We start from the raw sequence: 140,962 nt of genomic DNA, 5'->3' as shown, positions 1-140,962 counted from the left end.
ACCACCACTCTTATAGGTACAGCAGGGCTATCCTCCATGCTAGAGGGCATCAGATGAAAGGGTGGGGACGTGCCAAATGAAGACCAAATAAATTCACAAAGAAACCTTTGCCTGGCCAAGTAGTTGCCCATCTTTCACTGCCCAATGCCAGGCACCTTAGCAGGGAACTGGACAAGAATCAGGGGTCACTGGTGGTGGGTTATGGTGCTACGTCACAACACCGGCCCCCACCATGTCAGTTTCATTTGAAAAGCAGAAATAGAGCCCCTCTACAATGTTCCCCCCCAGATGGAGAAATGATTTTCTACAGATGATCATCCAGCTCCTACGCTGATTCCTGGGACAATTATCAGTGATTCCAGAACCATCTGGGTCACAGTTGGTTTTATCAACCAAAGTCTGGATTAAAGGGGCTAAAAAGCCATCCCTGTGAGAATTTCTAACCCCATGTTCCCTCCTAACACGTAGATCTGAGGTCAAAGTTATGTTGCATTAATGATCAGACTAAACTAATGACTTCATGCACCTCCAGGTCAGTAGCAGCTCACATGCGCTCTCCCCCCAGCTCCGCCGGTGTCTACAGTCGGGCTCCACGGGCATACAACTGCAGTAGCTCAATTCTCTCACACCGCACTAGAGCCACATGACCAATCTCATCAGCAGGAGCTAAAGAAATCACGAATCATCACTTTCAGTCCAAAGCAGCTAAAAATAAATTTACCTGCTCAACACTCTTGCTTCCCCTTCCTGGCTGCTGGCTTCAGATTGGATCAGCTCAGCTCTGGCAGTTGCAGCCATTTGGGGAGTGACCAGAAGATAAAAGATATCTCTCTCTCTCTCTCTCTTTCTCTCTCTCTGTCTGTCTTTCTCTCTTAATCTGTCTTTCAAATAAAAAATAAATAAACAAATCTCAAAATAAAAAGAAGGAAGAATGGAAGGAAGGAAGTTGTCGTCCCAGAAACAACTGCCATAGGCTTTTTATAGGCAGCTATTTTTTTTAACACTTACTTATTTTTATTGGAAAGACAGATATACAGAGAGGAGGAGAGACAGAGAGGAAGATCTTCCATCTGACGGTTCACTCTCCAAGTGGGCGCAACAGCTGGAGCTGAGCCAATTTAAAACCAGGAGCCAGGAGCTTCTTCTGGGTCTCCCACACAGGTACGGGGTTTCAAGGCTTTTGGCTGTCCTCGTCTGCTTTCCCAGGCCACAGAGAGCTGGATGGGAAGTGGGGCTGCTGGGATCTGAACCAATGCCCATACGAGATCCCGGCACATTCAAGGTGAGGACTTTAGCTGCTAGACCACTGCGCCGGACCCATATATATACAGTTTTAGAAGCATAATGATACTTCCCTAAACATGGTGGCCTCCAGTTACATCCATTTTGTTGTGAATCACAGAATTTCACTCATTTCTGTGGCTGAGTAGCACTCCGTAGTGTAGATACCAACAATGTTTTCTCTATCTGGTCATCATTGACGGGCATCTGGGTTAATCCTACGTCTTAGCCATTGTGAGCTGAGTGGCAGTAATCCTATCGGTACGGCTAAGTTTCCTATAGTCCCATCCCACTTCCTTGGAGTCAATTTCCAGGAGTGGGATGGCTGGGTCATCTGGTAGACCAGTTTTCAAAAGGCTAAGGACGGGCCCGGCACGGTGGCACAGTGGTTAAGGTCCTCGCCTTGCACGCCCGGGATCCTATATGGGCGCCGGTTCTAATCCCGGCAGCCCCGCTTCCCTTCCAGCTCCCTGCCTGTGGCCTGGGAAAGCAGTCAAGGACGGCCCAAAGCTTTGGGACCCTGCACCCGCGTGGGAGACCCGGAAGTCTCCTGGCTTCAGATCGGCATAGTATCGGCCCGTTGCGCTCACTTGGGGAGTGAATCATCGGACGGAAGATCTTCCTCTCTGTCTCTCCTCTCTGTATATCTGCCTTTCCAATAAAAAAAATAATAAAAATAAATCTTTGAAAAAAAAAAAGGCTAAGGACATCTCCATCCTGACTGGGGACTTTCTGAAGCCGCTCCACTCCATAGGATGAGCACTGTTCGGCCAGGACACAGGCGTGCCACAGGGCACACGGATGCTTCCTACTCCTGCCTGGGAGAGGTTGGGCAGAGCCCGGAAGAGGCAGGAAGGAAGGGGGGACCACTACTTCACACCCAGGAGTTCACTTTGCCAGGACCCCCAGCTTGTACTGTGATTCAAAAAGACAGAAAAAGCTTCCCCCTAAAACAAACACACTCCCACCCAGGGTGAGTGGGCCTCCCCGGGCACCTAGGCTTTGGAGCTCATTAGCTAAGGCTGGTTTCTCAGGAGATAATGTCAGGGCCAATACACACAGCCCCAGGGTGAGCTCTGCCAAAAACCTCAATAAAAGGGGAAGAGTGTGAAGAGAAGTCTGTTCAAGCAAAGGAAATTCCGCATCTCGCATAAATTGGGAGTCTGCTAAAAAGAGGCAAACTGGGCTTCCAGCCACCATGGGGTGTGAGGATGATGGAGGCAAAGCGATTGAACAGAGGGAGGCTCCTGAGTGAAACAGTCGGAAACAGAGACCAAGTGTCCACGGAGTGCATAAATCAGGGTGGGGTGGGAGCACAGACCCACCCTCCCCCCCCCTCCCCAGATTGACCAGGGCAAAACCAAGTGGGAGGAGGGAGGAGGAGGGAGGAGGAGGGAGGAGGAGGGGGGAGGAGGGAGGAGGAGGAGGGAGGGGGAGGGAAGGGGAGGGAGGGAAGGGAGGAGAGGGAGGGGAGGGAGAAGGAGGGAGGAGGAGGGAGGGGAGGGAGGAGGAGGGAGGAGGAAGGAGGAGGAGGGAGCAGGAGGGAGGAAGACGGAGGGGGAGGGAGGGGGAGGGAGGAGGAGGGAGCTCCTGGCACCCCTACAACTACCTATGGGGGGGCCTATCCTCCAGGCATCTCCACAGCAGGTGGTCTCCCAGGCCTCCTCCCCACCACAACCCCGCCCCCAGCTGGGCTATGCCAGTCCTAGGCCCCAGGTACCAGAATCCCTACCAGCACCCACACCACAACCCACCTGGGCTGGGCCCAAGGCGTGTCCCACCTCAGTGCCCACCCCCGCTACACCCCCTCCTCTCAGCAGCTGGGGTGCTCCTCCCAGAGCCTCACTCACTCACTCACTCTAAACACCTTGGTCAGAATTAACCACACCTCCTGTAAGGATTACCTCAGGAGACCCCGAAGTGCACCTTCCTTCCCTGGTCCCCCAATCCCCAGAGTGTACCCCACAATGAACTTGCTGCCTGCTGGCCTCCAACTCAGAGACCACCCTGCGAGACTGCACTTGCAGCTCCCCCGGAGAAGAAGTTGTTCTGTGTGTAGGATGGAGGAGGTGTAGGTGAGGTCAGGGGTCAAGCCTGTTTCCAAGTGCCCCTGCTAGGAAACAGACCACGTGATCTCATTCATTGGGTTATTCACTCATTGGGTTATTACCTAACAACCAAAAAACTAAATCTAAGAAAGTGCTTACGAGGGGCTCTTCATGGGTCGGTCCTCTCCTGTCTTTCCCATCTCACCCAAGTCCATGCCTCATGCTGCAGCCAGTGCACCTGCTCAAAATGCAACACACACACACACACACACACACCCTGCTTCCTATGCCTTCAGATTCTTTCACTGCTCCAAGTAAAACCCAAACGTATCACCGTGACCCACAAGTTGCTGCCTCATCTGTAGTCTTGTTTTGGTTCAGACCCTAGCCTCAATTCCACTCCCTTATGCTCACAATGCTGCTTCATCCCAGGACCCTTGCACGTGCTGTCCTATCTGCCTGGAGGTCTTCACGGTTTATTCCTCTGTGTGCTGGTGCAGATGCATTCTGGGAACTCCTCTGTCATCACTTCCTTACTGTGTACTCTAACTTCAAAACTACATTCAAGGGATGTTGCAAGAAATCCCAGAGCAACAACAATTCTAGCATTCCTGTGGCTTGCTCAGCCTTCCATGAGTTTGGACACGATGTTAGATGGTCATTGTCTGAACAGCTTGCCTTCCTTAGTGACCATCAATAGTGCAAGGATGCTCCCTTCTCTTTTCATTTCTGCAGAGAAGAAACCCAGCTGGCAGAGGCCTCCCTCGCACAGGCCTTCTGGTCAACCCCAGGTGGACTCAGAACTGGAGGACAGACTCTGCATTGCCACAATAGCCGCTGCCATTGATCCCGTGCCAACTTCAAAGCCTGCACTTCTCGACTACTTTGTCTACGAAGAGAATTTGCTCCTTTTCTTTAAGATGTCTTTTATTTGAATAGCAGAGTGAGGGAAGGAGAGAGACAGACAGACAGATCTTCTATCCTCTGGCTCTCTCCCCAAATGTACCTCTCAACAGCTGGGGCCAAGTCACACTCCACCCAGCTCTCCCACATGGGGAGCAAGAATCCAAGCACTTGGGCCATCCTCCACTGCCTCCCAGGCACACCGGCAGGAAGCTGGATAGGAAGTACAAAAGAGCCAGGACTCAAAGTGTCACTACGGGGGAGTCCCGAAGCCCATGGCATAGTTTGCCCACAACACAGGTTTCCCACGACTTTGTGCAGTTTTCTGACGATGACACGATCTCCTAGAAAAGCCCTAGACAGGGCGGAGATGTCATTACTGATGACTCCACTGTTGTCTGTCCCCTGCCCCACCCCTCTAACTCACCTTCGTTCCAGGCCTATGTTTCTGCTGTCCGCTTTACAAGGACTGCCCTTTCCTCTTACTTCATTCTTCTCTTTATGAAAGTCAGAAAATCACCTCCACCAGGAAGCCTTCCCGGATTGCTTCCCCAGCTCAGCCTGAAGAGCCCCCCCTATAACTCCATTCACACATCCATCAACATGTTGGCACCAGTGGATTCTAGTCATCTGGAGATGTCTGTTTCTATTTTCAGACAAAAATCCCGGGCAAGAACTTCGTAAGCTGTTTTTTAAAGATGTATTTATTTTGAAAGGCAGAATGACAGAGAAATGGAGAAACAGATCTTTATCCCACGGTTCACTCCCTGAATGACCACAATACAGGGTTGGTCCAAGCTGGAAGACAGGAACTCCATACTGGTTATTAAGCATAGCTCCTGGGGACAGCTTTGTGGCTTAGCTGGCTAAAACATCACCTGCATATATGCAAGCTGGTTTGTGTCCCAGCTGCTCCACTTCCCATCCTGCCTCCTGCTAATGGTCTGGGAAAACAGCAGAAGATGGCCCAGTCATATGGGAACCCATCATTACGTGAGCCATGAAAGAACCCTGACTGCTCAACATGGCCCTAGAGCTTTCAAGAAGTTGCTCACTGATGAGGCCTCAGTGTTCCCGCCTATGAAATGGGAGCAACTGAAACAAGAACACCCCTTCACTCTTCCATTCAAAGTTGCCATGGGATGATGAAGGGGGATTCCATTCTTTTAAGAATTATGGCCTGCTCCTTGGCCTAGGAGCTAAGATCCAATCAAGAATCTTAGCGTATAGAGAGTGTCAGCTGTCCTAGACTGACCACCTCCACCCTTGCCCTGTCCACACAACAGAAAGGACCATGTGATCCTGCAGAACAAGCCCACGGCCATTTTTCCCCAGGAGTTGGGGAACCACAGCCAATTGGTGTCATGGACTTGGCATAGCTAATTCCAGGTTGCCAAACTAAGTCTTGACCTCCAGAGAAAGTGGAGACTTTGTTTTTTAAGGTTTTCACCCTCTTCCAAAGCTGTCCGTGAAAAAGTCTGCCATCCAGGGTGCCTGTTTGTCTCAGGAACGCCGAGTTCCGCCCAAGAGTCCAGGAGACTTGATGTGCCCAGTCCACGACAACGACAACGGAGCGGCTGCGACCCCAGGGGAGAGGGACGGAAGGTACCGCGTCCCTGCCGGCTGGGAGACAAGGACTCATGCCGCAGGACCTGGATGGGAGAGTTTGTACCTCGTTTCGCAGGAAATGGGTGAAGCCCAGCTCAAAATTATTACTCAGACGTTTTGTGGCGCAGAGGAAACGTCTCCCGATAGCATAAAGCTATTGGTTTCCTGTCGTGAACGCAGAGTTTCTGGCGTGCCCAAAAATGGACAGGAAAGGAAAGGGCGGGTGTCCCCTGGAATTCCTTGTTTAATGGAAACGCCAGGTCGGGGGCTTCTAGAACGCTCTGAATAACCAGAGGAGAGGTCAGAGGTTGGCAAGAGGACACAACCTGAGCAAGAACTGCCGGGCGCCATTGCCTGCCTGACACTTCAGGTGTGCACATGTTGGTGGAGTGAGTTTGTGTGCTGGGCATCAGGTGTGCCGGATGGCTTAGGCAGCCCTCCCCAAGTCACAGTGCAGTAAAGAAAACTGGTTCTGTATAATTCGGCCAGGCCAAGTTGGAACAATGCCCAGAGTCACTATAGCCACGTGGTATTGTACCTTTGGTCAATCTACATCTTCTGCCTCAGTTTCCCTTGTTGATCACAGAAGGGATGGAGCTGGAGCTTTCCATGACAGAAGCAGTAATAACTACCAAGCACCCAAGAACCCCGTGAGATTGACAGTAGCTGACCACATACAACAGGGCGTGATACATTCGTCCCCGCCACCCACCCACCCTGACACCTCATTCTTTGATTCATTTGCGGGGAGGGGAGGCAGTGGCAGAATGTGTTGGATGGACTCCCTCTGGTCCTGATTCACCCTTGCTGCAAATGCTGCTGATGAGCAGAATTCTCTCCTGGGGGTAACCTCAACAACTTCATGGAAAAACGATGCACGGATTGCAAAAACAAATACGTTTTACTCCCAAAATAAACTTCTCTTTCCAGCCCATTTCTCCACGAGCTGGGCAAAGCACCCTTCTAGCGGCGCGGGCTTATCTGCCTGGAGAGTTTGGATAACGAGAGGGAATCACAAGGCAGGGAAGAAGTTTCCAGTGGCTCACACAGGAGGAATGTTCACATTATCCAAAAGAAAATAATCTCTCCCCGAGAAGAGAACGCTCGTCCCAGAGCGACCACTTGCAACCACACCCTGCCTCCCAGGCACTTCTCTCCTTCTCCCGGCTTGCTGCTCCAAAGGGGTCTCAGCTGAACCTACAGCCTCTTCTCTTTTTAATTTGCTTTTTTAAAGAACCATGCGTTTACTTAGAAGGTTCTGTAACAATAAAGACAGAGAAAGATCTACCCAAGCACTCAAGCCATCAAGCACTCCCAGGCACATTGGCAAGGAACTGGATCAGAAGTGGAGCGGCTGGGACTCAAACCCCTGAGGGGATGCTGGCTTTGAGGGAGGTGGCTTAACTTACTATGCCACAGTGCCAGCCATGACCTACAATCTCTCGTCCCCTCTTGTACCACCGGGAAGACACAGAGATAGACAGGAACTGGACCTGAGGCAGGTTGTCCAGGGACACCCCCGCCTCCATGTGCTTGCACATCTGTCTGAAGCCACAAGCAGCTGTATGCAAAACAAAATTCCCTGCCAGATGGCAAAGCAAATGACAACCGTTAGTTCCTTCCTTATCCGTAAGGTATTGTGTCCATTCCAATCCTTGTGAGATTCCACAGAGGAACTTGCTAGAGGCCAAATGCTGTGCTAGACAAGGGGACTTCAGGGCACAAATGGAGCAGACTGGTCCTGTCTTCCCAGGGGTGGCTGTCAGGCTACCAAGAACACTGTGGTAGGAACTCATGGCACACGCCATTCCCACTTTCCTCTCCCTGGCTTTCCTCTGTGACTCACATCTAGGAGCTAAACACAAGGGGACTTCAAAAAGCTCAAGGGAAATGAAGCTAAAACGTGACTTTAGGGCTGGTGCTGTGACAGTAGGTTAAGATTCCGTCTGCAATGCTGCCGTCCCATGTGGGTGACAATTCGAGTCCCAGCTGCTCTATTTCCATTCCAGCACCCTGCTCTTATGCCTGGGAAGGAGGTGGCCCAAGTCCTTGGGCTCCTGCACCAACGTGGGAGACACACAAGAAGCTCCTAGCTCCTGGCATGAGCTCAGCTCAGCTCTGGCGTTTGTGGCCATTTGGGGAGTGAACCAGCAGATGGAAGATCTATCTCTGTCTCCCCCTCTCTGTAACTTTGCCTTTCAAATAAATGCACAAAAATAAATTTTAAAAAGATGATTTTGCTTTGATGCAGACATACACACATACACACATGTACACATGTGAAATCCATGCACAGCTTGTTCTTAGCAAACTTCCCATGGAGTTTTTGAGGACCCCTCTCCATACGAGTTCTGAAAATATTTCACACCAAAATAAGCATGGAACTCCATTTTCTATTCATGTTTCATGTCAGCCCTCTCATCCTCCCAGCTACAAATGGCTCAGTGATGCAGTACAATCAAGGACATGCAACCAAAACTTACCGAGAGGTATTTTGGACCGACTAGGCTAGGACAGACACAGAACGCTTTGCTTGCTTCCTGTCTGGAAGGCAGACAGGGTACAGCAGCCACCTTGCGATGAAGGCACACAGCATGCCTGTGACTGTGGACTGGTCAGTAATGCAGTAATAAAGTCCCTTTTGCACCTGGCAGCGACACCAGCACCAGTCCCCGCTGCTCCGCTCGCAGTGCAGCTCTCTGTAAATGCAACTGGGGAAATAATGGAAGATAGTCTAAGATCTTGGGCCCCTAACACCCACATGGGAGAACCCAACCTAATGAAGTTCTAGGCTCCTGGCTTCCACCAACCCAGTGCCAGTCATTGCAGTCAAGTGGGAAGTGAACCAGCAAACTGAAGATCTCTTTCTTTCTCTCCCCCTAAATCTACTTTTCAAACTAAAATGAACAAACCAAAGCCTAGGGAGTTAGTACAATAGCGTATGCTCCGTCTGCAGCACCAGCATCCCATGTGGGCACCAGTGTGTGTCCTGGTTGCTCCACTTCTGATCTGATTCCCTGCTTATGGTTGGGAGAGCAGGAGAGACTGGCTCTAGCCCTCCGGACCTTGTATCCATTAGGGAAACCTGGAAGAAGCTCCAGGCTCCTGTCTTCGGAGGAGCTCATCTTGGACTGTTGTAGCCATTTGAGAAATGAAGCAGCAGAGGAAAGATCTCTTTTCTCTCTTCTCTCTCGGTAAAATTCTGTCTTGCAAATAAAAATAAATACTTTCAATTTAAAAATAAACAAATAAATACAATCCCTTTATTGCTGATGACACTGTTGAATTCATTTTTCCCAACTACAAACTCTCTAGTTTCACCTGTCTTGTTATGAGTGGTGAAACATTCCCCTTGCCAGGAATGTGTTGGTTGAACAACTGGCTGACCTGCGCATGTGTGAACGGCCACTGCAGTGTGGGAGCGGCCACAGTGCCAGGCAGGGAAAGCCAGGGACAGGAGCAGATGGGTGCCTGGCTCCCAGAAAGAGATAGCCCTGAGGGAGTCTGGTTGGAGCAGCAGCTGCACACAGGCGCGGTCACACTGCGAAGGAGGAGGATCCTGTGCTGAAACCCTGAGCCAGAAAGCAGGTGGCAGGTGCAGCTGCAGCATCAGGAGCATGCAAACAGGCAAAACCACAGGTGAGCTTACAGCTTATCTTTTGAGCAATGGGGGAGTCCTCAAAGGGTTTAAAGCCAGGAAGAGAAACATGATGTATCACAAAGGATGCAGGGAAACAATGGTGAGAAATGCTGAGGCCTGAACTCAGGTCGGGATCATTATACAGTTCCACAATGAAGAGGTCTGGAAAAATGGATGCTGAACTGCTATCTGAAACTGTGTGGAAGAGCACACACTCATACCACAGAATTGTAAGATCTGGAGGCTGGCTAGCAATATCATGCCCAGGTCCATGTACTGATTCTGGTATTGCATCATACAGCTCAGTACAGTGGCTCAATGGCCAAATCCTCACCTTGCAAGCACCAGGATCCCATATGTGCACCAGTTCATGTCCCAGCTGATCCACTTCCCATTCAACTCCCAGCTTATGGCCTGAGAAAACAGTAGAGAATGGCCAAAAGCCTTGGGACCCTATGTCCATGTGGGAGACATGGAAGAAGCTCCTGGCTCCTGACTTCGGATTGGCTCAGAACTGGCCGTGCAAACATTTGGGGAGTGAACCATCAGATAGAAGATCTTCCTCTCTGTCTCCATAAATCTGATTTGCCTTTCCAATAAAAATAAATAAATCTTTTTTTAAAAAAAAGATATTGTGCCATAGTGCACAGGGTGTCACCACTGACAGAAGCTGAATGAGGGATGCCTAGTACTTCCTGTAGCATTTTAGCAATTTCCTGTGAGTCTACAATTACTCACACATCAAAAGCTTTAAAAAAAAAATTCTTAAGTATCAGGATCTAGGCTTTTTGGAAGAAAATAAATTACGTGGAGAGGAATACAAATCCATTTGGTCTCTAGGAAGTTAAATACCAGGAAGACAGCAGAGGGGGTCCACAAAACATTGAGAACAAATCCAAGCTAAGATCGCCAGAATCAGGCATATCAGTGAAAGAACTGAAAGAGAAGTGAATCCATTTAAATACTCAGCTATTTTTTTATATTGGTTTTAAAATGTTCTCAAAATGTAAACATTTCTTGAAGACTCAGCAGGCTGCGAAAATGCCTGCATACTGAGATCAAGGTTGGGCTGGAAAAGGAAAACTTATTTAAAGATTTTTTTTTTTTTTTGAAACTCAGAGTGACAGAGAAAGGGAGAAAAAGATGGAAGAAGAGATAAATCTTCTATCCACTAGTTCACCCCCCATACGCCTGCCACAGCCTCCCAGACACAACGGCAGGGCGTTAGGTTGGAAGCAGACCAGAGCAGAAGGGACTCAAACTCAGCCCTCCAAATGAGCTCTGAGCACCCCAAGCAGTAGCTTAACCCCCAGGGCCACAGTACCTGAGCCTTCTTTGCTCATCTGGCCCCAGCAAGTCCTTCCCTAGACAGGTGGTCTTTGCATCCCCTTTTCAAGAGCCAATATTCTCTTTAGCTCCTGGCCTCTGTGGAGGAGTAGATCTGAGCCCACCACGGCCTGAGAGATCTGTGCCCAAAGCCACTGGAGCAACAAACTCCCTTGGCTGCATGTCGGGTATCCAAGGCACCCCACACCAACCCCAGGGCTGCCAGTGGGGACTCAGGGAGCGCCTTTCTTCTGCTTTGTTTGATGATTCTGCCTTCCCCCCGCCTTTTTTTTTTTAAGAATTATTTATTTTTATTGGAAAGGCAGATTAGATTTACAGAGAGGAAGATCTTCCATCCACTGGTTCACTCCCCAAATGGTCGCATGGCTGGAGCTGAGCTGATCCAAAGCCAGAAGACAGAAGCTTCTTCCACGTCTCCCACAGAGGTGGAGGGTCCCAAGGCTTTTAGCCATTCTTTACTGCTTTCCCAGGCCATAAGCTGGAAGCTGGATGGGAAGTAGAGCAGTCAAGATATGAGCCAGCCCCGTATGGGATCCTGATGCTTGCAAAGTGAGAATTTAGCCACTGAGCTCTTGCGCCAGGCCCAACTTTGCCACCCTTAAGCAGTACTCCTTTAGCTCCCCCAGAGTCACACACAAACACACACCTACAAATGATGCTACCACCAGCTCCCAATGCTCCTCTATCCCTCCGCACCACTGAATCCCCAACTGAAGCAAGTTATCCTTCTGCAGCTGCAAGGATGCTGTAGCCCACCCTGGGGTCTCAGACTGGAATGAATAAGCTCAATACGTCATTCTTCCCCATGAAATACTAACAGAGAGAGTCAGAAGAAAGCTCCACTATTCAACTCAGCATTCAAGAGAGCTATTTTTACTGCCAGGCCATCTCGGAGCTTTTAATAGGCTAATAGTTATTATAAACACTATGCTTGCAGACAACTTGGTGGAAATCCTGGTTTCATTCCTGGGAACTGGAGACTTTTATAGCACAGTAGTGTGGAGGAAATGCTGCTCAAGGGTGAAGTGGCCCCGCAGAGTCCCAGGGCCCTTCCCTGCTACCTTCTGCCCAAGCATTAGTAGCAAAGGATGACGGGATGGGGCTCAGGATAAAGAACTGAGCCAGAGAGATAAATTACCCAGTGCCTTGCAGGGCTGGCAGGATGACTGCGATTCCTTCCTGGGGAAGACAGGCAGGAAGGAGGCTGGGAATGGGGGCTGGAGAAGGTGCAAGCTCCCTTTGGCTCCCCTCTGATCCAGATCCAGTGTTTGCAATTGCTTCTGCTGCCCCAGGATGGTGAGTTTTTTTTTTTTTTTTTTAAGCAAAGAACAAAGTAGGTGGGAAGCAGAGAAAGCTATGCAAATTGGGCCAGAGAGAACACTGGGATAAATATAGCAGCCTCACTGTGGATGTGCCTTTATTTCAGGCTCTCCTTCCTTCCCCCTCCCTCCTGGGGCCATGCTCTCTCTGTACTGCTTGCTACGTGATCCCATTTCCACTCTGCAAGCAGTCCCCCTCAACCCAACAACATTCCACTTACCTCGAGTTTAGCATTTGCTTTAAAACAGTGCAGCAAAAGTAGAGCAAAAAGTGTCCATCACCACTGAGGTCAGGGGAGGTTGGGCAGTCAGGGCTGCAGCTACTTTTTGTATTTGTGAAAGCTTCGCTAACAATGTTTCTCAGGAGCACACACTCAGTCCCTGTGGGAACAGACAGACCTGCTCTCAGAGCTCTGAGAATAAGCTACAAGCAAACCAAAGTCCATTAAAAAAAAAAAAACACGCAAGCCAAAGAAGCGGAAAGCCCAGAGAGGCACAGGGGACTTGGCACTAATTACAGAATTCTGAAGTTCAAAGTCCTGATGAGGCTCTGAGAAGCCTCACCATCCCAGCTCCCAGCATCCAAGGCTGTCTGCACAGCCTCCTTGATGCCGTTGCAACGCCACTGCAGGGGAAGGATGAGTAACCGCCTTGTCACATGGCATCCCCAAAGCCTCACTGCAGGTTTTAAGTTTGAGCCATTTTGCAAGTGGAAAGAAATGCTGCAGACGCACTTTTTCCTCCAAATTTTTAGTTATTTCGGCTGCTTCCGGTCCCTTTAGAGGTTTGCGAATTTTTAACCACACACGTTTTTAAAGATCTATTTTATACATTTGAAAGGTAGAGTGATAGGAAGGGATGAGAGAGAAAGAGAGGGAGAGAGAAAGAAAGAGAATCTTCCATCCGCTGACTCACTCACAGGCTAGTTCATTCCCCTTCTAGTTCTCTACTTGTGGCCGGGGAAAACAGTAGAGGATGACCCAAAGACTTAGGACCCTGCTACTCACGTGGGAGACCCAGAAGACGCTCCTAGCTTCTGGCTTCAGATCAGCTCAGCTCCAGTTGGTGTGCCCACTTGGGTAGTGAACCAGCGGACAAAAGATCTTCCTCTCTGGGCCTGATGCAGCAACCTAGCAGGGGGCCCGGCATGGTGGCCTAGTGGCTAAAGTCCTCAGCTTGAATGCACTGAAATCCCATATGGGTGCCGGTTCTAATCCTGGCAGCCCCGTTTCCTATCCAGCTCCCACCTGTGGCCTGGGAAAGCAGTCGAGGATGGCCATAAGCCTTGGGACCCTGCACCCGCGGAGGAGACCTGAAGGAAGTTCCTGACTCCTGGCTTCATATTGGCACAGCAACAGCCATTGAGGTCACGTGGGGAGTGAATCATCAGACAGAAGATCTTCCTGTCTGTCTCTCCTCCTCTCTGTATATCTAACGTTGCAATAAAAATAAATAAATCATTTTTTAAAAAAAGCATTTTAAGCACAGGTACCAGCATAGATTAAGAACGTGATTTATCCAGAAAGTGAGGAATACAACCCATGTGAGCCATGTTCAGGTAGAGTGAGCCAGGAAGGGAAAGGGTGAGGGAGAGAGAGTGCTCCCTTCCATCCTCAGCCTCCAAGTCCATCCACAGCGAGCAAGAGAGAGCAAGAGAGAGCAAGAGAGAACAAGAGAGAGCAAGAGAGAACAAGAGAGAGCAAGAGAGAACAAGAGAGAGCAAGTCCCCCCTCAGCACAGGCTTCGAAGCGGCCTTGGAAGATGGGGTGAGCTATGCAACATCACCCATCTCAGGTCCCAGGTAATGACAGGTAAGCATCCTTTGACTCGCAAGTGGGCAAAAGGATTACATAGGCAAGGTGAGCGTGGCTTCCAAACTTTGACCCTGAACTAGCTGCTGGCCACAGTCTGCATCGCTCCCACCCAAGTAGGAGACCCCTAGCCCACCTGCAATTATTGCTGCCATTTGGGGAGTGAACCAGCAGGTGGAAAACCTCTCTCTCATGAGAGAGAGAGAGAGAGAGAGAGAGGCATCCAGATAATGAATCCCAGGTCACTCTGACTGCAAAAATCTGGGGTATCATGCAGAGTGGCTCTCATGGACACAATGGCAAACATTTACTTATACCCCCTGCCTCTCTTTTCCCTCCTCCAGGAGCCCCTCTGCCAACTGGGCAGTCCCCAAAGCCCCACTGCCTTTGGATAGGAATGGACTGTGTCCAATATTCATTGGACACTTGGTCCACCATGTGTGGGGACATTAACAGGTGGTGGGACCTGTAAGAGGCGGTGCCTAGTGGCTGCAGGACTGGCCTCCTCCTGCCCATTAACCTCCTGGCTTGTCCTGGGATGCCTCCCTCTTCCCTCCTGTTGCGATCTGGCCTCAGCCCTCAGCAGAGCCAAGCAGATGCTGATACCCTGGAGCCTTTTACAGCTATGGCACTAAACAGGCCTCTTGGCTTCACTTAGTTTTACCCAGCCACAGGAGCTTCATTGTAGCAGCAGGCAACAGGCTAGGGCTAGCACGGCAGTAACACGCTGTCTTCCAAATGGGACAGAGTAGGACCATGTGCTCCAGGTCCCCAACTGCAAAAACAGAGACGGTGATGAGCAGGAACCAAACCAACCCACCAATAGCACATGGTTTGGCACTTAGGAAGCCCTGGATAAAACTCAGCCATTCTCATTTCTAAGCACACACAGACCTGCAGTCACACCCACTTTGCTTCCCCGTAGTTCATGGCACCGACTCCATAGTCTCACTTCTAGACAAGAATGGGGAAGCAGCTTCTTCCAGAAACGAGCCAGATGCTACAACGCACGCCCTTCTGGAGTCACCCGTCCTCCACTCCTGAGCTCCGAGCCGACCCCTCCCTTCCCCTTGCCCTGGATTTCTGGAAGATGGCTAGGGCTGCTTCTGCTTTCACAGCTGAGCTTCCTCTCAGGGCTTTGGAATGTCATTCATTGGGGCCCAAAGACTCCAGTTAAGGCAGCTAAGCTCCCTTTGCCTACTGGGTCACACCCGGTCTCTGTGTCCATTCAGCAAATGACCTTGAGCCCCAGCACTGACTGAGGGTAGCGTCAGGCACCAGCAGGCAAGACAGAACTCGGCATCTCCTGCCTGACCCAGCAGCTGCCTTTGTCTTGTGCTGGTGGCAAATGCAAGCAAGGGAGGAGTGGGGGGCGACTCTGCTTCCTCTTTATCCCCTGGTCATTTTGCATCATTTCCTCCCACCCTTTCCTGCTCTTGTCCTTCTTGATGTATGCAAAGCTGGTGCAGGCCCCTTCTGATGAGGTCAGCGCTTTCCCCAGCCTCTGCCCCCCCCCGCACACACACCCCAGCCCGGCCTGTGCGTGCTGCCTGTCTTCCATCCTTACTATGTCATCTCACTCCGCAGCCGGGTGGAGCTTCCGCGAAGTCCCGCTCATTTCCTCAGCGCCTCTCCCTTTCCTCTCCCTCAGCACAACACTCAAGGGGACTTCAAAAAGTTCACGGTTGGGTCATGGAACAGACAGTGAGACCTTGCTTGGGTCCTGGGTTCAAGCTCCCCCTTGGTTTCCAACCCAACATCCCCTGCTAATGAGCACCACGGGAGGTCACAGCTCGCGGCTCAAGGGCTTGGACCCCTGCCATCCATGTGGGAGACCCAGATGGAGTTCCTGGCTTCTGAGTTCGGCCTGGCCCAAGTAACAACTGTTACAGCCATTTGGGGAATGAACCAGCAGACTGAAGGAAAAAAAAAACCACCTCTGTCTCTGTCTTTCAAATAAAAATACACTTTAGAAAAAGTTCATAAGAAATACATCTTAGGGAAAAATTACACATGAATTTCAAAATCCTTTTCCACCAAAACGAACGTTCTGTTTTAAAAAAAGAAAAAAATATTTATTTGAGAGGCAGAGTCACAGCGAGAGAGCTCTTCCAGCTGATGATTCTCTCCCCAAATGAGGACAACAGCCAAGCCTGTGCCAGAAGTCTGGAGCCAGGATCTTCATCTGGGTCTCATACATGGGGTTCAGAAGCCCAAGCACTTGGATCATCTTCTGCTTTCCCAGGTGCCTGAGCAGGGAGCTTAATTGGAAGTGGAGTAGCCAGGACTTGAACTGGCACCCATATGGGATGTCAGCACCACAGGCAGAAGCTTAACCTACTATGCCACCATGCTGGTCCAACTAACTCCTTGTTCACAAGCTACTTGGATGTTGCTTTCTGGTGCCTGGAGCCTCAGCTCTTCCTCCTTAGGCACCTGCACTGGTGTGCAGGGAAGGCATCCTAACTAACCCATGCTGTAATACTATAACATTTTAAACACAATGGCAGTGGAAGTATGGTTGCCTCCATCCTTCCCTTAGATAAGGGAAGAAAAGCTGTGTCCCTCTCAGTCTCACACACCTAGGCCAAACTCCTCAACTTGAGTGACCGGGAGAGGCTGAAGTGTGCTTGAGGCTCCACAGTTCCCTGGCTGTAACGGCAGACACCAAGGCCTCTCGGAGACCCTATTTCCAGACATCTCCCCTAGAAGCCTTGGAATGTGGAAGAATGCATGCATCCCATTTCTGAGGCTGGCTGAGTCTGGGAGACTCTGCAGGTGCCGTTTCTGTGAGCGACCTGTTGGCTTGCAGGTGCTGCGGGCACCAGGAGCGCTGTCATCATTAAACAGAGGAGGGGCCAAGGTTCCTGCTGTGAGAGGAGCAACCTGTCATCAGGGGCGGAGCTGGGATTCGAACCCAGGTCCGTTGACCCTGGAGCCACTGCTCTTCCCTTCTAGCCACACTTCTCCAGGCCCATCCCGCACATGAATCACATGTGAGTGGTGGAGAACGGCAGCCTCTGGCTCTGCAGATCTAGACCATCTAGGACTAGAGAGTGCATTTCTCACAGGTGCCACCATCACCACCGCTTGTATCTAAACCAACTTTGTCCAATAACATGGACCCGCACCTGAGTTCTCTGATACCCAGGACACACTGGTGGGGAGGAATTTTGTTCTTTGTGTGCTAAGACACTGGCTGAGGCTTGAGCTCATTTTACAGGGCCCCTGCTCTGGAGGAAGGCCTCCAGCTAACATCTGGGCCACATAAGTATTTTTGTTGTACAGAACACTTTTTTTTTTTTCCATAAGATGCAAAGGAATCTTACAACTCCTTTTTTGGTGTACAGGGTAAAGGTTCTTCAGAGAAACAAAGAAGTCTTCTGCTGACCCTGCTCCTTCCCAAGCTGGTCCCCACACTGCCCTGCTCACCCTTCAGCCCCAGTGGTGCCCAGGGCACCAGTTAGCCATCTGGAGCAACAGTCACTGAGAGATCTCCCTGCACCCACCCCTCCTCCACTGCTCACCTTCCAAAATGCTAAAATTGGAGCAATTAAGTAAATTGTGGTGGGAGATGGAATGTACAACAGAATATATGTCAGAAAGCCCGGGGGTGGGAGGGTGTTCCAACTTTTTAGGAAAAAACAAACAAAATAAAAGGAAAAAAAAAACTTGCATGTATTCCACAAACACAGGGGACAGAAACACTTGGGGTAGGGTAATGCTAACTGGGCCTAGGTTTGCTGAACTGACAGCTGGCAGCTCCTTGCTGAGAGGGTGTGGGCCTCTCTCGGCTCCAGCACACCACTCAAGGATGAAAGCTGCCTTGAGCAAAAGCAGGCAAGGGGATGGGACTGCGGTGTAGTGCGTTCCTCTGCTGCTTGGAATCCTGTATCTTGCCCCGGACTGCACTTCCAAGCCCTGGCTGCTGTGCATTTCCGACCCAGCCAGCCGCTGGTGCTGCCGGCAGGCAGTAGCCAGACGATGGCTTTGGGTTCCTGATTCTCAGTGTGGAATGCCTGGATGGAGTTCTTGGCTTCTGTCTTCTGCCTGGCCTTCCTCTGCGTGTTGTAGACATCTAGGGAATGAATCAGCAGATGCAAGATCTCTCTTTCTCTCTCTTTTCGTCTCTCGCACTCTGTGTCACTCTGCCTTTAAAATAACAATACACACCAAAAAAAAATAATAATCCAAGTGGGACTGGTACAATGACATACGTAGCAGGCTAATCCTCCACCTTGTGGTGCCAATGTCTCATATGGGCACTGGTTGATCCCATGTGGGCGGCTGTTCCATTTCTGATCCAAAGAGGATGCCCAAAGCCTTGGGCCTCTGCATCCATATGGGAGTCAAGGACGAAGCTCCTGGCTCTCTGCTGTCAATCAGTTCAGCTCTGGCTGCAGTCTCTCTTCTCTGTAAAGATCTGTATTTCAAATAAAAATAAATAAATAAAATGTGAGCCAGGTGTTGGCATGCTTTCTTTCCTGATGTTATCTGTGAGGTGACTGCTGAGCTATCAAGAGTTACCAAACAGGGGCCAGCAGGCTAGGGCGCTGCCTGTGCCACCAGCATGCCGTATCCGAGTGCTGGTTACCATCCTGATTGCTCTATTTCCAAACCAGCTTTCTGCTCACTCGCAGATGATGATCCAGATACTTGGTCCTTGCTACCTACATGGGAAACCTGGCTCCTGGATTAGTACTGGCCCCAGCCCCAGCTGTCACAGCCGTTTGGGGAGTGAATCAACAGGTGAAAGACCTCTCTATCTCTCTCTATCTCTCTCTCTCTCTCTCCCCCTACCCCACCTTTCAAATAAATAAATAAATCTTTTATGAAATTTTTAAAAGCTGACAGAGATGCATTACTTGGTATTGAAATACCAAGTAATCTAAGGCCCCAGATGGCAGGACGATGAGGGTCCTTGGCTGGAGGGGAGAGAACAAGGAAAAAGACCCCCAAAGGGAGAATGCCTGGAGCTGGTGGCGCAAGTGTGCCCACTGTGTGATGACTCATCAAGTTTGCAGCTTAGGGAAAGTGCTAGGCTTGAGCTGAAAGTTTCTTGGAGTAAGGTACCAGTGCTGTGAGGTGAGGCAGCTTCCTCTGATGTCAGTCTCCCGTACCTGAGAGCTGACTCCAATTCCAACTGCTCCATTTCTGTTCCAACTCCCAGGAACGGGCCTGGGAAGGACGGCAAAGCAGTAGAAAAAAGATCTTTCTCTCACTCTGTTTCTCCCCTTTCTCTCTAACATATGTCCTTCAAGTATGAATTCAAGTTTCCATTCCACTCCTGGTCCCAATGTCCTGCTAATTCACATCCTAGGAGGTGTCAGTAATGACCCTGGTGGCTGAGTCCCTGCCACCTGGTGTGGGAGACAAGGACCGAGTTCCCAGCTCCCAGCTTGGGACCTGGCCCCGCGCAGGCTGTTGCTGACAGGTGGACAGCCAATCAGTGGATGATTAAACTCTCACTGTCTCAATCCATCTCTTTCCATCTCCTCTCTCCCCCACTCCCTTTTTCCCTTTAAATTCGAAAAAATAAGTGAACAAACATTTTCAAATTAATGAACTACAAGCTGGACGTCTAGCTCTACATGGGAGCTCTTTCCTGTTCAGGATTCACAAGCAATATCTGGGATGTGTCCCCTCCTGTGTCCCCTACCTCCACTGCCCGGGGCTTGGTAGAATCTCTTTCCTGTGTGGCCGCGTTTGTCTCCGCCCATCCTTCCTCCCTTCCCCAGCCAGGGCCTCAGACTTGTTTATGAATGAAACTGCCACTGCTCAGGACTCCCAGCTTCCTGTCTCGCCTTCCAGCTCCCTCCAAGGTGGCTGCTGGGTGCTCTGCCATCCTCTCAAGTTTCCTTCCAGCATTTTCCATCCTCATACCAACACCAGGATAAAGCCCTACTGCTTTGCATGGGACTCAGACCCCCTACCCCACTGTGTTCAGTCTTAAAACATCAGGTTGGGCACCAGCATTGTAATACAACAGCTTTAAGTAGCTCCACCTGCAGTGCCAGCATCCCACCTGGGTACTAGTTCCAGGCCCAGCTGCTCCACTTGCCATCCAGCTCCCTGCTGACAGGCCTGGGAAAGCAGCGGAAGATAGCCCAAGTGCCTGGGCCCCTGAATCCATGTGGGAGACCCAGATGGAGTTCCAAGCTCCTGGCTTTAGCCTGGCCCAGCCCTAGCCATTGAGATCCTATGCGGGATCTCAATGAATGCAAGATCTCTCTCTCCCTCTCTCCTGCTCTAACTTTGCCTTTCAAACAAAATAGATATATTAAATTTTTTTTTCGGTCAGAACAACTATGGCTTCCTAATGAGCTAAACTTCCATCCATCCATCCTGTTTGCTGCTGCATCTTGGAGCAGGAAAGGAGCTGCAGCCTCCCCAGCAGGACCAACACCCACTCTTCCTCCCTTGCTGCAAGACCCAGATCTTGGTCTCATCCCATTCTTCTCTCTCCTGGGGCTTGGCTGTCTGTACTTGGACTTGTCTAACCCACTTAGAGTTGACTTTATGTGTATGAGCCCCTTGAACAGAGCCAGAGAGAGGGACAGGAAAAAAAAAAGTGTCCCAAGAAGTTCAGAACATATGCCCGTCATCGTTGCACACAAAGCCTGCTCCAGATCTCAGACATCCAATCGGATCCTGAACCTCCCTCTGCACAAAGAGTAAACTCAGCAGGAGCGAAAAAAACAAAACCAAAAACCATCCAGTGCCTTCCCGGGATGACACAGCCCTGGTGCTTCCTCCTACTACACCACAGAGAAGCTGAGTAACCCAGGAACTCACAATGGGACCAGGGCTCAGACCACAGGAGTTTCAAGGTCAGCAGAAAGCCATTGACTGGTTGTTCCTTCCTCCTGAGGGGAGGGCGAAAGGTTCTCTGAGCAAACCCCACTTTTTCAAAATAGCCAGACAACAGTCCCTGCCCAGGCAGTTCCTGGCCAGCTTGGCCTGGGCAGGGCACTTCCCATCCCTTCCAGGCCAAGGTCAGGCTGCAAGAGGACTCAAGATGGAATGAGGCAATGCTGGCAGGACATCCGCTTGCCCTGGCAGCAAATGAAACTGCCCTGACTGCGGCCAACCGTGAAAGGAAGCTAATCAACAGAAGCAAGCAGTCATTTGCATGCAAACGATCAGGAGTTTGCACTGTTTTGTAACCCTGCCCAATGGTCCTTCTCAGAATGGGAATATGATACTCACACAGACCAGTCGGGGTAGAGCAAGGGCTGGGAAGACCAGCCAATCAGTCTACTAACTCCTGGCTGGCTCTTGCTACTTATTCATCCTGTGACCTGGGACAAACTGTCTCATCTCTCAGGCTCCTCTAATTCCCCATCTGTAACCTGGCTCCGTACAGGTGCACTATAGAAGCAAGTGGCAGCTCGACAGAAAGCTGGTATGTCCTACAGGTTTGGGTGGCTCCCCACTGTCCTCAGGCGTTACTTTTTGCTTCCCTGCATCCTTGCCAACAACAAAGGTCTCATGGGGGCGGGGGAAGAATAACACTGAGAAGGAGGTCAAAGTGAAGATGGTCTAAAAAACAAGATGAGAGGAGTGGAGCAGTACTGGCTTTGGGAAGCAGACCCTCCTCTCCCCTCCCCCTTCCCTTCTTCCTCCCCCTACTCCTTCCTGCAGAAGGCTCAGCCGCCTCCTGCACATCCACCCATCACACTGCCTCTCACTGTCAGGGTCTAACCGTTGACAGACGTTTTCTTTTCAAAATGGAAACTCCTATTTGGAGAGGAAGATTCTCTGAGTCATTCTCCTGGTGGAAAAGCAGTCAGGTGTACCTGAGAGGGACTCAGGATTTGGGAGGGCGCTTAGAGGATGCTGTGGGCCAGAACATTCCAAGGCTGTGAGGCCTGGGACCACACAGCCAGATGGGAATCTCCATTCCATCACTGGCCAGTCGCTGTGGTCTCAGCAAAGTTCCATGATCTCTGGGCTGCTCCTCATCTGTAGGAAGGGGGTGAAGACCCCAGGTCCATCCTGCATGAAGACTACCTGAAATTAAATACTTGGAATGATGTCTGCAACAAGCCTGCATCAGAGAGCCATCGGAGGGAAGACCCGGGCAGAGGATTTTGGATTGCAGGGTATCCCTTCTACCACCTGGCTGTTCCCACAGCAAATGACTCCTAACCCTACAATCCAGCCACCCTTGGGGAACGAAGGTATGGGAGTGCCCACAGATCCAAGAGCAGTTCTAGCACTCTCCTTTGACACGTACACATGGTTTGACAACCACCAGCTTCCAACACCAGTGTGTGAGTCCAGACCTTCTGTGGCTCTTCTACAGCATCCTGGACACACACACAAAAATCTATAGGGTGCAGAGACATGGTAGGCAAAAGGAAAAACAAATGCTCTGGAGTCACATGAATGGGGTGGGTGCAGGAAGCAGGACTGTGCATCTTGTAACCCTAAGATTAAAGCTCTTCTTATTACAATTAGAGAACCTCCCTCCTCCAGATGTCCTATTGGAACTTGACCTCTGCTGCAAAATCCAAACACAGGACTTACCTGACCTTGATCCGCTCTGAGCTTTTTGTCCAGCAAGCAGGGCAGGTCTCCTCTCGGAACTTCCAACTGCCCATCTGTAAAGTGGGCACAGAAACCATTACCTCCCACAGTTTGACAGAGATTACCTGAGAAAATGTAGGCAACAGGCTGGGAGGGCCCTGCCATAGGACTGAGGACAGCTATATGGTTACCCAGTGCCACATGAAGTTCTCCTAAGGCAGATGTCTGACCCACTGATTTAGCCATTCGGGATGCCCTCATTCCATAGCCAAGGGCCTAGGTTCAAGTCCTGGCTCTGCTTCTGATGTGGCTTCCTGTTAATGCACTGGAAGGCAGCAGGTGATGGTTCAAGAACGTGGGTCCTAGGCCAAAGTTTTGGCCTATTGGGTCAAGTCACGTTGCCTGCAATAATGGCATCCTACATGAGCTCTAGATGGAGTCCCAGTTGCTTCTTTTCTGATTCAGCTCTCTGCTAAGAGAGCTGGAAAAGCAGAGGAAGATGGCCCAAGTGCACCCACGTGAGATACCCAGCTGGAGTTTCAGGCTCCTGGCTTCAGCCTAAGGGAGAGCCATGGTCACAATGATCACTTAGGGAATGAACCACAAATGGAAGATCTCTCTCATTTCATTTCTGCCACTCTCTCTCGCCCTGTTACTCCATCTTTCAAACAAATTTAATTTTGTTTTAACTAAAGAACAATCATTGCTCACTATAAAGACCCAATCTTGCCTTAACCTCCAGCCCCCTGCTATCTTGTGGGGCAAGTTGGTTGGCACCACAGTGTCACCCTAGAGTTTGAGAGCAGAAATGGCCCTCAGGTCACCCCTAATGCTGGCCAGTAAGTTCCCAAAGAAGCTGTCCCAGATTGCTGGACATAATTAGATATCTAAAAAAGGAAAATGCACACGATGCACACTCGCAGTTCTCCGTGCCTTTGAAGCAGTTAAGGGGCATGGAATAGCATGCCCTAGGAACAACTTAGTCCAGCCTACATCGTTACAGAGGATGGAAGCTGAGGCCCAGTAGGGTGGCACAGTGGGTTAAGCCACCTCTGGGGATGCCCACACTGCTTGTCAGGGCACCAGTTGGAGCCCGGGCTATTCTGTACTCTTGATTCTTCTCCCTGCTCATGTATCACTGGTGGTAGCTTAACCCAGGGACCACAACGTCAGCTTTTTGCCTTCCTTTCCTGTCACTCTGCCTTTCAAATAAACAGAGAAGAAAGCAGAGCTCAGCCAAGGTCCCCAAGGCTTCAGGCTGTGACTGCCAGCAAGGTAGGAGCAGGGGCATGTCCTTGCCTAGGAGTGCGGGCCCCACTGGCCAGGGTGAGCTGGGAAAATAAGCTCATGGTGCTCTAGGTGGCAGCTTCCATGTTTCCATTTCATTCCCTTAGCTGGACTCCAGGCTTCTGGAAGGCAAGAACCAAGTTTGCTCATTTCCCCATGTGCATAGATACGTATAATTAAGTGCTAAGGCTGCCTCCAAACAACCTCAGATAATTTCAAACAAGGCGGCTCATTCATTTCTGCATGTTGTATTCAAGTCGCTGGATAGCAATGTGGGGCTAGGTGTCCTTCCTGAAGGCGCTTGGGCAAGTACACCTTGCACAAGTAAACTATTGGCAAGCTCTTCCCAAAACACCTGCTCAAGGAGGCATGACCCATTACATGCAAGGATACCTAAATTGTAGTTTAAGAACACTTTCATTCACTTTAACAAGACAGGAAAAATACTAAATGAAAGAAAAAGCAGGTTACAAAAGGAAGACTGAGGGGCCAGTGCCCGGGCTCAACCGGCTAAGCCTCTGCCCTGTGGCCCACATGGGCACTGGATCATGTCTACTTGCCATCCGGCTACCTGCTTATAGCCTGGGAAAGCAATTGAAGATGGCCCAAGTTCTTGGGACCCTGCACCTGCACGGGAGACCCAGAGAGGCTCCTGACTACCAGCTTCAGACCAGCTCAGCTCTGGCCGTTGCAGTCATTTGTGGAGTGAAATAACAGATGGAGGATCTTTCTATCTCTCCTTGTTTCTGTATAAACTCTGCCTTTTAGATAAAAAAAAATAAATATTTAAAACCAAAGGGAAGAGTAGGGAAGGCAAGAATAGAAGAGAAAAAAAGAAAGAGGACTGAAAACATAACCAGGGGTATCAACATTACAGTGCACTGGTTCAAGTCCTGGCTGCTCCAGCTCTGATTCAGCTCCCTGCTATAGCTCCTGGGAGGGCAGTGGAAGATGACCCAAGAGCTTGGGCTCCTGCCCCGTGTGGGAGGCCTGCATTGAGATCTTGGCTCCTGGCTTCAGATCAGCTTAACTTCAATCACCGTGGGCATTTGGGGAGTGAGCCAGCAGATGAAAGACCTCGCCCTGTCTCTCCCTCTCTCTTCAGTGATGTTTTTCTAAACCTTTCTGAAAGATTCAAATAAATATTTCTTTTAAAGAATTAATGAAACCAAGGGCCCGGCACGATGGTGTAGTGGTTAAGGTCCTCGCCTTGTACGCCCAGGATCCCATAAGGGCAGTGGTTCTAATACTGGCAGCTCCACTTCCCATCCAGCTCCCTGCTTGTGGCCCGGGAAAGCAGTCGACGACAGCCCAAGCCTTTGGGACCCTGCACCCGCATGGGAGGCCCGGAAGAGGCTCCTGGCTTTGGAATGGCTCAGCTCCAGCTGTTGCGGCCACTTGGGGAGTGAATCATCGGACGGAAGATCTTCCTCTCTGTCTCTCCTCCTCTCTGTATATCTGCCTTTCCAATAAAAATAATAAAATAAATCTTTAAAAAAAGAATTAATGAAACCACCATGCAAAAGAATATAGATAGAGTAACTTCTTGGCAGGACATGTACAGAAAGAATGAAGGATGGAGGGAGAAATTCAGAGGACATCTTTGATTATGGGGACTTTCTGATTGTGAAACAAGCTATCCATGATGGGTAAGCATTTTTACAACACACACACAGTCTCTAAAGAGATAGCCCTCTCTTTAGAGAGGGTCCACTGAGGCCCAACAAAACCCTCCCCCAAATCCCCATATCAGGAACACGTTACTGAAGCAGACCCAGTCACCGCTTCCTGACACCAAGTGGCTCCTTCACACCCCCACCAGCTGCCTTGTATCACAGGTGCCTGGCCATGTGTGGCCACTTGGCTGTGTCACAAGCCCTGAGGCATCCTTTGTGGGCTTGATCACTGTGGAACAAGCCAGCTGGCTTTTCCCATGCAGCAGGAACAGAGGTGGTGCCTTCCAGATGGTGTGGATGCCCCCAGCTTGGGTCGGTCCTGGAGTAGCCCTGAGTCACACCACCTCTGCTTCCTCCCTATGCTATGCTGCACTTATGCTTAGTGGTTAAGTTGCTAAGATTCTCAGGGTTAAATCGTCTACCTAGTCTGGCATTTCTCAACTTTGCTACTCGGTTGTACAATCATGAGGGAGCCCTTTTACCTAGTCCAGTGGCCAAGTAGCTGGAGGCATGACCCAGGCACTAGCATTAAAACTAAAAAAGAGAAAGAGAGAGAGAGACAGAGACAGCAAAGGTTTTATTTATTGGAAAGGTAGATTTACAGAGCTAGGGAGAGAAAGAGAAAGAAAGAGATCTTCCATCTCCTGGTTCACTCTCCAATGGCTGCAATGGCCAGGGCCGAAGCCAGGAGCCAAGAACTTCTTCCAGGTTTCTCAAGTACCCGGGCCATCCTCTGTTGCTTTCCCGGGTACATTAGCAAGAAGCCAGATAAGAAGCGGAGCAGCTGGAACCTAACCCTTCACCTTTGAAGGTAATTTCACAGGAACTTTCCACAAAATGATGGTACTGACTCAAGCACATCTCAAAGGGAGAAACATATTTTCATAGGCAATCAAGGTCTGTAGTTCTCAATTTTAAGAATCCTCAGTATATGCGTGTGTGCATGTGTGTATATCTATTTAAAGATCCATTTGTTTATTTGAAATATAGGGCTAACAGAGAGAGGGAGGGAGAGACAAAGAGAGAGAAAAGGCCAGATCCTCCCATCTCCGGATCACTCCCCAAATGGCCACAATGGCAAGGCTGGGCCAGACTGAAGCCAACAATTAGGAACTCTTCCTGGACATCCTACATAGACAGCAGGAGCTCCAGGACTTGGGTCATCTTCTGCTGCTTTCCCAGGAGCATTAGCAGGAAGCTAGATCAGAAGCCTAACAGTTGGAACTAGAACCAGTACTCATGTGGGTTGTCGCTTAATCCACTATACCATAGACAGGCCCCGGTGACATAAAAATAAATACTCAGTGAAATACATTTGGTGATGTTAGAAGCACTCAAAGTGAATCATTCACCTTGCAAGGCAAGGAGTTGCTAAATGATGACGGTATCACGGGCGTACAAGGGTAGAGGAAGATCATGCTGCCAGAATAAAGAGAAAAGCATGGCTAGGAACTCAGCATTGTTTTGCGCTTCACTGTACTCTTGTCCCACCTTTGTCCCAAATGAGCTCTGGGTCTTCCACCAGCAGCTTGGAACCACTAATGAAGGTGGCAATGCAAGTCAACTGCCCATTTCCCGGAACATGATGTAATATCCAAAGACTTCCAAGTGGGGCCAGAAGTCGCAGCTTCTCGGGACCACTGGAGCCTTCAGCATGGTAATGTAGCAATGACCAAGTCCTCTACTTTCTTCCAGTTCCACAGAAGCCTCAAGACCTGGTTGTTTCTTCTTCTTTTTCTAAGATTTATTTATTTTTATTGGAAAGTCAGATTTACAGAGAGAAGGAGAGACAAAAAGATCTTCCATCCTCTGATTCACTCCCCAAGTGTCTGCAACAGCCAAAGTTGAGCCGATCAGAAGCTAGGAGCCTCCTCCTGGTCTCCCCGCTTGTGTAGGGTCCCAAGGCTTTGGGCCATCCCTACTGCTTTCCCAGGCCACAGCAGGGTGCTTGTGGATGGGATTTAGAGCAGGACACGAACTGGTGCCCATTTGGGATCCAGCATGGAAGGCGAGGACTTTAGCCACTAGACTACTGTGCCGGGCCTAACACCTGGCTATTTCACATCTACAGAATTTTTCCCCAAAGCTATAGTATGGAGAGAAAATAAAAAACAATGCACAAACACTAACCAGACAAAACATACTGCTCAAGCATTCCTCAGGCTATTGATGGTGACAGAAATGACACCCAGCCCCCCTCTCCCCAGGATATCCCCAGCTTCTCTCCTGGGAGGCACAAGTCACCACGCATAACCTCAGCAGTTGCTTTTTTTGTTATTGTTAATCATAAGTTTCAGTGATGAGTCGGATGTGTTGGCTGGGAACCAAGTATGACATCCCTCCAGGGTAAGGACAGCAAGGCAAGGTCTGAAGTTGATGTCACAGCCAAGACCACAGGGACAAAGGGCAGAGAGAGGTCAGCGGTCCATTCTGAGGGTGCCGTGTCTTAACTTCTGGCCCCAGAAACTCCACCTGGGAATGTCAGCCTCTGAGCCTTCCAGGATGGCAGTTTCCAGCAGTTCCTGCTGAGAAACAAGCACTGGGCATCAGGCTGTCTGGCCCAGAGCAGGCTTCCCTGGAGCTGCTGGCTGAGACAGCGGCCCAACTCCATGGAGGCTGGCAGTGGGCACGGCCCCCTGACCTAGTTAGGTGGAGTTGCAAGATGGGAAGGAAGGTGTTGGGCAAAAAATGGGCTGTCAGTGGGAGAAATAAAACAGAAGATCGCGAGCCTGCTCTCAGAAGCTATGAGCTCATCTCCAGGCACTCCCACGGCAGGCAAATATTGGGGGGGCAGGATCGGAGGGGTGGGGATGCCGGGTGGGGAGAGGGCAGGGAGGCCCAAAGATAGAAAGCAGAGCGTAAGCTATGACTGCTTGCCCTGGGGCAGCAGGTCGCTGGACTGTGTGGCCAACCCCTGTGGAGAGCAGGACCATTACAAACTGCATCCTCTGCCTTTAGTTCTTGCATACTTCGGAAACTGGAAACCACGGTTTCAGAGAAGCTGGGGTACCCCTGGACCCCACACCCCAGCCCTGCCCATGCTCTGTCCTTGGGACCCAGGGCTCAGTGGACACTGCCAAGAAGACAGATGATGGGAACAAGTCGTTTCAGGTTTTTGACAATCGGCGGCAGCCGTTCTCTGCGGTCACTCTTTCCATCTGTTTAGTATTTCATGGAAACCAGAATTTCAGGTCGTCAGGGGTTTGGAAACACTGGGCTGGAGCAAGAGGGTAGGGCACGGAAGGAAAAGCTGAAGTAATTGAGTAGATACAATGCCTATGTTTTCCATAATCCCTTTTAATTTGGAGAAGATACTGGCAATGTTAGAACTTCAGGCAGTGTCAACCCTCAGATGCAAGAAGAGTTCAGGAGATGGGTGGCTAATGCAACTTCAAGACAAGGACCCCAGTGCGCATTTTACCACTGACTCTGAGGCCTCAGTTTCCTGGGGGAATGGGTGCAGCTTAGCACAACACCCCCTGTTATTCTTTAAGGCTCCATCTTACACTCCATCTATGGTGGCCCGGCAGTGGCGGGGAGGCGGGTAAAGCCGCTAACTCACCCGACAGCCTGGCTGAAGTGCCCTATTACAGCCCAAATCCGATTATGGAAAGTCATGAGTAATTTCTGTGTGATAACAATGATGGGATTGAAAGCCAGGACTCACTCCCTTGGTCAGTTCTCACGCTGCCTTCAAGGGCTCCCGTGGGACTGGGCCTCTCGGTCCGTTTGTGGGAAAACGGCTCCTTTTTCCAGGGTGGCGTGCTGAGCTCAGACCCTTGCATGAAGCCCCCAGCCTGGAGCCCACACTCAGCCAGAGCAGCCGAGGGAACGGACCTGGATCCAGCCAGGGCCAAGTCAAGGGCCCCCCTAGAACTTTACCCAAATCTCTGGGGGGCGCCTGTAAGGACCTTCCAAGGCAGCCCCATGCTGCAGCATGGACAAACAACCCTGGTCTCTGTACTCTAGAAGTAAGCTGGGTGCAAGGGGTGGCTGGTGGCAGAGAAGGATGGGAAACACGGTTCATGTAAGAAGGCCAACAAAAGCCACAGCACAGAAGTGGAGGCCAAGGATGGGATGCAGGGAGGACTGTGCTCTGAGGAGGTCTGCACCTGCTCGTTCCAGCAGGATGCCGTCGAGACTTTGCACAGTCTGGGGACTAGGCTGGCTCCACCAAGGAGCTCACTGATGGATCCTGAGAAAAGTCATGAAAACAGTCTCATTGGGCCAGGCTAAAACCAGGGAGACTCATCTGGCCACATGGCCCAGGGAAGGGTGTTCAAGGGCTGGCAGGTGCAGCTCCACAGAGCAGAGAGGCTGTAGGTGTTGGAGGGTTGGGAAAGAACTTAACTACCAATCATGAGACATGTGCACAAAGGGAATGCTAATGAAACATAAGGTGGCTTCAAAAAGATTGTGGAGATTGGCATTTTATGAGACTGCTACCTGCCACGCCCACATCCTATGTGGGTGCTTGTTTGAGTCCTGGCTGATTCTCTAACCATCCAGATCCTTGCTAACGGCCTAGGAAAAGTAGCAGAAGATAGCCAAAGTGTTTGGTTGCCTGCCACCCATGTGGCCCTGGCTCAGCCTGGGCCATTGATACAATCTGGATAGTGAACCAGAGGATGCAAGATCTTTCTCTTTTTTTTTCTGTAACTCTTGTGAAATAAATAATAATAAAAGTAATAGGGCCCAGTGTGGTAGCCTAATGGCTAAAGTCCTCACTTCACACACACTCCGGGATCCCATATGGGCACCAGTTCTAATCTTGGCAGCCCCGCTTCCCATCCAGCTCCCTGCTTGTAGCCTGAGAAAGTAGTCGAGGATGGCCCAAAGCCTTGGGACCCTGCACCTGTGTGGGAGACCCAAAAGAGGCTCCTGGCTTCAGATTGGTGCAGCTCCAGCCCTTGTGGCTGCTTTGGGAGTGAATTATTGATCAGATCTTCCTCTCAGTCTCTCCTCCTCTCTGTATATCTGACTTTCCAATAAAAATAAAATAAATCTTGAAATAATAATAATAATAAGGTGGGGGGGGAAAGGAGTTGAAAATACATGTTTGTTTTTGGTGCAAAAATTATTTTGAAGTCCACAATTCCTACATAATATTCTTCATATGTTGTGAATAGGATATTTCATTACTTTTGGGTCACTCCCAAACCCCAAGTGGGAGCCATGACCTCAGTGTGGGTGTCCTATGGAGATGACGAGAATACCTAAGCCATCACCACCTGCTGCTTCCAGGAGTCCACATCAACAGGTGCCAGTGACAGGTTCCAGTGCTCAGAAGCAAACCGAGGCACTCCAACATGGGACATGTCACCTGCTCCACAAAAACCATTTACTGGTACCTACAGTCACTCATACTTCTCATTTCATTTTTTTTCCACGAACTGTTTTTTAAAGGTTTATTTATTTTTTATTGGAAAGGCAGATATACAGAGAAGAGAAGAAGAGAGACAGAGAGGAAGATCTTCCATCCAATGATTCGCTCCCCAAGTGACTGCAACGGCCAGAGCTACGCCGATCTGAAGCCAGGAGCCAGGAGCATTTCCAGGTCTCCCACACAGGTGAAGGGTTCCAAGGCTTTGGGCCGTCCTCGACTGCTGGATGGGAAGTAGGGAGCTGGATGGGAAGCAGGGCTGCCAGGATTAGAACTAGCGCCCATGTGGGATCCTGACGTGTTCAAGGCGAGGACTTTAGCTGGGACCTTCCATGGACTTTTAACAGAACTACCTTCCTATTTCTATTCTCGGAAGCTTGGTAGGTAGGACTGGTGAACAGTACCTTCGTTCACGCAGAAATGCTGGGGGCAGGCCCATTATGGGTTAGGCAACTCTGTTAGTTACTGGAAATAACTCTATTAGTAACTACATCCACCCACCCATCAGCTGTGCTCGACACTTTATGGGAGGGATGTTGAGGCAGAGACCTCTACACAAAGCCCCGGGAGGCGCTCAGGCCAGCAGCTGACCTGTAGGCCCAGGAGGAAAGCTGCAGGAATACTGACCAGTAAGGCTGACAAACAGCAGGGTTGAGAAGTGTCTCAAAAGGCAGGGAGACTTCATGCTGGAGATGCATCCACTCGCCACAGTCTACCAACTGACGATGCAGGGGTTCATCAGACAGACCTGGATGCCTACCTTTGTCCCTCACTTAGTACCGCTGTAACCACTGGGCAGGTGGTTTCAATCCAGCACCTCACTTGTAACATGAGGACAACTCCTCCATGTCTGAAAAGGTTGTCTTAAAGATGGAAGGACAAAAGGGCATGAAAATGATGAGTTCAGGCCTGGCATGGTAGCCTAGTGGCTAAAGTCCTTGCCTTGCACGCATCAGGATCCCATATGGACACCAGTTCATATCCCAGCTGCTCCACTTCCCATCCATCTCCCTGTTTGTGGTCTGGGAAAGCAGTAGAGGATGGCCCAAGGCCTTGAGACCCTGCACCTACCTGGGAGACATGGCGAAGGAGCTCCTGGCTTCGGATCGGCTCAACTTTGGCTGTTGCAGATGCTTGGGGAGTGAACCAGCAGATGGAAGATCTTTCTGTTCTCCTCCTCTCTGTAAATCTGACTTTCCAATAAAAATAAATAAATCTTAAAAAAAAAAGAAAATTAGGAGCTGAAAAACACCAGCTGTTATTTTCATTAGATGGACGTTTCTTGCCCATCCTGGTGCCTTCCAGAGATGACAGAGATGGAAACCACTGACAGTCAGGAAGGGTCCTGGTCTATCAGTCAGCCCTGTTCTCCCAACCAGATGCATCTTCAGGGTCCCTGGCACTGGTCTACGTGACTCGCAGAGATGCCAGCCAGGCCCACAGCAGGCACCCTGGTCCCACTGGCCCACCAAGGTGGCTCTTTTGGATGAATGTGATGGGTGGGGGACTATTCTACTTCCTATAGAGAAGTCCTAGCCCAGCCTCACTCTGCAGCATCATCACCCCACAATTACAGAGCAGAAAAGAAAATGATTCCTGGAGTCAATATTGTGGCAGAGCGTGTAAAACCCCTGCCTGCTATGCCAGCATCCCATATGGCCACTGGTTCATGTCTCAGCTGTTCCACTTTGGATTCAGACTCCCGGTTCTTGTTCTTGAGAATTCAGCAAGAAAAAGAGTCAGGTGTTTGGGTCCCTACACCCACTTGGGTGGCCTGGATGGAGTTCCTGGCTCCTGTCTTCACTCTGATCCATCTGTAGCCATTGCAAACCATTTAGGGAGTGAACCAGTGAATGAAAACTTGTGTAACTCTGCCTTTCAAAGAAATAAAGATGCCTTTTAAAAAGAGAGTGAGCAAGAAATGCCTACTGGAGAGTGCTGAAAAGTCCTTGGGGAGGTTCCCAATATCCTGGCACTACCCAGAAGCTCCAGTAAACGCGGTATACACAGTGGGGTTTACGAGTAGCTCTCTCTGTCTCTCTCTCACACACACACGCATGCACATACCATACAGGAGGGAAAACACAGCTGAAGCAATTAGAAAGTCCTTGCAAAAATCTAAGTGAACCCCCAAGAGTCACTGCAGAATTCACTTCTCAAACTACTCTGAAGACGGGAGAAACATCTGACAGCTCTCTGCCCTGAGATCGGACAACCTACAGACACAGACACAGCATGGGATTTCACGCACGTTTACAGGGGGAAAGGATTAAATGGGGGCATTTATAACTTTTACTTTTAAAATGAATAACCCTCCTATATCCAAGCAGGACTCGGCACCATGTACCAAAAAGCATTCCTCAACGTTAAAGAGAAGATGCTGAAGGGTGGGCATTTAGTGTTGCCATGACGACACCAACATCCCTGCTGGAGTCTTTGGATTCATGCTCCAGGACTGCCTCTGTTCCAGCTCCCTGATAAGGCACTGAGAAAGCAGCAGAAGACAGCCCAATGCCTTGGGCCCCTGCACCCATGTGCAGACAAGGAAGAAGCTTAAGGTGCCTGGCTTCAGCTCAGCTCAGCTCCAGTCATTGCCACCATTTAGGGGAGTGAACCAGCAGATGGAAGATCTCTCTCTATATATCTATCTCTTTCTCTCTGTAAATCTGCCCTTAAAATAAAAATAAATCTTAAAGTCTAACTGACATACTAGAATCACACTTAACATCTCCAGGAGCAGCTTTATTATAGAACTGAGAAGGAATATTAAGAAATCATAGTTGTCAAGAAACATGCTAAAAACCTATCTAAAGGAATCTGGTACAGTGATGTGCCAGTTAACTTTATAACAGGAAGCTGATCACAGAAAGATAAAAAAGGAGGGAGGGGGAGAGAGAGAGAGAAGGGAAGGAAGAAAGAAAGGAAGCAAGGAAAGAAAGGAGAGGGGAAGGTAAGGGAGAGATGGAGAGAGGAGGGGAGGGAGAAAAACAGAAAACCTTACTGAAAGAACGGCAGTGACTACTACTATGCTGGCCTGGCTTCCCTACAATCTGTTGCATTTCTGATGGAATTATCACTGCAGATAAACACGTGGCTGTTGGGGCTGTTGCTGTGGCACTGCACGTTAAGCTGCCACCTGCAGTAATGCCATCCCATGTGATGGCTGGTTTGAGCCCCAGTTGCTCTACTTCCAATCCAGCTTCCTGTTAAGACAGCTGGTAAAATGGCAGAAGATGTCCCACGTGCTTTGGCCCTTGCCATCAATGTGGGATCTGGATGGGGTTCCAGGCTTCTGGCCTCAGCCTGGCCCAGCTCTGGCTATTGCGGCTGTTTGTGGAGTGAACCAGTAGATGGAAGAGCTTTCACTTTCTGTCTCTCCCAAGCCCTGTCACTCTCCCTTCCAAATAAATAAGCAAATCTTCAAAATAAAATTGAAATGAAACCTCTCTCTTGCTATGTCTATTCTAGCCTAATCCAGGGAACACAGGCATGTTAGGCATTTAAACTGTCCATTATACAGTTTAACATCAGTAAACAAATTTGCTCTTAGATGATGCACTAACACATCTTAATGAGCATCCAGATTCTTCCCGATGGTCTGAAACGCTTAGCTGACATTGGTGGTTTGAAACACGTAAGGTCAGCTGGCAGGGATTTAGCAAGGCTGGGATGGAGATGTGAAACTACACCAACAGGGATGCACTCCAGCTTGGGCCATCCTTATGATGACCTTACCCCATACTAACTGCCTTCAACGCTGCCAGGGGAAGGCCAGGTGATCCATGGAAATCAACTGTAACACGAAGCATTTAAAACACTGTTTGGGGCAGCCCCACAGAATATACTCAACAACTTGGCTTTGCACTCCAGGGAAATTCATTATAAACATTTGACTTAATTTCTTGCAAGGGGAAAACAGAAGCACAAATGTTTGGATGACAAGTACAGTGAGTAATACCTTGTCTGCCTCACGGGAGTGTTCTCAGGGCCCAGTCGTGTATGTGACACCACTGTGCAAGTTAAGAGGATCCAAAGACACAGAACCAACGCTTCGGTTCCCACAGTCAAGAATAAAACCATGGGGCCGGCACTGCAGTATGGCAGCCAAAACTTCTGAACTTCCGTCTAACCCTGTGACACAGATTCACTCTGATCTTTGGGGAATGTACGGCTGGCACTGTGGCATTATGGGTAAAGACATTACCTACACACTGGTATCCTCTGTGGGCTACTCCAATCAAACCCCCTGCTAATGTGCCTGGAAAAGCAAGCGGGGACTGGCCCTAGTACTGTGGACCAGCCCCGCTCTGGCTTTGCAGCCATTTGGGGAGTGACTAACAGATGCGATGGCTCTCTGTCCCTCTCCACTCTTTCCCTCTGAAACTCTGCCTTTCAAAAACCTCAGTTTCTGAAACTGAATGGCACAGTGAGTCAGTCCTGACAGCCAAATATCTCCCAACACAGTGCTTCTCCGATGTGAAGGTGACAACCTGACCGTCCCCTGGAGACTCGACAGGTCCTCATCTGGATCCAGCCTACACGTCTACACCTCTACCAAGCTAGCTTCAGGGACCGTCCCGGTGAGTCACCAGGCTCCAATGATGATGATGATGAAAGGCCAGCCCTGGCGGCTGTCACCCCTCTGCTGACCCCTGCAGTGGGCTCTGTCACCTGCTCCATTCACTGCCCCAGCTGCAAAAACAGAACGTTCACAAGCCCAGGAGCAAAGCATTCCTGCTCGGCATTCCTGCTCGAACATTCCTGCTCCGGCAGCTAATAGGTAGGTTTTGCGTCAGGTAGTCTGCGACTCCTAGTGTTCCAGGACATAATTAATAACCCGTAAAAGAAAAACACAGAGAAAGCCATTTTGCCAGTAGTTCACTATCACACTATGTCAATTTAAGTGTGCTGGGAGATAGGGAACTCTGTCCTTGCACACACACACACACACACTGAAAAATCTGGTCATCTTTTCTGCAAGGTCCCATGGCATCCAGGAGCAATAAAGCATGTGTGCAAACAAGGACTCGCACAGACACCGCTGCCTCCCTGTAACAGAAGCCTTCTGCTATGAGTTGAGAAGGATTTAAAAACAAACATGAAAAAACCCAGTCGATCCCATAGAGGAACCGATGCTCTAGCTGGAGGATTTCTGGGGTTCAAGAAGAGCCCCCCCGCCCCAGGGTTGTGATTAACGGCCCAACAGCACTGAGTACAGACGGGAGGGATGAGGGGAGTATCAAGTCCAAGCTGCACCCCACCCCCAAGAGCACACACAGACAGCCCCCAGTCCACCTGCCACAGGCCGTCCTGCCAGCCTTCATCTCCAGGAGCAACGGCACTACTTGCTGGAGGGCATTTTAGACACAGGTCTGTCACTTGCAAACTTGTACCTGGGTGCCGAGCCATGCAGCCCCAGTCATGAGGGGTTCACCCAATCCCAGCGGCACATGCTGGCCTCACTCCCTCCTAGTTCTTGTCCGAGGTGGACAATCAGCTTGATCAGGGAACCTGCTGCCACCGAAGCTGGGAAGACAACTCACCTAGGCCCTACAGGAAAGCCCTGTTAGCACAAGGGACAGATTCAGATCTCACAGCATGTATGCCGGCGGGGAGCAGGGGAATGCAAATCAAGACGAGATTCTGCTGGAACGCAGACAACTGTCTGTACCCAACTGGAAACCCACACAGGGGCCTCCTTCAAGTCTCTCCCAGCGCTGGCGTCCGTCCGGGAGGCAGCCCATCCTGGGGAGAACTGCCGAGTCCTTCTGGGTCTCCCTGGAATCCTCCGGCAAGCACTAAGCAGAGCTCAAAAGGAAGGGGCCCGGGCAGTCCTGCTCTCAATCTCCTAGACTTGAGCGGTGTGTTACCACAGTCATGTTCACTTGAAAAAAACAGGCTTCTGTGTAAAGGAGCTGTTTCAAACTGCCAAATGTCTTAGATCCCTATGCTAGCTTAAAAAAAAAAAAGTGTCTGTAAAAAAAAATCCGATCCGACGTAACTGGTGATTTCAGAATGATAAAGACGAGCATGGGCCTGGGGGAGGGAGGGTAGGTGGAAAAATACACATAGACCTAATTTTTCGCATTTCCTGACATCCAGCCAGGATGAAGAAAGAAGGCCAAGTTTAAGACAGCCAGAAAAAGACAGAGCTGTGCTATTTTTTCTTCTGGTTAAGTCTTCTGTCTGAAAGCTGGTTTTGTCCTACTTGAGTGACTGTCAGAAATAAAAGCCTTTGTTCTGAGAATTTAACGATCATCATGTTCCTGGCTCAGCAACACCGAAGGGAGGGTCTCCAACATGCCTTGGTGGAAATCAGAGGAACTTCAAGGTCTGAGTGTGGTTGAATTCAAAAATTAAAAACAAACTAAAAAAAAAAAAAAAAAAAAAAAGATAAATCAGGCCACTTTGCTTTGGTTTCCCAGAGCCGGTATCTATACTGACCTTATTAACCCTATTATGAAACGGGCCCTTCTTCAAAAATGAAAATCTACCTAAATAACAATATTAGCAACTTAGTGCATTGGAAGAAACTTAGAATGCCACAAACCTGTGCCCAATGCCCTTGCTGAGCCACGCACCAGACATACCGAATCACGTGCAGTTCTCACACTGGGTTCTTCGAGCCTTCGGGAAGAATTCACCTGAAGACATCTGCTGGGGGGTGGGGAGAATCTAAACTTGCAGAGAAGAGGGGAGGGGAAAAGGTTAAAACATGACTTAAAAGGTGAAAGTGCTTCTTAAAGGTGGAATTATTTTTATCATCTGCAGATACACTTTCTAAATATCCCTTTGCAAAATGCTTATCGACTCATTTGGTTGGCAGAAAATTTCAAAAAGTTAGGTTTTTATCCAAGAAGATAGATGATTTGGGTTTTTGTTTTGGTTACTGTTTTTAAGGACCCTGAAAATTGCTTTTGCGAAGTGAATGAAAAGTGAATGAAAATAAACTGGCAATTGCTTTTTTTTTTTTCTAAATCAAACAGCAAATTTGCCGATTTCTGGCCGTTTCACTTTTGTCAGTTTACTTGCGATCAGCAAGCCCTCATTCCTTGTGCAAATCCAACAAAGGCAGCTAAGTAAGTTTCCTCCACAGGCGCAGGTTGTCACAGCACATGGGTTCGGCCTTCTGTCTCACTCTAACTCCTTCCTGAGCCTCCCCAAGATTTGGAAGGGGAGAGAGAGGCGATCTTCATCTTTCAAAAACTGAAAAACTCCAGTGAGTCCTAACAGGAAAACCATTGCTTCCTCACTCTTGTTGGAAAACGAACAAACACCGCTGGGACTCCAGCCCCTCACCTCCCAGTGTCAGTCCCAATGCAGGCCACTCTGATTCCGATACAGCTTCCTGCAGGGCAGGATGCCTCAAGCACTTGGGTCCTGGTCACCCATGCAGGAAACCCAGATGGAATTCCTGACTCCCCGTTTCTGGCCTTACCCATCCTCAGCTGTTCTGGGTATTTGGGGAGTGAGCTAGCAGATGGAAGCCTCTCCTTTCTTACTGTGCCTTTCCAATTTAACACATTAAAAAAGTAGTAAAAGTGTTTGAACTGTCCATTTTCAAGACTTTTTCCAACATCTGATTCAGCACAGTAAAAACAGTCTTGGTCTTACTACAGGTGTACACAGTGAATTTCACGTTTCTGTCATAAACACAGCCACACAAGCAAGGAACGCAGCACGCCCCGTCTTCCCTCTCTGAGACATGTCACAGTGACAAATGTCTTTGTTTTCCAATCTAGGGGAAACTGTAGCGGTTTCAGCAGGACAAAACCCAAGGAAAAAAATTAAACAGAATGAATTTAGAGCATGTATGGAGGTTTGTCTTTGCTTTTTGAACCCTCATGGCCCTCCCAGGCCTCAAACACGCCAATCCGTTGTGCATTTCGTAGGAAAATATTCAACCTATATTCCTCATCACCAAATTAACTTTTAAGCCAAAAATCTGTGCAGGACATACTGTAAGTAAATGTCCATCAAGGCATTTCTCAAACACAGAATCAACCACAGCATATCACAGACAGAGATCACGAAAGTCAGCCCATCTCACCATTATGCTGTGATGGTTTTAAGAAGCCCTTGGCATGAAGCTTTTAGAATACCTCTCCCTCTGCTCAGAAGTCTACAAGTCATTTCTCAAGTCACACAGAATCTGTCTGAAGAGATCTGCTTACATTTGCTCTCACTTAATGGACAGGATTTGCCCAGAGCTGGGAAGGCTGGCTCAGCATGGCTGGGAAGAGCAGGTGCTTGCAGCACCTGGCAATGACTGAAGTCAGCCTGGACCACCGTTCATGACCAGGGAAGGCAGAGAAGAGACAAAAAGAAATAAAGTGACTGACTTTCCAGGAGCAACTGAAGGCAAGGAAAAACCCACACGGAAAGCCTACCCTGGCCACCCTACACACTCCAATCACATTTGCGCCACCTGACTTTAAACGCCGAATCTTCCACAGCCATTTCTGGGTCTCTAGGCTGTGCTACCACTGATGGAGTCAGGAGTTTGGAGGAGGCCAGGGCCCATCAGGATCCCTGGCAGGTGCCACACAGAGCACACAGCATGCAGAACCCAATAATGACTGCAAAAACCCATCTGAGAAACATAACATTTTAATAGATGAAATAAATACTCCAGTACATGCAAGGTAAAAACTTGACATTGAGGGGAGGGGAAAATCACTCTATAGTGTAAATTCAAAAATAAAACACGCTCACAGTAGCTTCCCCCATTTGCAAATCACATAGCCAAGTCAGACTCTTTCCACACCAAGTATACTCCTAATTCAACACGATTGCATTTAAAAAAAAAAAGACATACAAAAAAAAAAAGGTAGCTACATCCACATCTAAGGAGTGAAAACTGAGGTAACCTTTTTTTTTAATTAAAACAACAACCAAAAAGAAAAATAAAACAGGGACAAAGAAACGAGCCCATGCCCTCCTTCCTGCCCACTGCTAACATTTAGCTGGGAAATTCCGGAAGACAGACAGGTTGGTTGGGGTGGGAGAGTTGCAGGGCACTGCCACCAACGAATCATCCATCTTCTGGTTTCCAGTTCCTGGGTGCATGCAGGTTCCGGGGTGGGGGTCCCTGCGGCCCCGCCTTCTGGAAGGTTAGTGCCTCGTTTGTGGGGCACGGGAAAGGGAGCCATTCACCTCTGACTTCTTTGGTATAAATGGAGAGGGGCGGAGAGTTAAGCATCTTCCTTCAGTCTGGGGGTGATGGTGGAGATGGGGTAAGTGCCAAAGTGGGGAGAGGGGTGGGACGCTAATTCACAGAATTGGAATTCACTGGCGGTAAAGTCCTCGGCGAAGACCTCTCCCTTAAAGCCTGAGATAGCAGGGTGCAGCCTTCAGACACGGCACAGGCCGAGTTCCGCAGCCTCTCCCTGTGGTCCGACATCTTGGCGCCCCCGTCGGGGTGCTGCGCCAGATCCCTGAGGCACTGGGTCAGGAGCACGCAGGCCGACACGACGCTCATGGCACCGCCCAGGATGGCGGTCTGCACCGCCTTGCCCTCGGCGCTCACAGCCGCCGCACGCCCCAGGAACTGTGGTTCCGTGGCGAAGCCCACCAGGGCGCTCACGGCCTGCACCAGGGGCCCGCTGAAGAGCGCACAGCGACTGCGCGCCAGCTCGCTGGGCGCCGCCTTCACCTCGCGCACACACGCCAGCAGCGCCGAGGCGCTCGTGCTCATGCACTTGACGCCCAGCTTGAACTGCTCACGGGAGAAGCGGTCCCGAGACTTGTCGCTGGCCAGGGCGCACGCGTCCGTCAGGAACTTGAGGTTGCGCGACAGGCCCTGTGACACCTCCAGCAGCAGCTGCGGGGTCATGTCGGCCAGCGGCGTGGCACGCAGCACGGCGCAGCCCTGCTCCACCTCGTGGCGGCAGCGCGTCACACGGTAGCGGTCCACCAGCCCTGGCTGCGCGGGCTGCGCACCCGGCGTGGCCACGGCCGCCAGGTAGGCCGCGTGGGCCGAGCACTCGGTCAGTGACACCACCAGTTCGCCCAGCTCCACCAAGCTGTCCCCGGCCTCGCCAAAGCGGCCCATGTTGAGCTGGCTCTGCACGTCGTGGGTGAGGATGGACAGCCCCTTGGTGCGCGCGATGATGGTGTCCCGGCACTGCTCGAAGGATTCGGCGCCAGCACACGAGGCGGCGGGGCCCTCAAAGAGCACGGGCCGCGCCTCGCTCGACAGCAGCAGCAGGTCGGCCACCAGCTGCATCTTGCCCTTGCAGTGGTCGCAGACGGACACCAGCCTCTTGCGTGGCAGCGAGCAGGCCCCGCCAATGCCGCCGGCACTCGCAGGAGCCAGAGAAGCCGCCTCGCCACTGGGCTTCCCGCCGCTGCCGCTAGCCATCGCGCCCGGGGGGCACTGGCATGCCGCTGGGGAGCCCGCTTCCACCACTGCGGCCGCGACTCAGCTGGCCAGGGCCGCGGTGCCGTCCCCGCACCATCATGCCATCCACCGCCGCGGGCGGAGGGCGCTGGGTGGTGGTGGTGGTGGCTGGGGAGCGCAGAGGGACTGAAAGCCAGGGAACGCAGGAGGCTCTTCGGGGCGCTGCGCGGGGCTGTGGCGTTGGGCCTCCCAAAGGGCTTGCAGGAATCATGAACTGGGGCACGGTGCACTCACAGTCCGCGCCCCTCGTCTCCGGGTTGCCACCAGCCAAGTCCCTTCTGTAGAGCCGCCGCCACCGCCGCCTTCCTGGGCATGGCCCGACCCGGCCACCGGCGCTGGGAGGGCGGGACGGGGAAGCTGGGAGTTGTCCTTCCTTCCTTCCTTTCTTTGAAACCAAAATCCTTCCCTCGGGGAGGAGGAACGCGGGGTGGCTCGGTGAGCTGTGTTGCGCTGTCAGGCGCCGCGGGGCCGGTGGCGCACGTGTGCTCCGGGTGCCGGGATCCCGTCAGGCGGTGCTGGCTCGCGACGGCGGCTCCAACTGGTGCTCCGGGACTCGCATCTCCTGCGTCCTCCTGCCCTCGCCCGAGCGGAGCAGTGCCGGCGGCTGCGGCTGCGGGCTCGAGGGTGTGGCCGGCGCTGTGCACCGAGTCAGAGTCAGGCGGGAGCCCGTCCGGATGGATGGCGGCACGGCGGCCGCCCTGCTCTCACTGCGCGCCCGCCCGTCCGCGCGCCACGCCCGGGTGTGCCGGGCTCCGCGGCGGCCCCTTCCCGCCTGGCCGGCTCAGAGCGCGCGGCCCGGCGCCGCGGCGGCACGCCCTCCCCGACCGCGCGCCCGGCGGCCGGCCGCTGGCTGTGGGCGCAGGTCCATCCTCGTCGCCTCCTTGTCGCGAACTGGCGGCAGTTGAGGTCTCTCGAAGCCCCGGGCCCCGTGCATCGGATGTCCCTGCGCGCCTTTCCACCCGCCCCCCCAACCCCCGGCGGCGCGGCCAACTCAGAAGGTCTCGGACGCACTGCGGCCACCGGCCCGGGCTCCGGCTCCTGCCATTTTTGTCCACCGCCAAGTTCGCCAGCGAGAGGGGACGAAACTGAAAGGAAGGGCGGGGGCCGCGGGGCCAGCGCCCGCCTCTTCCAGGCGCGGCTCACCTCGGTGCGCGGCCGCCGCGAGCTTCTCCCCTCCGGTGCGCGCCTCGCCCCCGGGCCCGCCGCCGCCCGCCGCCTCGGCCGTAACCTCTCCGGAGCCTATAGAAAGCTTTTGTGTGGCGTCACCGCCTTTCGTTTAAATCCCGCTTCCTCCTCTCGCCCTTCCTCCCGCCCCCTCCGCCGCTCCCGGATGCTTGCGCGATGCGCTGCTCCTCCCCCGGGAAGCTGGGTGGCTGCGGGAGGACGCCACCGCCCGGCGCTCCTGCCGCGGCTGCGGGGCCTGGTGGTCTCCGACCTGACTCTTTTCAGCCCCGTTGGCTTCTCCCAGACCCCAAGCTGCGCGTCTTGGAGTGCAGTGCGGAGTGGAGGCAGTCCCGCCCTCGGGCCGGGGGTCCCTGCGCACCCGCGTGGGAGGTCGGGGCGCCGCCGCCGCTCGGCCTTACGTAAGCTCTCGGTCGGCCGGGGGCTGCGCGCCGCCTCCCAGGCCCAGTCGGCGCGCCTCAGAGCGGGGGACCTGTTCCTGGGCCGAAGGCCAACGGCCGGGCACTCGCTGGGGTCTGGTCACCACGGCTTGGGGGGCCTTGGTCTGCTCTCCAAGCGCGCCTCCTCTTGCCTTTGTTGGGTTGGCTCCTCTTCCCTCCGCGGGGTTCTGGCTGGCGGTGTGGGGCAGAGGAAGGAGAGCTTTGCATCCCAAGTCCGTAGAGAGTGACCTAGAACTAAATATGCCAGAGGGGGGAGCTGAGGGTTAGTGCCAGCGCCGGCCTTGAACTGGACTTCCTGGGGCCAGTCCTTCTCCGGCATTGAGGGGCCGTGACCTTGAGCAGGTTCCTTCTGCACTTCTGCCCACTGCCCTGCTGGGGGGTCTTGCCTTTTTCTTCTTTTGTGTAGTGGAGTAGTGGGGCGGGGGTGGGACAATTAAGTAAAACCAACAGCTTTTGGAGGGAACCTGTGACCCCAGCTGCACAGATAAGGAAATCCACGCTGGCTGTAGTGGAGTGCCCACCCCCACAGCTGCCCCTGGGTGGTGTAGTCAGGGCGCTGTGCCTCCGGAAGTGGTTGTAGCAACAGGACTTCTCCCAGCCATGTTGGCTTTCAGGCCTTCTACTGGTCCTGGAGGTGAGACACAGCGCATCTGCTGGTGGTTTCCTCTGTCTGGAGCCCGGATCAGTGGCCTTTTTTTTTTTTATCAGCTGATTATAAAAAGTGACATACCCTGCATGTGCAGCTTTAAGAAGGAACTGTGGGGGTGGGTTGTTCATGCATGAACCCGCAGCAACAGGTGCATGCCTGACTGGAGGGTTAGTTACCTTGCTTTTGCCTTTGAAAATGCCCTTAACTTTTACAAGATTTTTTAAATTGGGTAAACGCAGATTTACCAAGGGAAGGGGAGACAGACAGAGGAAAAGATTTTCTATCTTCATTTCTCAAATGGCTGCAACAGATCCAGAGGCAGGACCCAACGCCTTGGCCGTCCTCCATTGCCTTCCCAGGCCACAGGCAAGAAGTTGCATAGGAAGTGGAGCAGCCGGACTTGAACCAGCACCCACATGGGGTGCCAGTGCCTACAGGAGAGGGGCTCAGCTGTTTCCCCTCCATACACCCACCCACACACACCCTTAGCTGTCTTCCCAGATCTAGAGGAGCCCACTTATTTGGCCATCAGAGAATTTAATTCAAAAGGAAAGACTAAACAACAATCAGAAACCCTGTAAAGGTTAATCTCACTATTTTTCTACGAGGGTAAAAATAGTTGCGTAAATTCAGCTCCTGCCGTGATAAGCCAAGGCTGTCACCTTTGTCCTGCGCTCCAAACACCGATTGTGAGACCGAAGCCAAAACCCTTCTTCAGTGTCTGTTTTCTTGTTTTTTTTTTTCATGAAACTGCTCCGTCATCAGGGGCGTGGCCTTCTGTTTTATATCCAAGCGCTTCCCAACCTTCCAGGTAGTATTTCCACTTTCCCTGTGTTCATCTTTCTGCCAGTGTGTTCCTTCCCTCCATAATTCCTGAGCCCCTGCCCTGCACCTGGCACCAAGGTGCCACCCTCAGTAGAGTCAATAGCAGGCCGCTCTGCCCCTGAAGATCATAGTCCAGAGGCAGCAGCTTTTTTTTTTTTTAATATTTGTTTTTTTATTGGAAAGTCAGATATACAGAGAGAGGAGAGACAGAAAGATCTGTCCACTGATTCACTCCCCAAGTAGCTGCAATGGCCGGAGCTGAGCCGATATGAAGCCAGGAGCCTGGAGCTTTCTCCAGGTCTTCCATGTGGGTTCAGGGTCCCAAGGCTTTGGGTCATCCTTGATTGCTTTCCCAGGCCACAAGCAAGGAGCAGGATGGGAAACAGGACCACCGGGATTAGAACCGGTGCCCATATGGGGTGCCTTGTAAGGCAAGGACTTTAGGCTACTGCGCTGGGCCCAAGGCAGCAGCTTTACAAGCAAGTAGTCTCCACGTCACCATTATTATAATGAAAATGCAGCGCGAGGATACCACCGCTTAACAAATAGGGTGCAGTCCAGGTCATTTGATTCCTTCTCACCAATAGTATGAGGGGTTGCCAAGATGGGCGTTCCTTGGAGAACCCCCCTGGAAGCCAGCCTTGGAGTTCACCACTGTCTAGCTTCCTCTTGAAACTTCTTTTGGAAGCTGCTGGGGTTTGTGGGCCCAGGTAACTGCCTGGAAGCACTCACTCCCCTGAGCTGCACCCCTCAGTTCTGAGCACAAGGTCAGTATTTGTTGGGGGAAGTCTCAGGGTGATTGGTTGAGACTGGCTGCCCCTACCTCCACTTTGCCTTCCTAAGGTTTATAAAAGGCGCAGCGTTCTTTGTTGCAGCAGTACGAAGGGACAAAGACGTTGCTCAAGAGAGGAAAGCTGGAAGTGTGTGGACTGAGGGTCTCAGCCAGGAGGAGAATGCATTCTCAGGGCTGGATCACGGTAGCCTGTGTGGGCCACGTGATAAGATGCAAAGAGAGGGATGGTCCCGTGGTGCCGCCGTACACCACCAGAGAGGCATGCATCCCACATCCCAGAGTGTGGGTTGGAGGCTTGGCCGACCAACTCCAGATTGCAGCATCCTGCAGGTGCAGCCCCTGGGGGCGGGGGGCAGCAGATAATGGCTTAGGCAGTTAGTCTCTGCCATGGTTCCTGGCTCCTGCGTTCAGCCTGGTGCAGTCCCTGCAGACGTGAGCCAACAGCTGGAAGCTTTCTCTTTCAAGTGAATCAAACTATACAGAGAGAGAGCTGGCTGGGGTTTGGGCAGGGGAGCTGGGGTTGCAACCAGCAGGATCCAGAAACATCATCTCTCTTCCCTTGTCTGCTTTAGACTCCTGAGCAGGTGTAATTCAACACAGTGGGTGCACTCCTAGTTCACCTGTGAGTTATATGACGAAGAATCACCATCTCTTAAAGAAAAGGTTTATTTTTATTGGACGATTTACAGAGAGAAGGAGTGACAGAGAGGAAGGTCTGTTTGCTGCTTCACTCCCCAAATAGTCACAAGGGCCTGAGATGGCCTATCAACAAGAGCTTCTTCCGGGTGAGTCTCCAATGCGAAGGCAGAGTCTTGAGAACTTGGTCATTCTCCACTACTTTCCCAGGCCACAAGTGGGAAGCTGCATAGAAAATGGACACAAACCAGTGTCCATATGGGTACTGGTGCTTGCAGGTTGAGGATTAGCCAATTGAGACATGGCGCTGGTCCCAGAATCACCATTGTAACCATTTTCAGTGGGTGGCTCAGTAGTACTAAGTTTATTGCTGTGCAGTCAGCACCACCTTCCACCCTCAGAACTTCTTCGTTTTTCCAAAGTGACTCTAGCCATTGCACCACAACTCTCCCCCCACCTCTGCCAGCTCGTCACAGCTGGCCTTCCAGTTTCTGTCACTGTGAATCTGACCCTTTAGGTGCCTCATCTGAGTGGGGCACATTTGTCTCTTGTGTCTGGCTTATTTCGCTCAGTGTCATGTCTTCAGGGGTCATCCATGTTGTGGCATGGGATCAGGATGGTTTTGTCAGTGCATCCCAGGTCTCCAGAACCAGGAACCAAGCTGTGTTTGTCCACAGTGATCCCTGATGGTCAGTGAGGGACACTGTCCCTTCCCTCATGCATCTTTTTCTCCTTCCTAACTCCAGGTTTTTTAGGGCTCACAAAGGGGCAACTCAGTCTCAGGGAACTTCTTGTGCATTTCCAAACAGCATCCTTCTTGGTTTCCCTTTCAATATCTCAAAAGAGAAGCCTGTTGGGCCTGGTGCGATTGCTCAGTTGGCTAAATCCTCCCTTTGCAAGTGCCAGGATTCCATTTAGGTGCTGGTTCATGTCCTGGTCGCTGCATTTCCCATCCAGTTCCCTGTTTATGGCCTGGGAAAGCAGTACAGCATGGCCCAAAGCCCTAAGACCCTGCCTGCACCTATGTGGGAGATACGGAAGAAGCTCCTGACTTCAGATTGGCTCAGCTCCAGCCATTGCAACCCTTTGGGGAGTGAACCAGCAGTTGGAAGATCCATTCTCTACTGCTTTCCCAGGTCACAAACAGGGAGCTAGCTGGGACATGAACCAGCACCTGTTTGGGACTCCCATCAGTTGAAAGGCAAGGATTTAGCCACTAGGCTACCATGCAAGTGCAGAAGAAACGTTTAAGTTTTTTAAAAATATATTTATTTTTATTGAAGAGATAGATTTACAGAAAGAAGGAGATACAGAAGAGCTGAGCTGCTCCGAAGCCAGGAGCCAGGAGCTCCTCCAGGTCTCCCACACATATGCAGGGTCCCAAGGCTTTGGGCCGTCCTTGACTGCTTTCCCAGGCCACAAGCAGGGAGCTGGATGGGAAGTGGAGCAGCCAGGGAACTGGTGCCCATATGGGATTTTGGCACTTGAAGGGAGAAGATTAGTAACTGAGCCATCAAGCCAGGCCCTAAAAACGTTTGATTTACATACTTTGTATGAAGGTACCATACCATATTCCAACACACATATATGGCATGAACAGGTCAAATCAGGCAATTGGTATTCATACTTCCTTGTCCTTTATTTGTGTTTGGAGCCTGCCAGCCCCTCCCTTCCAGTTCTTTCTGTAGCATACAATATGTTATTGTAAATTCTAGTCCTCACATTGCACTGTGTTTCAATACTGGGTAGCCAGCCTCTAACCACAGCACTTACACCCACCCAGCCGCCTCCAGGAATCTTTTTTTTTTTTTTTTTTTTTTTTAATGAGCGTCAAAGCTTTGCCATTCACATTGCTGAGCACCCAGAACAGTGGGCAGCAGTATTAACAGCAGAGCAGTGAGCGGCTGGTGGCTGCACTCAAGGTTTGACGGCACCATGCTTGCTTCTCTAGCCTCGCACACTGCTCAACCCCAAACCCATCTCAGCGTTCCTGGCTCCAAACTCCTTTCAGTCTGTGTCTAGTTGTGTCCCGTTTCACCATGCATCACGCCTCCCTTGCTGCACCCAGACTGTGCCATGGTGGAGACGTGGTACCAAGGAGAATGGAGTCCCCGTGGTCCAGGGCACCGGGGTGCACATTCCTGCCAAGAGACCTCAGGCACATTTGTGACATTGTTCCCAAATCAGGATTTCCCCCTTAGTAAAAATAAGGATGTTCTTATCTTCCTCACATCCTGATCTCCACTGTTGGGGCCCAAAGCTGCAAGCACAAGGCCCCGGTCCCACGCAGCATGAAGAGTCTCACGTGGGTCTTGGTCAATGCATCAACCCAACCTTCTTGCATCCGTGGATCAGGAGCTGGCTGGACTTCCTCGAGCGGAAGTCAGCAACCCTGGAACCTTTTTTTTGGGGGGGTGGGGGCGGTGCAATCCTGAAACTTCTTTTTCCACACGAAAAGACTTTTGTTCTCTGTAACTTTGCAACTGGGGGCCAAGGGACCTAATCCTTTTGCACCTTACTTGGCAGCTGGCAGAATGAATTGCCAGGGTGAGTCCTCCCACATGAGCACGTGACTGGCCACAGCTGTGCATGTTTTTGAGCATGACTGCAGCAGCGCAGGGTTCCAAGCCACTGGGTGGAGCAGTGTGCTCTGGGGAGAAACCTTATGACATTTCCCCGATGATTTCAGCAAAGAAAAAAAAATTTTTTTTTCTTCTTACAACTTGTTTCTGCTTAAGGTCAATAGAAAATGTCACAGCCTATTTCCATGCTAATGAATACATGAATATGCACAAGATCAGCCTCCACCACATTGGGAGAGAAGTCAAACTGCACTGTGCCTAGGAAGGATGAGGTAAGTCATACATTGCTAGCCGCTTGCCTATGCAACCTCAACTTTCTTCTCGAAGATCTCTATTGGAAAGGCAGAGTGATGGAGAAAGATCTTGAATCTGTCGGTTCACTCCCCAAATACCCACAATCTCTGCAGGCTGAGCCGGAAGCCATGAACTCCAACCTGGGTCTCCTATGGGAATGACAGGTGCCCCAGCACCTGAATCATTACCCACTGCCTCCCAAGCATATTTGCAAGAAGCTGAATGGGAAGTGACCCCATGGGGCTAAGACATCCCCTGTGACATAGCATTCCATAGCAGCTGTTATTGATACAAGCACCTCAGTTTTATTTAGGGGTGCTTACATCAAAAGAAATTTATCTCTGGGACCCTCTGGGAAGGCTGGGTCACAGCCAGTGAGGGGTAAATAAAAGCGTTGCATGTAACAGCTAAGCAGGCTGCTCTGAGCAATGGGGTCAGCCCCGTTGGCTGCCTCCCCCCTCCCACTGGTAGAATGGGGTCATGGATGAGTTGTGGTGACCTTGGAGATGGACACAAAGGCCACATGAGGAAGAAGCTGGGTCCTAGACATGGAATGGGCCACCAGGCTCCCACCTGCCCTCTGAGAAGAAAAAGGCAACGAAGTCTTCTGTTCAGTGTAAGCCAGTTCTTGAAAAGTATAGTGCTAAGGGCCCGGTGGAAAAGCCTCATGGCTAAGTCCTCGCCTTGTATGCACCAGGGCCCCATATGGGCGCTGGTTCTAATCCTGGCAGCTCTGCTTCCCCTCCAGCTCCCTGCCTGTGGCCTAGGAAAGCAGTCAAGGATGGCCCAAAGCCTTGGGACCCTGACCTGCATGGGAGACCCAGAAGAAGCTTCTGGATTTGGATTGGCTCAGCTCTGGCCGTTGTGGCACTTGGAGAGTGAACCAGCAGATGGATGATCTTTCTCTCCATCTCTCCTTCTGTAGATCTGACTTTCCAATAAAAATAAATCTTTCAAAAGTATGGAGCTTATCTATCTTATGCAAGCAAGGCAGAAACAGAGGGTCCTGCAGTTCCTTCTTGTAGCAATAACAGGAAAATTGATAGAAAAAAAAAAGCTATTGGTAGAGTAAGCTAGCTATTAGCTACTTACTAGTGGTACAGTAAGTAGTAGCTATTGGTGTAGCAAGCAGCAAACAAGAATGCACAGTGAAGATTCTTCCTTCTCCGTTGTGAAGGGAGAACAGTTACGGAGTGCTCCAGGCACCCCGATACGTGCCATGAACACACGGCTAGGCACCCCGATACGTGCCATGGACACACACGGCTAGGCACCCTGACACATGGCACCCTGACACATGGCTGCCATAAGGGCATTTCTGGACAGACACTTGTGATCCGGTCCGTGAGGTGCTGACAACCGCCTGGTGTGAGGGTCGGTACCTACACTTTGGGTGTGTGTAAACCTTCCAGAGTCACTTCCATATAGCTAAAAACTCCAGAGCCATTCCCAACAGGGATGTTTTAAAGCATTTCTGGCCAGCAGCATTCACCACGACATGACTCAGCCTCAACAAGGACTGGTCACAGCCTTACAGTATTAGGTGGAAATCAGAAGACTGAAAGATTGAAGCCATATAAACAGAAATGTGATGGTTTACGCAACCAGTTGAAGGAAGCGAAGGCACGGCTGGGTGAAAGGAGCCCTCCGACGAGCCTGGAGGCCAGGGTCCGGTCTGTGAAGGACCCTCTAAACACTACCTGCCTCTAATTTCTCAACTGGCAGCCCCCCAAAGGGGACCGCGGGAGGCTGAGGGCCCACACCCCGCGACAGAAGACCGGAGGGGGAGGCAGCTTCCAGAACTTTCCGCTTCTATTCATCTCGCGGGACGCTATTTGGCAGTTCCTGAGGCTCAGCGGGGGACTTTCGGACGCAGCCTGTGTGTTCCAGAGAAAAAGAAAAAAAGAACAGCCGCTTCTCAGGAAACGAAAACGAGCAGCTGGGTCTGGCCCAGCCAGCCGGACGACCTTCTTCCGCCAGTCCCAGGGCGAGGGGTCCGGGGGGCGGGGCCAGGGAGGGGCGGGCTTCCGCAGGCGGGGCCGCAGGAAGTGGCACGGGGCGGGACCTGGCAGGCTGGCGCCGGCGGGGGGCGGGACTCGGGGCGGGGCCACGGGCGCGTCCAGGTCACGTGGCCGCGGCGGCGGCGGCGCGTCGCTGTGCGGCGAAGATGGCGGCCTCCAGCTGGTCCCGCACGGCCGTGCTCTTGCTTTGTGTCTCTGAGCTGCTGTTGCTGCTGTTGCCGCCGCCGGGAACTTCCGCGGCTGAGAGTCCGGCCGGGACTCCTGGCGAGGCTAGTCCGCCCCCTCGGAAGAAGAAGAAGGACATCCGCGATTACAATGATGCGGACATGGCGCGGCTTCTGGAACAGTGGGAGGTCCGCGTCTCGCCCGCCCTCCCTGCGGCCCTTCGGGTTTTTCTCCGTCCGGGCTCCCCTCCCTCGGACCCCTTCCCCGCTGCGTCTTGGGATCCTCCTGACGCGTGCCTTGCGTTTCTGACCCCATTCGTCTCAGCCCTTGGAATGCATGAGTCCCTGCTGACCCGCTGTCCCCACTCCTTGCTGCAGGAACGCCTTCCCCCCGGGTCCTCCAAGGCCCTAGTCATTGCGGTCAGGAAGCCCTGCAGACGGGAAGAGAGGCCTCAGCACCCCTCCCGCCCTCCTGAATTGCCGTCCTTCCAGTCCCTTGAATCTCCGGGGCTGCTGGACACTGGGTTGCTGGGGTGATTGTTTTTACGATGCTTAGCTCAGCTCAGGCTGCTGCTGTCTTCCCAAATCCGTTCGTGACAGACTTCCCGTTTGGTACACGGGAATCCCTAGTGGGGATTTTTTTTTTTTCTTTTTTAATAATTTGGTGGTCTAGGCATTGGAGAAGCTGAGTTCTCTTGGAAATCTTGGTCACTCAGGTCTTTGTAGGTTTCAGCTTCTTTCTCTTCAAAATGAAGAGCTGTTGAAGGTTTCTAACATTGCTTCCAGCACCAGTGGCTCATGACTTTGTGGTTACTTTGTTAAGATTTATTTATTTATTTTTTTTAACCTGAAAGATGGATTCACAGAGAGAGGGAGAGACAGAAAGATGTTCCATCTAGTGATTCACAACCGAAATGGCTTTAGTGATCAGAGCTGTGCCATTCAGGAGCCAGGAGCTTCTTCCAGGTCTCCCACGTGGGTGCAGGGTCCCAGGGCTTTGGGCCGTCCTCGACTGCTTTCCCAGGCCACAAGCAGAGAGCTGGATGGGAAGTGGAGCAGCCGGGATTTGAACCGGCACCCATACAGGATGCTGGTGCTTGAAGGTGGAGGATTAAGCTGTCGCAGTGCCGGCCCCTGTGGTCACTTCTGTGTTGGAGGAGGAGGTAGCACTTACAGGAGTGAGTCTGAAACGCCGCATTATGCGTTTGAAGAAAGCTGGCCTGTGCTTTGGCATTTGTCTGCAGCAGTTGGGCGGATCTGAGTGGCTGAGTACCTCTGAGGGATAGGGGATGGGCCATTCACTCTCCCTCGCCATCTCACTTGCCGTTCTGTGGATTCTTCTCACCTGTCGAAGTAGGAATTTCGCTCCCTGAGAAATCCCACCCTGATGGTAACCAAGTCCCTGATCTCAGCGAATAGGGTGCTGCAGAGATGAACCGGGAATGGCGGATACCAGTGAAAAGAACTGTTATTTCAAATAGAACTGGATGACTGGGTTAGAAAGAATGAAAGGGCTTCTGGGGGGAACGGCATGTGGGATGAGGTGGGCCAGAGGAGTGTGGGGGCAGTGGAGTTTAAAGCCAATGGAAATGTTGGAGAAGGGCATTTGTAACTGTAGCACCAATGGAAGTCTAGGCGGAACTGGGAAGAGGACACAGAGGGGCAGCCATGGCAGCAGAGCTGGGCGGCTTGGCTCGGCCCGCTTACACACTTGGGGATCTGGACTGGGTCGGAACCTCTGTGCTGTCGCTTTCTCAACTGCACGTAGGTCCGTGGTGTCCCTCTGTGGGATCAGTGCAGGTGCAAGTGTTTGCTCTTTGTCTTCACTTGGTAGCTGTTAGACATCTCCCAGGGTCAGTGCACTGTCTCTGTATTTGTGCGTGTATGTTTCTTAAGATGTATTATCATTATTTTTGGAAAGGTACATTTGAGAGAAGGCGAGGCTAAGTGAGATCTTCCCATCTTTTGGTTCACTTCCCAAATGGCCACAACAGCCAGAGCTAAACTGATCTGAAGCTGGGAATTTCTGGGTCTTGTCAACGGGTGCAGGGTCCCAAGGCTTTGGATCATCCTCTGCTGCTTTCCCAGGCCACAAACTGGACTGAAGGTGGAGCAACCGGGATGCAAACCGGTGCTCATACTGGATACCAGAACTGCAGGTAGAGGATTAGCCTGTATGCCACTGCACATCCCCTGTAGTTGTGCTGTGAAATGGCTTGTAAGGATCTATGCATGTTTGGGCTGTCGAAGCTTTTGAGTAGGGGGGTGTCACGACAGGACTAAACCGCAGGCGGAGAATGCCAATTCCTTCCATGCTTTGGCACATTTTCTCTCTGTCCTTGATTTGGGGTGATGATAGTGGGGCACAGAAGTTAGCTCATTGGCCCAGGGTCACACAGCAAGCCGTTTAGGAATCTGCCCTTGGTGCCAAACACGAGTGAGCAGCAGTGCAAATGAGAAGTACCGGCGAGAGCTGGATGAAGGCTGAGGCTGCAGGAAGGAACAGAGGGAGAGACGAGTACTCCATGCTTTCAGCAGCTCAGTTGTGTGAGCGGCGAGGCGGCAGCCTCTGCTTTGAGCCTAGTTTACGCCTGCGCGTGTGGCTGTGGGCTCCTCAGCTTGCTGTAGAGCCAGTAGGTGTCCTCTATGGCTGTGCAAACCCTGGGCACACGGGCGTCCTTCCCCACAGCAGTGGTTGGCACAACCATCTCTATGTGTGGATACTGGCAGCAGTTGAGTTCACACCTGTCCTTCCTTCCCAGAGGTGTGAGAACCAGTGTCCCCAGGAGGGCTCTGCCCCAGGTGTGTGGTGGAGAAAAAGTGAGAACATCTTCCATTGTGTTAGAACTAATGTGGGGGAACCATGGGTGGTTAATTCATCTCACACTGAGGCCGATGGGAAGGGGCAGGTGGTGGGGGGTTTTTTGTTTAGCTGCAGCGTCAGCTCTTCCATTCCCACCCGCATTTAGCTGCGGCATTAGCTCTTCTGGCCCCGTCCGCCTTGCCCTTAAAGCATGTTTAGTGGAGACCTGGAGGGTAGGAGATCATTCAGGGAGTGTGTCAAGGTGCCTGCGACTCTCACACAGATGCTGTTGGGAGCGCTGGGAGGGAGGAGAGGGAAGGAAGACACAGCACTGGAGCAGCCCCTGGAAAATGCAGAGCTGCGTGGGGCAGTGGGGCCTGGGTGGGGCTGGGGGAGGGCCTGGCCCCGGGGTGAGAGGAGACCTGATCTCCCAGGGACACTGGGGACATTTCTGTGACCTCTTTTCTTTCCCCTCTGTCACAGAAGCACAAAGACATGAAATGCCAAATGCAGTGAACTTAGTATCATTTCATTATATTTTTTGTTGAAACAAACGCTGCTCGTGAGCGTTAGTGAAATCAGTTTGAGAAGTAAGAACACTGTAGGGCATCACCTGGCTATAAGACGCGGTTTGCTTTAAGGAGGCTGAAGCCGGCGTTGGAGAAGCTGGATAGGATGAAGGCAGAAACAGCCTGGAAGCTGACTAGGAGAGTGATTTCAGGTGACAGGGGTCTAACCAGTGAGCACCCCAGAGGGCACATCCTGCCTCCCTCAAACCCAGCTTCCTGTTACGGGTGAGCAGAGTTGTTTCAGACGGCTTGCAGGGAGCGGAACCCAGAGCCATCCCACCACACAGACCTTGCCCCTGTCTGCACGGTGAGCGACCCCTTTGAAGCGAAACAAGACAGGCCCTGGTGAGAGGCAGGTGGGTGGGGTTGAGAAGGTTGGTGGGCTCTGCGTGCCCACACTGCTGCGCCTGGGGGTCAGCTGCACCTGGGGGTCACCTGACCCTGCTTTCCAGTTTGGGGGTACAGTCCCAGGGCCAGCGCGGTAAGGACTGTCCCTGGGTCACGTGGCAGGGTACCTGGCTGACATCACACCACATTGCCTTCAAGCTGCATTGCTGACTGGACTGACCCTTCCCTTTAGAGTTAGGTCAGGAGACCAAGGAAGGGTGACGTGGGGGCTTTCTGTTCCATCTTGGCTGCTTTCTGGGGAATGCCTTTACGGGGCTCTGTGCTGGTACTTTGTGCTTTACCCAGGTCAAGTGCACAGTTTAGTGGGATTGGCTGTGCAGCCAGGCCCACAGTCCAGTTGGAGAGATTTTCATCCACAGGAAAGAAGCCTGCAACCACTGTCCTCCCAACTCCCTTCCAGCCCCCCAGCCCTAGGCAGTGCTGTTCTGCTTCCTGTTCCCACAGATACACCTGTCCTGGACACTTCCGTCAAGGGCGTTGTCGGCCTCAGTCTTCTGGGCCCGAGTGCTTTCACATAGTGTGATCCTGCCCGTCAGGGTTTATGTTAGAGCACATGCAAGGTCAGTAACTTGTTTGTTAGTGTCCTGGTCCTTTCTCCAAAGGAAACTGGGTCCAGGACCTGCTTTTTTTGTCAGCCTGTCTGCCGGTCTATTCTCTTGTTGGCAGCTTATTGTGTAGACGCGTGTGGACTGAGTGGCCCTTACTTCACTGAGCGGTCACAGGTCATTACTGTGGTTGACTCTGATGCCCTCTTTGCTCCTGGCTGGGCCCGAGAGCTGCTTGCAGGTTGCCCCTGGATCGGCCAGACGTGTTCCGGTTCTTCGAGCATTTTCTTGTCTTTCTGCTAGGAGAAGGTAGATGCGCTCATCTTCTAACTGTTGCATTAGCCTTTTTCTCCAAGGAACTCCTGATTTTACAAATATTTTTACCAGGGCACCTACCCACCTGCCTATTTATTATAAAATGCCCTGTGTTTCCTCTTGTACCTCCCATCGGAGCCTAGTTCGACAGGGTTCCTCCTTCCGCCTTCCGTCATGCTTGCTTCCTTCCCTTAACTACGTTTTCTCCTTTGCATCACATGTTGAGTTGGTGAAAGGTTGTTTCAGAATTGCAGCCTCGCCCCCCACTAACGCTACCCTGCCGGTTAGAATTGAGTACTTTGTGTAGATGGCACGGAGGCAGATGATGTGCAGGTACTAAGGACAGTGAATTCTGACCAGTGGCTGCGTCTGTGTGGTGCACGGCCCCTCAGGACAGCCACCTTTTTTCTCACCGTCACAGAGCTCCTCTAGTTTCTCGGAAGTCAGTCCCAGCTCGCACGCCTCCCAGAGACAGCCACTGACCTGCCTCATCCTCTAGGTTGACTTTGCCTGTCGTTGAGCTTGAAGCACGTGGGGTTGATTTTGTGTTTTACTTGGTGCCTGCCTTCTGTCATTTGGTGTGTCAGTCCTTGCTCACCCTGGCTGGTATTTCTCGTGTGACCCTTCCCGATGGGGTCTTTTTCACAAGGTAGCACTTTGAGCAGATTCCAGGAGAGTGACAAAGTTGTAGACATCCGCCACATGCAGGCGCTCTGTTATTGGGACCTTGGCTGATTGATGGTAGTCATTTTTGCCCGAAACTTAGACTTTGCCAACTAGAGCTGTCACGGGCCAGATGGGTGCACCTGATCCTGCGGGCCTGTTGAGAAGCGAGTTCTGATCCTAGGTTTGGTGCTTTTCTCTCGATCTTGATAGAAAGATGATGACATCGAGGAAGGGGATCTTCCAGAACACAAGAGACCCTCGGCCCCTGTGGACTTCTCCAAGATAGACCCGGGCAAGCCCGAGAGCATCCTGAAGCTGACCAAGAAGGGCAAGACCCTCATGATGTTCGTCACCGTGTCCGGGAACCCCACGGAGAAGGAGACAGAGGAGATCACCAGCCTGTGGCAGGGCAGTCTCTTCAATGCCAACTACGACGTCCAGAGGTAATGTGCCTGTGCCTGCCGAGACACCTGCAGGGGCCTTATGCCCGGCTTTGGCCTGCGGGGTGTCCTGCCAGGGCCCGGGGTCTTACCTGGCTCTGGGAATGTGCCTGTGCCCACTGAGACACTTGCAGGGAGTGTCTTGCCAAGGCCTGGGGCCTTTTCTGGCTCTGGCTGCTGCTTTAACATTAATCCATCCAACACCCATTTGTTTTGGTCAAACCAGTAAGTGTGATGATCAGGTCTCTCATTTCATTCTGAAGTTTTATTTTTTCTTTGTATCTTTAACTTTCTTTTTGCTGAGTGAAAAGTGTTAAGCTCAGCTCTCTTAAGGACTAGTTAGTAACAGTTTAGTAGTTTACATCCTTAACTGGGTGGGAAGATGCCTTTGTTACCAGACTAGTAACAGGTACTTAACATGATGCAAAGGTGCCATGGGCACCACGGCAGCATCCTCAGATGGGATTTAGGGTCTGTGTTCCTCCTCCCCCGCCCATAACAACAGTTCCTGGCGTTCGGCAGTCTTTGGCACTCTCAGCTGAGGCCAGGGAGAAGCACTGAAAAGGAAGCCATCCTCTGAGAGCGTCTGGGCCACTTAAATAGACAGACTCAGAACAGGTGCTTATCTTGGTGGTGACTGACCCCTGCCCCATCCTAAGATGGGAGTATTGTCAGCTGAAAGTGCGAGGTGTGCCCAGGCCCCTCTGGGAGGAAAGGATCAGATTGTGGTCCACCCAGACCTCATTCTACTCTTGGCTGCTGGAGACCCGTGTGGTCCCCTGCTCATGAGGCCAGGCTGGGCAGCTTATTGCTGCCCTGTGGGCCAGATGCCCTCTTAAGCCCTTGTTGGCAGGGGCTGACTTATCTTGACCCATACTTCCGCTTTATCAGAAGAAGTCTTTGAATGTTCCAGAAAGAAGCTGGTGCCATGGGAGCCCCCTCCTTGACTGCCCAGCCCTGAGCCCCTCTGTCCCCCAGGGAGCTTCTCTGTCTGTATTTCTCTCTTCTGCTTTTATTTTGTTTGAGAGGCAGAGGCGCCCCAGGTGTCCACAGTGGTCAGTGCTAGCCACGGCTCAGTCCCAGCATCTGGGAAGCAGGACCCGGGTCGCTGAGCCATTGTTACTGCCTCTGGGCTATGCCCTGGCAGGGAGCTGGCCTTGGGACCTGGACCTGGGCACTGCAGTGTGGGGCACGGTGTGTTCGCTACCTGCTCAACAGGTGCACCTACTCAATGCCAGTGCCACAGTTCTTCTCATACAGTGGGGGCCAGTAGCTGCCAGGCCCTGGGAAATACAGTATGTATTCTGCATTCATGTCAGTTTTTTTCTTGGCCAAGTGCTGTGGTTACCGTGCGCCATCGGCACCTTGCCAGAGCAGGTGCTAACGGCATGATTTTGTCCCTGTCCAGGTTCATTGTGGGATCCGACCGCGCTATCTTCATGCTGCGTGATGGCAGTTACGCATGGGAGATCAAAGACTTCCTCATCAGTCAAGACAGGTGTGCTGACGTGACCCTGGAGGGCCAGGTGTACCCTGGCAAGGGAGGAAGCAGCAAAGAGAAGAATAAAACAAAGCCAGAGAAGGGCAAAAAGAAGAAAGACGATGCCGGGGCCCGGGCTGCCAAGGAAGACAACCGGGCTGGGAGCAGAAGGGAAGACTTGTAGCGGGGCAGCATGGTGCCCTGCTGAGCAGCATTCGGCCCACGCAGAGCCCTGGCTGGGCACGGGCGGGGCAGGCAGGGAGCGAGCACCGTGACAGGCTCCTACTTCCCAGAAGGGGTTAGCCGTGTGACCAGCGGGTGGTCACTGCAGGATTACCATTGAGATGCTTCAGGAGGATGAAGAGGTTTGAGTTTATTACACCTGTGTTGCTCCGCCCCGCCCAGCCCGGTGAGTCATGGACTTTGGGGTGCCACTCCCCTTTCATTGTACCTGCCCTGTTCCGTGGCTTGCTGGGTCCCTGATGGATTGCTGTTAACCAAAAGGAGAGTGGGTTGATGTCAGACAAGCTATGAGGATTCTTGGCTTCATGTTGGAAGAGTTCACCTGTTTGTGCCACATATGTGACTCTCGCAATGAAGGTCGGACACTGTGGGTGCTATGCAGGTGACTAGCGTTCTGAGCCAGCCACCTGGCACCTGTGCAGGGAGCACAGAAGACAGACACTCGCCTCACCTGTCAGCTTGAAGCACTCTCCTCAATTCCTGGGAACCCTGGGCCCTGGCAGGTTTCTGTGGACCCTGACAGCAGAAAGCTGGTGCTGGCGTAGCAGGTCACTCGTCACCTAGAGGTGACCAGCACATAGTGCCCAAGTAGGATGGCAGCAGATCCTTCACCAGGGAGGGGCGGGAGGCCTGCCAACCTCACTCACAGTATTTCTGAAGATTTCCTTTGCTGAAGTGCCTCAATTTGTGGTGTTTCTGTACGGTACTAACACGACGTGCCACTGTCCGTGCCTGCCCTTGCTGTTCCTGTGTTGGAGCCTGTTCTCAACAAGAGAATGTTTTATATACAGCTGTCGTTTTTGAAAAACCAAAATTATTCTTGGATGGGGGGAGGGGAAAAAAACTTCAAAAGTTCTTTTTTTTTTTTAAAGAAATTATAAATGCTAGCCCCTGCACATGGTTACAAATTGTCATCTTAAAGCAAACTAATGAGTGGCCAGCACCGCTGCCCTGCTGCTGGCCCCTTGTCTGTCTGCTGTTACCCCCCCGGGATAAAAGGTGGCCGCTGTTTGGGGCAGGCTGTGGTATGTGCTTGGCTCAGGCCCACCCCCTTTTCCCTGGGGCTTGAGGGTGTAGGGCCTGAGGCCGTGGTGCCCACACCTCACTGTTGGGTCTCAGTGGGGTCTCGCCACCCCTGGTGAATCTGCAGGAATGTCTCTGGCAGGGTGATTACCTTTCTTTTTGCATTTTGACCTGGGGGGCTTGTGACGCTGACACCCTCCTCCTGCCCTAGTGGCTATGGAAGAAAGGGGCCAGCACTGCGCCCTGCCCTGGTGGCATCACGCCTGGGACTGGCCACGTCTGAAACACGCTCTGGCCCTAAGTGTCTTCCCTGTTCATGTCCTTGGGGCACTCCTTTGGGCCTGCGTACACAGTACACATGGATCATTCTGATTCCCCAGAAGGGAGGAGAGCCGCAGCCTGCCCAGCATCACCTGTTCCCGCTCCAACATGGTCCATGTCAGACTGCCTGGGTCCTGGAATGCCTGCATCTTGGGGCCTGCCGGGCGGAGGGCAGCCCCTCCAGCCAATGTTTGTTTTTGTTATTGTTTGTTTAAGATTTATTTGCTTTTATTGCAAAGTCATGTATACAGAGAGGAGGAGAGCCAGAGAGGAAGATCTTCCGTCTGATGATTCACTCCCCAAGTGACCACAACGGCTGGTGCTGTGCCGATCCAAAGTCAGGAGCCAGGAACTTCCTTAAGGTCTCCCACACGGGTGCAGGGTCTAAAGGCTTTCGGCCATCTTCCATTGTTGCCAGGCCACAAGCAGGGAGCAGGATGGGAAGTGGAGCTGCCGGGATTACAACCAGTACCATATGGGATCCCAACTCAAGGCAAGGACTTTGGCCACGAGGCCACCATGCCAGGTCCCCAGCCAGTGTTTGTTGAGTATCTGTTAGCAAACACTGCTGGAGGTGGAGGTGGTATAGATACAGCCCCTGCTGCCATCTATCCCAGTGGTTGGGGAAGGAAGACACCTTCGTGACCTGGCACCTGCAGCAGGTAGGAGAGGCACAGGTGCCGAGAGGCAGTGTCAGAGACCCTCAGCAGGAGGAGGGGCCTGAATACACTGAAGCAGACAGGAAGTCGGCCACGTGCAGGCCCCCGTGGCTAGGTGGAGCAGACTGAGATCTCAGAGGGGCCTGAGAAGGCTGGGGCGCAGCTCGGGACTGAGCAGGAGAGACCCAAGGTGCATGGGGTCCTGTAGGAATTTGGGGTGTCCTGGAGGGTTCCAGCAGCAGTGGAGCAGGTGTGAGATGCGATCCCATTCACTTGGGCTGCACAGAGCTAATTCAGAAGGGCCGGCGCTGGTTGGGTAGGGAGGCCACATCGGCCAGGGGCCCTGGGCTGCAGAGAAGGCTTGGCACCTCGCCGTGCTGGCCTGCTGAGGCCCTGCCAACAGCCTCTTGGGTTTTCAGTTTGGGGTACGTTCATGCGATGATGGACATTTCTGGACAAAGTGCTGCAGTAAGCTTCTGTCTGAAGGACTGGCCAATCCCCAACAGCAGGGAACAAACAAGCCTGGATGTGTATGATGTTGAGGTGCCCCCCACACCCCCAAGGCAGTTCTGCCTGCTTCCTCTCAGCTGTAGTGGTCACTCCCATCGCCAGCACCAACTTGGCAGTGTGGTAGACTTGGAGCCACCATCTCAGTCACCCACCTAACAGCTGGGGCCATGGGTGGTCCCAGAAGAGGCAGAGACTGCGCCAGCACGGGTACAATCCAGCAAGTGGGGACTCTCCCAGCTGACACCCTGGGGAGCTGAGCCTTGCCCACTCTGCGCATTAAATTAAAAGATTTGTCTATTTTTATTAGGCAGATTTATAGAAAAGGAGAGATCTTCCATCCACTGGTTCACTCCCCAAGTGGCTGCAACAGTCAGAGCTGAGCCAATCCAAAGTCAGGAGCCAGGAGCTCCTTCTGGTTCTCACACATGGATACAGGGACCTCAGGCCTTGGGCTGTCTTCAGCAGCTTTCCCAGGCCACAAGCAGGGAGCTGGATGGGAAGTGCAACACATCTGGGACAGGAGCTGGCACCCATATGGGATCTCAGCACTTGGAGGTAGAGGATTAGCTAATTGAGCCACAGTGCCTTGTTCAAGAAATGGCACATCTTTTTAAAAGAAATTTATTGAGTTTTTTTGGAAAGTCAAATATGAAGAGAGGAGGAGAGACGGAGAAGATCTTCCATGTGATGACTCACTCCCCAAGTGGCTGCAGTGGCCAGAACTGCGCTGATCCGAAACCAGGAACCAGGAGCGGGGCTTCCAGGGTTAGAACCACCCCCATATGGGATCCCGGCGTGTTCAAAGCAAGGACTTGAGCCGCTAGGCCACTGCACAGGGGCTGAAATGGCACATCTTAACCTGCCTTCGTGTGTCTGCCTGTTTTAGTGCACTGTGACTGGGTAAATGCACACAGCACCTTTGGGAGCTCGAGTGGCCAGCTCCATGCAGCTTCCCTTTCCACCTCCTGCCTTCCGGTGTTAGGGGGTGATGCTGTTGTTTTTCATCCTTCTGGTAACTTCCTTGGTGATATAATTTTTTAAAGATTTATTTATTGTTATTGGAAAGTCAGATATACAGAGAGGAGGAGAGACAGAGAGGAAGATCTTCTGTCCGATGATTCACTCCCCAAGTAACCACACCCCTCAAGTGACCGTAACTGCTGATCAGGAGCCAGGAGTTTCTTCCAATTCTGCCATGTAGGTGCAGGATCCCAAGGCTTTGGACCATCCTTGACTGCTTTCCCAGGCCACAAACAGAGTTGGATGGGAAGCAGGGCCACTGGGACATGAACAGGCACCCATATGGGATCCCAGCGCATGCAAAGAGGATTTTAGCCACAACGCTACCATGCCAGGCCCACTTGGTGACAATTTTTGAAAGATTTATTTTATTCAGAAGACTGGGTTTAACAGAGAAGCAGCAGAGAAAAGTCTTCCATCCATTGGTTCTCCCCGAGTGGGCACCAGGGCTGGAACTGGACCAGTACGAAGACAGGAGCTTCTTCCGGGTCTTCTACGTAAGTATAGGGACCTAAGGACTTGGGCTATCCTCCGATGCTTTCCCAGGTGCGTGAGCAGGGAACTAGATGAGAAGTGGTGCCTAGTGCATGGGCCCGTACTCCCTGGTGGAGTTTCCGTGTCCTGACTTCAGCCTGGCCCAAGCCTGGCTTTTGCGAGCATTTGGGAAGCGAACCAGTGCATGCAAGAGCTCTGTCTCCCTCTCACTTGCCTCTCACCAAAGCTTCAGTGAGCTCATAATTGGGGTACGGTGGGTTAAGAACACCTGTGACTGGTTTGAGTCTCAGCTTCTGCACTTGGAGTCAGTCCAGCTCCCTGCTCATGCACCTGGGAACGCAGCGGAGGGTAGCCCAAGTGTGTGGGCCCTTGTCCGCCATGCGGAAGACAAGACCCTGGTTAAAACTGGCTTCAGCCCTGGCCATTGAGGGGGTGAACCAGAGGATGGAAGATCCCTTCCTCCAACTCTCCCTATCACTGTGCCTTTCAAAATAATCTGTTAAATATAAAGCTTAGGGGGAAAGCACAGAGACCTGCTCATCTCTCCCGGCGCGCTCCCACCCCTGGCTGGTCTTTGAGGCCAGAGGTGGGCACATGACCCTGGACACTGTACAAACATGTGGCTCAGCTGCTTCCTGTCAGTCGGAGCCCGAGAGGTTTGACTAGGACGGCGCTCATGCAGGAAGCGATGAGAATGACAGCTTGAGAACTTGTTCTGGACTTCCTAGCTGGGGGGCTTGGATGCTGAGAGCTCTGGGTCCTCATCAGACTACCCAGGGCTCGTTGGCATGGGCATCAGCAACTGCTCCCACCACCACCAGCCATCACTGCGTTTCCTGATGCCTGAGCCCATGTGAGAGGCCTAGGGGTAGCTCCTGGCTCCTGTCTCCAGCTCCAATGGTCCAGCCCTTGCCATTGCAGTCATTTGGGGAGTGAACCAGCGGATGGAAGATCTCCATCTTCCCCTCCCTCTCTTAATTGCCTCTTTACTTAATTTTTTTTTTTGAGAGTACTGGCACAGAGGGCAAGTTCTTACTATATGTTGGCATGTTTTATCAGCCTGCACTGCCACCAGCAAGGGATGAGCAGACCCGTCAGTTCTACCAAAAGCTCCCTAGAATTGGGCATGATTTTTTAAATTGTATTTATTGTTGATGATGTTTACATAGTTGAGACAGATGTATTCCCACGTGGACCACTAATGAGGGTGGAAGGGTCGAGGAATGGGGGAAGTAGATGACACAATTGCTTCCTTTTTTTTTTTTTTCCCTTCCTGTAGAAGGGGAAGGGGGTTGAGCAGGGGAGAGGGCCGCCACAGCAGCCTAACCGCATCAGCACCTGGGGATGGGGGACGGCCACTCGATGTCATCCCGGTGTCTCTGATGTGGAGCATACTCTGATGGTTCTGTTTAAGTGGTTTTAACAGTTCGGAGATGCTGTTCATTTCCTTGCTCCAAGGTTGAGGAAAAGCTTCCAAGGATGTGGTCTACCTTAGAGTCTCTGCTCGCCCGGATACTTGCTGTCAAAGCTTGGCTGGGAGGGTTGTCCAATTTGTTCTGCCCTCCATGGTGCTAGGCATCCTCTGCAGGCATCAGTGAACTGTCATGTCCCCCATGTGCATCTGGGCATGCCAGCCATTGCACAGGCTTCAGCAACCAAGGAAGACCATTCTGACACATGCATTCCACAATCAGGCCACCGAACCTGTGATTTTCCCTACGGTTGGAGTTTAGAGTCCCCAAAGAAACCTTGTCCAAAGTGACCCCAGAACTGACTCTGTGTGCTAGCCAGTGCAGAGTCTGTCTTAGTCTGTCACCCACATCAGCCTATACACACTAGTGGTTGAAGCTGCCTGGTCAGTTCTGTCCCCAGCCCCATCTCATATACTGACCAACAGATGCTGCAGTCCAGCCCAAGCCTGCCCACCACACACTTGGTCCTCACACACACTAGCAGGAACTGCAGTCTAGTTGGAGTAACCTCCATCAGGCCATCCCTCAACCATGCCCATATGTGCAGCTGACTGGTCGAGTCTGCCCCTCATCCCTTTCAGCACTTGTATGTACCAATGGGTGCTGCAACCTAACTCAGCCCAACTATCCAGCCCACACTTATGTTGATGGGTGCTACTGCCTGACCAGCCCTGGTTCTCATGCTCACTGGTGGGAGCTGCAGGCCATCAGAGAAGTAACTACAGTTTCCCTACTAGCCCAGTCTCAGCCCCGGATCTTGTGCTTCCCAGGTGGTACTGCAGCAAAGCCTGACTAGCCTGCAGTTAACTCTGGCTCATGCATGCATCAGTGGATGCAGTCGGTTGGCCCAGCTTGGCTCTCCCCGCTAACCCACCGCATCTGAAGGCCAACGGGTGTTGTTTTCCTGCCCAGCCTTGTTGCCAAGTCCCAGCTCTCACATTCACCAGCAGGAGCAGTGGCCCAACAAGGAGCCCTATATCTCCTATACTGGGCTCGCAGCCCAACGCCCTCACCCCCTGTTCCTGGGTCTTACCTATGTTGGTGGGTGGTGCAGTCAGTTTGGATACCTAACCTTGGCATTAACAGGCGGGCGCTGCAGCCTGGCTCAGCCTAGCAAGCACCCAGTTCCAACCCTAATGTAAACTGGCTGGTATTGTGGCCTAACCTGGCCTGTCCCATATCCCATCCTGGTTCTCATATCTGCCAGTGCCTGCTATGAACTGGCCCTGTCCTGCCAGGCCTGGCCCTAGATCTGACCCGCATGTATACCAGTGGGTACTGTAACCTGGCTTGGTCTGGGCTGCTCCCAGTCTCAGTTTATGTGCTCACCTGCAGGGATTGCATCCTGACAGAGGAGTTCCCTGTGCCCACATTCACTGGCAGGTACAGTGGCCTTGCCTGACTGGCCCACACCCATTCTGGCTCTTACCATTGGGTGCTATAGCCCTGCCCCTTCTGGCCCACCCCCAGACCTGACTCTCACGTTGTTCAGTGGGTGCTGAGACCTAGACCAGCCCATCGTACACCCACTCTGGCTCCTGTGAGCAGCAGTGAGTGCTGGAGTCCAGCCCGGTCTGGCACATCACAAACCCAGTCCACATCCATGCCAAAGGACACTACAGCCACATCCAACCTTGTTAGCTGCCCCCATTCTGGCTCTTGGACTCACCATTCAGAACTGTAGCCCACCAAGGGCGTCCCCTTAGCTCCTGTACCTTGCACTTATCTTGCACGTGCTGGTGGTTGCTCTGACCCAGCTTGGGATAGCCCATCCCCCATCTTGGCCTTTGTCATTGGATGCTTCAGCCTGGCGTGGTCCAGCCTGCCCCTAGTCCCAGCTCTTTGGTGGGTGCCTGAGCCCCATCCCTGGCTTTTGTGCAGACTGGTAGTTGTGATAGCCTAGCCTGGCATGGTCCATACCCCATCCTGGCTCCTGCACATGTGCTATGGTTTAGCCTGGCCCTGCCTAGTCTGAACCTCCCACCCCTGATTCCCAAGCCAACCCATACACCTATGGACAAGAGGTGCACCCTTACCCAGCATGACCAACACCCAGACTGACTCATGTGCTCAACAGGGGAGTTTCCCCAGTACCCCCACCAGGCCCGCTCTCAGACCCAGATCTCATGCATGCCAGTGGGTGCTAGGCCCTTACCCAGAATAATCTGCCCCTGAGTCTTGGCCTTTGTGTGTTTTGGTAGATGTTGTGACCGGCTCACCCCACATCCAATTCTTGGGTGTGTTTACAAATGCTGTGGCATGGACCAGCCCAGCCTGAGTCCACTCCCACTTCCCATGAGTGTTGGTGAGTTGCATTGTCATGCCTAGCTTGACCCATCACCACTCCCAGCTCTTTAGCAAACCAGTGGGTACTGTAATCCTACAAGGATGAGCCCACATACCCCCCCGCATTATCTGCCCCCAAACTCTGTTATCTCACATGCTGGTGAATGCCATGGCCCAGCATGATGTGACCCATCACCTGTCCCAACACTTCACTGATGGGTACTGTGTTCTAGCCCTGCCAAACAGGGCCCCCAGCCCTAACTTTAGTGTGGACCAGTGGGTGGTGGGCAGTGGTGGCTGATGCCAACTGGCTCAGCTCAGGTCTCCCACATGAGCAGGTCTGACCCTTAAAGGTCCTCCAGCTTCCCCCACTCCAACCATCTGGTCTCAGCCCCCTTGCTCACCTGCACGTACAGTGGCCTTGTCGATGGAAGTCCCCCAGAAGTCATTCCTCACTCCGTTAGTGGTCCCCCTCCCACTCATCACCGTATCCCTTCCTTTAGCAAGCCACAGCCCCTACACCAGTGAACCCATGGGTGCCCCAGTGTGGCCTTCCAGAGAGGTGACATGCTGGCCTGGAGCCCTGCCCACTCACCCAGGACCCAAGCACGTGCGCAGGTCCCCAGATGCGGTCCACTGGTATGCCATACCAGCATGCCAGCCTGAGACCCAAGCATGTGCACTAGGCATTATTTTTTTAACTCATTAACGCAGTCCATTTTAAAAATGATTCTGGGCTATGGCTAAGATGCTTTTGTTTCGTGTCCAAGTTCCTGGGTTAGGTTCCTGATTCAGGCTGTTCCCATTCCAGCTTTCTAGCGGTGTATGCCATGGCAGGCAGCAGTGGTAACATGTACCATTGGATTTCTGCCACCCACATGGGAGACCAGAGTTCACTTTCGGCCTTCCAGCTCTGGCCCTGGCCCGAGTTAAGTGGCTGCTGGAAGCTCCCCGTCTCTCAAATAAAAGGATTCAAACTGCTTGGTTTAAAAAAAGGCACAAAAAATTGTGCACCTACATGGCATGCGTAGTTCAGTGCGTACAGCACATTAACTTACAAAGGATGCTCCCCAAGTTCGTAGAAAATGCACAACGCATGATTTCAAGAAAAGGTTTGGTGTTGGCCAAACAACACTTCTGATTCCAGGTACGTGAGTGTTCATTCATTTTTAGTATATGTGCTGCCGAAGCGAGCACATGTTCATTCATTTTTGAATTGCTGTCATTTGACTTGGTAGCCTAGACCTACTAAAACATTCCACTCCTGCTGCGTAAAGCATTTGCTCCGTTCTGTGCCTCTTGATCCCGGTGATCTCCAGGAAGGGACCCCAAGCCCCGACTCTGGTCCCTGGTGCAACGTGGGGAGGAGTGCACACTCAACCCTGCATTCCTCAGGGAGCGCTGGGCAGAGGGAGGGCCAGTGGGAGTCTTGCCAAGGCGGCCTAGGGTCCTTGCTGGAACCCTTCCTGGTGGTGAGGCTGGGAGATGCTCTGCTGACAGGTCAGGGCCTGAACCCACGGTGTGCAGCTGAGAGGCCTTGACCTGGGACAAGGACTGAGCTGGAGGCAAGGAGGACCGAGGCCCTCCTGCTTTAGCCTGGCACTAGCCTTACCCCACCTCCTCTCCCAGCGCTAGCCAGGCCTCCTGGGCCTCTACCTCTGTGGCTGTAGGGGTCGGTCCACTGATTGAGGACCCTCTGCTTCTGATATATGATCAAGCATGTGACTTCTCAACATGGGAAAACAGAGATCGTCACCTGCCTGCAAGGACCCTGCTAGGTCCAGCTTCTTCATATATCTCTCTCTTTTAAAAGATTTACCTATTTGAGGGCCTGGTGCGATAGCCTAGTGGCTAAAGTCCTAGCCTTGAACGTGCCAGGATCCCATAAGGGTACCAGTTCTAATCCCGACAGCCCCACTTCCCATCCAGCTCCCTGCTTGTGGCCTGGGAAAGTAGTCAAGGATGGTCCAAAGCTTTGGGACGCTGCACCCATGTGGGAGACCCGGAAGAGCTCCTGGCTCCTGGCTTCGGATTGGCTCAGCTCTAGCCGTTGCGGCACTTGGGGAGTGAATCATTGGACGGAAGATCTTCCTCTCTGCCTCTCTTCCTCTCTGTATATCTGCTTTCCCAATGAAGATAAATAAATCTTAAAGAAAAGGATTTTTCTATTTGAAAGGCAGAATTAACCTGCCGAGGGACATAGCTTCCAACCACTGATTTGTGCTCCAGTTGGCAGGAGCCTAGAACTCCAACTGAGTCTCCCATCTGAGCTCAGGAGCCCAAGCCAGCCCCTATTGCCTTCCCAGGCGTATCAGCAGGGAACTGGATGAGATGTGCAGCAGGCAGGACTTGAACCAGTGCCCGTGTGGGATGCCAGCATAACCCTTTCACTTCCATCAGACTCTGGGTCCAAGAAGAAAAAGTTGTAAAAGCTCAGGAGTGTGAGTTACTTGCAGATGTTTGCGATGCCAGAGTACACACACACACACTGCTGTCCCCACTACACCTGCCGGCAGGTTAGCAGGGAAACTGGAAGGATGTGGCCATGTTTACAGCTGTGTGGAGTTGTGGGTGCGCTCCCACCTCGCGGCCCAGAACAGCAGAGTACAGCTTGGGGAAGCGGCTAGCTCCAGTGGTCCACTAGGGGGCAGCAGAGGCCAGCTCACCTCTTTAGCGTCCTCGCTGATTTCCCCCCCAACCGTGAGAATTCCTCAGCTAGCACACAGATTACTCAATCCCGGCTTGCAAAGCAACGGAGACAGTCTGCCAGCACCATTCTCCCTGAGACCCAAGGGATCATCCGAGCTGCAGGCACTGTTCTAAAAGAGACTGCTCACTCTAACACAGCGCCTAACTTCAATCTCAGCAATTTGGCAGGCCGCCTCATCTACATGGATTTTAAATGCTGGGCATCAAAATAAATCTTACCTCCTAATGACAGTTTGAAACTTGGAAAGAACCATGGATGACTTCAAAGGCGGAGTGACAGCTGGTTCAGGGCCCAGATGCCCTGAGTAGCTGGGGGAGGGCCAGGGTGGAAGCTGGGAGCGTGGAACACAGAGGGCAGGAACTCGAACACTCGAGCCATCACCCACCACCGCCTTGCTGTTCTGCCGTGGCTGGGAGCTGCGGGCAGGAGCTGGAGGCGAGTACTGGATATGTACACTCTGATATGGGATGTGGACGTGCCTCGAGCACCAGGGAGAACGCTCTCTCCATCCAACTGCCCACCTGTGGTTTCACCCCCATTTTACACATCAGGAGACTGAGGCATACAGCTAATCACCCCAAGGCAGGATTTGAACTCCGGCAGGCTGACGTGTCTGTGCTGTCTACCATCCTGGGGATGCATCAGGTGCTGGCCTGGGTGTGTGGGGCCCTGCCGTATCCACGACGCTCCTGCCTCCTGGCTTCCATCTGGCCCAGTGCCAGCCATTGTGGCCAGTTGGGGAGTGAACTATGGGAGACCTTTGCCTGTCACCCGTCTCACTTTGTAACTCTACCTTTCAAATGAATAGGATAAATCGTTTCTTGCTTGTTTTTTAAGAGGGCCGGTCCACCTGTTTTGCCTTGTGCTGTGTGTGGGCTCTGGGTCCGTGTCCAGCTGTGCACGTGTTGCCATGCGTGCGGCACAGCTGACCCCACGTGCTCTGCATCACCCGGGAGGTCCACCCAGGTGCTCGCCGTGCACCCTGTGGGTGCCTGGTGCTGGGGCGCTCTGCCCTGCTCTTCATTTTCTTTCCTTCTTTCTTTTCTTTCTTTTTTTTTTTTTTTTTAAGAATTATATTTTATTGGAAAGGCAGATATACAGACAGAAGGAGAGAAAGAGAGGAAGATCTTCCGTCCATTGATTCATTCCCTGAGTGGCTGCAACGACCAGAACTGAGCCAATATGAAGTCAGGAGTCAGGAGTTTCTTCTGGGTCTCCCACACGGGTGCAGGGTCCCAAGGCTTTAGGCTGTCCTCCACTGCTTTCTCCGAGTACATTAGCAAGAATCTGAATCAGAAGTGGGGCAACTGGGACTTGAACCAATATCCATATGGGATCCTGGGTGCTTGATGCTGTGGCAGTACCCACTATGCTTACAGCACAGCATTTTCTTAGCTGAGTGGTCTTGAGTGAATTCTGACAGGCCCATAGCTAATGCCTACAGGCGCTGATAAAAGTCCCCACCCCAAGAACTGTTCTAAGGAGGAAACGAGTCATTGCAGTGCAGTGCACTCAGCGCCGAATGAGCTGAATGAGCCGACTGTTAGTGTTTGGGCTGCATTGTAGGTTTCACGCAGACAGAGCTGTGACCACAGGGCCCAACCAAGTGTCTTATTTCAGATCCCCGCGGACCTCTTGCATCTGGGGCATCTGGTCCACTCGGGGCAGCACAGGTGGCCTCTGCCTTTGTTTCCAGTGCCTTGCTCTCTGCTCTCAGACACCTGCAGGACCCAGGCCCTTTTACCCCTAGGTGAGATGGCCTCCCTGGCCCTGAATGGCATCCAGTATGGGCTGCAGGAGGCCAAAGGCTAGGTGCTATTGGCCAGGACAGGGGGGCTTTCCATCCAGTGGGTGGCCTCAGGGAGTTCCACTCGAGTGTCCCTGGCCCCCACCCCCAATCAGCCCAGTGTCTGGGGGCAGCCACATTTGATCTACTTGCCATGATCCTTGTCAAGTCTGCTCCTAGTACCTCTTCCTGTGGGCGTTTTTAAATCTCAGAACTCCAGCTCCGGCCCTTGTGGCCATTTGGGGAATAAACCAGCGGATTCAAGATCTTCCTCCCTGTCTCTTTCTGTAAATCTGACTTTCCAATAAAAATAAATAAATCTCAGAGTCCAGTCCCTGGCACAGTCAGGGTGATTTTTTTTCTTACCTCTAGAAAAGTCTCCTGGTTTTCCAAGGGCACCAGGGAGGTGCCACAGCCCCTAGGGAGCCTGGTGAGGGTGGCTGGAGCCAGGATGGTGTCCCACAGGTGGAATGTGAGGAATGGACAGCCAGGGCTCCTGTGGGCTGCGCCTCTGTCCCAGCCCTGCCCACATTCCTCTTGCTGGGAGCCTGGGGTTGCGGCCAGGGCTTGGGGATGCTCAGGCTGCTTTGATCCCTACCTCCTGCCTCAGCCCCTCACAGGGTCCTAGACTGCACACCCCTTCCCCGCCCCTTTTGTATAAACAGGAGCCACCAGTCTTGTCGGGCCTGCAGTTAACACTGGAAGGGTCTAGAAGGGTCTGCAAGGAGCAGGGCCAACGCTCAGTCCAACCCAGGATTAGGATCCTGCTGGTCCAGGGCAGGATGTTCCTGGGGCCTATTGCTAATTTGCAGTTTGACATCAGCCCTGGGTCAGAATGTATCATAACCCCCACCTGGGGAAGAGGGGAGCCTGTGCTGGAGGGAGGGCTTCTGTAAAGAATGGAACCTCTTGCCACTGCAAGCCCTGAACTTTGCAACTAGGAGAAGGAAGTGCAAAGGGCCTGAGGCAGCAGGGTGTGTGTGTGTGTGGGGGGGGGGGTGGCCCAAGTCACACAACACACACACACACACAAGCCAGAGCATAAGGGCAGTTGTAAGACGTGCAAAGGAAGGCCAGAGCAAATGGCCAGCAAGCCCAGAGTGGAGCAGGTGTGAGGGGACGTAGAGGGAGGTGGTGACACAGCAAGGGGGACAGGAGTCGGGGTTGGCAGGCCTCCGGGTCTATGTGCCTAATGCGCAGGCTGGGCCAGTTGGGCCGCATGAACTTTCTCGGCTCTGCAGGGTCCCTGCCATGGACTCTGCCAATGAGTCTTTATTTTTTAAAGAAAGATTTATTTATTGAAAGGTGGAATTACAAAGAAAGTAAGAGAGAGGAAGTGAGGGAGGGAAGGAGAGAAGCAATTATCTCCCACCCTTTGGTTTGCTCCCCAAATGGCTAGAGCTTGGCCAGTCCAAAGCCAGGAGCCCAAAACTTCTTCTAAGTCTTCCATGTGGGTGCGGGGTCCAAGGCCCATTAACAGGGAGGTGGGTTGGAAGTGGAGCAGCTGGGAGACTTGAACTGGTGCCCATATGGGATGTTGGTAGACGGCAGACTGTGGCTTTATCTGCTATGCTACCAGTACCAGGAGTCCTTTCTTCTCACCACCCTCTGCGAAGGGCGACTGTCCTCTTTGGCGATGCATTAGGCATGTCATTCCCTGGTCCTCACCATGATGGTGTTTAACCACGTACAAGCCTTAGCTTTAACCTGCTCAACTCTTTTTCCTGAGAGGGTCGGCCCGTCCTTGCCCTTCTGGCTGTATGTTGGTTAGGGTACTAGGGTACGAGCTAGGAGGGGGTTTTATTGACTCCTCACTGCTGTCCTGGCAGTGAGCAGGTCCAGGACCAGGCCGGTGAAAACCCATGGCTCTTTGGGCAGGTCAGGTGCTTCGGGCCAGCCCCGGCCAGGAGCATGTCCCCACTGGGCGACCACAGGGAAGGAGAGCAGACCTGGTTGCTCTTCTAATGCCATGCTGCCCGCCCTCACCCTTTCCTGCCCAGCACGCCCTCTCCTGCTCCTTACAGGGAGAGAATGGAGCAAGAGGGGAACACGGTCTTCTCGGCATCGTTGGCCACCATCCCTGGGCGCCTTCGTCACAGCAGCTGTGCACACATCTGGCATCAGATGTGTCTGGGGACCCAAGCACTTCCTTTTTGTTTCCAGCACCTGCTGTGGAGGAACCCTACAGCCTTTGTGACACGTCGGGGTGACAGAGGGTCCTCCTATACCCGAGCCTCCAAACTGGCCTGCGGGATGGCCTGGGGGCTCAGCTTAGTTCTGGAAGCCAGGTCACGGACTGGAGAGTGGCTGAGATACCAGGGTGATTTCATGGGTGGTCCGTTTCTTCATCCCCCAATGAGGCATACTCGAATGGGAAATGAGACAAGCAGGCGGGACGGAGGCATCCTTCATCATCTTTTACTATGACACAGCAAGAGCATCCGCAACCAGAAGGGATCGCACCGTGACGCCATCTGACACGACCCCTTCTTCCCTCATCCACCAGTGACTCCTCGCAGTGCATAGGTAAATAAATAAATAGATATCTTTGTCCATGGCGATGATTCGCCAGGAATGTTTAAATACAGAACCCACTTACACATCCAGCTCTCCCTGCCCCCCACCCCCAACACACAAAACCAGGACCAGCTGTCAACAAAAGGAGATGGACAAGCATTGCTGAGGGTCACTGTCCTCTTAAAGGCTCGACTCTGCAGAACACCACAGCCGGAGCCAGCAGAACGGTTCTGTAGACGAGAAAGGGTCTGGCGGATGGTCCAGGAAGGATGGGTCTGTGAAATGATCCGTCCCGGAACACCTGAGTCCAGTGCTGAGGACTTCCCAATGAACCAAGCCAATGTCCCCGGCCCTTCCAAAAGTGTTTGCCGCCTGATGATCCACAGCGGGAGAGCCTTGCATGAAAAGAGCTTGGAAACTCAACAGAAGCACAGACAAGACACAGGTCATCTCACCAGCCCTTTCCGGGAAGAGGAGAGCAAGTGTCATCTCCCCGTTGGCTGACTCACAGGCAAGATCTTCCCGGGGCAGCGGCCCCTCAACTTCCCCAAGAGCAGCGAGACAGAGTGCGCCGGTGCGCCATGTTAGGAGAGCTGGTCCCCCAGGGCGGGAAAGAGGTTAACTATCATCATAGGTCACCAGGGGCGAACCTGGGGCCTGGTGAGCCCGGGCTAGTCACAGGTGGAATTCTCCATCTTCCCGGAGCTAGCAGTGTATGGAAAAGTAGCCGGGAGGGCGGGGCGTCAGGGGCGTAGCCCCAGGAGCCGCCGCTGCCCCACCTGCAGAGCAGCGGACAAAGGTAGCACCAAGGGACCTGCGCAGCTGCTGCACGCCAGCAGGTAGTGTGACAAGGTAGGCTAAGACCACCCAGCCCAAGAGAGGGGGTGGCCTGGTGTGCGCAGAGGACTGGGAGGGAGCCAGGCTGCCTCCCTGGGGTTCTGGGGCGGGGGCGGGGGGACGCTTTTGTCACCCTTTCCCAAAGCTGTTTCTGGAGGCTGGGCATTTAATGCAGTGGGGGCAGCCCAGGCTGGCAGTGGGGAGCCCTTTCCCACCCCCCCTCCCCAAAGCCCTTGCCCTGGCTGCTGCTGGTGGTTCTTTTCCATCTCAGGGCCTCGTTTCCCTCAGCTGTCAAAGGCAGGCTGTGGACTTGAACCTGGTGAAACCCCCAGGCTGGCGTGTGTCTCCTGGCACTGTCTTCTCCATCCTGTTCCTTGCAACGCCGAGGTTGCAGCAAGAGCTCCAGTTTGTGCACCTGACTCCACCTTCTTTTGGGAGTCAGGGGATGCCCAGCTCCATCCTAACTGAATTCTGTCACCAGCTCCAGCAGGTGGTGCAGGAACGTCCAAACCAGGTTGACCACCGTCTGGGAACTCCTTTCACCTCGCTGACATCTCCGTGCACCCTCAGAGGGGCCCGCCCCTCCATCCTTGGGGATCCTGGGGACACCCAGCTGGAGACAGCATCTTCTACTGCTCAGCTCCAGGTGCAGTGAAGGAAGCCATAGACCCGAAATCTCACAGCCCTAGTCCAGGTCCCAGCCCCCCTCAGCCCCCCTCAGCCCCCACCCCTCTAAGTCTCCTGCTCTGCCATCTGCCCGTCAGCAGGTAGCCAGGTCCGGCTCGCAGGCTCTGCGCATGCGTGCCAGCTCCTAAGCCGTGGGAGGTGGCTTCCGCTCACAGGAATGCAGACCTCTTTGGGCCCAGGCCCTTTGTCCTACATCTACCACCCTAAGGCATCGTTGGAGACTATAGGGGCCCCCTCAAACGTGGCCCAGTCCCTCCCCCACTCCCAGGCCACCTCCTCTGCTGACAACACATGTCAGGCCTCCTCTTGGGGTCCCTAATGCCTCCCCACCCTCCCCGCCACTTCCCCCAGTGAAGAGGCACACGTTGGTGAGAAGCACCCAGGAGGCTGCAGGAACCAGGGTTCCAGGAGAGGCCAGCACTGGCCCAGGCAGCTGCAGGTGGAGGCTCATGGGGCAGGTGGCAGCACCAGGTGGGTGTGTGGGTGGGACGGCGGGGAGAGGTGTTTCTGATTCCTCCGCTTGGCTCAGCAGGGCTGACCTGATGTGAGCTCTGTCCCCAGCCCCAGCGGCAGCTGGCCAGAGCCCCAGATGGGGAACCCGCCATCCTGCCCCCACCCCCCAGGGCGCCTGTCCGCCAGCAGGGTGGTATCCGGGTTACAGGTTTTCTTGCTCACAGCTTCTTCTTTCTCAAAACGGGGATGGGCACCACCTGGAAGATCTTGGCACTGAGGTCCTCGGTGTGCAGGCTCACCCACACGGGCCGGAAGCCGCCTTTGAAGCCGACAAACACCATTTTCTCTGGAAAGTGGAAGCAGAGACACAGTCTGAGCAGAAGGTCCCGGGGTGGAGGGGTGGGGTGTAATGGGGTAGGGGTGGGGAAAGTCCACATGCACCCCTTTCGTGGGCTCCCTCACTGACACCAGCTCCCCGCTCCCTTAGCCACGTGGCACTCTGGTCCCTTGGGAAGAGCTCAGGGTCCAGCCACTGCTGGTGCCTGGCATATGTTCATTTGGGGCATGAAGTGTCCCTGATATCGTGGGAGCTTCCTAGGCAGCGGAGTAGCCTCCTTCTACCCAGGAGAGCCGTGCACAGCAAGCGGGGAGCGAGGCAGACCGTCCCCGCCACCAATACCACACGCAGGGACCCTGCAGTCACCAGCAAGTCCCTGCCCTAAACCCTGGGTTCCCCTGTGGCAGCTGCTGGCATTCATCTCCGCCAGCTCCCTACCGTGGCACTGTCTGTCCCCTCCCAGTGCTCCCCCCCCCCGTGACCCTGCATGGCACTCACTTGCCATGGGGTTGAAAGGCCAGCCACACTCGGCTTCGGCAATGGGCGGCTCCAGGACTGGGCTATTCTCATCCCCAGGTTCTCCTTGGAGCCTGGGCTGGCCTGAAGGGCTTTGGTGGTTCCTGATGTTCCTCCGTCCCAAGTCAGGGTTCAGCACCCTGTCTGCAGGCAGGGCCCCAGCACCTGGCTCTGGGCTGGGGGATTAGCATCTGAATCCTAATCTGAGTAAGGGATTCCACAGTGTGTAGTGTACAGGCCAACACGAATCCTCTTGTGACTTTTTTTTTGTCAAATAAAAGGCTACTTGCTAAGCAGACAGGTCAGCCACACCGGCCATCTTTTTTCAGTGTGGGGTTGCAAGTGAAAAATAAACTTGCTGATAGCAAGAGGGTATTCTAAACATTCATGGAAATGTGTATTGCAAAAACGAACAAGCAAACAAAACTCCAAATATATATATATGTTTGTGCCCAAACACATCTATCTTCGGATTCTGTTGTTCCACATATTTTTGGAAGCCCTTTGTCCAGGACAGGTGGCCAGATGGCACCCGTGCCTCTCCATTCCAGAGCACCTGATGGAAGTGAGGGCTTCAGACAGGGAGATACCTATGTGTGTGGGGGAAGAATGTTCTAGACTGAGCGAGGGTCCCAGTGGCCTCCACGTTGGTCCTTGGAACTCTTACCTTTCAACTTGAGGCCCTTGTCTGCCCCGAGCTTTTCCAACACTCTGGTCCACGGGGCCCTGCTGCCGTGCCTTCCTTTTGATGTCATGAGGACTATGGAACTGAACGAAAAGGGAGCTGTTAAGCTGAGCGAGCAGACCGCACAGAGCAAGGAGTGCTTGGGTAGGGCATCGGCTGGAGCTGGCAGCCCCCTGGAGAAGGGAAAGGCCAGCCTCTCCCACGAGCCCAGCTGACGGGCTTTTTGCGAGTGCGGTCACAGGGGCACCCTGAGGCCCCTCCCACCCATCTGGCAACAGCTGGTGTCCATGGCCTTTTCAAGCCTGTATTCGGCTGGCTGCTTGCACATATCCGTGGCCACACAAGAAGGAGAACACAGATCAGGCACAGCACCTGGGGGTGCCACACGAGCACTTGTACCAGGGTAGGTCACACATTGTGTGTGTGTGTGTGCATGTGTGTGCGTGTGTGTGTGCTGGGGGAGAGAGGATAAGCCTTTCTTCATCTGAATCTTAACCCTACTGGGTAGGCCCAGAGAGGAGCAGAGGAAGATAAAGTGAGAAAGAGGATGTACAAAGGGAACAGGAAATGGGGAAGGGGATGAAATGGGGAGGGGGATGAAGGAGCAGGGGATGCAGCCACCAAATGAGAGACACCCAGGAGTCCCAGGGGGACGCTCTGCCTGGGGGGCACCTGGCCACTCATCAGAAACTCAGAATGAGCCAGCCTACATCGGTAGCTGTGCTTTACCAACCCTTCGAGGTGGCTGTGAGCATCCTAACGGTTCAGAAGTATTGTGCCGGAAGAGCCTCACTGGACCCCGTGTGGTCACCTCGTGCTCCACCATGCCTCAGGAGGAGATGAAAGCAACTAGTGGCAAGGGATCCAAGAGGCTCCCCATGGGTGTCCAGCCCTGCGTGCATCCAGCCGGGGAACAGGCAGCTTCCCTTCCCGCCTTGGCTGAGTGCTGGGAAGACAGCCCTCTGGGTGGCCGTCTCCTGCCGGCCCAGACAGGCGGGGAAGGGAGCATCTCCATGGGGGACCAGAAACCCGGGTGGCAGAACAGGCTCTGTGGGGCTCCAAGTCAGCCCACATCTCAAAGCAACTCCAGAACCACAGACCACAGCCCAGACATGGAAAAGCAGCGTGGGATTCTGAACCCAGCTCAGGTCCCTTGAGATCGGCTGGGAAGGGAGCCACAGTGGCAGGGTAGTGTGGGGCTGGACTGGGGAGGATGGCTCGACCTAGAGGTCAGGCTATGTGTGCCCCGGGAGGTGTCTGTCCTTCACTGCGTTTTAGAACAGTCACCAGAGAGCCATGGTTACAACAAGCCTGCTGCTGAAATGGGTGCTTAGGGAGGTCACCCCAAGCTTCCAGGTGGCCCTTAGGGTTAGTTTACAAAAGCAGGACAGGGGCACAGGACTTCTTGGGCTCCCACAGCCTCCTGGCGGTGCCCAGAGCCCTGAAGGCCCCTGCCCCCACACAGGAGCCCCTTTCTGCTTGGGGTGCATCTGCAGACAGCACATGGCAGCCTGGGGTCTGCCACAGCTTCAGAAGGTAGTTCCCAGGGATTCTGTGGGAGCAGCTGCCAGCGTGGTCCTAAGGATGGGGTGGGAAGGGCATGGCGGGACCCACCTTGTCCCATTCCCTGCTGCCTTGCAGGAGGCTAGAGGGGAGCCAAGCGGGACCTGACTGCTGGGTGGGTGGGCACTCAGTGCCAGCCAGGAGGCCTAGCATTCCCCGCAGGAGCCTATCATGCTGCTGTGCTTGAGTTTCCTGCTGCCTCTTGTTCTAGTTCAAGAAGAAATTCCATGAAGGAAAAAGAAAAAGGCATGAAAGCCCTGCCCTCACCATGGTAAATGCATTCTTGCCGAGTTGGAACATCTCATCCTTCTGTGTGAATGAATGGCTAAGTACAGTGGGCAGCCAGCAGCTGGGGGCTGCAGGAAGCACTGAATGTGGGTCAGTGAATGAATTCTTGGGGGCACTCGGCCTGATGACTGAGATTCCCATGTTCCCCACCCCCCATCAGAGAAACTGGGTTGTCACTGCCTCTGGCTTCCTGCTCATGTGGGCTCTGGGAGGCAGGCGTGATGGCTCGGCTGACCAGGCCCCTGCCTGCCCCCTGGGACACCTGCAAAGAGCTCCTGGCTCCCAAAGTTGTCCCTGACCCAGCCATGTGTGGGGAGTGTACTGGTAAACGGGAGCTCAGTCTGTTCCCTCTGCTTCTCAAATATATAAAATATATAAAATGTATATAAACTTAAAAGTATGGGGGGAGGGACACGGTGGTATAGAGCCAATCCTCTGCCTGTAGTGCTGGCATCTCAGCCGTGCCAGTTCGTGTCCTAGATGTTCCATTTCTTACCCAGCTTCCTGCTTGTGGCCTAGAAAAGCAGCAGAGGATGGCCCAAAGTCTCGGGACCCTGTCCCCATTTGGGAGATCCAGAAGAAGCCCCTGGCTCCCGGCTTCGGATCAGCTTAGCTCCAGCTGTTGTGGCCACTTGGAGAGTGAATCAGTGGACAGAAGGTCTTTCTGTTTTTCCTTCTCTGTGTAAATCTGACTTTCCAATAAAAATGAATAAATCTTTAATAAACCCTGTCATTTACAAGCTTCTCACACGGTGTCCATGAAACTGGCTATCGGGCGGTGTCACCCGTTTATGAAGCACCTACAAGGTGGCAGGTGCTACTGTAGGCACCTTCCACCTTTAGGCTTTGGCTTTCAAGTGAATTCTTTGTCCATTTAAATAGCCGGGGCTGTGCTGGCTGAAGAAGGATGAGCCAGACCCAGTGCCCAGAAGTCCACCCACTAGATGGGACAGCAGGTGCATATCTGCCCAGCAGGGTTCTAGTGAGGAACTCTGTGGTGGAGTGGGAGGAGCCACCCCAGGAAGTGATGGAGTCCCAACAGTGCACACAGGAGATGGATGGGAGACGGAGGCTCACTCGGAGGAGGTGATGGTGGTGCTGGGGACCTGCAGAGGAGGCCCGGCTGGAGCGGGGAGAGAGAGTGCTCCATGGGAGCACCGGCAGAAAAGTGACAGTGCAAGTGGGATCGGCAGGGTCAGGCAACTGAGACTGGAGGAAGAAAGAAAAAATAACTCACACAAAAGGCAGAGTGTGGCCTGACCACCTGGATGGCCTGCAGCCTCCACTGGAGTGTGGGTTTGAGTCCTGGCTCCTCCATTTCCAATCCAGCTTCTTACTAGTGCTCCCATGAGGCAGCAGGGGATGGCTCAGAACCCGAGTGTCTGCCCCCAGTGTGGGAGACCAGAAAGGAGCTCCTGGGTCCTGCCTTCAGCCTGTCCTAGCCCTGGCTGTGGGGAATGAGCCAGCAGATGGAAGATTCTCCTCTCTGTCTCTCTCTATGTTCTTGTACCACTCAGCTAGGTGAATTCAGCTTTTAAAAAGTTCAGTTTCTCACGCCACGTCCAGGCGGCGTTCCCTAAGCAACAACTGGACAGGAAGGTCAGGCGCTGAGGATGATGTCTGGGCTGGAGTTAACTGAGCAACCGCCAGCCCTTGGAGCCAAGGGAAGGAGTGGGAGGTGATGAGATCACGGGGAGAAGGCCCAGGAGACCTCCCCAACTTGTCATGGGCAGTCTCAGCCCCAGCCTGACCCACATTCACAGCATGATTTGGCCGGGGGGGGGGTGGGATGGGGGTGGGGGCCTTCCCAGGCTGGCCAGTGAGAGCTTTTGGCCCTGATCGGAGGGTTCTGTATTGCCCCCAGCCAGGGAAAGAGAGCGAGCGAGAGAGAGCAGAACTCACTTGTCAGGAATAGCCGCCACATAAGTGAAGAGCTGCCAGGGGATGAACTGCAGCACGGAGCTGCGGAAATTCACGTGGCTCGCCACGTGCCCGCGGCTGCCATCAATCACAACCACCTGGAGGCCATCCTCAGCACTGGGGAACTTCCTGCCGTCCACCTGCAGGGCAGCGAAGCAATACAGGTGTGTCTGTGTGGAGGGGTGTCCTGAAGGCAGAGCCCCAAGCAAAACACCCACTGAGTCCCATAGCCTTCTGCAGTGGACTGAATCACGCCCCCGCTCTCCCCGCCCCCCCATTAGATGTATCCATAGATGCAAAATGTGGACCCACGGGAGATGCAGCCACGTGGAGACAGAGCCAAGGGTGACGAGAGTGCATGCCAAAGCCACCAGCAGCAAGCAGAGGTGTGGGCAGACCCTGCGGGAACCGTTCAGTCTCTGGGTTCCATGAGTGTGTGCTGCCCAGCTGTGCTGTTAGAGGCCAGCAACCGGCAGCGGCTTTGCCGGGAGCAGCCTGAGGAAGCCCAGGACCCCCGATCCCAACGCACGTACCTCGATGTACGCAAAGTCGGTGCGAAGGTGGAAGAAGTGCTGCCTGGAACTTTCCATCTTCACCTCCAAAAAGTGGTCCTTGGTTTTCTGCAAAGTGAACACAGCCCAGCAAGTAGCAACCCCTTGGCTCCCCCATGCTCCCCAGTCAGCTGTGTGGGGAGCACTGTGTGTGGGGAGCACTGTGTATGGAGAACCACTGTGTTGGGTGCTGTGTGTGTGGGGAACCACTGTGTGGGGAGCTGTGTGTGAGGACCACTGTGTGGGGTGCTTTGTGTGTGGGGAACCACTTTGTGGGGCGCTGTGAGTAGGGCGGACTGCTGTGTGGGGCGCTGTGTGTGGGAGAGCCACTGTGGGGGGTGCTATGTATTGGGGGCACTGCTGCTTGGGGTGCTGTGTGGGGAACCACTACGAGGAGCGCTGTGAATGCTTGTGGAGGAGCCTGAGGGGATCCAGGCGCAGGGCCCGTGTCGGGCACTCACCAGCTGGGAACTGAAGAGTTTCCTGGGCATGGGCACGTCCACCACGGCCCTCTCAGCGAACCTGGGGTAGGCACCGGCCGTGCAGTCGCTGACGCCTGCGTTCCTGGGTATCAGAGCTTTGATCCTGATCCTCTCACAGCCTTTCACGGAGCAGAAGGCAAACTTCTCCCTCTCGTTCTGAGCTCTCAGCTTCAGGAACAGCAGCCTGCACGCAAAGGAGGCGTGTGTCTGGGGTGCCCAGGCCCTCCCGCCCTCCCTTCTGACTGTAAGCCTCGGAACAGCAGGGGTGTTGTGCCTTACCAGAAAGACAGAGAAATCAGCAAAAAGCAAAGGCACCCATGATGGTAAAGTTAACGACCATGACAGGCATCACAGCCTGGGCACACGACGTCAGTCACGCTGCACACACTGCCAAGTCAACACATGCTCGCTCCCCAAACCATCCTGCCCAGGAGTCCCTGTTCTCATCCTTGGCTCCCTGTGGTCAGAGAAGTGGAGCGGCTCTCCCGGCTGGGAACGGTGGAGTGGGGCTTTTGCCCTCAGCATCACTCCTACTGAGCAGACAGCATCACCTCCTTGACCTGACTTTTCTTCCCGTCTCAACTCACACCAGACACGATTGACCACTGGTGCAGAAGCGACCACTGTCATGGTGAAAGCACTTGACTCAGGGCTCCCGGGAGTCAGGAGCACATCCTATTGCATGAGACCAGGATTGCATCCCCAGCTCGATTACAGGCGTGTGGGAGATGGAGGGGGACCCAACAGACAGGATCTCCTCTCTCCATCTCATTTTCACTGTGTTTTTCAAATGTATCAATTAATTCATTGGAAAAAAAAAAGGAAAGAAAAATGCACATCTTTGGAAGAACCTATCTCCCACGATGCTAAAAGAGGAAAAATATGCACGAATGGTAACACAAGGTCTTTGCCTTATTAATACTGTTTTAAAAATATATATATACGGGTCCAGCACAGTAGCGTAGTGGCTAAGTCCTCACCCTGCATGTGCCAGGATCCCATACGGGCTCCGGTTCATGTCTCAGCTGCTCCACTTCCCATCCAGCTCCCTGCTTGTGGCCTGGGAAAGCAGTCGAGGACGGCCCAAAGCCTTGGGACCCTGCATCCCTGTGGGAGCCCTGGAAGAAGCTCCTGGCTCCTGGCTTAAGATCGTCTCAGCTCTGGCCACTGCAGCCACTTGGGGAGTAAACCAGTGGACGCAAGATTTTTCTGTCTCTCCTCTCTGAAAATATGACTTTCCAATAAAAATAAATAAATCTCTTAAAAAAATGATTCACTAATTTGAATGAAAGTGTTGAGAGAGTCAGTCTTCCATACAGTAGTTCACTCCCCAGATGTCAAGTACGATCTGGCACTGCGTATTCAGAGTGGAACTTTGCCCAGGAGCACCTCGGGGTTCAGTCCTCCTTAGAGAGGCTCTCCTGCCCCCTGCAGGCCTTCCTCGCTCATCGACACAGTGTCAGCTCTTCCAGCTGGACAGTCGCAAAGCAGAGACACAGGACAGAACTTTCTGGCCCCTAAGAGCGTTTGGTGGCAATTTGGTGCAATAGGTACATTCCTCACGAATTGCATGCCTGTATAGTAGAGTCTTTGTTTTATTCCCCAAAGCTGAATAACTTTCAACTCCGAGTCTAGGGCAGAGGGTTAAGCTGCCGCCTGGGACGCCTACACCCTGTACTAGATGTGCCGGTTCGAGTCCTGGGTATTCCACACTTCCAAATCCAGCTCTCTGCTAATGCGCCTTGCAGGCAGCCAATGATGGCCCAAGTATTCAGGTCCCTGTCACCTACACGGGAGACCCAGGTCTTGGCTCCTAGCTTTGGCCTGGCTGATGCAGGAATGAAGGGAGTGAATCTGTGGATGGGAAGATTCTCTCTCTTTCTCTCTCTCTCTCTCTGCCCTCTCCGTGTCCAATGACAAATACATCTTCCATATCATTTGTGCCTCGTATAATCAGCCTTAGCATCAAAAGCACCCAGAGGAGTCTACGCCATGTGGTTTGTGGGTCATGGGAAAGGGTGACACGGGGACAAGGGGAGACCAGGTCACTCTCCCAAAGCCACGAAGGAGCCCCCTCACCCTGAGTTCTCGTCCCAGAAGTAATGGCCCCGGCCGGGATAGCTCCGCTCCACTTTTTCCATCTGCAAGGTCCTGGCAAAGGTGCCTGTCTTGGTGGTCTGCTTCAGCAGGCGATTGTGCACGTCGGAGAGGATGGAGAAGGTAGTGCCCCGTGGGTAGCAGAGTCCCACTCGAATCCAGTCGCCCCTAGGACCAGAAGTAGAATCAGGCAAGGACATCCAGGCCCCGAGGGCCTCGAGAAACCAAGCATTTTCTGCCAAACAACACCTCCGGTTCCAGGTGGGGAGTTTTGAAAGGTTGTTTGGCTGTCAGTCAGGAGCCACTTGCAAGTTGTTCCAGGAGAGAAGGAGAGCCCCTGATCACAGCGTTTCAGAAAGGGAGGGCTGTGCACGTCCCGCGACTCCCACTGGGGGTGCTGTGGAGGCAACCTAGGCTGGAGCCAGACGGCCCTTTTTGTGGGCAGGGCCAAAGCAGACAGCATCTTAGTGCACCATGGCCCTCCTGAATGTGGGGCCCGAGGCAACTCTTCAGGGATCATTTCCCGCCACTGAGAAGTGTCTGTCTCAAGAGATTTCTGGTTCACGTGCATAATACCTCCAGGGATGCCAACCTGGAAAGCCCTGTGCTGAAAACTTGGCCTCCACAGAGCCTCATCCACCTCCTGGCAAAGTGGGAACAAGAACCTGCAGAAAGGCCACTGCGAGGCCAGTGCCTGACACACTTGTCTCGGCCCTCCACCGACTGTTAGACAGCAGGTGCCCCATCTTGTGGGGGAGGGGGCTGAGTCAGAGGAGCCCTGGGGATGCTTGCACCCTTGCCCTGATGCTTCCAGCACAGACCCTAGGGTCTGGCCTGAGTTTGTACGCAGAACAAAAATACAAAAATCCCGGAGACCCTGTAAGAAGGCACTGACCTCAGCACTGTGCTTGCACACACACTCACTTGTTGAAGTTGATGAGCCAGATGGTGAGCTCCGCAGGGGCTGTCTGGTTCCAGTGGATTGTGTAGCTTTTATACAGCGTGACGACCGGCTGGTACTGCTGGTAGTGGGTGCTCCGGGTCAGGGCCCCCTCCAGGAAGAGAGGGTGGCCTGGGAAGTCGTTCTTGATGATCTTCATCCGCAGGTTACTGGTCTTGTAGGCCTGGATGTACATCTGTCACGATCCAAAAAAGAGACACACAATAAAGCTGCAGCCATGGGTGGCTCCAAGAGTGTCTGGTTAGCAACTGTCCCCGGACCACACACTCACGGGTGCTTGCTCTCTGCAGAGCCCTTTTCATAGGAGGCAGGGATGGAAGACAGGCCAAATAAGGGCACGTGGCCCCAGCCATTTCCCAGGCAATCCAGTAAGTGTGCCAGATGCTATGCATCTCCAAAGAAGCACAGCAGTGACAGGCTACGAGTGGACACAGCCATCAGAGGGCAACTGTTTTGAAGAAAGAGGAGGGTGTAGGAGGCAGAGGGGTGGAGAGGGAGGCAGAGAGGTAAAGAGGTAGGGAGAGGGAAGAAGAGCTATAGAATTCTACTACAGATGCCACGAGCAGCAGCAGGTGCATGGCCTTCATGGAGGAGTGTGCCTGGGAGTGCTGCCTCACTTTCTGGAGGTGCTGCCTCACTTTCCCTTTTGGTTCCCATTGTGGGCCCCCACAGCCCAACCTGGTGGGTTGTTGATACACACACTACACTGAACTGTGTCCCACTGCCAGGAAAAGGCTCAGAGCAAGTCAGTGAAGCTGTGAAAACACTGTCCCCTGGGATGACACATTCTGTATTCCTAGGGGGAGCTTCTCTGTAGCTATGGCAACAGGGACCCTTTTGTAGGTGGGCAGTGACGCTGTGCCTTTAGAAGGAGGAGTCCGCAGGCTACAGAGAGAAGCTTCCCATCGTATGGACCTGGGATAAGGACTGAAGAAGTGAAAAATATCAAAGAGCAACTGATTGTGGCATAGTGAGGTAAACCATGGCCTGTGGCACCAGCATCTTAACATGAGTGTGGGTTCAAGTCACGGCTGCTCTGCTTCCAAGTCACTTCCTTGCTAATGTGTCTGGGATGGCAGGGGAAGATGGCCTGCATTCTTGGATCCCTGCACCCACGCGGGAGGCCCTGATGAAGCTCCAGCTTCCTGGCTTTGACCTGGTACAGCCCCACACGTTGTGGCCATTTGAGGGGTGAACCAATGATTGGAAGATATCTGTCTCTGTCTTTCCGTAACTCTGTCTTTCTAATAAATGAAGTCTTACTTAAGGAAGTGGAGAGAGGGGGCTGTTAATAATGACTACCCAGGAGCCAGCCCAGAGGACCTAGCCAGCTCAGACCCCAGCCATGTTCTACCAAAGCCAAGTGGGAAGGAAGAGGATGGCCAGGAGCATCGAGGCTCCTGGAGGGCAGTGTGTGTCCTTTCTAAGTGCTGCTGAGGACACACACACAAGGCTCCGAGCTCTGGGCTTCCTGTTACCCTGGGCCTACCTCCACTCCCTTACGCCCACACAGCAGCCACTTACCCTAGTATTGTCTGCGCCATTGCTCTGCCCACATACTTGGCAGAACTCATGCTCCAGGGTCCTCCTTCTGGGGCTCTGGAGCAGCACTGAGAAAATACATGCTCCCCCCCTACCCGCACAGCCAGCCACTCTTGTCTACACTTCTCCTGTCACTCCTTCTTGCTGCTCTCTGCTGGCTCCCTCCTGGGGTCCACTCCCCCAAACCACAGCCTGTGACCTCCCTTTCCACTACCTCCCCTTCCTGCTGTCCCTGCAGGCTCTGGCCCCTGAAGCTCCCTCCCCTCCTCTCTTCCTCTCCCAAACCCCGATACACCATTCAACTGTTCGCTAGCACTGCCATTCCAACTGCCATCATCCAAGATGATGATGATGATGATGATGATGATGATGATGCCTGTCTCATGTGATGGCTTGAGGACAATTTCTCCTACACACACGTCCCTCCTCTTCTGGGACGGTGTTGCCCTCCTAATTTGGTGATTCTTCCTGGTCTCAGAGAGGGCTGTCTCCTCTTACTCATTTATTCACCAGCTAGTCATCCAAATAGCAGCTCTGACAGTAAGACCACAGTGGCTCTAGGACATTTGTAGTTCTGCCTCACTCCAGGCTCCACCGACACTCATTCTGTCCAGCCCAGGAAGCTGCTGCCCATCTTTGTCCATAAAGCAATGGAATTGTGGCGAGTGCAGCTCAGGGCTTGAATTGTAAACATGTTTATTGATTCAATTGACAGAGAGAGAGGGCTCCCATCTGCTGGTTCCTTCCCCTAAATGCCTGCAATGGCTCAGGCTAAGTCGGGACAAACCCTGAAGCCAGAAACTCCATCAGGGTCTCTCATGTGGCTGGCAGGGACTCGACTGGAGCCACCTCCTGCCGCTTCCCACTGTGTGCACTGGCAGGAAGCCGTGGTTAGAAGCAGAGTCAGGATTCCCACCCAGGCACTTTGATGCGAGATGTGCGGCCCCAAGCTGCTGCTTAGCCGCTGTGCTGGACACTCTCCCTGCAGAAGGTTCTGCTTTGTAGGAATTCTACTTTCCAGGAGTTTCAACCTTGACTTCATGAAAATGTTATTGAACAAAGAACAAAGACAAATGAAATAAAGAGGGAAAGAAAGAACTGTGTGTCTCCTTCTGTCCTGCTGCAGAGCACAGCGTACAACAGGCACCTGCTGAATGCCTGACTCATGCATGATGGAGTGCACAGCACCCCCACATGTGCATAGTGCCCCATCTGTGCACAGCATCCCCACCTGTGCGTAGCGCCCACTGCAGATGGCTCCTCTCCAGTCAGGGACGTCGATGCAGTCCGGGTGCCGGACCAGCCAGTTGTCGGCCTTGGTGAGGTATGAGCCAGGATACTCGGACACCGAGCCGTCTACATCATGGAACACAGATGTCTTATCCCCATCCATGTTCAGCTGGTTGAACCAGGGTCCTGGCTCTCCAAAGAACACTCTGGAAGTAATCTGCACAGAACCCAAGAATGGTAGGCTGGGTCAGCAGGGCAAGAGCAAATGCAGCCATTAGCTTGCCATCAGTGGTGGACCCTGGGGCAAGGTTTCCAGTTGTGTGTGTGTGTGCATGAGAAAGACGTGTCTGTATGAGGAAGTGAATCCACACACATGTGTGTATGTGTGTGTGTGTGTCTCAGGAAGCCAGTCTGATAGTATGAGCAGATTTCTCTGGCTGACCTTTCCAGGCCCTCCATGGCCTGAGTCAAAGACTGTCACTTCCTTCTCTTGGGAGCTGGGCAGACAGGTATGAGGCAAGAGCCAGAGAATTGGCTGTCCACGGCCAGGAGGCCGCTGTTTCCATTTTCCTCTTGTGAAGGGACTACAGGGGATATCAACACAGCACACACTGGCCTTGGAAACTTCTGGGCTTGCTGGATTCTTTGTGCCAACTCAGGTATGGCCCGGTCAAGATCAAGGTCCTGAGGAATGAACTTAGCACCTTGAATGGAATGCCAGGCCTGACCTTGACCTAGGTTCCAACCCTGCATCTCCACTCATGCTGGACGAGGGCACACAGGCCTCTGTCCAGCGCTGGCCTGCAGTGTGGGGCTGCCTTGGCTTTCTCTGCTTGTACTTTTCCAGTGTGCATGCGGTGTGAACTGGGACACGGCCTGCCTACCTGGGCAGAGCAGAAGAGCCTTCTCAGCCTCTGAGAAGCCATACCTGAGTTGGCACAAAGAATCCAGTTCCCTTGGCTCTCCTGGGGAATGGGGGAATCACCATGCCAAGCCTGGATCTGCCAGTCCCGGGGACTTCACTCACCGGGACATCCTCAAAGGTGATGCCGGTCACGTTGTTGTGGGGACAGCTCTGCCAGGCATTGTTGAGGCGGAAGGCCAGGGCACTGGTGTGCCGGCCCTCTAGGGCCGCGAACTTTCGGAAAGTACAGTTCTGGATGTTGATGGGGCCGTCGTAGAACTGGATCCCTCGGATGGGGAAGTTTCTGTGGTGTGAACCGAGACAGAACAGGCAGTCTGAACACTACGGCTGCTTCTTCCTAGGTGAGCAGGTATCCTGACTTCCTATTCACCACCCCGGAAACCCTCGCCATCCAGGACCATTGAGTGTTTTCATTCACCAAGAAGGCGAGTGCAGACCCAGGACATGGAAGGAATGGGAATGATGGGTGGTAGATGAATAAATAACTGCCTCGTCATTTGTCTTGGGGCTTGGGAGGTGCTCCTCTGTATTAATAGTCCCCCTAACTTTCCCATCTTGTGAAGAGTCACTGGGCAAATCTGGTGGATCCAGTGCTGTGTCATGGGGGAGGCGAGTGCCGTGAGCTATAATCACTTTGGGATCAGTTGCTTTAACAGCACTTTGAGCTGGTTGAGAATCCGATGCACTTGGCGTTTGGCTTTGAACAATTGACAGGGTCTGGGGAGACACCATTGCCATACGACTTTCAGAAGAGCCTGGGGACCTCACCCACAGCTGAAAGAGGGTAAGGGGTGGAAGTGCAGGTGGGACATTGGACGAGAATTTGCAAGTACTGCCATTTGTCTTGGATTTCTGAGCAGGCCATGGGAAATGAAGGCCTGGGAGCTGCTGACTGGGCTTGCTGGAGGGGCCTTCTCTTGGCCTTGGCCCCAGTGTGTAGGTTCACTTCTATCGGCCATGTCCAAACTTGTCCCTTAGATGGGCATCTCTGCCTCTGAGTCAGGCCACTCCCTTCCACGGGGAACACAAGGAAAACAGGGCAGCCAAGGGGAGAACCAAGAGAAGGGATCTGTCCCATTTCCAGCCTGGGCTTGCCTTGGTTCCAACATGGTTCCATCCTGGTCTTTGCCCTCACTGATATCAGCACCAGATCTCCAGGGGTGGCTCAATGTGGCCTTCTATGTTAGGTCTTTCTGGGGACAGCCTTCTGCTGCACCCCTACTCCTCACCATGCTACACAGAAGCTAGGGCCAAGGAGGCAAGTTCCCGACTGTACAAAATCTTTCTGAAGATGCATGGTCACACAAGGCTGCAAGGTGCAGATGTGTGTCTATCTGGTTCCAGTTCTGGCTCCAGCTTCCTTCTAAGGCAGATTCTGGGAGCCAATGGTGACGACGGCTCAAGTAACTGGGTCCGTGCCATCCATGTTGGACACTCAACTTGAATTTCGGCTTCCTGGTTTCGTTTTAGCCCAGCCTGGCTCGTGGAAGCTCTCTCGTGTGTTTTTTGTTTCTCAAATAAACTAACAACAGAAATCGCTCCTTTGCCTCTGTCCTTCCCCCTCTGCCACTTAGGGTGAGCCACGCAGAGCAAGGAAGCAATCATGGTTGCAAACCTACTGGCCTATGGGGAGAGTCCTTCCGCTGTGGTCCAAGCCGCCTGGGCCCCAGATCCGGTTGTCCATCATCTCTGTGCCTACGTTGCCACTCTCGCCAACAAACAGACTATTCTTTATCTCCTGCTTGGAGCCGTCATCATAAGGGAAGGTCCCGCCACTGTAGAGAGAAGATGTTTGGTGATGAGAGGTGGTTCAGAGACAAGTTTCTGCAGAGGTGACTCCCAATAGTAGGTGCTCTTACCTGGCCAAGGTCAGGCCAATGCCATTGTCAGCGAACCTGTGGACAAGAGCTGAGCATCAGTGCATTCACTCGCTGCACCCTGAGGTCACAGTGGGAGTTACAGTGCTCCCTGCCTTTGAGGGGTAGGGGCAGGGAAGCGCAAAGGAGGCATGGGCACTGTCCTTGCCCATTCCGCATGGCCAGGGCTCTCCAAGTGCCTTCCCACCCAGTTTCTGGTTTCCTTGAGGCTCCTGGTATGGACAACACACTGTATTCATAGCTCACAGGTTGAGTGAGCTGCCTGCCTCCTCTCCAGCTCCCACCACCTGAGACTCCAGGGCTCAACAGGAGGTTTCATTGGAAGGACATGTAAGGCCCTTGCCAGAGCCAGTGCTGATTGTGGCTGGATGTGTGTCTTGCCAGTCCCATCACATCCGCTGTAGGCTCAGGCGATGCATGCACAGACATCCACCGTGGGCTCAGGGACACAGGCACAGTTCATTTCCAAGGCTGCCAGCAATTCATTGGCTGGCTCGAAGGAAGGCAGGAGGTCACCTCCCGATCGCACTTAGGCATTCTCATCCACTCCCATACCCTCTGCTCTTTGTCAGGGTCAGGAATAGAAGCTCAGCTGGGCCTTGGGCTAGCTGCCCCCCTGTGTCCCCTGGGGTGCCAAAGCAGGCCCTTGCTCCTCCCATCTGCCCTGCACTCCTTCCCAGGCTCACTTCCTAAGGATGCAGTTCTCTATAGTCTTTTCATGAAGCTCCAGTGGTCTCACCACTCCCACAAGCCCAAGTTCATGTCTTGCCTCTGCATTCTTGTCATGGATAAATACACAACTCACTGGGCTTCAGCTACTTGGGCCCAGCCCTGTCTGGCTGGCTACTCCCTAGATCCCAGTTCTCTTACCCGTAACTTTTGTTCAGGGCATGAACACTTTCCCTTTTTCTGAAGCCCATCTCCCAGGGTTGCGTGCCGTCTAGTTCTTTCTAGAATCTTCCAGACTCTTGTCTGCAGACCCCTCCTGGGCCTCTCCTCTTTGTTGCTATTCCCCTGTGCTCTGGCCAGGTGCCCCTCATGCCTCTACCACGTGGCCAGGAATCTCAAGGAAACTCACAGTTTCTGCCTCATCCACCTGCTAGTGATTCTAACATCAGTCATTCTTCCTGTCTGCTCTTGCACAATGTAGGGCATTTCCATTGAGGGTCTCCCCAACATCTCAAACTAGGAACAATTAAGATGACATGGCTCCCCTCCCTCTAAATCCATGGAGAACTAGGAAAACTCCGGCCTGCCACACTCCCCTTCTTCTCTGCAAATCTCACTCCTGGGGACCATGGCGGTACCGGAACTGGGTAGAGAAGGCAGTCAAGGACCTGCCATTGCTGCCATCTCGTGTTACCCTCCTCCTGGGTGCGGTCCCTTGCAAGGCAGTGGGCTCTGCTCCAGGGAGCGCAATCTGCGGTACATCCCAGGGAAGTGAGGCCGCAGGACATGGCTGGGCCCATTCCTGAGCTGCAGCCCGCTATACCCGCTGTGCCTGTACCACTGCCCTCAGGAGCCGGTTCCCACTAGCCGGCTCTCTTCCTTCCTTCCAAATCCAGAACTTCTACCCTCCCACCCCATCACTCCTCCTCTCTAACCAGGGACCCCTCTCCCCTGTGCAAAGGGTATACAATGGCTGACCAAGCATGTGACCCTGAGACAGCCATGCCCATTGACCATCTAGAGGACACTCATGCCCCCATAGCACTGGGGGTGGAAGCTGTTCTGGGGTTTGGTTTGAGAGAGGAAGGGTCATTGCCTGGCACCATTCTCTGCCCCAGCCTGGACAGAGGCCAACACGCCTTCTTTCTCCCCTACCAGAGCTAGGTGCACACAGCCCTCCCCTCAGTGTCACCGTCACAGGCAGCCCCCGACTGACCGGCAGCTGTCCAGCCACACATCCCCGCCGCGCAGCCAGGCCCCGTGGTCCTGGTTCTTGTAGGCGGTGAAGTGCCTGATGATGGCCGGCTCCCGGGGCTTCAGCGGGTCAGCGTCCTGGTGAGGGCTGTATCTGTAACACAATGGAGGGCAGGTACAGTGGGCAGTGTTGGGGGGACCCTTCAGGATCCTCTAAGTGCCTCTATGACTCATGGCACCCGAAGGCACCCATTAACCTCACAGGGCCCCGAAAGGGGCTTTTCTGGCACATTACAGAATTGAGAGCTCAGCTCTCTGGGGCCTGGCCATAGGCAAACCAGATACAGCAGCACCAGGGACACCACCCTCCAATGAAGCATGCCAGGTGGCTGTGACCAGGAGCCTGCAGACAGACCTGAAACCCATACCTGCACACACCCTTCCTGAGCCCCTCTGGATCCCACAAAAGGTTGGGTAGCCAGATGTTCTCCAACCCTTGGTCCACTCACAGAGCATTTTCTTGCTACTTATGTCACCCACTTTTTTCTTTAATGATTTTCAAAAATTCTTATTAATATCAAGAGAACAGATTTCATGTACCTCACAGGTACTCCCATTCGCCCCTCCTACGATTCCTCTCCTTTCTTCCTGTCTTCCTTCCTTCTGCTTTTAAGTTTTGCAAAGACAAACGTCTTACAAACTTTCCACCCACTGTATAATCCCAGGCTTCAGGCACCACTACCCACAGCAGAGAGGAAGAAGGCCACTGTTGCACAGGAATATAAGCAAAGGCTAAAGACGACAATCAGGTCACAAGATATGATATAACTGCTGCGCATCAGGAAACATACATGCTATTTGTCTTTTAGGGCTTGGTTTATTTCACTAAGTGTGGTGGTCTTTAGCTGGTATCACGTCTGATGAGGCTGGGCAACTAGTCTCTTTGAAGTCTGCTGTAGGCTTGGCCTGTTAGACTCAGTCTCGGGCTTATTGACACATACCAGCTGCATGCCACAGCTCCCTAGACCAAAGGTGAAGTTCATCTCTCCTTGCCTAGTCTCCCCTTTATGCTGGGTGCACCTGCTAGCCATTCCTGTCGACTGATCAGGTATTAGCTTTGCCAAGGGATCTGGAAACCTCTAGCAGGTTCGTTACCTGGAGTCTGAGTCCTAACTCAGATATTTCCTTGCTTAGATTTTTACCAGGGTTTCTCTAGAAACCCACCCAACAGTGTCTGGCACTTAGAAAGAGGTCAATGGCTTTTTCAGGGAATGGAAGGGGAAATGAGAGAGAGGAAGGGGTGAGGCCCAGGAGTCATGGCTGGAGGCAGGAGTGCATCTACCTGAGGGCTAATTACCTGGCCGAGATGATGGAGAGGAAGGGCCTCTTGTCCTTGGCGGAGGCCTCGGTGGTTTTAACCCCATTGTCTATGATCATGCCGGCCTGGAGACGGAGAGGAGACGCTGACTTCTGGACAAGGCTTCCCACACCCAGCCCCTCTGCAGAAATGGGCCAACATGGAATATTGCTCATGATGGCTATGGGGAAAAGACCCTTAGACTAGGGCTGGCACACTAAGGGTGTTGAGCTGAGGCTTAATGGGCAGCGCCACCAAAGAAAGGGCCTGCTCCCCAGCTCCGAGTGTCCCTCAAGCCAACGGGAACTTCCTCTTTGTTCCTGTCCCATCCTCAGAGGTGGCTAAGGCTGCCCCTCCACCTGTTTTCCAAAGTCCTTAACCATGTCCTCCACCAACTTTCTTTCCCTCTCTGCCTCCTCCAGACCTCACAGGTCTGAGGCCCACCTCCCCTGCTCCTGGGAAGGCTTCTCAGTCGAGTTATCTATCACCTGCAGCCATGCACCTGCCTCCCCAGGTGACTTCTCTTCAAGGTCCTCTGTTGACATTTTTGGGTCAAGATCAGGCTATTCCTTGCTTACCCCTGCCTTCTGCCCCACGAAGCCATCTAGGTTCTTAGTTTCTCAGTGTCTACACTGTCCAGGTTCTCTCTCTTTTCTTTTCTTCTTAGGATTTATTTATTTTTATTGGAAAGGCAGATTTACAGAAAGAGAGACAGAAAGATCTTCCATCTGCTGGTTAACTCCCCAAACGGCTACAAGCATCAGACCTAAGCCAGGAGCCCAGCACTCCATTCAGGTCTACCACATGCTTGGGCCATCCTCCGCAGTACCTACAGAACCTGGCACGGAGCTGAGTGGGCACACAGTGGGCGCTCAGGACATGTTAATGAGGGAACTGTGGTGACTGGGACACTTCTGCTCTCCTTCCTACCGGTGTAGCTCTTAGATGGAGCAGCCGTTTCCCCCAAGAAACACAATGAGAGGAAAGAAGCAGGGCCGAAGTCCATCTGTCTCCTTCAGAAAGTGCATCCCAGGCTTGCTGAACTCTCCACTCAGCCCTAACCTCTCTTAGCTGATGGCACACCACCCCCACCAGGTCAAGGGCAAGGGCAAGCTCAGGTGCTCAGCTCTATGCTCCATCTGATACTCAGTCAGTGCCAGCCCAGGAGCTGCTTCCAGGGACATTTCCTGACCTGGGAAGGCCTGACAATGGCTTCTCTGATTGCTTTGAGACCAATGTGAGGGAAAGGATGCAAGGTGGCTAGTCTGGGGAGGCTCACCCGGTAGTTGGAATGTGCCCGGTTGTTGTAGAATTTTCCCAGCGGGATATGCTCGGAGTAACCCGGGGAGTACATTCCCACTGAGGGACCTGTCGGAACGTGGTGAAAAATAAACCAGAATCCTGTCTCCTGTGAAGAGAAGGCAGGTACAGGGGGAGGGGGCGTGAGTTCAGGTCCAGTGAGCTCTGTGGCAGAGTAACCTAGGAGCCCATGAAGCCCTCACCACCTACAACCACCACATCCACATCCACACGACCCAGCTCTCGAAGAAAAGCAACACAAACTTTGAGGGAGGGGTAACTGATGGGTCCACTGTGACAGCCCATCCTAACGGGCCATGGTGGGTTCCCGAATATGGCTTGCTTGTACAGAGTTCTGTGGCTCCTCTTTCAACACATCTAAGAGGATCGTGCAAAGCTTTTCCCTTTCATTCTCTCGGACCTTGTGATGTAGGTACTGGCAGGGTAGGGGTAGGGCTGTGTCAAAGGAGTGGGGTGCTGCTGCTCTACCTGCCATCTCCCAGTTCCGTATGCCCCTTGGGGTCTTGCTGCTCTCCTCCGCTACCCCACACCACCCTCAATCCTGTCCTGGCTTCCTCCCCTGCCAGTACCTACATCACAAGGTGGATCCAATGATGTGCCATCATTGTGCCAGCTTACAATGTTGATTTGCCAGGGACCATCCAGTGTTAAAACATTTTCAGGGAATAATGAGTTCCACACAACAAACACCTGGTCCTCATGCACTCAGGTCATCACTCTTAGGATATAACCTGAGTGTGTGTACATGTGTGTGTTCCCTCCTCACTCCAGCCGAGGCCAGACCACAGCAATTTCAAGGGTGGTCTCAACTGGCTTCTCCAGCCCTAGACCCCACCCCACTTTCTGCTCACCTCTGAACCTGCAGCAGCACAGTTTATGAGGTTGTTGTTGGGATTGGCCATCCAGAAGGTGGACACCGCACTGCAGGAGAGGACAAGGGGGGAGCATCATGTCTGGAGCCACTGGCACTCGTTACACCACATAGCTGACCAGTTTTTGACACACTGGTGTGAGAGGTGTGAGACACTAGTGTTGTACCCGTCTGAAACCCACTTTGATTATCGAACACAGGCAAAATTCAGAAATCCAAAGGGGCGGAGGGAACTAGCTTTGTGTTGCCGTGGGCTAAGCCACTGCCTGTGACACAAAGCACCTGCTCAAGTCCTGGCTGCCCCACTTCTGATCCAGTGCCTTGCTAATGTGCCTGGCAGTAGAGACTAGCCCAAGCATGTGGGAGACCTGGATAGAGTTCCAGGCTCCTGGCTTCAGTCTGGCCCAGGCCTGATGGTTGTGGCCATTTGGGGAGTGAAATAGCAGGTGATCTCTCTTGGAAAGGACATGGCTCTTTAGGGTAGAATCAAGGTATGGGGTCAGATCTGAGGCTGTCTCTCAAGAAAACAAAAGCTGATTGAGTGCAGAAAACTGTCCATTTCTAAGAAGCAGACTGCAAAGATGAACAAATTGGAGACGCCCCATTTTCCACCATGATGGAATCCCGTGTGACCTGAGGGAGAGCCCCAGCCCCACAGATGAGAAGGGGGCTTGGCCAGCACAGAACAAACCCCCCAATGCAGACAGAGAAGGGAGAAGGCATCCTCCGTCCTCTCTCTGGGAAGCCAGGAGCACAGGTGGTCCTAGTGTGAGAGACTGCACCTGCTCACAGGTGTCTGCCCCGATCTGGGCACAGGAGCCAGGTGTCCTGGGCAGTGCAGGGGCACAGAGCTGGGGCATCACTTACTTGCAGTCCTGCCGGGGCTTGGGGATGTAGCCTGGGTAGGAATCCTCTGTGATCATCTTGCACATTTTGCTGTCCCGGTCTGAAGGGAGGAGGGTGCCCGACTTCACCAGGAGGCCGAGGCAGTGGTCGAAGGTGTTACGTTCCTCAGGCCCATCTTCTGTGAAGAAGCAGTGGCCCAAGGAGTGATAGCCCACCACGTCCTTCACCTGTTGGGGTCAACATGGGAATATGTCACCGAGCAGTCAGCGACCCATGTGCTCATGCATCCAGTCAACAAATGCTAGACGATCTTAGCTTGCACACCAACCCCTGAGGAGCACTGGGACGTGGAGCTAAAGCTGACACAAGCATTGGATCTGGGGAGGGAGGAGCAGGGAGGTAGAATAGTAATTTTTTAAGCCTCTTCCAGCTGGAGGAATGGTGTGTTTAGGCACCATGGGTTAGGAAAGGAGACAAAATGTCCCACATGAGAACGGTGGGTCAGAGAGGAGACCATGGCTAAGGGCTCCCTGAGTCAAGTCTGCTGAGGTCACAGCTTACTCGGGTGGGGTTGTCCCACAGAGGAGATGCGGTGAGGTAAGGGAAGTGGGGCTGATTGTGTCTGAGACAGCGTCTCAGCTGGCCCAGGTGGCGAGCATTGATGCTCCCCACTGGCCGATTTTTAGCCCAGGGTGCAGATCAAGCCACTTTTGCAATCCCTAGGGGGCGAGTCCGAAAGGTTGTAGACTCCAGCTCTTCTGCTTCCCTCCTGCAACCACAGATGCAGCAAAGGAAGCAGCCAGAGCAGACAGTGAGAGACAGAGATGTGGCCTGAGCCGTACATCCAGCCAGCATGGCACCCAAGTCCTGGACTCAATCACTTCCCCCACCACAGAGGGATGCCCTTGAACTCTGGAACCCCTCTGCAGCTGCATTCCTGAGCTTTGTCAACCTTAGGACCCAAGGTCCTCAGAGGGTCCCAGGCCTGAGACCTAGGACTTAGCTTCCACTCACTCCTTCTACCTGGCAAGGTGGCCTACTCCAGCCAGTGGCACTGCTGACAGCTCGCTTGTCTTGACTGAAATCTTGTATTTCCAGTCCCACTCATGGGTGCCAACCACCATCTGACTTGAGAGGATCCCTGTCTCCCTGTGCCAACCCACAGCCATTAACTATCACCATGGCTGACTCTGGGAAACAACTCTACACCTCAACCCCAGCACTGCTAAGCTGGGGGCCATGCGGTGCCACAGACTACAGGATGGTAACGGCATCCACAGCCTCTACTCATTGAATGCCAGGGACACCCTTCAGTGGTAACAACTAAAATGCAGCCAGACACCCATCGCCCAAAATTCCAGAGAGAGAGGTAGAGAGAGAGAGAAAGAGAGATTGTGTGTGTGTGTGTGTGTGTGTGTGTGTGTATGTGTGTGCACATGCAGGTGCCTGGGGAGACAGGAGGTTACAAAACCAAATCATCCCTGACTGAGAAGTACTTACCTAGGGCCAACACCTCAAGGCCTTCCAGAATTTTCCATATGACACCTACCTGTTTTCCAGGCTTCAGACAGCTAGCAACCCCCACTGGGCTCCTCCTTGTCCCACCTGTGCCAGGCTGTCCTCATAACAACTCTTTGCCTTGCTGACCCCTCCCACCATCCTCCCCCGAACTTCTCTCTTTTCAGAAATTAGGAAAATGAGATTCAGACAAGCCCCGTGATTTGGTCAAGGTGGCAAGGCCCCAATAGCCGAAACCGTGGCTTTGTAATTGTGTTCCACCACTGCACAGGGGAGGGAGGCTTCCGACAGGCAAGCCACCCTGATCCAGGCCAGCTCTCCACGCTCGTCAACGTGTGGCTCTCCCTTGTTGCCTTTGGTAATAACAGGCAAAGGCGTGATCTTGAATCCCATTCACTCCTACAAGAAGTGTTTCAGTCCATACCAACGTCATACTGCGGGACCACTTCCTTTTCTCCTGGCCAGCCATGAAAGTTGCTTACAAATAGACTGGAAGGCACATGTGGGAGAGGAGGAGAAGAGGCAAAGAGCCAGCAGGGAGGGCTGAGGGCAAGTTCAAGGCCTGGAGCCCTCTCTCCCTGAAACCTCCTGCCCACCCCATCCCCGCCCCACTGCATCCTGTGCTCTTTTAGCACTTAGCTCTACACTCCCTGCATAGGCTCTGCTGTTGGGGAGGCGCTGGGGGAGCATTTTGCGTACAGGTGAAGAACAAGCTATGGACTTTCCTAACAACTTCATTAGCAAGAAATTTTTTCCAAGATCCTTGAGGTGTGGTGGGTCCAAAAACAATTTTCAATGAAAGGAAGAAAAAAAAAATGCTTGTTATTTCCCTGTTGTCAGATGTGATGCTATCTCCTTTAAACCATTATCATTCCATTGCATTAGTATTCTATTGCACTAGAATTATTATTCTATTACACTGACAAGCACAGAGTCGGGATTTGAGGCCCCATCAATAGTCAACAGAGGCAGGAGGCAACTCCCACCCCGCCTGGGCTGTGTTCCTTTTGTCTCCTGAGGTGTGGGGTGAGGCTGGTGCCCAGCGGCCAGAGGGAGGGCAACCCCAGGACTGGTGGTGGAAGAGGCAAGTTTAAGTCTCTACTAAGCCACCAGCTTGCCATGCGACTCGCCTGAGAGACTCGGAGGGTTCCTTTTGGCCCTGGCTCTCTGAAACTGTTCCTTTTGATGGCATTTCCCCACCAGGGCCACTTCAATCAGGCGAGTCCCATGGGCTCCCTCTGAGCCAGGGCAGCAGAGACCACAAAACGGCTGCTAAACCAGGACAGACAACAGCAGACACCAACACTTCAACGGGGAAAATGGAATGAAGAGGTATGTTGACTTTGTTTTCAATTATCTATAATCATGCTTCGGATAAATGTCAATGGCTATAGTACTACCACTGTGCAAAGCTGGTATGCTTACTTTGGTGCAGATAATGTTGAGAGGTTGGCATTGGGCGGGCTAAGCCTCTGCTGGAGAATGTCCTAAATTGGAGTACCAGTTGGCGTCCCTGCTACCCTGCTTCTGATCCAGCTCCCTGCTAACACACCTTGGAAGATGGCAGAACATGGCCGTGTGGACCCCTACGCCCACATGGGTGATCCTGATGAAGTCCTAGGCTCCTGGCTGAGGTCTGTCCTAGCCCTTGCTGTTGAGGCTGTTTGTGGAATGAACCAGTGGATCCAATCTCCCTCTCCTCTCTTTCTGGATGTGTCTCCTTCTCTGTCAGCATGTCTTTTGAATGAAATAAATATTTTTAAACATGAACTCATGCTTTTCTTTCATATTATACCTTTCCCACACACCTTTTGAAGATGCTCCAGTTGAGTGGATTTTGAAATTCTTTGTACCAAAATACGATTATCTTTTACTCCCATTTCCCATGAACTTTTCGAAATACTTTATATACAACTCCAGTTGCCATGACACCCACCCTCCACCAGGGCACAGCAAGAGAAAGAAACTGCCATGCAGAACAAATACAAACAGGGATTACTCAGACTTGCCCCTTCCCTCCAGGCTGGGTTTCACATAATTCACATTGGTGAGAAGCCCTTCAAATGCATCATGCTGAAATGATAGGAATCTATGACTTCCAAGCTGCTACCAATATTAGAAATTATTTGGCGGGTGGAAGGGGTGTGTGTGGGAGGGTCTGGCATGATGGCTCAGTTGGTTAATCCTCCCCCTGCAAGTTCTGGGATCACATATGGACAGTAGCTTGTGTTCCAATTGCTCCGTTTACCATCTAGCTCCCTGCTTACAACCTGGGAAAGCAGTGGACAATGTCCCAAGTTCTCCTGGCTCTTGGCTTTGGATTGGCTCAGCTCTGGCTGTTGTGGCCGTTTGGGGAGTGAACCAGGATACGGAAGATCTTTCTTTCCTCTCTGTAAATATGCCTATGATAAAAATAAATAAAATCTTTTTAAAAAAATAAATGATTTTGAATTGCAAGAGAGAAGCTTTCCTTTGGAGTGGGTGGCAAGTGGGTAATTGGTTTTGCATGGATCTGAATGAGGTTATGAATATGCAAACAGAAGCTGGAAAAGCTATCAGAGAACTAAATTACCCCATCTAATCAGAACAAGAATGAGTTTCTAAGGCAGCCTAGCAGAGGTGGGGAGAGGGGCTGGAGGGACAGGAAGCAGAGGGGCTGCCTTCTGTCCTGGGAGGGTCTGTAAAGAAAGAGGGACCCCATGAATCAGCACATGGGAGATCTCTCTCTGTCCCTCAAATAAGCACATTAAAAAAAAAAAAAAACAGAAAAGATACTGGAAAATGATAAGGATCGGGAAGAAACAGGAAGTCCCTCTCACAATTCTCAGAGCCCCTTTGTTGTTTCCTGTTGGGTGGATGACCTGCTCTCCGCTGATAAAATTTCCAACATCTCTGCTAAGGATGGTTCAATCACCCATAGCTTTGGAGAGCCAAACAACTCCCATCCACGCGCACCATCCCTTATGCTGCTATCCCAGGGAAGGAGGGACCTACTTACCAATAGGCCATTGGAGCCGTGGACGGTGACACAGCGAGAGAAGGTGTGGTGGATGGAGAGGTCTCGGATGTAGGTGGGCGGGTCATAGCCTCCTTTCTCGTCCACGTCCCCAGCCAGGTGGAAGTGAATTGGGTACTGACCCACCAGCTGCTGTCCCATGTGCTTCAGCTCCACGCCCTCCAGGTGTGCAGCCTTAAAACCCAGGGCAAACTGCGAGAGGAGAGATGAGAGGGACAGGGTGCTCATGAGGTCCTTCTATCCCCTTTGACATCTTCTGACTGCAGAGGAGCCACCCCCAAGGCCATGTGACCTGGCATTCATCAAAGCTGTTCTCTGCAGACCGGCCAGGATGCCTGGTCCTTCCCATGCAGGGGAGATGAACAAGGCATTCTGGGCAGGAGAAGGTGCCGCAAGGCCTTGGGTGGCTTGGAATGGGGATGCCTTGGGGCGGGGGCATCAGCTGGGACTCCCCTCCTTAACTGCTTCCTACACTGCTGAGTGATATTATGATAATCCTGAGAAAACCAGGGAGAGGGGAGAAGGTGTGACCTTAGGGGCCTGGGGCATGTGGGTGAGGGTGGGCCCAGGTGCTATCGGAGGCCTTCTGCTGGGAGCAGAAAAGGGTGTTGACTCTGGCATGTCCCTGAGCCCATACTCTGGTGGGGTGTGTGTGTGTGTGTGTGTGTGTTTGATTTGTGTGAGCGTATGAGTTTGTAGAAGAGTGTATATGTGCATGAGTGTATGTGTAAGAGTGAGTGTATGTGTATATGGGTGAACGTGTATGTGACTGCGTGTATGTGTGTCATGAACATAAGTTATGTGAGCGAATGTATGTGCAAACGTGTGAATGTGTGTGTGTGACTGAGTGAATGTGTGTGGCTGTCTGTGTCAGTGGTGGCTGCACCATGAACTCACTTCACAGTACGGATACAGCTACTCTCAGTGGGTTTCCAGGAACCACTTGCCCTCATGAGGCCTGCACCCCATGAGCTGGCTCACCGTGGGAAAGTCATTCCTACCAGCAAACTTAAACTGGAGGAGGATTATGTTGATGGGCTAATCATTCCTTAGGAATGGTATGCCTGCCCTGGGGTGCCATGTTAAGCAGGATTCTGAAACCTATTTGGACTCACTAGGGGAGGACCCTGATCATTCCAGGATCACTGTGGGGATTGGAAGGGGGTTGCAGCCACTTGTGTGATCAGACAGCATCACCACCTTACGCCACTCCCATCTGCCCCCAGCGAGTCACTGGACATGTGCAGGCGCGTTCTTGGTGCTGACAAGGACTGGGCAGCCCTGGGAGCGTTTAATACATGAGGTGAGGCGAAGCAGGACTCCCGCTGTGACTTCTGTAAATGTCACTCCGTCAGCCGGCTCAGGGGGGATGAGCTAAGTGTTAGCCCCAGCGACAGGACTGCCGCTGTGGAGAGCAGTCCTCATCTGGCTCCCGGACGGCACTGGGCCACCTGCGTCAAAGCCAGTGACGGCACTGAAGAGCTGGCAGGAGTGTGCTATTCCAAAGGCCGGGGAAGGACACCGAGCTCAGAGGAAAGAGGCACCACCTTGCTTAGAGTAAGGACACAGGAGCTCCGGGAAGCTGGCGTCCTGTTCCTTCCCGGAGCAGTGAGGACCCTGCAGCTCAAGGTACCCCTACTTTGGAACTCATGGATGAGTTTAATGCCAGCCCCCCCGCCCCAATTCCCTCTGTGGCTTCTATCTGTGCTGTAAGGGACCTGTTGTAAGTGTGGCTTGGGATGAGTCAAGAGCGGGTTCTGCCAGGAAGTGACCAGACTCAGACGAGGAAGACAGGAGATGAAGTCAACATGGCAGGGAGTGTTGCATGGCTGAGGATAGGAGGGTGGGGAGAGCAGGTGCTCTTTCCCAGATCTCTTCCCTTGCTTGCCTGGCACCCTCTCCGCCCGCACCGCTGCCCATGGACTAGCACCTCCATACCTTAATATGGCCCCCAAAGGTGTCGAAGTTGAAGAAGTGGCAGAGGTGCTTGCTGTAGGGGTAGCATTTTTCTTCCATCTCCCCCTGCACCACAATGTTCCGGCTCAGGAGCCCCACCTCGGCGCGCATGTCCACGCCGTCCATCTCCTCCCCGGTATGCAGGTACTTGGGTTTCCCTGGGCAGAGAGGGCAGAGAGTGACAGGTGGGAAGGGACCCCGTGCCCGTCACGCTGTACCATCCCCCTGTGCTGCTTCCCTCTGCCCACTGCTTCCTCATTACCGTGATCTGTGTACACACACGCTGCCTGCCATCCCCCACCATGGAATCTCGCTCTAGGGCAGAAGTCTTAGCATTCTGCACTTGCTCTCCCCCCACTTCAGAGGGCAGGGTGGGAGATTTGCATGTGGCCCAGGTGCATCTATGCTTGTGGACAGCTGTGTCCTAGAAATGGCAGAATGGCCCATGAAGCCAAGTCTCTGACCATCCACAGATCTCTCTCTGTCTTTCTCTGCAAATCATCTTCTGTGACAGTGGCAAAACCCTGTTGCCTTTTTAACCTCTGTTTAGGCTGTACCACTACAGGCTGGTGCTCAGCAAGGAGCCAGAGTGGGGTTTGTGGGTGCAGGCTTTGGGGTGGTTGGGAGGGCTTAGTGGCATCTTGGCGGATGCAGGTGGAGAGTCTGTGCTACATTCTGTGCTCACCTGGTACTGATCCTCCCACTCTGGTCTTGGAGGGAAAGTTGCCCTGCGCCCTACGCCCCGCGCCCTGTGCTGTGGCCCTTCTGTCCACCCTCCTTCCTCAGGCGCTTGGTATTGGGAGTTGACATTTCCAGGGATTTTTCTCACTTCTCTACACTGAACAAACAGGAAACCTTTGTTCCTGTCCAGGTCGCCCTCCAACATTGCTCAGTCCCTTTGCTGCTGAGGCCAGGGTCCCTGGACTTGTGATCTGTATCTGTCCGCTGCCTGCCCTACCCTCTGCCACCCACACTCACTCAATTCCTTGCCAAATGCACCTGCTGCCCTCCTTGCTGTCTCCTCTTTCTCCCTCTGTGAAGATGTACAGCCCCGATCCTGCATCCACCATGGCCTCAGGTTCTTTTCTGGGATAAAGAGATCTGAGCTGGGCTCTCCATGCAGCCTGTGGTTTAGGTTGCTGATCTGGCATGTAGGCCCTGGTGCTTGCATCTGAGGACGCAATTATGGAGAGCAGCAATCTCCTACGTTGCCTCTTAGCCACACTGCCAGCACCGTGCGGCTTTTCCCCTGACCTTGACTCGGGCCACAGAGTGCGTGCGTCAGCCACACGGGCAGACCGAGGTATAATCAGCACCCACTTCCTTGACCTGGCCCTGTCCTCTCATCCATGGCACAGGCTGGTCCCACCCAGTGCACTTCCTGGGAGCCTGCCCCACAGCTGAGGGTGTTTCCTGTCTTGGGAGATAGTGGTTTCTTTGAAGCATTTTAGTTCAAGCTGCAAAACGGATGTGTGACCGTGTGGCCTTTGGAGCCGTCATTAGTTTTCTGTTGCTACTATAACAAACCATCATCATGGCCTTCCGGAATAAAACCATGTAAAGTCTGTGATATCCCTGCAGGCCAGACACTTACATCGACATTGGAAGGGGCCAGACTCCAGGTGTCAGCATGGCTGGGTTCTTGTGGAGGCTCCAAGGACAAGCTCTCCCTGGCCTTTCTCCAACTTCTGGTGGTTGCCTGTTCACCTTGGCCCAGGGCCCTGTCTTCACTCCAATGGCCCTTCACTCTGTTTGACTACCTCCCTGCCACCCTTTCCCTCTCTGGTCTTTCCTTGTCCCTTAGGGAAGGATGCTTGTCATTGCACTGGGTTCACTAAGAAAACCTAAGCCAGCATCCCTATCAAGAGTTGTGACATTGCCACACCTGCAAAACTCCACTAGCCTCCCCAAAACACAGTCCTAGACCCCGAGGATGCGCTGTGGACACAGTGAGGCTCACGATGGAGTCCACCACAGGTCTTCCTCCAACACATTCCGGGAGCCCAGGTAGTGGCACAGCACATTAAACCACCACTTGTGACACATGGCGCTGATTCAGTTCAAGTACTGGCTACTCCATTTCTAATCCAGCTCTCCACTAATGCGACTGGGAAGGAAATGGGGGGCAGCCCAAGACCTTGGGTCCCTGCCAGCCATGTGGGAGACATGGATGAAGTTCCAGGCTCCTGGCTTTGACCTGATCCAGGTCCACTGGGGCATGAACCAGTGAATGGAAGCTCTCTCCTTATCTCTTTCTCCATGACTCCACATTTCAAATAAACAAGTTTTTTTTTTCCCTTCTTAATGGAGGCAATGATGGCATTTATCTCCAAAAGTCACTGTGATCACTAAGTGAGTTCATCCACAGACATGCTCCCCACAGCCAGAGTCACAGAAATGACATATGTAGCTGACACTGTTCCCAAGTTCAGGTTGGGAGCCATGGTGGGCAGCCTACGGTGATGGGAGTTGGTACATAGCAGCTTTGGCAGCTTTGGCAGCTGTCTGTTCTGTGAGGGTTCCAGGAGCGACTGCCAGGTAGTGGGAGGGACTGTGTTTATCAGTGAGCCAGCAGAGGAAAGGATGGCAATGTGAGAGTTGCCCTGGGTGTGCTGTCTCAAAGCCTCCATCACACCCCCGCCCACCCATTCCTTATCGTAGCCATTGTACAGCTCAGCCGCTGGGAGCAGCTGGGTTATCTGCCCCACTGCCACGTTCGCAGGCCTCTCCCTGCCGGCTCTCCCAGCAAGGTTGTGGACCTCAATCTTCCCCCCAGGCCCAGTTGCAATCCCACCCTGTCTGCAGAATTCTCTCAGCAGCCTCCACCCCTCCCTTCCTCTGTGCAGCCCTGATTTCGGAAGACTGCCAGGGAGAAGTAGGTGGGACCATATCAGCTTTGTTCCCAATTATGTTGAGGGGCCTTCAGCACCGTGGGTATGAGGGGAGCAGGAGGCCTGGGAAGCAGAAGGAAGCTGGGCAGTGGTTTGCATGGGGTTTCAAGCAGTTTCTTTAAAATAACTGACTATTAACTTCAGAGGCAGATGGAGAGAAAGAATAAGAGGAGAAGAGAGAGCTAATACTCCCATCTATCGGTTCACTCCCCAAATACCCACAAGGGCTCCAGCCAGGAGCCGGTAAGGTCTCCCCCGTTGGGTAGTAAGTAACTGGAGCACTGAACCATCACCCCTGTCTCCATGGTCTGCATTAGCAGGAAGCTGTAGTTAGGAGCAGGAGCTGGGAATTGAACCAGGCACCTGAAGGTGGGACCCAGGGTTGCAGAAGAAGGCTGCTTCCCCTCCACCACTACACAGACAGGAGCTCACAGCCATCCTCCGAGGATGCTCCAGGGCCCCAGACCACCTGACAAGGGACAGCAGTTGCAACAGCCTGAATGGCCAAGATGTCCACAGGGTTGTAAGTCCCAGGATGGGGGTGAGGGTGAAGGAGCCATCTGTTGTCTCAGTGTGTTGTCCCTGCAGGACCCAAGAGGAATCTGGTGCAGAGCCAAGGGCCCGACTGATCCTCCTGCTCTAACTGCAGCTACGGGAAGTCAGTCCTTGCCAGGAGAAACACTACAGGTCTCTGCCCTACTGGTCACTTCCCCGCACACACAGACTCTAGCCTCAGCTGGCCCCATTGCCTCTCCTTCACTCAACAGCTCCATGCTGCTGCTGCCCTCCTTCTCCGGGCTGGCTGCTCTGGCCCTCTCAGTAGCTGGAAAGCACCCTCCTCTCCCAGCCCACATTCCTCTCCTTCTGCCATATCCCGTCTCAGCCCTAAAGTGCTCCTTCGTTCTCTTCCAGCTCCCAGGGCCATCGTTTGCTCCCCTGGGAAGGCTCCCGGTCTGCCCTGATTTGGCCACATGCCTGTTCCCAGCGCCCCCAGGAACCCCGTGCTCTGTTCTGCCAGCAGCTGCCACGGCGGCCAGTGTGTTTTCCTTGGAGTGGTCCTTTGATGGATGTCTATTTTCCTCACTGGACTACAGGTTCCCTGAGGGCAGAGAGCACATCTGTCTTGCTCGCCCCGGCATTTGACAGCCTGGCCCGCAGCCTGCCACATGATGTGTGTTCTTTCCTGGCTTGTTGAATAAACGGGGCAATGCCCCTACCCTGTGGGTGTCCCCGCGGAAAAAGGGTGTGACCTCTGGCCAACCCTCTGTGTTAGTTAATCATTATGACCAAAGTCACTTGCTTCCCACCAGCCCCTTACCAAACTCTCCTTGTGTGACCCAAGAGACCGGAATTGAGATGCTATAAAATATACAAGCTTCAACCACTGACCTGTCAGCCGTGCCCTTCCTTCCTTCCCTTCTATAATGGCTAAATTATTGCCCTATTAACGATAATAGCAGCTAGCATCTATTAAACACTTACTGCATGCCAGGTGCTATGTTAAGCGCCTCACATACATCGATTCCTTTCACTCTCACAGCAACCCCATGAAGTAGTTGCGATCCTTGTCTCCATTTCACAGAAGGGAAAAGTGAGGCAAAGAGATTCTGTGTCCTTGCTGAAAGTCACTCAGCAAGTGGCTGGTGTCTCCTGCAGTTCGAATCCCAGAACGCGTGCTTTCATCACTCTTGGTGCTAGTCCTGCCTCAACCCAAGGCAAAACGGGAATGAAAGATGCCTACTAGAATCATCACAGAAGGTGACCAACCCCAGGTCCTCATCTCTCAGCCAGGTCCTCATCTCTCAGTCAGCTTCCAAGAGCCACATACAGGGTGTAGGGTCGCTGTCCACGCTGCTGGCAGGAACCACATGGAACCCTTTGCACTCAGTGGTAACACACACTTGTCCTGCCTTGTCCTCCAGTCTGCTCCCTCTTCCTGGATCAGGAGAGTTAAGCCATGCATCAAGTTTCCTTGTCTGCCTTGGCCTCTTGGAAGCTTCCAGATAAATATTATGGTCTTGGACTCAGCAGCCTCTACAAACCTCAGATGTGCTCCCTTGTGCATTTATTCTCCTTCTGTTAGTCTCTTATTGCTTAGACCTGCCTCGTTCACTTTGTTATTTTCCCTGGTCATGAGATGTGTATGGATTGGTGTCCCTGGTTAGCTGTCCTATGCTCTTTCTGCAAGGACATTAGAATTCAAACTCAATCACTCTCCCAAATCAGAGAAAATGGTCCTCCACCTAAAATGGCTCCACTGATGACTTTTTTGCACTTGACAAAAGTGTAGACACATTTAATCAGAGAACCGCTCTGTTCTTTGTTCTCAGCAGGGTAACCAAGAAGTGACATGAGCCATCTGGCACTCTAGTACAAACCAGGCTTGCATCCCCACTGTAGGCTAACCTGAGTATGTGCAAGGCAGGTGAGGCTAACCTCAATTGCTTGGGAGGCTAGGCGTGTCAGATGCATTTTCAATTCAATGTCACTTGACCCTGTGCGTGTGTGGACCCAATCCCATCGAGTCATGAGGCATCTGTGTCTGTCCAGGTTCCGGGGTGCCCAGTAATGGTGTCCCTTTCTGGGGTGCCCGGTAATGGTGTTCCTTTCTTTCAGGAGCCGCTCCCCATGTTTTTTTTTCTGGGGAGCACTCTTTCTGAAGGTGCTCTGCCATCTCAGAAAGCCTGTCATGAAGAACCTTGCCCCTGACCACCGGAGGATGAATGTACAAGCACCACTACCTGCTCTGTCCCATCCGGGACTTTTGCGCCCTCCATCCCAGGGACGAGATGTGATTGTTAAGGATAGCGATGCCCCAGGGATACCCCCATTGGTTCCTCTCCTCTGATCCCTCAAGTCACCTTGTTCCTCGTGCTTTTGTGGATGTTCTGATTCTGTTTTAGTTCCCGAAGCTGAATAGGGTCCCAGTAAGCCCTGACTCCCTTTTTTTCCCTTTTGCCTGAGGAAGTCAAATTGGATGTCATGGCTCACAACCAAAGAGCCTTGACTGAAACATAACTCCATCTTGGACAGCTAACCTGGATTTACTCGAGGCTTCCTTTTACCATGGACAGTCTGCGATTCCAATAACTTCACGTGACTTAGACTATCGGATTTCTGAGTCCAAATTTAGGGGATGACAAGGGAGGGACCCAAAAACTACTGGGAGAAGAGGTTTAAAACTTGATGGTAGATTGAAATGTTTTCTGATTTTCACTCCTTCCTCCTAAGTTCTTTTATTATCATTGTTATTAATCTTTTGCCTGCTGGTTCACTCCCTAAATGACCACAGCAGCCAATGCCAGGTTAGGCCAAAGCCAGGAACTTGGAGTTCCATCAGGGTCACCCAAGTGTCTCTGCTGCCTTCCTGGGTGCATGAGCTGGGATCTGGACCAGAAGCAGACAGCCAGGATTCAGATTGGCACTCTGATATGGGGGGGCCAGCATTGCAGGTGGCTTCACTCACTTTGCCACAGTGTTGCTCCCTCCCTGTCCATCTCGATGGGAGAACTCTTAGTCACCCCACATGCTGTGCCCTGGTTGACGGAATGTAACTGTGATTGTGCTGCAGGTTCTAAGCCTGGGTCTTCTGAGAGCTCCCAGGAGCTCCCAATGTCCCCACAAGAATGTGTTCCAGGAAGACTGCTAGTCACAGGGAGCCCATCTGAGCCCAGACCATCACAGAGCACGGTGAGTATGTAGTGCTTGCCCTCCCTGTCTCTGACTGTGACACAGTAGGATGACCAAAGCTGCTTCTGATATCAGTTTGCTTCCAGCCCAGCCCTTCCTAGACCCATCCGGCCTGGGGCAGCAAGGTTCCTACCTGCCACTCGGACCTGTGTGGAGGTACAGGCCCTGCACGGAAGCACCTGGAACTCCTCAGCCTGGTACATGGAATAATCAGTACTGGCAACCACCAGGGTGTCTCCGGGCTTCCACGACTCCACGTTGTCCACCAGATTTAGGATGGTACTGTTCACGTTGGTGTCGATGATGACCGTGAGCTTGGGCCGCACTGTATGCCAGAACAAGAAGCACTGAGACACAACCCTTTCACTCCTGGCAAATTCAGGGCTGCCTACCTCTGCCTTTCCCTTCCTTAAATAAGTAAATGCCAGATTTGCCTACTCAAACTCCAAATCACCAGGCTTGCTCAATGCCAGGCCTGGTACTAAAGTTATTAAAAAAATAAATAAATAAAAAAACCTAACCAGAAAAGAGCCATTCATGATCTCCAGCCTGGGGAATTTTCCACTAACTCCTCAGCTGGCCTGACTTGTGGTTGCCTCACCCCACCCATTCTGCTCAGGCTGTCCAACGACCATCGCTCGCATCCACCGTAATTGACAGAAGCCCTAAAGCTCTCTCCCCTGCTCGGAGCTGCCACCCCTAATGACGGCTTTCTGGGGATAGCCAAGTGTCTCTGCGAACAAACCCACCATCCCTCACCCAATCTAACAAGCACCCTGGGAGCTGGGTTTAAAATAATAGCATCCACGGAGAACAAGGGCTGCCTGTCCCTGCAGGGGAGGGCAGGCCCATACATCCACACCCTGGGTCTCTGGAGCTGAGCCCTTCCCTTCCCTGTGTCACCTAAGGGTCTGGAGGCAGCTGACCTGGCCATGCAGCTGGCAGAGCCAGGCTGCCAGCTCCAGGAACATGCAGCATCGGCCGCATTTGGGTCCCCGGCAGGGAACCACTTACCAGGTTTCCCACAGAGGAATCGCACGCGGTAGCCCTGGCAGGCCCGGCCGTGGTCGTAGCACGCGAACCTGTAATCCTGGCCTTTCTTGTAAACAACCTCAGGGCTGAGGCTCACCCCATCCAACGTCGTGGCCTAGGAATGGTATGGAAATGGTAGAGCAAAGTCAGTTTTTCTGTTGAGAAGGAAAGTGATAATTAGTGTTCGAGACATGCACTTACAGAGCTAAAATCATCCCTGAGTGATTGTCCCAGTGGTGGGCCCCATCTGCTACATTGTATGAAGTCCAGGAATGGCTACTCCTTGGCCACGACCCTACTGCACTTGGTCTGCAAACCCCTCGGATAACTGCCCACTCTCCGGGGAGCCCGGCAGGGGACTTGTGCAGGCTGGGGATCTGCATCAGCCCCCACAAGAGACGGTGGCCAATACCCACTTATTGAGGAACCCCACACATACACACACCTTGTACTGTGTTCAGTGCACAGATGCCCCAACCTGGTTCCATATCACATAAGGGATCTTTAACCATTGTTTTAATTTACATTTAAAAAAATGTGCTGAATTTTATTGATTTATTTAAAAGGTGAACGAATCTACTGGTTCACTTCCCAAATGTTCTCACTGGCCCTAGGGCTGAACCAAGGGAGAATTCAGGGACTCAACACAAGTTCTCTCAGCTGGGTAGCAGGAATCCAAAGTCATCATTGCTGTTTCTCCCTCCGCCCACTTCCAAGGTCAACTCTGAGCCAGGAATCGAAACAGCGGGATGTAGCTGGTGCTCTAAAGGTTTGGCCCAATGCCTGCCCTGGGGGCATCTTTTATCAACACTCATTCCACAGGCTGCTTTTAGTCTGCTGTCAGCCTGGGCCCTGGAATTTTGAAAAGTCACCTGGGAATGGGGCTAATGCTGTGGCATAGCTAGTAAAGCAGCTAGCTGCCTGTAACACCGGTATTCCATATGGGTGCCTGTTCAACTCCCTGCTGCTCTCCTTCTGATCCAGCTTCCTGCTAACGCACCTGGGAAAGCAGAGGGTGATGGCTCCAGTGTTTGAGCTCCTACATCCACTTGAGAGACCTGGAAGAAGCTAATGACTTTGGACCAGCCTCACTGTGGCTGTTGAGTGGTCATTTGGAAACCTCACCACCCCACCCTCTCTCCATCCAACCCTCTCTGTAACTCTGCCTTTCAAATAAATAGATAAATCTTAAAAAAAAAAAAAAAAAAAGCCACCCAGGGACAAGAAAGTTTGAGCATTCTTCTAACAATCCAGAAGAACGTTTACAAAGGAGAGCATTTCAAACAGTTCATGGATAATGGAATTAAAAGGTCAATTTATTTTGGTGCAAATACCCTTGAAACCCATGTGAGTTTCTTCACTATCTGCATTTTCCATGAGGTTTTGAAACATCCTTTCTTCTTATCTCATTCCATCTTCCAAGCACAGCGCTGGGTAAGTGGCTTTGGGTCCAGGCTCCCAGAGCCAGCCCGTGGCATAGGCAAAGTCTGAAGTTGGACTCGGGGTATTGCAAAATGGGCTTCTAAGTCCCTTCTTCTCCTTCTGCCCATAGGCCCTGTGCCCTTGACCCCGGCCTCCAGCCTGGGACCCTCCAGGACTGGTTTCAGTCACTGGGATCTACTAGGCAAGCAGCCTAAAGGCCACGTAGGAACACAGGGGCCGGCTCAGAGAAGGGCCGCATGCCACTCCCCAATGGAGCCAGGGTGTGCCTGTAGGAGCCAGCGGCTGTCACTCAGAGACATACAATCGAGACAAGGGCTGCAGCTGTTGTCGTCTTTGGCACGAGGACCAAAGGCACTGGGGCTGAGGAAACAGCAAAAGAAAGAACAATTAAGAAAAATTTTTTTAAACGCAAGGAGGAGATCTTTTCGGAAACAGGGTGTTGAACTCCTGTCTGTGGTTTGGAAGGAGACACACATGGACCTGCCCCGTTCAAGTGCAGCCCTTTCCTGCCAGCCACACGCCCACACCCAGGTGACAGCCAGAGGCAGAGGTTGCAAACTGGCTTTCAGACAAAAGAGGAGGCCTGGGAAGACTTAGTAGGTTCAGACCCGAACTCAAGGCTGTTTAAAGGTCAAGTCCAGCTCCTCTGATCGAGTACTGTGTGTTTTCTAACAAGAAACCCCCAAAACAGTGAGAATCTTACCAACAGACACTACTAAACAGAGCTAAGGCAGCCAACACTGATCTCAAGGCAGCACTCATCTGATTATTCTAAAAAAATTTTTTAAATTTACTGGGGGGAGATTGAAAGAGAACTCTCATTTACCAGTTCACTCCCTATAATTTAATGCCCATAATGGCTTGGGTTGTGTCTGGCCAAAATCAAGAGCCTAGAACCCAGTCCAACAGGTGGGCAGAAGTGGATGGCACAGAGTTGGGTAGGTGGTGGGAACCCAACTCCGTGCCATCCACTTCTGCCTGCCAGGGTACACATTCACAGGAAGCTGGACTTGGAGGGCAGGGCCAGGACTCCCACCAAGCACTTGGCCATGAAACGTAGGCATCCCCATAAGCAGGGTGATCCATAGGCCCAACACCGGCCTTCCTTTTTCTAACCTCTGTTTTGGATAAGAAGAGTTAAAGGAAATGATATGCTAGCATTGCAAAGTGGTGGTGCAACTTGTTGAGACACAAAGCCAGCCCATGGGCAGATCTGAGAGAGAGAGAAAGCGCGCAAAGTAGAAACTGTGGTGTGTGGCTTCATTTTTGTTTGCATTTTTCCAGTCGAACTACAAACTTCCAGAAAAGATGGCCTTGGGGCCAGACTGGGCCAGCCTTGCCACTCCCTCTGTCTTCCTAGCCTGCCTTCTGCCATTCTGCCTCTGTAGTGCCACTCCCTCTGAGGACCTGCCTGCGTCAGTGCCAAGCAGGTGGGCCAGGAGTGGGTGGCAGGTGCAGCCATGAAGAGGGACCCAGAGCAAATGGATTTGCACAAATGGGCATATGGGACAGTTGGTGGGTTCTATAAGTGGGGGCTTGGGCTCTTTGCAAGGAGGAAATCTTGCCTCTTCCCACTCTTGTGGGAACAGGGCAAGGTTGACTTTGTCCACCTGGCCTTGGGAGCAGCCAGCAGCAGGTGCCGTGGCAGCAGTCTGACCTCTCCTGAGTATGAATAGGCCTGGACTAGGGACCACACTACGGACTGAAGACTGGTGGCAAGAGGAAGAATGGCACCTGCTGTACCCAATGTGGCTGGTCTCCCTCAATGTCTCTACAGACACAAGTTTGAATTTGCTGTTGGAGACATATGACTGTTCCTTTTCTGGACTTCCTGGGCTTCGGTTTTTGTCCAGATGCTATTCCAGAATCAAGGGTTTGACTTAATGCAGCAACCTCCAAGGCTTCTCAATTGTGGGAAGGCTGGGGTAATCTGTGTTCTTCTTTGGACTTTCAGGGACTGGCAACTGGAATCCAGGGAGTTTGTTGTCATGGATACTTCTTTTGTAGGTGGGGAGCCTGGGGGGGGGGCACTCGGCCATGCAATGTGGCAGCTGATGGGCAACTGGAGCAATCCATGGAGCTCTTGGCCTGGGGCTTAACTGTGCTTTGTGTGGCTCAGGGAAGGACCTGGTTCATGCTGAGAGCAAAGCAACTGGAAGAGTAGGAAATGCCAAGGCCGGGCTGTATTCCTGGCATGGATAAGGGGCCTTTCCATCCACAACAGGCTGGAGCCAGACAACTGGCACGGCCAACACCAGGAGGGATTTGGAGGCCACGTGAGCATTCTTTGCGGATTTCCAGAAATATGTGGAGAGGGGAAGCTGGTGAAGCATCGGACTTCCTGTGGTCAAGGACACGGGAGAGTGGAGATCTATGGCCACGTCTGATCAGAGCTGGAATGCTCGGGGTTGCAAGAGAAAATTAAAGTTAAATCTGGGAAGTATGTGCTTTGGGGGCGTCCGTACTTTGTGATGGCGTCAGACCCAAGAGGAGTCTGCAATTTGCAATTTAAGCTAGGTAAATCCGGCTCAGTAACGCTGGAGCCCTGTGGAGCACAGAGCATTAGTCAGATAATGAGAAAGCTTCCCTTGCCTTTGCTGCCTGCAGACCAGAGCACCCTTTCCCCGGATAGGTAACGGCTCCCTCCTACCACGCGAGGAGCAGGTTGCATGCTCTGCCCAGGAGAGGTGCAGGAGCGAAAGGCCACCTGAGATTGTCAGTCACTGTGGCTGTCCCACACAGTAACAGTGGGGGTCCAGACCCCAGCATTTCCCCAACCCTGCCACATGGCCTCCAAAGTCCTAGGAACACTTCAGTCTCTTACATAAAAAGATGTTGACTTTGTACAGACTTCACACACACCTTCTCATGCACTTTAAGTTTACCTATTGAGTATTTATAATTCCTAACCCAACGTGAATGCTATAAGGAATAGTTGTTATTTGCTATTGTTTAGGGAATAATGGTAAGAAAAAAGTTATTGTGTCTTAGTGTGTAAAGGTGCCACCAGAGATGCCAACATCCAATCTAGGCACCCGTTTGAGTCCTGCTTGCTCTACTTCCCACCCAGCTCCTTGCTGACAACCTAGAAAAAGCAGCAGAGGATGGCACAAGGATTTGGACTCCTGCACCCATGTGGGAGATCCAGATGAAGTTTCTGGTTCCTGCTTTTGGCTTGGCCCACTCTTGATCTTTGCAGCCATCTGGGGAGTGAACCAGAAAATAAATCCACTCCAACCCTGTAATTCTGGCTTTAAATAAATAAGTAGAAAAATGTCTATGTATTCAATACAACATACAATCCTTTTTCTCAAATGTTTTTTGATCCAAGGTTGATTGAATCCATCAGTATGGGATGTGTGTTTACAGAGGACAGCCGATTAATTTTTTTTTAATTGTGTTGCATTATGTGACACAGTGTTATGAGCACTGGGATTCCCCCCGACCCCTCCCCGAACCCTCTCCCCTTGGTGGATTTCTCCACCTTGTTGCATTACCACAGTTCAAATTCAGTTGAGGTTCTTTCATTGGAAGTATTTATCAAGCATAAAGTCCAGCATCTTATTATCCTAATGAGTTCAACGACTTCTTGGTGAGACCGTCTCTGGTCTGAAGGTAAAGCCGGCAAAGTATCGTCCCAATCAATTAAAAGCCCCAACATAACATCAACTACAATTTACAACATTATCAGCCGACTGTTTCTTTTGTCTGAAAGTGGATAACATTGACCAGAGTAGTTTTCCAGCAACTTTTAGCTTTTTTTGTTTTTGTTTTTTTGTTTGTCTAGTTTCTTTATCTGAGAGGCAGAGTTACAGAGGAAAGGAGAAAAAGAGAGAGAATCTTCCATCCACTGGTTCACTTCCTAGACAGCTTCAATGGCCAGAACTGATTCTATCAAAAGCCAGGAGAAAGGAGTCTCCTCTGGGTCTCCCTAATGGGTGCAGGGGTCTAAGGACCTGAGCCATCCTCTGCTGCTTCTCCAGGCCACAGGCAAGGAGCTGGATCATAAGTGGAGCAGCTGGAATACAGACTGGTGCCCTAATGGGATGCCAGTGCTGCAGCTGAAGGATTAGCCAATAAGCCACCATGCCAGCCCCAGGACTTTTCATTCTATAACAAGCCTTTTAAGAGGCTTCCAATTTTAGTTTGAAGTGAGGTTAGGAGTAGGGAAATAAATGCCACTGCCATTACATCACCTGGGACTTTCTCTCTATCCTGTTGTATCCCACAGAGTCCAGGAGCCCACACCCGAGCTGGGGAGCTGAGAGAAGTGGGAATTGACCCCATCCTTTCTGATCTCCTTGGGTAGAGGGAACGCTGAGAGATCCTGTGCCTAACAGTCTACCAACACTGCTCTAGCAGAACTCGCTGGGGAACAAGGTGATGGGAGCGTTGTACGCCTGCTGGCACTCCAGACCCCAAAGGTACTTCACTGAGCAGCAAAGCTGGGCAGCATAGTCCCAGGTGAGGGGAACAAGCAGCAGGACCCAGGAAGGTAGCAGCTGTGGGGTGGGGCAGCTGGTATGTTTCCCTCACTGCCTTGATGCTGCAACCGACAGCCGTCGGCTCACCCTGTCAGTGCAGGCTAGGAGGCTCCTATCACCCAAGTGACAAGACTCCGTGGCTGGGCCCGGCGCGGTGGCGCAGTGGTTAAGGTCCTTGCCTTGCACGCCCGGGATCCCATATGGGCCCCGGTTCTTATCCTGGCAGCCCCGCTTCCCTTCCAGCTCCCTGCCTGTGGCCGGGGAAGGCAGTCCAGGACGGCCCAAAGCTTTGGGACCCTGCACCCGCGTGGGAGACCTGGAAGAGTCTCCTGGCTTCGGATCAGCATAGCATCGGCCGTTGCGCTCACTTGGGGAGTGAGTCATCGGACAGAAGATCTTCTTCTCTGTCTCTCCTCTCTGTATATCCGCCTTTCCAATAAAAAAATAATAAAAAAAATAAATCTTTTTTTAAAAAAAAGACTCCGTGGCTCCAGAGTCTTCTCCTAAGTGAAGCAAAGCTGCTGGCCTGTTGCAGGGTGGGTACCTGGATATCGATGGGGCGATTGCAGATCTTCCCTGGGTGAGCCGCCCAAAGCTCTGAGATTTTCTCTCCGCCTCTGTTCTGTGTCACTTTATCATGCTCGAACCATTCTGTCCACTCCACATCTAGGCAGAAAGCAGACAGCAGCGTCAGGCCGGAAGCGGCCCAGGGAGGCAGGTCACACCCAGTGTGGTCCCAGGTACCCTCAGGCAGTGGGAATTGAGACTCCTGTGTCCCTGGTTGCAAGTGGTGGGATGTGGATGGTGGTGCACGATCCATTCTCTCCCATGTTTGAGTAAAACAAACCGCCTCTTTTCGGATTCCTCATTTATAAAAGCAGTGTGTATTCTTCGCTGTTACAAAAGCAACTAAACAAAAAGAGAGGAATAAAATCCCTCTGAAGACCCATTCCCCAAGGGCTGCCCCACGGCTGGCAGCTACTTGCGGTCCCAGAAATGGGCTGTTTGAAGACCAGGTCCTGTTGCTGTCTGCATTTTCTACCCAGTGCCACTGCCTGGATCACAACAGCTGTTCTTCAAATTAAAGGAAATACAATGGTAAAGCCCAAGTCTTAACTGTTGGGAGGCATCCCTTTTGGGTTTGTCCCCAGAGTGGCTTCATGCATGACAATCACTTCCGCCTGGAAATCCGTCACTGACACGCCACCATCAAGTGAGACTGCTGGTACTGGTAGGAGGTACTGACTCTGCAGAGAGCGTGGCTCCTGGCTGTCTCTCCCCCCCACCTCAGGAGCCTCACCTTGAACCCACTCGCTGGAGGAAGACACATTGAAAGGCTCGCCGTGCTCCGTCTGGAATAGTTTGGAGACGCGGGCGGCAGCGGAACCTCGGTGGCCTGCCAGAGTGATCAGAGGCTTCAGTGCCCATCCCTCATCACCACCCCACCGTGCCCAGATCCCTTGGTTACAAGACAAACAGATCTTCCCCTATCCCAGCCCATACACGTGGAACTTGGATGGTTCTTTAAAAACACTTTAAAAATCAAGTCATTTTTTATGTTTTCATGGCCTGCTCTTTTGTTTCAACTTAGATTCTCATGAAATCAGACTCGTGATTTGAATTCCTGCCTTGGATCAGAAGCAACAGTGCCTCCTTTGCTGGACAGACAAGGCTCATTCAAAATGCCTTTCTTGGGCCAGGCACGATAGCTCAGTGGCTAAAATCCTCGCCTTGCATGTGCCGGGATCCCATATGGGCACCAGTTTGTGTCCTGGCGGCTCTACTTCCCATCCAACTCCTTGCTTGTGGTCTGGGAAAGCACTGGAGGATGGCCCAAAGTCTCGGGACCTGGCACCCACGGGGGAGATCTGGAAGAAGCCCCTGGATCCTGGCTTTGGATTGGCTTAGCTCTGGCCATCTAGGCCACTTGGGGAGTGAACCAGTGCTTCCATCTGCTGGCTCACTCCCCAAATGGCTACAACAGCCAGGACCAGTCCCACCTAAAGTCAGGATACAGGAATTTCCTTGTAGTTTCTTGTGCATGATGGCAGGGGCTTGGATCCTCATCTGCTGCCCTATCAGGTGCCTTTGCAGAGAGCTGAATCAGGAGTAAGAGCAGGTGCTCTAATTTGGGAGGCTGGAGCCTGTCTCTTCGAAGTGACTTTTTAGCCAAAACTCTTACCCTTGCTTGCTCTTTCTTCCTCGGTCTGATTTTTTTTTTTCCTATGGCACTTTTATGTTTCACATTAAGTCACTATTTTGAAAGAAAAAATTATCTGAGAGGCAGTGAAACAGACAAACATCCACCGAATTTTATTCCCCAAAAGACTGGAGTAAGTTGAAATCAGGAGGCAGGTCTCCCACGTGGGTTGCAGGATCCCAAGGACTTGAGTCATTCCTATTGGCTCCTAGGAGCTGTGCTAGCAAGAAGCTAGAGGCAGCAGCCAGAGCTGGGTATCGAACCCAGGCACTTGGATTTAGAGCACACGTATCTTAACTGCTTGGTCAAGTCAAAGAAAACTTCTTGGAAAATAAAAACAATACTGCAAGTGATTGATATTCAACTGGCATTGACCCTCACCACCATCATGTAACACGGCCAGTTACATGGTTGGTCACTCAACCAGGCATTAGCACAGGTGTAACCACACCCTTGGGGAAGTGGATCATTCAGAAAAACCTCAGGTCTCTTGGAGAATGAGATCTGGTGATGGGCAAGAACAGAATCAGCCCTGCAGCCAACTGTGAATTACCATGATATTCAATGTGGTCTTCCACGGAGGCAGCAGGATTCCCCTTCACAGTGAGAAAACTCCAAGGATGCCTGGAAAACAAGTCAAGCAACAGTAAGGATTCAAGCTCGCTGCATGTGTGAGCCTGCGTGGTGGCGGAGTTGGATCAGCAGGAACCGCAGTGTGTTCTCCAGCAGGGTCTCCGTTCTGCAGGTGAACAGAATCTGTCCTTGCAAGCACTCGGCTTCTTCCCCTGCCTGGCTCGCCTGCTGTTGGTTTTATCATGAACCTCTTCATCTCTGAGCTGCCAGTAGACCCACCATGAGTCACAAGCATGCACACACACACACACACACACACACACACACACACACACACACGCCAGCAGACCCACCAAGCTCAGTTAGACTCTCATTCAGGAAGTGCCCTGTCCTACCTCCTCCCTTAAGAAAATGTTTTCGTTGTGTTGGTTCCCTGAGACTTGGCCTCGAGAAACGTGCTGGAGGCTAATGGGGCTGACCATACGGTTATCCACCTTGAGCCACGAAAAGGATTGACACACCCTAGCTTCCTGATGGGTGGGTACAGAGGGAGAAAGAGAGAAGTGTGGAAGATTTTGCAAAGTTGTCTGCCCTCCTGGGCTCTAAGAAAGTGCACACATTGCTGCAGGGGCAACAACGTTCTCTGAGCTATCTGTCTTTCTCACCATGCCTAAGGCAGAGATGGGTTCAGGACTCAGCACCCAAAACATGGCACCTCAGGCGCTGCCGGTTGAAGGAGCTCTAAGCAGTGGTAGCAGGAACCCTGCAATCTGTCGGGCCCTCCTTGTACCCAGGAGAAAGGGATTTGCACACTTTCCTCTTGTTGACTGGTGTTTCGTTCTTGGCTCCAATCAAGTGTGGAGAAGGGTGGAAGGAAAAGAGCTGCCCCGTCTCCCGCAGCTTCTCTCTTACCACAAGCAATCTGTAACTTTTGGAGCTCTTTGGAATGCAGTCCACTGGGAAAATAGGCAAGGACTATACAAGGTCCTTAAAGGCCAAGGCGTTTCCCTCACATGTATAAAGTGAATTCTAATTAAGCCACTAGCTCACTAAAGCAGCTGCAGTGTGTCATTCCTACCCACTTGCTCGACAAGGATGCAGAAGAGAGTGTGACGACACACCGTTCACATCCACAGTGATAAGCACAGATTCTCTCCGAGTGACTCCTCACAGCGGCTGGGCATTCAGCAGTGCCATCCTCTTGCTTGAAAGCCTGCAGTGGCTTCCCCATTGCCCTCTTGGCCAAGACCCCGAGGTTCTTCCTGTGGAATCCTGGCCTTGCTGCGTCCCATCCTGGCCTCATAGCCTGCCCTCTCTGCCTGACAGGAGGACTTTCCCCATATCTTCTACACAGCTAGGTTTTTGCCCTGGAGCTTAGAACCTGCTGCTCGGATCTGTCTGGGGCACCTGCTTGGCTTTGCTCTCACTTGCAAGTCTGCACCAAACCCTGCTTGCCTGCTCTTTCATACCCTTTAGCCTTCTTATTAATCTCTACCTTCCCAGAAGAGCACAGGAGACTTGGCATACAGTCGAGCGTCTCCCCGCAACATCTGTTCAGCCACCTGCATGGGTAAGTGGATGGGCGATCCAGATCTCAGCTCTACTGATTTTAAATGCTGCGAGTCTATCCCGCAAAGTGTGTCCCATGCACACGAGCCCAGCCCCACTTCCCCGAGGGAGGCACAGCAGGTGTCATACCTCCTAGGGCTCCAGAAGGAGAGAAAAACAACTGATATTTACTGAGGAGGGGCCAACCATTCTGCTCACAGGTTGTTGAGAGTCACTGTCAAGATAATTCCTTTTTCTGATTCAGGAGCCACACACACACAAAGTCCCACTGGCCTGTGGTCATATCTCCCAGGAGGGAATGGCCCGGACTCAAGTCCAGACCATCAGGTGCCAGTTCCCTCATTGCTCTAGCTCCGATTCATTCATAAACCAGCCTTTGGTTTTCTATAACAGTAGAGTGGAGGCGTGATCAGGGTTGGCTAACAATGGAAACCTACCATGCCAGGAAATCACTGCCATCTTTGGCTGCTTCCATTTCCTGCTTCAAATTCCCTTCCAGACGGAGCTGCCCCTGGGCTGTCCAGTGTGCCCCCTGGAACCTGAGACACCTATCCCTTGGCACAGGGAATCTGCCCAGCCCATCTAGAGGTGGTGCTCTGAGCCAAGACAAGGGGCTGGCCTGTCTAGGCCACTGCCAACCTGGATCTCAGTAGCCGAATGGAGAGGCACCCAAATCTCCCAGGAGTCACACGCAGGTAGCATTAATTTGTCATGGAGCTGGGATCTGACAGCTTGACCCAAGCTGTGGTTACTGCGAGGGCAGCAGTTCCCTGCTGAGGCCGCTCAGTGTGCCCACCAATGGCAGGCATGAAGCAAGCACAACAGCAGTGAGCAATGTTTGCCATTCAAAACAAAACCCCTTGGGGAACAAGCCCTAAAGCCTGCGGAGGTGGAAGTGCTGGGTGGTACCTGAATCCAAGGTGCAAGAAGTGCTTGCTGCCCAGTTTGGTCATTGCCTTTCGGGCCATGTCATCCAAGTTTCGGGAACCTTCGTCATTCACTGCGACGGAAAGGATCTGGCCATCGGGCACCGCGTTCAGATACTGAGCCAGACGCTCGCTTTCCTTCTTGGATGTGTAGGTGTCAAACCTAGAAAGGACACAAAGAGAGGAAATTCTCAAAACAGAGGAGTCCGAGCACACGTCGGTGTCGTGACATGCCAGCATGCCAGCATGCCAGCCCAGGCTCCCAGCCGGGCTGTGGCTGGCAAACAAAGTTGCTTATATTGCAAAGAACAAGTCACTTGGCTGGTTTTGTATACGAGATTCACAATACCCAAGAAGAAGGGATTAGACCAGGGTGGACAAAATGCCAGAGAATTGAAGAGAGGAGGAGGATTTCGAGGGTTGCTTTTTCACGTCCCTCTTTCATCTGGGGACAGCCGCTCAGACCCACCTAGAAAAAATGTGTGACTCTGGGAGATGGTTCAGACATTGTCAATGGCTTGGAATATGATCTCTGGTTCAGACTGAAATTGCTCTCCTCAAATTCCTGAACCAGAGATCATGTGACTCTCCAGAATCATGACTGTCATCTCCACAGCAGCCCGTCTACAGTGAAGCATTGTCATTAAAATGTCATCTCCGACTTGAGAGTCGCAAGAACATAACTCCCGACCATTGGAAACATGTTCCTTCTGATTATTTTTCTGTTTATCATGTTTTAAAATCCGTGTTGTGGTAAGGAGGGTTAAGCCTCTGTCTTGCAACACGAGCATCCCATGTCACAACACTGGTTTCACTCCCTGCTGCACTGCTTCTGGTCCAGCTCCCCACTAATGTGCCTGGGAAGGCACCAGAGGACGGCCGAGTGCCGGAGCTCTTGCCACCTGCCTGGGAGACCTGGATGGAGTTTCTGGCTCCTGGCTTCTGCCTGGCGCAGCCCTGGCTGTTGTAGCCATTTGAGGAGAAAACCAGAGGATGGAAGATTGATTGGTCTCTCACCCAACAACCTCCCTCCAACTCCCTTTTGCTCTGCCTTTCAAATAAATAAATCTTAAAAGGGAACACTTTTCATGTATCTTCTTAAATTTTAACTGACAAGGACAGAAGTCCAAACTGACATGAGTAACTCATCTTCATCCATGTAAAACACCAGGAATTATGGAGGGTTTTTTTTTTTTTTGCCACTGGTAAGAACTGGCAAAAAAAAGGGCACTTTTGTAATGATTCCAACTCTCACACAAATATAAAGATTTTGTGCAATTACTATGGAAATTGCAAAAGAATTAGTCTTGCTACTTAAGAAGCAAAAAAACAGTCCTAAGATGAATCCAGAAAACAAAGCCAGCTTGAATAGCCAAAGAGATTTTGAAAAGACAAGAAAAACAAGGGTGGTAGCAGTGTGGGAGCTGGAAGGGGGCTGCTGAGCCCTCAAGCTTGTTTTGCATTGTTTTAATAATTTGGTCCACCCTCTGTCCCCTTCCTCTCATCCTCCACTGTCCCTCCCAGGGTCTGTGAGTGGCCAGCCTGGCACTTCTCAGCCCCTGTCTTCACTCACTCATCCCCATCTTTTTATCTCATCAAATCCTCACCTGCACTCCCACCACTGCAGGTAACTTTCTCAGGTGGTTTTAGCGTGTGTGTGTGTGTGTGTGTGTGTGTGTGTGTGTGTGTGTGATGATTCCTGCTAAACTCAGCCTCATCAGACTTGCAGGGATTTTCCTGTTGGGTTCTCTGTTACACATCTGGTACCTAGTTCAGGACCTACTGAATGCCCAGCAAGTGTAGACAGAATGAAGACGCATGTCACATGCTGAGGGCAGGCAAGCCTCACCGGTCTGAATGAACAACAGTGGCTGATTTGGGGTCGATGACATGCACAATGACTCCACGGTGGCCCCAGCTCCTTTCGAAAAAATAGCCTCCCTCTTGCATGCCCCCTGGGTGGAGGGTCTTGTTCAGGAACGTCCAGGAGAGCTTCTTCTGTCCATGCAACTCGAGGGTGCCTCCCCTGTCGACGCCAAGGTACTTCAGGCCAAAGTAAGGGTCGGGCTCAATGCCTTCATCAGCCCTGTGAAGGAAGACAGCTCTGTCTGCTCCATGTGGAGGTGACATGTCTGCGTCTCATCATGGAGGGCCAGGGTAAACAGAGTCTCAGCATGGCTTCTGATCCCAGCCTCCCACTAATGCACACCCTGGGCAGAGCGGAGCAGCTGATGGCCCAGGTACTTGGGTCCCTGCTACCCATGTGGGAGACTCGGATGGAGTCTTAGGCTCCCAACTTAGGCTCGGTCCAGTCCCCATTGGCTATTGTAACTGCGAACTGGAGTGGATGAGATCTCTGTTTCTCTCTCAATCTCAACTTTGCCTTTTAAATAAATGTTTTCTTTAAGATTTATTTATTTGTATTGGAAAGGCAGACCAGCTCTATGGAGAGAAGGAGAGACAGAGGGAAAAAGACCTTCCATCCGCAGATTAACCACCCTTTGCAAGTGTCAGCAATAGCCAGAGCTGAGCTGATCTAAAGTCAGAAGCCAAGAACTTCTTCTAGGTGTCCACATGGGTGCAGGGATCCAAGGCTTTGAGCCATCTCTGCTGCTTTCCCAGGTCATAAGCAGGGAGCTGAATGAGAAGTAGAGCAGCGGGGACCCAAACTGGTGCCCACATGGGATCCAAGCACTTGCAAGGTGAGGATTTCGGCATTGAGCCATTGCACTGGGCCCAAAAAATAAATCTTTAAAAAAGAAAATCAACCAAACAAATAAAAACACCAGACCATCTGCAGGACAGAATGTTAATTCCTGTCTCATCCTTTTACCTTTTACTGTGCTTGGGAAGGCCCCTACCCTCCTCCCTGGTCCGGCCTCCCATCAGATTCAAGAGGTGCCCAGGTCTGGCCTCCTTACCTGCCATACAAGATGATGCTGAAGTTGCCTTGGAAAGGGCAGAGGGCACTCCCAGCATGCAGCTCTCCGCCGTTGTCAATCAGGATGTGCCGGGTCCTCAGCACAATGGGCTCCTCGTGGTCTTTAATGACTAGTTTGCCTGGAGAGGTGGGGATGGAATTGGAATAAAGAAAGTTGGGGAGAGGGTCAAGGGCAAGGTGCAGCAAGGCTGAGGTCAGAGCCTTTGAGCGCCTCTGGCCCCATCCAGGTGGGTCACAAGGCACATTTCCCAACCACGTCCACCACCATGGAAAGAAGCTGTGAGCGTGAACCCAAGTGCACACCCTTTAGCCTGTTCACCAGCAGGCTCAGCCGCCTGCAGCCCCTCTCTGCAAGGCTTGCGGATGGGCACAAGCGGGGGGCCAAGTTGCTCACCTCCTTCTGTGATGTGGATGGAGTGGACAGTGGCTGAGGAGGTGAGAAGCAACATCTTGCCCTGGCCAATGTGCACCTGGTGGGCCTCATCGTGGCCAGGGTTCCAGGGCTGCAGCTCTGGGCTCTGGTCAGGACACTCGGCAACTGCTGCCAAGGACAAAGAAGAATGACCACTCCCATCCTCTGGCATCACCACACAAAGACCGCCCCAGGCCCTAGGGCACTCGGTTCTCTGTCAGCACCCTTGCATGGTTCAGTTTCCCCAGTTACAGCAGGAAAGGAAGATAAGATGACTACTCAGCACCTTCTATGATTCAATGTTAAGCCATAATTTGCCCAGATTCTTTGGGTTCCAAGATGTTCTGCTGCCTGGAAAGTGGTAGTTGAAGAGTTAACAAAACTCTTTTCCTTAATGCAAGTGAGAATCTGACCTTTGGCTAATTTTCTAGCTCTGTTCCCCAGGAAACCTGAGAAAGATGGTGTTATATAAACTGTTACCAAGCAACCTTGCTTATAACGGAATAGATCCCTGACTGGTGAATAGTCTCTAAACTAAGAGGAACCAGAAATATGCTCACACCTGGCAGGCTGGCATGCCACAGGCTTTCCTATGGGCTGCCACTCTTGCTATTGGGCGTGTCTCGAGAGCCCCAAAAGTTATGTCTATGGAGTTTCTGTAAGACATGATGGCTTGAGGCCGGTGTTGTGGCCTAGCATGTTAAACCCAAGGTGATGTTCTAATTTCCTTCAACCCAGGTTGTTCCCTACCTGGAGAAACAGAAAGGAGCACGTTGGAAACAACGGTGTGTCTTGCCACCAGAGCCTTTCCCATGAAACAGAAAACCCTGACACTGCTTGGATGCAGCTCCGGGGTGACTCACCTGTGGCTGTGGGGAAACGGACCAGGACCAGCCAGCTGATAGTCAGAACAGCCTTGAAGGAGAGGTCCCACCTGCCGGCCGCTCCCATCCTAACAGAGTGTTCTCTGAAACAGAGGCACATGGAGATCAGACCTGCAGCCTGGGCGGCTAGCAGTTGGAATGCAGGGGAGACAGGGAGAGGGGACAGACAGAGCTACACATACACATGCATACACACGTACTCACGCAACAGAGGGCACTGCCCAGGCCATGGCGGGCACCCACCAGCCAGCCCCAGGTCTGAGCAAATGGAGACACACACACTCTGCCCTGGCCCATCCTGGGCTCTGTACTCAGAGACTGAGGGGAAGATGGAATTTCATCCTTGCTGTTCATGCTGCCTCTCCTCCAGAGTAAGACTTTTTTCTATTCTTTTCTTTTTTTTTTCCCCCTTAAGAAGCACAATAATTCCCACTGAATACACTGAACATGAACCGTGAGCCAGGTGTCCAATGCCACCAGCTCACTGTGTCACCTCAGCTAATTTGCTCAGCCTCTCTGGGCTCCAGGTTGCTGGTCTGTCACCTGAGGCCGTGGACTGGCAGATTTCTCATCATGATTTTACTTTTCTGCACTTCTAAAACCGGTCTTTGATGATGGTTCTTGAAACGTGAACATGACGCCTGCATGGCACAAACCCTCTTCATGTGGGGCTGGCACCAAGGCGCAGTGAGTCAAGCCTCTGCCTGTGGTGTCAGCATCCCATATGGGCACCATTTTGAGACCTGGCTGCTCTACTTCTGATTCAGCTGCATGGGAAGACAGCAGAAGATGACCCAAGTCCTTGGGACCCTGCTCCCATGTGGGAGACCCAGGAGAAACTCCTGGCTTTGGATCAGCTCAGCTCCAGCCATTGCAGCCATTTAGGGAGTGAACCAGTGGATGAAAGATCTCTCTCTCTCTTTCCCTTTCTGCAAAATTGCCTTTCAAATCAACAGAAATAAATTAAAAATAAAAAAAACCTCTCTGTATGTCACCCACCTACCCAAGAGGAGCGTGGCACCAAGATAGCCCCCATCCCATGCACATTTTCTTCTTCTTAGTAACTGCTACCTGAGCACACAGCCTCACACACAAAAAAAGAAAAGACCACATGCCTCACTCTACCCTGTATTAGTGCGGCCTTGGAATTAAGTCCTGCCCCACATAGCATGGGAAGAGTCTGCCAACTCCAGGACAGGTCTTTAGGAATGGGCGCTCCCTCCTGCCTGCTGGCCGGAAGGCAGCTATAACGGCTGGATCTCCAGCAGCCATTGTGCATTGTAGGAGCCAAGTATTGTGGCTGGCAAAGCAGAGTGGAAGAACCCAGTCCTCCCTTGTATGGAAACTAAATAGACTTAATGATGGATTTCTTTACATCTGCTGGATTTAGTTGGCATTTTTTTTCCTCCTTATACATAAAGCAAATATGAGAATATGTCTAGATAAACTGTATGGGCTTTAAAAAAAAAAAAAAAAGAAAGAAGATTTTCTTTTCAGACTGTGAGGCTACTCAGAAAAATGTCTTTGTGTTCTGCCTGGCTCCTCTCTCACCTCTGGGATCCCTCCCCTGTCTGTGGTTGTGGCCGGAAACAAACAGGTGCTACCACACTAAGACAAGCGGACTGGGATCTCTCCCACCTGAAAAAGTTGCCACCCTGTCAACATGGCCATTCAGAGTGGAGTCCTTGGGTGAGCTCAGCAGGGGCAGCAAGCGGGAGGGGGCTGAAGCCCTGCCCTCTGCCAGGTACCTCCTGAGCAGGTACGCTGGGGAGGAAGTGTTGCTCCCTGCATCTGTGCTGCCCTGCCCTGTGAGCGGCTCCCAGGCACCCCGCTCGGCCCAGGCCTGGTCTGTAGAGACCAACAGACCCCATTCTACTATCCTCAGCCCACCGCTTGAGTCATCATCACAGTGCCTGAGAATGGCTCATCCCCACACCGCCCCCCCCCAGAGAGAAGGACTTGATTTCATCCACTTTGCCACCGGCAGGAGGGGACCCCAGGGACGGCAGGAGACTTGCATAGTCCTCAGGGAAATGTCCTGAGCTCAGGTCGCAAGCAGTTGGCAAAAATCTGATGTAGTCGCCGGCTGGCAGTGGAGTACCAAACATGGCAAGTCCAGAGGGGCTTCTCTGCAGGGGAACTTGGACTTGGAACAGGACCAAGACAGGCAGGAAGGTTGGTGGTGACAGTGACCACCCCATCAAGCTAGTTCTGTGTGGCAGCAGACTCCACCAGGAGCGTGCGGGCAGGTACTCGATCCAGGTCTAGAAGTTGTGACATCTCTCGGAACCCAAGCACTCCACTCCTGTGGGTTCCTAGAGGTGGTGAATATTGCCCAGGAGCTCTGCAGCCGCTGAGAGAGGCTTCCTCCGGGAGTCACCCACAGCCTTCTGGCAACGGGAAGGAAGATGCACGTGCAGGCTGGCACCGCCGTCTTGGAACGCTTCCAGCTTGAAGGAGTGCTCACCGGCTTCCAAGGCTCCCAGGCTTGACAGGAAGCAGTGGCCCGGACACGGGCAGGACCTCGTGGCGTGGGAGGGCTGCTGGATAATAGGGTCAGCGCAGCCCTGGGGGACTTGTTGCTTTTAGAGAGGGGGGCCTCGTTCTGCCCAAGAACCGGAAACTCAGTGATGCTTTTCTGAAAGCTAGTTCTCCGGATTCTCTGTGAGTACCTATGGTAACAGGATATAGAGTTTTTCAGAAGCTTGGAGTTCTCAAGTTCGGCGGGTCCTTGAGTCTGCCATGCCTTGTACGGCTAAGGTATTGCTTCCTGCGCCTTCTGGCTGCCTTCAGGCTGCCATCAGCCACCGCCATGCTAGAGTGTCAGGCTTGCCACCTGCAGGGAGAGGAGCGGAGCGTTAGAAGAGCTTTCAGACAGGGCAGGTGGGACGGGCACAGCTGTTAAGTTACAGCTGGGAATACTGTCTCCATGCCAAAGTTCATGCGTTCAAGTTCAGGTTCCATTTCTGATGCAGCTTTCTGGCCCAATCAAGAATGCATGTCACCCACGTGGGAAACCTGGCTGGAGTTTCTGGCTCCTGGCTTCTCCCTGGCCTGGCTCTGGCTGTTGCAGGCATTTGGGAAGTGAAGAAACAAAGGAATGATCACTGTCTCTCTGCCGTTCAAAGGAGGGAGGGAGAGAGGGAAAAAGAGAGGGAAGGAGGGAGGAAGGGAGGGAGGGAGGGGAGGGGAAGGAAGGCAGGCTCTTGATAGGCTCTGAGCAACAGCATCATCAAGGTTAGCCCAGGTTCCATTGCTCCTAGACAGACTTACAAGATGGTCTGGCCAGAAAGGAGAAGAGTGGGAAGAAGGCTGTTAGTTTAAGCCAGGCAGGAGGAAGCAGGGAGACCTGAGGACCTGAGCTGGAAGCTCCTGTGTGGGGCATGAGACAGCAAACGACAGTGTCGCTCTCACGGTCAAAGCCATAGGAGGAGCCAGGAACTCCATCCAGGCCCCCCACACGGGTGACCAGGTGCTGACTACTCAAGTCACCACCACCTCTGTCTCACAGGGCATCAGTAGGAAGCTGGAACGGGAACACCAGAGCTGGGACTCAAACTCAGCCCTGTAATATGGGATGGGGGCACCCTAAGAGATGGCTTAAGCACTACCTGGGTAGACAACTTAATCTTTCTGAAGTCCCCAGGTCTCCCCTGTGCAAGGATAATAAAAACAAGCGGGGTGAGCCCGGCTGGGTGCCAGGGACTCCTTCGTGCATACTTTACACGTTGGCACTTCTGTTTTCCTATGGCAACCACCCGAGCCTCCTCAGGTCACACAGCAAGCAGGTATGGAGCTCAAAGCCTGCTCCCTTGTTCAGGCACCCCATTTTTCATCTCTAATGACCCTTGGAGACACAGTCTCAGATTCTGAGAGCCTAGGAGCGACTGTGCAACTGGCACTGCCCAAGTGCTGTAACGGGTATGACACCTTCCTGGAGAGCTGGCTGGGTGGTGGGAGGCTGAGACGAGATGAGAATCTAGGACTCTTTCTCTGGGGCAGCTGGAAATCATGACCAGAGGGAGACAGAGACCAGGGATCTGCTGCCCAGGGACAGGACGCTCACCTGACACCTGATAGAGCCAGACCCAGCCTGCCCCAGTGACAACCTTGCCTTCTTCTCCTAACTTCGGCAAGCCATGTCCTGTCCGGCAGACGAAGGCATCTCCTGGCTCACCTGGCAGAGCGTTCCCAGGAGGACACAGAGCAGGCAAGACCCAGGACGGCAGGAGCCATTCTGGTCCACAGTTAAGGTCATCAGGAAGCCCCCATGCTGGGGACCCCTGACAGCCGGAGCTCCCTCCTGTCAGCCCCTTCCAGAGTGCCTGACATCAGTATGGTATGCATTGACTGCAGGGTACAAGGGACAGCTGTTGTGGGGGGACTCCAGGGACAGGGACTGCCAGGCTGCTGCCAGATCAAAGAGAGAGAAGCCTCCGAGCATCCTGTGGCCCCCCACAGCTCAGAGTGTCATCGCTCAGTGTGCTCCCAGAATACGTCTCGCCGGCTCACAGGGACGAGTTACTCCTTTCCTTGTGAAACCACATCTGCCCAGAACTTCTGCCATGACTCAGGGACCAGAGACATCCCAGGCCTGGCCCAGTTCCAGAGACTTCTAATCCCTGGAGATGGAGTAACTTATAATGGGACCTCGGGCTCACAGACCAGACAGGAATACGACACCTGCCCCAGTCAGCATGGGTGTCCGTGTGCTCATCACACATGCACCTGGGCACGCATGAAACCCAGGTTCTGACTGAGCAGGTCTGGGCAGTGGTGATGTCTGTGGGCAACGGAGCCCTGTCAGACCAGTGGTGAACTCTCACCGACACTTTTTTCCTAATAACGGCCGCAGCGGCACCCGCAGCCCCTTCTGCGTCAAGAGGAGTACAAAAGCCACCTGTATACGTCTCTGTGCGCCTTTTTGTCCATGCGACTCCCACTTTCTCTCTGCCACTCCATTGTGTGGAGGAAAGGCCTGAGAACAGATTTCCCCCCAATAAAGGCTTCTTCCCAACAGTTGACTGAGGCCTTTCTTTCTCTGGTGGTCGGTGAACCTGGCAGGGAAGACCTGATCAGAGGCTGCTGGTTACCAGCCCATGCCGTAAGCAGCAGGTACCCAGTTCAACCCCACCCGTTTCATTCCACAGATCTGCAAACTGAGGCCAGCAGAGTAACGTGGTCAGGAGCAAGCAAATGGAAACTGGAACCAGCATCTTGCAGGGAAAGCCCAACCTGATCACCAAGTGCAGGGGCATAGCCGAGTTCTCTGTCCCCTGTGTGCTTGGAAGAAAGGGAGAGGGAGACAGGGCCGGTCCACTCCTGCCTCTGCTTCAATTGCGACAGTACTTTAAACCACAGTTTGGCCCCAATGCCTCCTTCCGTGCCTCGTCTTACCTGTCCATCCTCCTCCAAGAAGTTTCACTGCCTTTGGCTTGGGAAATTCCCACAGGGAGCCACCTGCTCTTACCCGGTCTAACAGAGACTCTTGGCCATGGATCTGCCCAACCCTTCAAGCATAGGGAACTAATCCTGTCTGATTCTGCGGTGCCCTCAGGGCCACGCCCTTATCATAGCAGCCCATCAGCAGGGGGCCCCAGAACTTCAAAGTCATTGCCAGCTGCAGCTGGGAGGGAGCAAAGCTTTGAAATCTGCTTCTCTTCTTATCCACTCTTGCTCTTAGCACCTGACGGGTGGGCCCTGAGCCGGTGCTGGGGGTGCTGGGGAACGGAAAGGCAAGAGCTCTGCCCTGGAGGGTCTCACAGTCCCATCACCCAAGGCGACAGGCATACAAATGAGCTGACGCCTGTGATCCTCCTAGAACACCACACGCATGCACAGGAGCTTTAAAACATTGGTGGAAAATGCAGTGAAAGGATAAGTTTACTGTGTTGCAAATGAAATCTCTGCAGCACTCTCCCCAAGACACGTTTTCCATGAACTTCTGGAAGATCTCCTATCTCCTAACTACCAGCTCTTCATGAGCTAAAACCCAGCAGTAAAGGGAGGCCTGGGGTGACTAGAGGCTGAAGCAAGGAGGTTGCCCCTGGATCTCCCCAAAATCCCAGCACCCTTGAAGGCGACACACATATCCCAGTGTGCCTCCCCGCTAGTCCTGTCCCCAGGCACCCTACAAACACCTCTCATGAACTTCACTGTCTCTCCTGGCACCTAGGGGTTCAGCTGGCCTCACCTTGGCTTCCACCTCTATAAGTCGAACCACGGCCTCTTCTCCTGGCCCCTCCATTCCTGGGGTGACAGCTGTCCATCTTATCGCATGAGGTAGAGGGAAGGAATTCAAGCTCAGGTGCAGTTTCCACCCCCCGGAAACACCCCTGAGGCCTTAGGCTACTGCACGGCTTAGTTCTTTCCACACATTTCCAGTACATGGCTCTGTAACCTCCATCATTACCCGGTCCTATCCCTCCAGCTCCCATCGCTGAGTTTGTGTCAGGGGCCTCACTTCCCTTTCTGTGTTTGCAACTCTGACCTCCCTGGTCCATCAGAGGGGTCTATTATAATAAGTGTACCTATTCTGGAGGGGGAATTTAAAGCAATATTATTTTTTTTTGTAATGGAGAAAGTCTTCCCACTTCCTGGCTCACTCTGTAAAGATCCACAGTGGCTAGGGGCTGAGTCAAGAGCTGGGATCACAATCCCCTTTTAGGTAGCATGAACCCAATGACTTGACCCCAATGCATGCCCTGCGAGCCACATCCCCACTGACCCGGCATTGGCAGCATGTTTGACTCTGAGAGCAGAGTTGGGAATTGAGAGCAGGTACTCCAAGACAGGATGTGTCTTAACCACTAAGCTGTACAACCTGCTCCTGAAACAGGGTTTAAGTTCCACCAACCCAACCTTGGCTCCTCAGTTGCCTTAGAAATCAGTGGGAGGCGGTAGGAATGTAGGAACAGGAGCTGCTACCTGACTTCAAAGACAAGTTGGTCTGGCTTTTTCCAGCAGCATCTGCAGTAGGCACAGCTCTGTTGGCTGACTCTCCTCTGGGCAGAAAGCAGGGAGCCAGGAGGCTGCCAGCTCCAGGGCTTTTGTTCCTAGCAGCTTGGGCATATGCAGTGTGGCCAGGCCAGATGATGCCAAGAGCAGCGGGTTTAGAGTTCAGAGCCCTCAATAGAAAGGTGAACTTCTCTCAAGACTGGGAGTCAGTCCTTGGAGCCATGCTTGGGCTACATGCCTCTCCAACCGTGCCATCTGTGTGTGACTGGCTCAGAGGTGGCTGTGGCAATAAACACTTCATCAGCGGTGTTTTTAACTCAAACGCTAGCACCAGCAGTTGACCTGGAGTAACCCTGTGTGTGCTTGCTTGTTTCTGAGGCCCAAGAAAGATTTTTTTGGGGACTGGCACTGTGGCGCAGCTGCAAGTTAAGCTGCCAACTGTGGTGCTGGCAATCCATATGGGCACCAGTCCGGGTCCTGGCTGTCCTACTTCCTGCCAGTGGACCCAGGAAGACAGCAGAAGGTGACCTGAGAGCTCGTGCCCCTGCCCCTACATGGGAGACCCAGATGAAGCACTTGGCTCCTGGTTTCAGTCTGGCCCAACCCTGGCCTTCGCAGCCATATGGGGAGTGAATCAGCAGATGAAAGAGCTCTTTCATTCTCTGTAGCTCTACCTTTCAAATAAATAAACGCACCTTTAAAGAAAAAGAATTGCCAAATCCGCTTTCCCCATCATCCTCTGATTGGAGCAGAAAGCCACAACTCCTCATCACTTCCCACATGTCTTTTCCCCACTGAGGGGTCCCTGCCTGCTGGGGGACAGTGGCTCATGCTCCCACAAAGAGCTCAAGTCAGAGAGGCCGGATCAAGAGTTCACAGCCAGTGGATGCCAGGGTCAGTGAGAGGAGTGAGCTAGGGAGTGTGGACTTGGCCCTGACAGCAGGGCACTGGCCGACAGGAGGAGCTGGGGAGCATGGGCAGGTGTGCCCTGCCTGCAGGGACCGGAAGGAGGTGTAGGAGGGGGTAGGAGTGCAGGCACACATACTAACTAGTAAGGTTAGAGATTCTGATGGCCCCAGGGAGGAGAAACCAGGAACATTCTCTCCCTATAGGCTGAGCTTGCAGGCTACTTATGGGGGACAAGGAGGAGGAAGAGGGACAAAGGATCAAGTACACGCATCTCACATATGCCACAGTGCGACAGGTATCCCCCATACGTGTCCTGGCTGTAGGAACAGCCTAAGCACCTGTGACACTGTTAGGGCTAGCCCATGCATGCTGATGGTGTCAGGAACATCCCAGAGAACACGCAAGCAGGAGGAGGCGGAGGGACTGCTGCTGTGCAGCGAGGGCAGTTGTCTCCAGTAAGGCAACATTGGAATGGAGATCACCAAAAGGGGAGGAATTGAGCCGGAGTGATTGGGCAGGGGCTGAACTCCGGGGTGAGGAGGGAAGCAGTGGGGCACCACGAGGAAGTGGGGGGGGGGTATGCAGCACAGGGCATGTCCAGGTGCTCTGTCTGCACAGGGCAGAAGCAGGAGAGGAGAGCAGAGGTGAGTGCAGTGTTTGAGGCAGAGACCCTAAGGGGGACATCAGGGGCTGGCATTGTGGTGTAGCATGTTAAGCTACCATCTGCAATGCCAACATTCCATCTGGGCCCTAGTTTGAGCCCTGACCATTGCAACCATGTGGGGAGTAAACCAGCAGATGCACTACCTTCCCCCCGTGCCTTTCTCTCTCTGCCTTTCAAATAAATAAAACAAATACTTTGGGGCTGGAGCTGTGGCAATTCAGGTTAGGCGGCCTCCTGGAACGCCAGCATCTCATGAGACTCCGGTTGGAGCCCTGGCTTCAACTTCTAATCTGGTTCCCTGCTTGTGACCTGGGAAGCAGCAGAGGCTGGCCCAAGTTCTTGGGCTCATGCACCCATAGAAGAATCCTAGAGGAAGCTCCTGGCATTTATCTGGCACAGCCTGGGGGCATTTCAGCCATTTGCGGAGTGAACCAGCAGGTGGAAGATCTCTGTGTCTCTCCCCCTCCTCCTCTCTCTCTCTGTAACTGCTTTGAAAATAAATAAATAAATAAATCTTTAAAAATATGTGCTTTTGAAAAAAGGAAGGACACTTCAAAAGAGTCTGTGGAAGACAAAATGCAAAGTAAGCTTATTTTGGCAAGCAATGATTTTTCAGAAATCCGTGCACAGTTTTTCAATCAGGCACATTTTCCATGAACTTTTTGCAGGCATAAATTTCCACATTATTACGCGTCAACATAAACTTACTTTCAGCTCCATTTTCCATGAATTCGGAGATGTCTCCTTGCAGTAAAGAAGTGATGTCCTTCTCTGGGGGCAGGTGAGCTTTGACTCCGTGCCCCCGATGATCTACTGGGCTGGCACGAAATACCCCCTGCCAGGTAGGCATTTGGCACAGGGTTCAAGCTCTTGGCTCCCATCTGAGTGACTGGTTCGAGTCCCAGCTCTGCTTCTCATTCCAGATGGGAATGTGCACTCAGAGGTAGCAGGTGTTGGCTCCAATAGGTGGGTCTCATACATGTGGGTGACCTGCATTGATTGATGTTTCTGGCTTCAGGCTTTGGTCCAGCTGGATGGGTATTTGCAGGGAAGGAGGACTGAACTAGAGTATGGGAAATCTCTCTGTCTCTCTGCCATTCAAATAAATTAAATTGACACATTAAAAAGGTCTCCCCACTCCACCAAATGCTGATGCACTTGCCATGCTGGTTCATTATCATTCCGTCCGGGATGTCCACCCCGACCTCTACCCCATGTCCCTAGGCCTCCGGCACTGTGAGCTCATCATGGGGGCCCAGCTTGCTCCTATCCTGCCCAGAGAGCTCATGGAAGGCACACACCTGCAGTGAATGGCCTTCTCAGAACTCTGAGGCCCTGGACAGGCTTCAAGTGATTCTGTGTGTGGTTCCAGCCCAGGGAACGCCATCTGTGTCTGTGTGGCAGAGGGGACTGGGGGAAGTGGAGCTCCAGAGAGACCCAGACCAGAGGCCTTGAAGGCAGGAGGAGCTGACAGCCTGAGTGGGAAAGGTTTAAGGGAGTGTGTGTGTGTGTGTGTGTGTGTGTGTGTGTGTGTGTGTGTGTGCATTTGGGGGGTGTGTGATTGGTAGGGGAGGCAGACTGTTCTGCAGAAGATCCCATGCAGATCATACCCTTCCCACCCCCAGGGGTCCTGATCCCCTGAGTCTGGGACAGGGCCTGGTCACCTGCCTCTACCCAGTGGCTACACACCCTAAACGAACTCCTACCCCATTGCCAGAAAGTGCCCTTGCAGAAGCATGGAGAAAAATCGCTCCCTTCTTTGCACCAATTGCTGGTCACCAAGTTTGTGGGGTCTTGTCACACATGGTCACTGTCCAATTATCTGTGAAATTATCTCTGACCAGCCCTGTCACTCAACTGAGTTTTGATTCCACACACCTGGGGTTGGCCTATGGTGTGAGGCCAAACCCAGCCTTGTCTTCCAGCACATGGACTCTGAACTTGAGGCACCCTTCAGAGCAGAAGCAAGGGGTCTCACGGGGGCCAAGACCTCTGGCCAGGCCATGGTGTGCTGCACTGAGAGCAGGTGTCTCCAGTTCTAACGCAGGTATCTGCTGCAGAGCCGAGGTCAAAATCTGGACTGAGGGCCAAGAGGGGAGGAACTTGACCCAGGCTTGATGTACTCAGTGTGAATGAGACAGAGAGAACTGGCAGGGACAGGACAAGAATTGGGAGCCCACAATCAATGTTCCCGGGCCTTGCTTGGCACTTTGATCCTTCCATATGTTGCAGATGGGACTGGCAAACTTGCTTGGGCCTCCGCTAGGTGGACACGTGACCAGTGAATAGATGTCTGCCCTGGCTGCTGCTGTGACTTGCTCAGAGATGGTCACATGACCCACAGCAAAGCAAAGGGGCACCGGCTGGAGCTGCTGGGATCACCTTTGCCTGTGCATTGAGAAGGAAGCTTGCACTAGGGAAGGCAGAGCCCAGGGATGGACAGGGCCAACCAGGGCACCCTGATTCAGCTGTGCCTGAGCAAGAGCCAGCACCAGCCCTTCAGTGTTCAAGCATGTGGGCCCAGACAGTTCCTCTGCTATTTAAATCCCTCCAAGCCTTGCTTCTGATGCTCTCCATGGAAACAGCCCTCGCCTCATCAGGAGCCAAAGCAGCAGGCAAGATGAAAGCCAGATCCTGTAAGCCACTCTGCTCTCATAAAATGCCCTGGAATCTCCAGAGCCTCAGGTGATGTCACCAGGACACAGACTTCTTTTACTCAGGGGTCATCGATCTCTGACAATTGGCCCACAGCACAGGGTTGTCATCTCCAAGGCTGGAGACTCTTTGCTGTCGTCCGCAGGAGTCACGTGACAGCAGCTCCTCCTCACCTGCCCATCCAGTCATGCACACAGCAGCCAGTTGGTCATGACCACCACATGCAGAGTCTGCCAGTCAGCACAGGGGGCTCCAGCCCAGTCTCCCCCAAGGCTTCACACCTCTCTCTGTCCTGCCCTAGAGGATATTCTGTTCACACCCGCTCCTCCACCTGCCTCTTTATCGCAATCCCTCCTCTCCCCTGTCCTTGTCCTGCCTCTTCTTCTCCATCCCCTTCTCCATCCCTCTTCCTCCTTTCTCCTCCCCCTTTCTCTCTCTTTCCTCCCTCTCCCTCTCTTTCCTCTCTCTTTCTCTACCCCTTCTACAAACGCATACTGCCATGTGGCTTTGTCTGCTGCCCATAAGCTTCAACAGGAACACGGCTGAGGCAGTGGTCATGCCCAGTGGCGTTGTTATAGTCTGCATCCTCTTTAGATATGAAGAGTCAGGCCCAAGCACTGACTGGCATCCCCGGTTATGCCTGTGCCCTTGCAAATTTGTGAACTTGAACTTGTAAGGATGGTTCCAGCCCTAGTCTAGGCTTCCCATGAGAGGACTCAGAGCTTCAGTGTGTCCAGGCATTACCTTCCCCACCCCCAAGTCACATTCACGTTAGCCAGCAAGATCACCAGGTGCACCCAACAGAGCCAGAAACCCCAAGGAAGCAGGGAACCCCACGTGCATCCCACAAGGGAGCTCCTGGGGCTGGGGCTTGGGAGGCCTGAGCTCTGGCACCTGCTGTGCCTGGAAGCCAAGCTGGCAGCAGTTCACAGCACGCAGTGACCTTCCTCCCCAGCGCATGCATGCAGACTCACACAAACTCTGGAAGGGCAGACAGGGAGTAGGTGCACAGCAGATGGGCTGCCTCCACTCCTCCCTCTGCCTGGCCAGAGTGTGGGTGAAGGAGCACGCTTGATGCTGGCTGAAGTTTAGGCCAGAGCCCTCCTTTGATCTCATAGAGGTTTACCTTTTCCCAGGTTATTTCTTTGGAGGAACCACCCCAGTTTCCTGCAAACTTCAAATACACCTCCAAGAAGTTACAGCATGGGGGTGGAGGGGCTTTAATGACAGAGCCCTTTTTAACTGCCCTGGGTGCTGCCTCTCGCTTGCTGTGCTGGGGTCAGTGACCCAGATGCCTGCCTGCCCGTTTGAAGGTGTGGGCGAAGGCCCTGGGAGAGGGAACAGAAGCTTTTCAGAATGGGCTCTACTAAATCTGGCGGGTATGAGTTCCTGGGTTTTAACCTGGGGGCCTCCTCTAGGGCTCAATTTCCTCTCCACAGAATCCTGGCGATGTGTACCTTGGTTGTAGACAGTTCTGACATGCTCATCTCCCAGTCCCCAGCCCCAAGACCCCCAGCTCAACACTAGGGAGCCCCAGTGCTCCACATATTTGCATGATTCACCAACCCCACATTTAACCATGAAAATGCTCAAACACATGCAGACACATGCTCAAACATGCACACAGATGCCCTGAAAAAAACTTGACAGTGAACAGTAACAAATCCACAACCTCTTGCCAGATTTGCTGTATCAAGTTCATCCTTCCACTAGAAACCTATCCTAGTTTTCAGCTTACTTCTAAGGTCCATTGACGATATTAGTTCATTTCCCCTTAAATACTCCAGCATTAGTGTTATCAGCTACTGTTCAATACGCATTTCATGACTTTTATCCGAAGAAAAATCTACACGTCATGAAACCCACACAAACCTTCAGTGTACACAGGTGCAGTTTTGACAGATACCACATCACTACAAAGGAGTAGAGGTCCTGATTCTAGAATGTTCCCTCAGTTCCTTTCCTGGGCAATCAGCAACACACCACAGATTAGTGTTAAGTGTTCTAGAATTTTACATGAGCATAAGTAGACAAGTGTGAGGTTTCTTCCAATTGACATGTTTTTGAGATTTGCCCAAGCTCTTGTGTACATCATGAGTTCATTTTTTTTTTTTGTAGCAGTTAAGTCATATCCAGTTGAATGAATACACTACAGGAGTACTTTCAAAATGCACGGAAAATGAACTAAAAGATAAAGACAGGAGATTGAGTGTTCAACCTCACTGGAGTAGCTGAGCTCACAACCTGACTCTGACGCCTAACCCCAGCTTCCTGCAAAAATGCAGACCTGGGAGGCAGCAGGTAATGACTTGGGTGGCTGTGTCCCTGCCACTCACATGGGAGACCTGGATACAGTTCCTGGCTGCTGGCTTTGTCCTTGGCTCAGCACACATCACCAGGGAACCCCAGCGCTCCACAAACTTGCATGTGGAGAGTGAACCAGTAGACAGGAACACTGTCTCATTCTGTTTCCTTTCTCTTAAATAAATAAGTGCTCCCTCCTTTTAAAAAATTTTCACAAGGTAAGTTTCCTCTAGTGCAAAGATGTTTTGAAATCTGTGCATCATTTCTCTATCATATGTATAATTTATGAATTCTTCTTGTGCATGAATTCCAAAATTGGGGGGGGGGAGTACATTTGAAATATTTTTGGCTTACCTTTTCATTTCATTTCCATAAACTTTTGGAAGTACTCCTGTAGATTACATAATTGCCTGAATATCCCTGTTCACACAAAATGAGATTCAGAAGCAAAAAAAGAAGTGCCACTTCCTACCAAACTAAAGCTGTGCTCACAGTGGTCCTTCTCAAACCAGACCAGATGCTCCCATCCTAGCTGCACTGCTCACCAGCCAGTATGCGAGCAGGCAAGTCCTGGTGCAGCATCAGCAGGGACACCCAGAGGATTCCTGAAGCTGCAGATCAATCTGCTATAGGGGCAAGGATTCATAAAATAAGGAATGTGTGGACATAAGCATGACACTATCACAACAGCTGGTCTGATGGCTAAGGGGTATACTAGATGACTAACGAGCAGGTAGCACACACAGCGAAGACCCACTAAGCAGGAGAGTGAGCAATGCTGGGCAAGACAGAACCGGAGATTTCATCACACTTCTCAAAACAGCACACAACTGAAGGTTTAGGAATTATTTAACTTTGGAAGTTTCCATTGGAGCAACACCCGTACCTCTAACTTCCTCATCTGGGAGTTGCTGCTGGTGCCAGAATCTTTCTTGGCCATGGAAGATGTTGGCCATGGAAGATGAGTGGCAATGTGCCTGGCCCACAGGATGTGTTTAGTAAATGTCACCACAAGTTGGCCAGGTAGAGCTCTGACTTACAAAGGGCATGCATCTGTCTGAACCCTGCAGGTTCTCATTGTGAGTCTGGGAAATTTCCAGTCGTGTTTTCTAAAGCCAAAGCAGCTTCATCCCATTTTATGACACTATCTTGGGGACTGGTTTGTCCTCTTCCTGTTTTCCTCTCTCTCCTCTCCATGACTGCCCTTCCGCTTTTGAGGCTAAGATCTCCGTCCAGTGCCAATGACCATTAGGGATCTTCTGCCCCTGTGGAGCTTTTGCAAAGATTGAAAGAGAAAGATGTACCAAGTGCTCACAGGACACCTGACCCACAGGATGTGTCCTATAAACATTCCCTTCCATTATGAGCCAAGTTCTCCAACAGGGTAGACAGTAATGGCTATCTGGGGCAAACAGACATGGGTGCTTAAGGCATCCTTTGCAGAGGCTCCTGTCCTGAGCAGTCAAGGTCAATTTCTCAGCCCTGCCCAACACAGAGGCTACTGGGAGGACAGCAAAGTGCCTGAGGCATCTCCTGGGCCCCCGGGGGCCTGGTCTCTGGGGACAGCGGCCCACACGTGGCTCAAGTCAGACGAAGCTGCCAGGCAGAGAGCAGAGGCCCTGCCCTGGGAGCTGGCTGT

At 52.6% G+C, this 140,962-nt stretch overlaps 3 protein-coding genes across 3 annotated transcripts; 1 reads left to right on the top strand and 2 right to left on the bottom strand.

The window, feature by feature from the left end:
• Positions 1-39,429: 39,429 nt before the first annotated feature.
• TLNRD1 (talin rod domain containing 1) lies at positions 39,430-42,429 on the bottom strand. The gene has a single exon (XM_040969535.1). It carries the CDS (start codon positions 41,196-41,198, stop codon positions 40,104-40,106), a length of 1,095 nt encoding a protein of 364 aa, XP_040825469.1. The 5' UTR covers positions 41,199-42,429; the 3' UTR covers positions 39,430-40,103.
• An 8,359-nt stretch (positions 42,430-50,788) lies between these two features.
• MESD (mesoderm development LRP chaperone) lies at positions 50,789-59,080 on the top strand. Its single transcript, XM_040969457.1, has 3 exons — positions 50,789-51,012; positions 56,340-56,572; positions 57,978-59,080. The coding sequence occupies exons 1-3, from the start codon at positions 50,806-50,808 to the stop codon at positions 58,231-58,233; spliced, it is 696 nt and encodes a 231-aa protein (XP_040825391.1). The 5' UTR covers positions 50,789-50,805; the 3' UTR covers positions 58,234-59,080.
• Positions 59,081-75,286: 16,206 nt separating this feature from the next.
• On the bottom strand, positions 75,287-125,901 carry LOC121149076 (cell migration inducing hyaluronidase 1). The gene is made up of 28 exons (XM_040969513.1): positions 125,814-125,901; positions 124,933-125,079; positions 124,519-124,657; positions 123,447-123,683; positions 121,581-121,760; positions 119,083-119,153; positions 117,630-117,725; positions 116,874-116,995; positions 110,385-110,517; positions 109,504-109,695; positions 102,772-102,947; positions 100,816-101,025; positions 96,321-96,526; positions 95,434-95,503; positions 94,542-94,670; positions 93,263-93,348; positions 91,928-92,059; positions 90,025-90,060; positions 89,785-89,940; positions 88,268-88,448; positions 87,242-87,457; positions 84,432-84,643; positions 83,490-83,675; positions 81,390-81,594; positions 80,911-80,997; positions 80,360-80,517; positions 76,589-76,689; positions 75,287-75,414 (listed from the first exon to the last, which is right to left on the bottom strand). Exons 1-28 carry the CDS (start codon positions 125,899-125,901, stop codon positions 75,287-75,289), a joined length of 4,080 nt encoding a protein of 1,359 aa, XP_040825447.1.
• Between the last annotated feature and the right edge of the window lie 15,061 nt (positions 125,902-140,962).

Source organism: Ochotona curzoniae, unplaced genomic scaffold (assembly GCF_017591425.1).
Source record: "Ochotona curzoniae isolate NIBS_2020 unplaced genomic scaffold, NIBS_Ocur_1.0 scaffold_4701, whole genome shotgun sequence".
NCBI lineage: Eukaryota > Metazoa > Chordata > Mammalia > Lagomorpha > Ochotonidae > Ochotona > Ochotona curzoniae.
The sequence above is the reverse complement of the archived record's forward strand: the minus strand, read 5'-3'. Positions and strand labels throughout refer to the sequence as shown.

Excerpts from the sequence above, each read along its gene's own strand:
- TLNRD1 (XM_040969535.1), bottom strand. The coding sequence starts at position 41,198 with ATGGCTAGCGGCAGCGGCGGGAAGCCCAGTGGCGAGGCGGCTTCTCTG.
- MESD (XM_040969457.1), top strand. The coding sequence starts at position 50,806 with ATGGCGGCCTCCAGCTGGTCCCGCACGGCCGTGCTCTTGCTTTGTGTC. Across the intron at positions 51,013-56,339 it reads GGCTTCTGGAACAGTGGGAG|AAAGATGATGACATCGAGGA; the intron begins GTCCGCGTCTCG and ends CGATCTTGATAG. Across the intron at positions 56,573-57,977 it reads GCCAACTACGACGTCCAGAG|GTTCATTGTGGGATCCGACC; the intron begins GTAATGTGCCTG and ends GTCCCTGTCCAG.
- LOC121149076 (XM_040969513.1), bottom strand. The coding sequence starts at position 125,901 with ATGGGAGCGGCCGGCAGGTGGGACCTCTCCTTCAAGGCTGTTCTGACT. Across the intron at positions 102,948-109,503 it reads CACACAGGTCCGAGTGGCAG|GGAAACCCAAGTACCTGCAT; the intron begins GTAGGAACCTTG and ends CTCTCTGCCCAG. Across the intron at positions 84,644-87,241 it reads GCAGTGGGCGCTACGCACAG|ATGTACATCCAGGCCTACAA; the intron begins GTGGGGATGCTG and ends GGATCGTGACAG.